We start from the raw sequence: 144,179 nt of genomic DNA, 5'->3' as shown, positions 1-144,179 counted from the left end.
TTGCAAAATGTCCCTTCTTGCCACAACAAAAGCAGACTCCTTTCACATGACCCAAGCTTTTGCCAGTAGTTCCAGGAGTAGCTCCTCCTAACTGCATAGGCTCATCACAAGGCACAACCAGCCATATCTCTCCACCATAAGTGTCAAAGGAATCAGTACCCTTATTGGACAGTACGTCCTGAAGGTGAGGACCCCTAGTTCTCTCCGTCAGGCGTCTATCAAGACGTACAGCAAGGGACATAGCTGCTTCCAATGACTCAGGATTTTAATTAAAAGCCAATGCGTCCTGCAGTCTCTCAGAGAGACCCTTGCAGAATTGGCTACGGAGAACAGAATCGCTCCACTCTGTATCCGTAGCCCATCTCCTAAATTTAGAGCAATAAGTCTCCGCAGAACGTTCTCCCTGCCGCAAACCCCGTAACTTGGTCTCGGCCTGAGAGATCCGATCTGGGTCATCATCGATAAGACCCAAGGCTCTAAAGAATTAATCTACTGACCGGAGGGACGGTGATCCGGTCGGCAGAGATAAAGCCCAAGATTGGGCGTCCTCATTAGGCAATGAAATTATCATACCCATACGTTGACACTCATCACCAGAAGAGTATGGACGCAGCCTAAAGTATAATTTACATGACTCTCTGAACCGTATAAAATTGTCACTACCCCCAGAAAACCTGTCCGGGAGAGCTACCTTTGGTTCAGGGCAGGCCTGGAACCCACCACCGGAACCAGCAACCTGTGGACTCTGAATCTGCAAAACCATCGCATGGAGGTCTGCTACCTCCAAAGTCAGATTCTGCAGCTGTTCGACCAGTGCAGTCATAGCATCCATAGCTGCACAGATCAGAACAAAAAATGGCGGTATGGGCTCTGGATAATGTCACGGATGTAGTAGGGGAGAACACCAAAAGACAACAAGAAGGAAGGGAAAAGACACTAGGCCTCACCGCTAGGGAAGGAAAAGGGTCACCACCTATAAAACCCTGCTCATGGCCCTAACTTTTATCAGTATGGGCACCTCCCGATGGTAGAGGTGCCCATACACAGGAACCTAGAAAACACTGGTGGCCCTCGGATGCCCTAATGGTAATGACAGGACAGAGACAACCCGTTCCTTCCCTGGTGAAGGAACGAGTGTCTCGCTGAGGCCTAGTAAACAACAAAGGTGGGGGGAATACAAAATACAACAAGCGGAACACAACTTCTGAGGCTGATGGATGATGGATGAACAGGACTTCAACTAGAACCACACTCCAGCTCTTCCAAAAACCAAATGAAGCTATCCAGAGCAAGGAGTGATGGGTAAAGTCAGACTAAATAGGGGGAGGTAAAGGTCACATGATCCACACTTGAACAGGAGGTGTGGACATACAAGCAACACACAGACAAAGTGAAACCGAAACCAAAAGAGTCTGTCAGATCACTAATGTGCAGATAATCTTTCAGACCTTCTAAAACCTGTCACAGGTGTGACACTTTCACATCATCATCCCTGCTCAGACTCCTCCTCCTCGGCTCTATCGTCAGCCTTCAATAACATAATGCATGTCCAGGAAACAACTGTACATGACCAGAAATTCCATAGTGCACAAGCTTAATTCCAACCTGGCCAAGTTGCTGGCATTGCAGTTACAGTTAGTTGAGTCTGCTGCCTTTAGGGAGCTAATGACATGTGCCCAGACTTGTTGAAAGTTTCTTATCGGCATTATTTCTCCCCAAAAGCCATCCCTGCCTTGTACTCTCACGTGGCAGACAATGTGGGCCACTCCCTGTGATTCTCGCCCTGCTGCAGTGTTCAGTCTATGGTGGACACCTGGAGCAGTAAATACTGTGTACGCAGCTTGCCACAGCTTGCTCTGAAATGGAGGTCCCTCTCTGCCCCTGCAGAGTTACCCTCCCTCCCACCCTCAACATGATGGAGCAGTTTTTTCCACATGCCACCCAGGCAGAGGCCAGTCAGCAAGCTGACAGCTCCCGCCTCAACATCCAAGTTTAGGCCTACCTAAACTCTGTTGCATACCCTGTTCCCTGATCCCATGGATTTCTGGGCAGGCTGACTGAAACGGCGGCCCAAACTGGCACAGCTTGCTCTCTATCTTCTTTTTTGCCTGGCATCTGAGATCTGTAATCTCTGAGAGGTTTGTAAGTGCTGAGTGGGGCAGCAAATGGAACAAGTTGTTCTCCACCACTATCCAATACATCATTTTTTTTTAAAATTAACCAAGCCTGGACTCAGGAAACTTCACACTCCTCTGGCTGATTCCAATGAATAGACATTGCTTTGCTGGCAGTGCCCCATGCATCATGCAACTAATGCCTCTATTGTCCATTTACATGTATTCAGTTTCCACACAGTTGAAATTTTACTTTTTTTGTTTTTAAGGGGGGTTCAATGCCATGAGGCAGCATATGTACAGTTTTGTTCAAAATAATAGCAGTCCAACATCACTAACCTGATCAATCACTGTTTTTGGTAGAAATTATATTTCTACATGGCAAATAATTTACTAGCAGTTGTAGTAGAGTAATAGAAATCCAACAGACCCAACAGTCATGACATGCATGCTGCTGATTCTGTGTAATTGAATCACTAATTGAAAGGGGCATGTTCAAAATAGCAGTGTGGAGTTCAATGAGTGAGGTCATTCATTCTTTGAAAAACAGGTGGCAATTATTGCCCTTGTTTAAGGAAGGAAGGAAGCAAATGTTGTACATGCTGGTTACAGTGCATTTCTCTCTGAAAGTCTGAGGAAAGTGGGTTGTTCCAGACATTGTTCAGAAGAACAGTGTACCTTGATTAAAAAGTTAATTGGAGAGGGGAAAACATATAAAGAAGTTCAGAAAATGATAGGCTGCTCCGCTAAAATGATCATAACTGCTTTAAAATGACAACCAAAACCTGAAAGACGTGGAAGAAAGTGAAACACTACCATTTAAATGGATAGAAGAAAGCCAAAATAGCAAGGACTCAGCCAACAAACAGCTCCAGGAAGATCAAAGAAGGTCTAAAGTTACCTGTGAGTACTGTTACAATTAGAAGACGCCTATGTTAAGCCAAGCTATCTGCAAGAAGCCTCCACAAAGTCCCACTGTTGAAAAAAAACATGTGCTGAAGAGGTTACAATTTGCCAAAGAGCACATTGACTGGCCTAAAGAGATATTTTGTGGACTGACGAAAGTAAGATTGTTCTTTTTATGTCTAGTGGCCAGAGACAGTTTGTCAGACAACCCCCAAATACTGAATTCAATCCACAGTACACTGTGAAGACAGTGAAGCATGGTGGCGCAAGCATCATGATATGGGGATGTTTCTCATACTATGGTGTTGGGCCTATTTATCGCATATCAGGGATCATGGATCAGTTTGACTACATCAGAATACTTGAAGAGGCCATGCTGCCTTATGCTGAAGAGGAAATGCCCTTGAAATGAAATGGGTGTTCCAAAAAGACAATGACCCCAAACACACCGTGTAACATCTTGGTTCCAGACCAACAAGATTGACGTTATGGAGTGGTCAACCCAATTCCTGGATCTTAATCCAATAGAAAACTTGTGGGGTGACATAAAAAATGCAGTATCTGAGGCAAAACCAAGAAATAGAGAAGAACTGTGGAATGTAGTCCAATCATCCTGGGCTGGGATATCTGTTCACAGGTGCCAGAAGTTGGTTGACTCCATGCAACACAGATGTACAGCAGTTCTCAGGAACAGTGGTTATACAACTAAATATTAGTTAAGTGATTCAAAGGAAAGCAAAATCTTCAAACATTTTTCAGTTTATATAGTGAATGTTGGAGTTTGTAAAGAAGAATACAAACACTGCTATTTTTTTGAACAGTCTAATATTCACTTTAAAAAAAAAAAAAATTGAGGAACCACACAAATTTGATATATTTCTCTTCATGTTTTGATTTGGAATAGAATGTGTAGTGTCCCCAATGCATTTGTGTGTATGGAAATAAAAGCTATTAGAAGCATTTAGAGCTTTATTCACTTTTTTAAACACACTGCTATTATTTTGAACACAACTGTTCATGTTTACTGCATCAATACTGACATTTTCTCAATCAGCCAGATTCCCATGAATAGACCTCATCTTGCTGACGATGCCCCAGCTTGCTGCTGTTGCTGTCTGTCTGCCTACTAGAGATAAGCAAAGTTTGGAAAAATTTGCTGCAGTTATCCAAGAAATTTGATTCATTCCAAATTAATTTGTTATGAATCACTATAAATCAAGTATACTCAGGCCACTATGCCTTAGGGTACGACAATACAGAACGGTCGTACTATGAGCGGGTTTGGCTATGCTGTGGTGGAGAACCACACAGCCAAGTAGTTTAATAATGAAGACCACACTGTATAGTTGGCCTTCATTGTTAATAACCGCGTAGCACTTTTAAACAGGGGCTGCTGTTAGTATGGGGGTTGGATGGTTGGTGTGGCAGGGGGCAATATGCATAATATTGCTGTTCTTGCCCACTTCTCCAACCCCAGAGCTCTCCTGCCCTACAGGTTGGAGCCCTTCTTATGCCATCGGCTTTACCTCCTTTTAAATATCATCTAATATCAATGAGAATATGTAATCAGAAACATCCAGCTCCTTTTCTCTCTCTGCATCTAGCTGACTTTTCTAGGACATGGAGACTTTAAAGAATGATTTGGAAGAAGTACAGCCAGCAAAAGATGAGAATAGTAATCAAGGCCTGACTTCCCTAAGGCTGTATTCACACGTCCGCATTGTGTTTTGCGGATACACGGAGACACGGATCCGCAAAACACGGAAAGAGGCAATGTGCTTTCCGCATTTTGCGGACCACACATTGCCGACATAATAGAATATGCCTGTTCTTGTCCGCAATTGCGGACAAGAATAGGACATGTTCTATTTTTTTGCGGAAACGGAAGCACGGATGCGGAAGTGCGGATCCGCAAATGTGGATGCGGACAGCACATTCCGTCCCCATAGAGAATGAATGGGTCCGCACCCTTTCCGCAAAATTGCGGAAAGGATGCGGACACATTTTGCGGACGTGTGAATGGAGCCTAAGAGTTGTAGACTGGATGGTATTGGTTGGCATGCTGGCAGTGGAATAATAAAGGCCTTCATCGTATTGGTGTTGAATTGCATATCTTAGTTTATGGATAATGTAGGTATAAGTAAATGAAGGAATAAATAATTAAAACTGACACACCATAAGTCTCCCTGCACTCTCCATCTCCAATATTCTTCTATTAATAATTTTCAGCAACAGTGTCCATAATAACAGTGGTGGAGACCGCGTGGGATGAGGGTTTTTAAGGGCTGTGACATCACAGGAGTTGGCTATCTGCAAATTGGCTGGATGCAAGGCATTATGGATGATCTTGTGTTCTCAGGCTTCTTATTTTCACTTTGTAATACCGGTAGCTGCCATTTTAGGGAGTACCACAAAGCACAATGAAATTCAGATTTGTTGCTAATAGAAGTTTTCGGACTGAATTCTGCATTGAACACTTACCATCAAAGACTACTGCCTACCATCAGGTTCTGTATGAATGCATGCTGCAGCTTGCATCATGCCACTAATGTCTTAAACATGTATTCAGTTTCCTCATGACTGAAATTTCAATTTTTTGGGGGAGTTTCAATTTCGTGTGTGTTTAACCCCTTCACTACGAGCCACTTTTCACTTTAAATCCCAGGCCGATTTTTGTCATTTTATGTGCTAATAACTTTGGAACGCTTTTACTTATCCAAGCCATTCTGAGATTGTTTTCTCGTGACATATTGTACTTCATGACAGTGATAAATTTGAGTCGATATATTTCACCTTTATTTATTAAAAAAATCCAAAATTTACAAAAAATTTGGAAAAATTCAGTTTTCTAAATGTGAATTTCTCTACTTTTAAGACAGATAGAAATAACTCTATGTAACGGATCTCCTAGCACCCCGACCAGGTACCTCCGTTGATAGATGCTCCTAGTGCTTCCCGAGGTCTCCAAGCACTCCACTTGACACCGTAAGCGCTGCAGACCCCACGAACCGCCGAAGCTTGGTTGAGGCCTCACCGTCTCCTACCCACCCTGGACCTATGACAAGGCTCCAGGCTCCAGTGGGTGAACCTCTCCTACAGCCAGAGAGCAGGAAAAGCTCTTACAAGAGCTAGTAGTTATGCCAGGGGAGTATAGCGAATCTCCAGCGTATAGCAATCCCCCAGTGTTGATCAGTTACCCGAACACTAGCCTCAACATGATAAAGGATAAAACAGGCACTCTTTATTGAGGGCTACCCGCCCTTTTTTTTTGCAGGTCCCCATCTTGTGGACACGCCCCCTAGGGGACCAGAAGGAAGACTGTGACACAGGACAGAGGCCGACTGCGCTCTGCCCAGATGCCAGCGCTTCCGCAGGGGTAGCCTGTGGGATGTCCGGCTCTGGATAAGAGGATAGGGGAGGGAAGAGGCTGACTGCGCTCTACCCAGATGCCAGCTCTTTCGCTGGGGTAGCCTGTGGGATGTCCGGCTCTGGATAAGAGGATAGGGGAGGGAAGAGGCTGACTGCGCTCTGTCCAGATGCCAGCTCTTCTGCTGGGGTAGCCTGTGGGGAGTCAGGCTCTGGATAAGAGGATAGGGGAGGCCAGAGGCCGACTGCGCTCTGCCCAGATGCCAGCTCTTTCGCTGGGATGTGGTCAGGGAATCCTATCCCCAGGACCTTGTTGCAGATCGGCTGTGGAGAGGAGGAATCGCTTACCTTCTCCTCCTGGCATTCCTGCAGGGTTGGTGGGGGATCTGAACCGGCCGTCCAGCATCCTGGTAGGCTTGGTGCAGAGACCGCGGTCCCATCTGCACCATCGGAGTTAGGGGTGTTGTCCCCCTGTGGTTGGGGAGAGAGATCGGTTGTCTCTTCTCTCTTTACAACACACTGCTGCTGGGGAGTCAGACCAACTATCCCAACTCCCTGAAACTCTGGCTGCCGTTGGGGATCTGGGCCGACTGCCCAGCATCTCTGTAGGGCCGGTGGAGAGACCTCAGTCCCATCTCCACCTGCCATCGGGAGGTCTTCCCAGAACCAGTCGATGAAGTTCCCTACTTTGGGAGTTGGTAGGGAAGCAGGGGGTATCGCCGGCAAGTCTTCCCAGTTGTAGGAGGGCAGATCTGGTTCTGCTTGTCGAGTAGGTTGGGGATGAATGGAGCTGAGCAGGTGTTGGTAGGTCTGCTCCAGCTCCCACTCCCTTGTTACCAGGTGGGTCATGTCTTTGCTCACCTCCCTTCCGTCAGCATAAACATGTATGCCCATCCGGTAGTCGTAGATGTCCCAAAACCTAGACTCCTCCGTGCTGCCAAGATCAATGTCCTCCTCCAAGGCATCCCATAGTAACCCAGGTCCATCATAATCCTCACCCTCGGGTCTGTCGTGCTCAGCCATCCAGGGGGAATGTTGAATAACATGCCACCTTTGGGCCTGGTAAGCGTCCTCTAGCCAAAGCTCCTTACATACCAGGTTCTGGAGCTCTGTTACCCAGTCATCCAGGGGCTGCTTTCCCAAGAGACCCATCCGCATTGCCACATGCTTCTGTAGCCGCTGCTCATAACTGGGGAGACTCTCACCTCTCCGCCACTGGGCATTTTCCAGGGCATCATACCAGACTTTCTTTCTGTCTGCATCCCTGTAGTCTGCGTCTGCCTCCTCCTCCTTGTCATAGAACGCTGTCTGAAGACTAGCCAATTCCATCCTGCTGTAGCCAGGGGCTCTGTATGGATACTAGCGTTGCCCTCAATTTAGTAAATCCACGAACGGTGTCTCCGAGCTTCTTCTCCTCTCACTAGGATGCCATCCCACTGCTTGCCACAAAATGTAACGGATCTCCTAGCACCCTGACCGGGTACCTCCGTCGATAGATGCTCCTAGTGCTTCCCGAAGTCTCCAAGCACTCCACTTGACACTGTAAGCGCTGCAGACCCCACGAACCGCCAAAGCTTGGTTGAGGCCTCACCGTCTCCTACCCACCCTGGACCTACGACAAGGCTCCAGGCTCCAGTGCTTGAACCTCTCCTACAGCCAGAGAGCAGGAACAGCTCTTACAAGAGCTAGTAGTTATGCCAGGGGAGTATAGCAAATCTCCAGCGTATAGCAATCCCCCAGTGTTGATCAGTTACCCAAACACCAGCCTCAACATGATGAAGGATAAAACAGGCACTCTTTATTGAGGACTACCCGCCCATATTTATGCAGGTCCCCATCTGGTGGACACGCTCCTAGGGGACCAGAAGGACGACTGTGACACAGGACAGATATGCAGCAAATTAGGATACACAGACACAATACATTCCCACAATGCATCATGGTTTCCTCCTCTCTGCCCTGGAGACACCCGAGGAGTAATTCAATTATCTCTCAGGACAAATGGAAATCGCCAATACACACGTGGGGACAACAGAACAGAAATCACCATTTAAACATACAATGTCACAACCCTTAAAGTAAACACAGACATTTAACATATCCCCAGATAGCTCAAGTCTGAGTGCATAATTTTAGGTGCATGGCACTCAGACTACACGAATACAATAAAATTAGCTATCTGGGTTCCCTCACATAACATAAAATACAATTCCAAAGACAGATTTAAGCTGTGCGGCCGGTCTGTCTTCTCCTTTAAAGTTAGTATGGGCCATAATCCTGAGACAAGAAGCTGGTAGCCAGGCCCCTCCAAAACCCTGTGGCGAGGTTGGTTTCGCCACACTCTATATTCCCAATATGTCTGATTTTTTTTTGGGCATAATTTTTTAAATGTAATTTTATTTCTTTTAGATGTTAGAAGGCTTAGAATTTTATAAGCAATCTTTAAAATTTCAACAAAATTTCCAAAACCATTTTTTTAAGCACCAATTTAGTTATAAAGTGATTTTGAGGGGCTTTTGTAATGGAAACCGCCCATTTTAGAAGCCACACCCTCAAATTATTCAAAACTGATGTCACAAACTTTGTTAACCCTTGAGGTGTTTCACAAGAATTAACGATAAAGGGAGATGAAATTTAAACATTTCATTTTTTTGGTAGATTTTTTATGCTAATCAATTTTTTCTTGCAACACAGCAAGGGATAACAGTAAAATAAACCTCAATATACATTATTCTGATTCTGCAGTTTACAGAAATACCCCAAATGTGGTAGTAAACTGCTGTATGGTGACGTGGCAGTGATCAGAAGGAAAGGAGTGCAACATAGATTTTGGAGGCATATTTTGCTAGAATGGTTTATAGGAACTATTTTGTATTTGAAGAGACCCTGACGTACCTGCTACACGCTAAAAAGGGACCCTGTTTTGGAGAGTACCATCCTTAAAAAAAAAATTAAGGGGTGTACTGAGCACTTTGACCCCCTAAGCGTTTTGCGGAATTTGGAAACACTTAACTGTAAAAATGAAAAGTTTAATTTCTTCCAATTAAATGTTGCCTCACAAGGGATAACAGGAGAAAAAACACCCCATAAGTTGTTATCCATTTTTTCCTGAATACGGCAACACCCCATATGTAGTGGTAAATTGCTGTGGGGGCACATGGCAGGATTCAGAAGGGAAGGAGCGCCATATAGCTTTTGAAGCAGATATTAATATATTGCCATTTACGGATGCCATTCATTTAATTTTTTTTAGTGATTGTCTTATGTAGGGACTCATTTTTTGTGGGGGAGGAGGTGAAGTTTCCATTGGTACAATTTTGGGGTACATTAGACTTTTTGATCACTTTATATTACACTCTTTGTGAAGCAATGTGAAAAAAATGGCTGTTTTGGCAGATTTTTTTTTTTTTTTTTACAGCATTCACCTGAGGGGCCATCTAAAGTGATATTTTTATAGAGCAGGTTGTTACAGATGTGGAGATACCTAATATGTCTATTATAGGGTTGAGCGAACACAAACTGTAAAGTTCAGGTTCGTACCGTACTTTAGGATTTTTGGACCCCAAACCCGAACATTTCAGTAAAAGTTCAGGTTTGGGTTCGGTGTTCGGCAAGTTATTGGCACTTTTTGAAAGGCTGCAGCCAATCAACAAGCGTTTAACTCTGTGCCCTTAGAAGCTATCACAGCCATGCTTACTAAGGGCATGGCTGTGATTGGCCAGTGCAGCATGTGACCTAGTTTCTATAAAAGCTGGAGTCACATAGCGCTGCTGTACTTAGTGTAGGGATAGGATGCTGCTGCTGTGAGGGAGAGAATAGGAAAGAAATGTTAATCAGAACTGCAATTGAACTCAGCTATTTACATAGATTTTGTTGTGTTGGTGAAGAACACAATCTTTTTACCCTGCCCTGAGCGCAGTGACAGAAAAAAATAACTTTTATCCATCTGTTAGTTAGGTGGGCGGTGGTAGCCATTTTATGCAAGCTCAGTGCACCACCACTGCATATGTGCTTTTGTGACATTGAAATCCAAGCTGCTCAGTGCACCACCACTGCATATGTGCTTTTGTGACATTGAAATCCATACTGCAATAATAATATGAGTTTAAAAAAACAAATTTTTTTGGCAATATCCTACATCTGGTGCCTTTGCAGCATTAGTCAGTGTGCAATTTAAGCTAGAAATACACCCTTTTTGGGCAAAATACTAAATTTTACAGCCCTTGCTGCATCTGTACGTGTGAAATTCAAGCGTTATATACTGCTGTCATATTCTGTTATTAAAAAAACACAATTTTTGGGCAAAGTACTTAATATTGCCTTCTTTGCTGCATCTGTTATTGTTAAAACAAGCTTTAAATACTTTTCTGGGTTTAAAAAAAAACACCATTTTTTTTGCAATACCCTCCATCTGGGGCCTCTGCCGCATTAGTCAGTGTGCAATTTAAGCTAGAAATACAGCTTTAATTTTCGGAGTTTTAAAAAACACCCTTTTTGGGCAAAATACTAAATTTTACAGCCCTTGCTGCATCTGTACATGTGAAATTCAAACGTTATATACTGCTGTAATATTCTGTTATAAAAAAAACACCCTTTTTGGCAAAGTACTTAATATTGCCTTCTTTGCTGCATCTGTTATTGTTAAATACTTCAATGATTTTCTGGGTTTTAAAAAACAAAATGTCATATTCTGTTATTCAAAAATACAAATTTTGGGCAAAATACTTAATTTGCGGCCTTGTCTGCATCTGTACTTGTGAAAGTCAAGAAAAAACACCCGTTATGTCCATAGTAATATTGCAGATTTTGCTGCATCTGTTATTGTTAAAATAAGCTTGAAATACTGCAATAATTTTCTTGGTTTTTAAAAACTATTATTAATTTTGCAGCCTTGTCTGTATCTGTATGTGTGAGATACACCATTTAGATACTGTTGTTCTATTCTGCTATAAAAAAAAAAACACCCATTTAGGGCAAAAATCTTAATTTTGCAGCTTTTGCTGCATATGTCATTGTGAGATACACCCTTTAGTTCAAAATTACTGGCCTTTAAAATGCTGTCATTCCGTCTGGTGAAGATGGAGAGTTTTAAAAGCCTTAGGCCTCGTTCACACTTCAGTGTTTGGTCAGTGATTTCCATCAGTGATTTGTGAGCCAAAACCAGAAGTGGAGCCTCCACAGACATGAGGTAGAAGGGAAAGATCTGCTCCTGTTCTGTGTTTAGAGCCGCACCTGGTTTTGGCTCACAAATCACTGATGGAAATCACTGACTAAACACTGAAGTGTGAACGAGGCCTTATGGCGGTGGCTGTCTCACAGTACGTCGTGCCCAGCCGCCACTACTTTTCCAGGCGTGCCATCCCTTCCCTGCGCAACCAAGTGGGGGACAAAATAAGGTGTGCACTGTGCAACGCCATCTGTGGCAAGGTACACCTCACTACGGATACCTGGACCAGTAAGCATGGTCAGGGAAGTTATATCTCCATAACAGCACACTGGGTAAATGCAGTGGCGGCTGGGCCTGAGGCGGATAGCAGTTTGGCGCATGTCCTTCCACAACGAGGATTGCAGGGCGCTTCAGTTTGCCTCCTGTTGCTTCCAACTCCTACTCCGCTTCCTCATCCTCTACCGGATCCTCCACCTACACCACCAACTTAAGCACAGCAAGGGGTCGGGCCTTGAACAACAGACCGATGAGTGGTTGGTGCCAGTGAGCCTCAAGCCCGGCCTGGTGGTGTGCGATAATGGACGAAATCTTGTACTGGGACTAGCCGGTTTGACGCACATCCCTTGCCTGGCGCATGTGCTGAATTTGGTGGTGCAGATTCCTTAAAAATGACCCCAATATGTCAGAGCTGCTGCATAAACTGCGGGCCGTCACTCTGCGCTTTCGGCGTTTTCACCCTGTTGCTGCTTGCCTGTCAGCGCTGCAGTGTAACTTTGTCCTTCCCGCTCACTGCCTCATATGCGACAATCCCACAAGGTGGAACTCCACCTTACACATGCTGGCCAGACTGTGCGAGCAGCAGCTGGCGATAGTGAAGTTTCAGCTGCAGCACGCACGGATGAGTCGCTCTCCTGAACAGCCCCACTTCACCACCAATGACTGGGCTTCCATGCAAGACCTTTTTTTCTTGTTGCGCTGTTTCGAGTACTCCACCAACAAAGCCAGTGCCGATAACGCTATTCTCAGCGTTACTATTCCACTTCTATGCCTCCTTGAAAAAACACTGCTGGCGATGATGGAAGTGTGGATGTGGCACAGGAGGTGAAGGAGGAGGAAGAGGGATCATTTCATAGGGTTTCCGGCCAGTCATTCACAAGTGGCTCCGAGGGTGTGTTCTTGCACCCATAAACGCCAGGTACACAATTGTCCAGCCAGGGCACAGTTCTGGAGGATGATGAGGTAGAGGATTAGGAGGAGAAGATGGAGGAGGAGGAACCATGTTCACAGCAGGGTGGCACCCAGACCAGCTTATGGCCATCACTGGTGCGTGGCTGGTGGGATACAGAGGACTCAGACGATACACCTCTCACAGAGGACACCTTTTCATTGCCTCTGGGCAGCCTGGCGCACATGAGCGATTACATGCTGCAGTGTCTCCACAACGACTGCCGAGTTGGCCACATTCTAACTTGTGCTGATTACTGGGTGGCCACGCTGCTGGATCCCCATTACATGGACAACGTACCGTCATTAATTGCATCCCTAGAACGTGATCGTAAGATGGGCGAGTCCAAGCGCGCTCTGGTAGATGTGCTGCTGGTGGCATTCCCATCTGACAGCGGGGGCACAGTGGAAGCACAAGGCGAAGGCAGAGGAGGAGGAAGAGGTCACCAACGCAGCTGGGGCACCGCCAGCACCTCAGAAGGCAGGGTTAGCATGGCCAAAATGTGGAAAAGCTTTGTCAGCACGCCACAACAACCAGCACCACCAGCTGATATGGAACGTCTTAGCAGGAGGCAGCATTTCGTCAACATGGTGGAGCAGTATATGTGTACACGCCTAAACGTACTGAATGATGGGTCTTCCCCCTTCAACTTCTGGGTCTCCAAATTGGGCAAATGGCCTGAGCTTGCCCTTTACGCCTTGGAGGTGCTGGCCTGCCATGCAGGCATTGTATTATCTGAACGTGTGTTTAGCATGGCAGGGGGCGTTATCACAATCAAGCACAGCCGCCTGTCCACAGCCAATGTAGACAAGCTCACGTTCATTAAAATTAACCAGGTATGGATCCCACAGGACTTGTCCGTACCTTGTGCAGAATAGACATGTATACCGGCCTTAACCAGCCATTGTTATACTACAGAGCAATTGCTCATTCTTGCATTTGGGATATTTCACACTCTTTTGGACTGTACCCTAATTTAAAAAAAAATAAAAAATTATTAAAACCAAAAACCAGTGTTGGCTACCTCGTCCTCCTGCACCGCCGCTTCCACCTACACCGCTACGTCCACCTCCTCCTCAAACTCCTACTCCATATGGACCTCCACCTCATAAATTAAGTTTTTTGCTATTTATTTGTATGTATTTTATTTTATGTAATTTCACTAATTTGTCTGTTAGATTTTCAGGTGAAATTCAAAAATTTTTGGGTGTAATATACCCCTTCTCTACCTAGTAGACAGGTAAAAAAAAATTCACTAATTTGTCTGTTACATTTTAGGGTGGAATTCACCAATCTTTGGGTGTGATATACCCATGCTCTACCTAGTAGACAGGTAAAATATTTCACTAATTTGTCTGTTAGATTTTCAGGTGAAATTCACAAATTTTTGGGTGTAATATACCACTGCTCTACCTAGTAGACAGGTAAAAAAAAATATCACTAATTTGTCTGTTACATTTTAGGGTGAATTTCACCAATTTTTGGGTGTGATATACCCATGCTCTAACTAGTAGACAGGTAAAAAAAAAATCACTAATTTGTCTGTTACATTTTAGGGTGAAATTCACCAATTTTTGGGTGTGATATACCCATGCTCTACCTAGTAGACAGATAAAATATTTCACTAATTTGTCTGTTGCATTTTTGGGTGAAATTCACCAGTTTTTGCATGTGATATACCACTGCCATACCTAGTAGACAGGTAAAAAAAATCACTAATTTTTATGTTACATTTTCGGGTGACATTCAAAATTTTTGGGCTGTGATAGACCCCTGCTCTACCTAGTAGACAGGTTAATAAATTTCACTAATTTTTCTGTTACATCCGAGCCGGGAGTGGTTAATTGCCACGTGCCCCCTCCTTTCCTTCAATTCTTCAGTTTTAATAGCTTCTCCCACACTTCCGCTCGATCACAATAAAATTTCATCCATTGATCTCCCTTGGATGTGGTCTCTCTTTCTCATTCTCCCTCTCCAGCGTGGAACCCTGATTCGCCGCTAACTGTGATCAACATGGTAGGCGCAGAAAAGAACATTGAAAGTTGATAGAGCAGATATCCATTTGGATTGTGAACATAAAGGAGACGTGCATTATGGTGGGGCAGTATTTTTGCACACACCTACACAAACTGACTGATGGGTCTGCCCCCTGCAACTTCTGGGTCTTCAAATTGGGCACATGGCCTGAGCTTGCCCTTTACGCCTTGGAGGTGCTGGCCTGCCCTGCAGCCAGTGTATTGTCATTTCCCTAACCACATTTATTTGCATAGCACTTGCCATGCTCCTAACCACATTTTGCTGGCATTTGCCTTCTAGCCCTTTCTATGACATTTTTAGAGGCATTTTAGTGCTCAAAAGTTTGGGTCCCCATTGACTTCAATGGGGTTCAGGTTCAGGGTCAAATTCGGGTCAAGTTCGGGTCCCAAACTCAAACTTTTTTGTGAACATCCAGGTGTTCGCTCAACTCTAGTCTATTATTTTTATTTTTGTTAAGTTTTACACAGTGAAAGCCTTTTTCAACAGAATAAAATCTTGTTTTTGTGTTGCCATTTTCTGAGAGCCATAGTTTTTTACTTTTTGGCCAATTGTCATTTTTTTAGGGATGAGATGACGGTTTAATTGGTACAATTTTTGGGTACATAACACTTTTTGATTGCTTGGTGTTCCAGTTTTTTGTCACCTTGCCTCACAAAAAATGTCTGTTTTGGCTTTTTTTTAACATTTTTTACAGCATTCATCTGAGAGAGCATCTCATGTGATATTTTTATAGAGCAGGTTGTTATAGACGTGGCCAATGTGTGTATTATTTTTTTGTTTGTTAATTTTTACACAGTCAAAGTCTTTTTGAACAGTATAAAATCTTGTTTTTGTGTAGCATATTATTTTATTTTTGGGGGCGATTGTCTTAGGAAGGGGCTTATTTTTTGCAGGATTAGATGACGGGTTGATTGGTACAATTTTGGGATACACATTCCTTTTCAATCGCTTGCTATTACACTTTTTGTGAGGTACAGTTTTTTTTTTTTACGGCGTTCACCTGATTGGGTGGATTATGTGATATTTTTATATAGCCAGTCGATACGGACATGGCAATATGTAATATGTCTACTTTTCCTTTTTTACCTATTTTTTTTTACTATATATATATATATATATATATATATATATATATATATATATTACCAGTGATTCTACGGGATGTGATTGTCAAGTTGTACATTTTTCCATATTTTAATCTAAATTATCTAATTTTGTAGACCCACTATCTATTTTATGAGGCTCACATTTTTAAGTAAAACTATTTTTTGTTTCAGCAAGAATTGAGATGTTCTTTCTCTTTATTTGTACTGGCACAATAAAATAATTATCTGTGTACAAACTGTGATCTTAACTCTTATTAGCAACTTGTATGTGCTATAGCTGTGTCATATTCTTTACAAACCCAACACTGTGTAAACTTTCATTCGTCTCTGGGATATAAAGCATTCATCCAAGTGAAAAGCCTGTAAGAAAACAGCCAAAGTCTATAAATAACTTTTACCCTGGGCAATTGCTCCATCTGAAAAATGCTACATGCATTTCTGGTCTTGACTAAAGATTGATTTCAAAATATTTGAAAACGTTGTAGAATAATGAACCTAGTCCATTGCAGATTTTGCATACATATTTAAGCCTTTTGTTGTTTTAAAAAGACACATATTCAAGTGAGTTTGCATGTTTGTTTTAAGGTATATATGCCAAAAGGCTTCTACTATTTTGATACCACTGATGATCAAAACCTGATACACAATTTTTAAAACAAGTATTATACATTTAAAAATTGAAATCGGGTTTCTAATTTCAGAAAATGGCATTTAGCATGTAGACAGAGTTAATACAAGGCACTTATTAATGTATTGTGGTTGTCCACATTGCCTCCTTTGCTGGCTGGATTAATTGTTCCATCACATTATACACTGCTTGTTTTCATTGTTTACGACCACCCTGCAATCCATCAGCAGTGGCTGTGCTTGCACACTATAGAAAATAGTGCCGACTTATGTGCAGTTCCACAGTCCCGACCAGAAGAGAGGCTGGTGCTTTTTGCTATATTGTACAAGCACAGTCACTGCTGCTGGATTGCAGAATGATCATAACCATGAAAACAAACTGTGTGTAAAGTTTTGTAAAAATGTATCCAGCCACCAAAAGAAGCAATATGGATAATAACAAAATGGCTTGAATTAACTTCTTCTACATAACAAATGCTATTTGCTAAAATGAGACAACCCCATTAATCCATCAATTCAAAAATTATGCATTTTAACCCTTTTAAAGGACATTGGAATTTTCCATTTGTACATTTAGATTTTTCACTCCCCGCCTTCCCATAGTCCTGACTTTTTTATTTTTCCGTTCACATAGCCTTATGTGGGCTTTTTTTTTGTGGGACAAGTTGTACTTTCTAATGGCACCATTTATGGTTTCATACCGAGTAGTAGGGAGCAGGGAAAAAATTCCAAATGGGGTAGAATTTGGAAAAAACACAATTCTGATAAAGGTTTTTATTTTATTTTTTTACACTGTACACAATGCGATAAAATTGACCTGTTATCTTCATTCTCCAGGTCAGTACAGTTCCAACGATACCACACTTGTATAATTTTTATTGTGTTTTAATACTGGAAAAAAAAAATAAACCTTTGAAGAAAAAAAATGAAAAAAATCATGACCATATTCTGAACCAATTAACTTTGTTGTATCTAAGTGTACGGTGCTGTGTGAGGACTCATTTTTAAAGGGAATATCTGTTCTTTTCAGTGATGCCAATTTTACATGTGTGCAACTTTTTGATCACTTTTTATTTAAAAATTAATGGGCAGTTGAAGTGACCAAAAATGGCAAATTGGCAGTTTTTATTTTTTTCCCGCTACGCCATTTGCCGTATGCCATTAATATTGTTATATTTTCATAGTATGTGCATTTTTGCACGCGGCTATGCCCATGATGTTTATTTTTTTATTGGTTAAGTATTGTTCTTTTTATTTAAAGGAAAGGGGAATGATTTTAACTTTTATTTTTTATATATATTTTTTTATTACTTTTTTTAAGTCCTCTTGGGTGACAACAACTGGCAATCATGTGATTGCCCATAGTATTCAGTAATAGCTAAATAGCCATCATTGAAGACTTAATTTGCACTATATCAATACAAGGCTGCCACCTAGTGGTCTGTATTGATATATACATCTAATTGACTCTGACGCCTGCTTGAGGCTTTGGTCAATTCGCACGAGGTAACAGATTACCTGATCTTAGCCAGGGAAAACTGTTACCGGACCAGAAGCGTGCAACTTCCGGTTCGGGTCTGTGCGCAGATGCCGTGGTCACATTTGACCACGACATCTGAAGTGTAAGATGTATCCTTATGGCTGATCACATACATGTGCCGCGGGTTAAGGCGTCCGCTGCATGTGCGAGTGGGCGCCATGTTTAGGGATCGAACCCATGACATACAGCAACATCATGGGTCCTTACAGGGTTAATTATTAGAACATCTAATATCCATATTTTGCATATTTGGGCATGCCACACTGTATTTCATTTTTGTGCTAAACTCACCATATGCTAAACTTTACATACAAAAAATAGCAATGATGTTAAAAGTTAATGATGTGGGAGGACTTATATATATCAGTTTTGGCTAGACATGAGCTAATCGAATCAAACAAATTTGATCCAAATTTCAGGAAAAATTTGATTTGCAACGAATGCTAATTTCCTAGCGCTTCGTGGTAACGAAACACAATTTTTCCTAAAATGGTGGCCACACATGTGAGGACTGAGGACATGGGGCAAGGAACTCAGGGAAGGCGGGATCACCCAGATTGACATGCATGCATGCAGCCAGTTAGCAGCCAGCCTTGTGATGTCACAACCCTATAAATATGGCAGCCAATTTAGATTCTGCCATTTTCCAGCATTCTGAGTGCAGGGACAGATGTGAGAAGGCGCTAGGGACAGCAATAGGAAAAACCTCATTGTGAAGAAAGAAACAGTTTTTTTGTAAGTGCAGGGAAAGGAAAGAAAGAAATCATTGCACAGCATCTAAGTGCAGGTAAAGATGTCAGAAGGCTCTAGGAACAGTGCTAGAAAAGAGAATTACAAGTGCAGGGAAAGATTATTTAAGGATCCAAATACCCATAATATAGCTCTGTCATTCCAGCAATTTGTTCTTGGGGTGCAATTGCTACGTTGCTAGTGGCTTATATCTGTGGAAAAATAAAAATATAAACGCAGTTCACTTCTGCAGTTGTATGTGGGGAAAGCGTCTATTGGCATATTTCAGTACAAAAACAAAAATATATACGCACTTCACTGGTGCAGTTATTTGCAGTGAAAGTGTTTAGTGATGTATTTTAGTACAAAGAGAAAAAATATATATGTAGTTGAAATTAATTGTGGTGAAGGCGTTTAGTGACCTATTTCAGTACTAAAAGGAAATCATATACGCATATTACTGTTGCAGTTATTTGTGATAAAAGTGTTTGGTGGCCTATTTCAGTACAAAAAAAAGAATAATATATACACACTTCACTGGTGCACTTATTAGTGGTAAAAGTGTTTAGTGGCTTATTTCAGTACAGAAAGAAAAAAAATATACGCACTTCACTGGTGCAGTTATTTGTGGTAAAAGCATTTAATAGCCTATTGCAGTACAGCAAGAAAAAAATTCAATGGTTCAGTTATTTCTAGTAAAAGCGTTTAGTGGCCTATTTCACTACAAAAAATATATATTTTCAGCTCATTTCTACAGTTACATGTGTTGAAAGCGTTTAGTGGCATATTTCAGTACAAAAAGAAATAGAAATTCTTAGTTCACTTCTGCAGTTATATGTGTTGAAAGCGTTTAGTGGTCTATTCAGCACAGAAAGAAAAATATTTACGCACTTCACTGTTTCAATTATTTGTTGAAAGCATTTAGTGGTCTATTTCAGTACAGAAAAAAATATATAGACACTTCATTTGTGCTGTTATTTGTGGTAAAAGCGTTTAGTGGGCTAAATAAGTACAAAAAGAAAAATATATTCTAAGTTCACGTCTGCAGTTATATGTGTTGAAAGAGTTTAGTGGCCTATTTTGTTCCAGAAAGAAAAATATATTCTCAGTTCACTTCTGCAGTTATGTGTTGAAAGCGTTTAGTAGCCTATTTCAGTACAGATATAAAAATATATAAGCTCTTCACTGGTGCAGTTATTTGTGGCAAAAGCGTTTAGTGACCTATTTCAGTACAGAAAGAAAAATATAAACAAACTTCACTGGTGCAGTTATTTGTGTTTAAAGCGTTTAGTGGCCTATTTCAGTACAGAATGAAAAATATATTCTTAGTTCACTTCTGCAGTTATATGTGTTGAAAGCATTTAGTGGCCTATTTCAGTGCAGAAAGAAAAATATATACACACTTCACTGTGCAGTTAATTTGTGGCAAAAGCTTTTAGTGGCCTATTTCCGTATAGGAAGAAAAATATATGCACAATTGAATGGTGCAGTTATTTATAGTAAAAGCATTTAGTGTCTTTTTCAGTACAAAAAAAGTATATATTTTCAGCTCATTTCTGCAGTTACATGTGTTGAAAGTGTTTACTGGCATATTTCAGTACAGAAAGAAAAATATATTCACAGTTCACTTCTGCAGTTATATGTGTTGAAAGCGTTTAGTGGCCTTTTTCAGAACAGAAAGAAAAATATATACGCATTTCGCTGTTGCAATTATTTGTGGTGAAAGCGTTAAGTGGCCTATTTAAGTACAGAAAGTAAAATATATACGCATTTCACTTCTGCAGTTATATGTGTCAAAAGCGTTTAGTGGCCTATTTCGCTCCAGAAAGAAAAATATACTCTTAGTTCACTTCTGCAGTTATATGTGTTTTAAAACATTTAGTGGACTATTTCAGTACAGAAATAAAAATATATAAGCTCTTCATTGGTGCAGTTATTTCTGATAAAAGAGTTAAGTAGCCTATATTAGTACAAAACTAAAAATATATTTTCAGTTCACCTCTGCAGTTAAACTGTTTGCATTAAAAAAGCGTTTAGTGGCCTATTTCTGTACAGAAATAAAAATATATATGCACTGCACTGGTGCAGTTATTTGTGGCAAAAGCATTTAGTGACTTATTTCAGTACAGAAAGAAAAATATAAACACACTTCACTGGTGCAGTTATTTGTGGTTAAAGCATTTAGTGGCCTATTTCAGTACAAATTGAAAAATATATACTCAGTTCACTTCTGCAGTTACCGTATATGTGTTGAAAGCTTTTAGTGGCCTTTTTCAGTACAGAGAGAAAAATATATTCTCAGTACACTTCTGCAGTTACATGTGTTAAAAGCTTTTAGTGGCCTATTTCAGTACAGACTGAAAATATATATGAACTTCACTGGTGCCGTTATTTGTGGTAAATTCATTTACTGGCCTATTGCAGTACACAAGAAAAATATATACACAGTTCAAAGGTGCAGTTTTTTCTAGTGCGTTTAGTGGCCTATTTCAGTACAAAAAAAATATATTTTCAGTTAATTTCTGCAGTTACATGTGTTGAAAGCGTTTAGTGGCATATTTCAGTACAAAAATAAATTCTTAGTTCACTTCTGCAGTTATATGTGTTGAAAGCGTTTAGTGGCCTATTTCACTCCAGAAAGAAAAATATATTCTCAGTTCACTTCTGCAGTTATATGTGTTAAAAGTGTTTACTGGCCTATTTCAGTACAGAAAGAAAAATATTTACACACGACACTGGTGCAGTTATTTTTGGTAAAAGCGTTTAGTGTCCTTTTGCACTACAGAAAGAAAAATATATAAGCACTTCACTGGTGCAGTTACTTTTGGCAAAAGCGTTTTGTGGACTGTTTAAGTACAGACAGAAAAATATATATGCACTTCACTTGTGCAGTTATTTGTGGTAAAAGGGCTTAGTGGCCTATTTCAGTATAAAAAGAAAAATCTATTCTCAGTTCACTTATGTAGTTATATGTGTTAAAAGCATTTAGTGACCTATATCACTACAAAAAGAAAAATATATTCCCAGTTCACTGGTGCAGTTATATGTGTTGAAAGTGTTTAGTGGCCTATTTCAGTATAGAAAGAAAAATATACACGCAGTTCACTGGTGCAGTCATTTGTGGTAAAAGAACTTAGTGGCCTATTTCAGTACAAAAAGAGAAATATATTCTCAATTCACTTCTGCAGTTATATGTGGTAAAAGACTTTAGTGGCCGATTTCAGTAAAGAAAGAAAAATATATACGCACTTCACTGGTGCAGTTTTTTTCTGGTAAAAGTGTTTAGTGGCCTATTTCAGTACAAAAATAAAAATATATTCTCAGTTCACTTCTGCAGTTATATGTGTTGAAAGTGTTTAGTAGACTATTTCAGTACAGAAAAAAATATACAGTGCCTTGCTAAAATATTTACTGCCCCATTGACTTTTTTTGTGTTTTGTTACATTACAGCCTTAAGTTCAATGTTTTGTTAATCGGAATTTTATGTGATGGATCAGAACACAATAGTCTAAGTTGGTGAAGGGAAATGAGAAAAATATATAAATAAAACTATAGTTTAGAAATAGAAAACAGAAAATTGGCATGTGTGTATGTATTCAACCCCTTTGTTAGGAAGCCCATACAAAGCTCTGGTGCAACCAATTGCCTTCAGACGTCACATAATTAGTGAAATGATGTCCACCTGTGTGCAATCTAAGTGTCACATGATCCGCCATTACATACACACACCATTTTTGAAAGGCCCCAAAGGCTGCAACACCTAAGCAAGAAGCATCACTAACCAAACACTGCCATGAAGACCAAGGAACTCTCCAAACAAGTAAGTTACAATGCTATTGAGAAGTACAAGTCACGGTTAGGTTATAAAAAAATATCCAAATCTTTGATGATCCCCAGGAGCGCAATCAAATCTATCATAACCAAATGGAAAGAACATGGCACAACAGCAAACCTGCCAAGAGACGGTCACCCACAAAAACTCACAGTCTGGGCAAGGAGGTCATTAATCAGAGAGGCAGCACATAGACCGAAAGTAACCCTGGAGGAGCTGCAGAGTTCCACAGCAGAGACTGGAATATCTGTACATAGGAAGACAATAAGCCGTACACTCCATAGAGTTGGGCTTTATGGCAGAGTGGCCAGAAGAAAACCATTATTTTCAGCAAAAAAACAAAAAGGCACGTTGTGAGTTTGCGAAAAGGCATGTGGGAGACTCTCAAGATGTATAGAGGAAGGTGTTCTGGTCTGATGAGACTAAAATTAAACTTTTCGGCCATCAAAGAAAACGCTATGTCTGGTTCAAACCCAACACATCACATCACCCAAAGAACACCATCCGCATAGTGAGACATGGTGGTGGCAGCATCATGCTGTGGGGATGATTTTCAGCAGCCGGGACTGGGAAACTAGTCAGAGTTGAGGGAAAGATGGATGGTGCTAAATACAGGGATATTCTTGAGCAAAACCTGTACCACTCTGTGTGTGATGAGTCTAGGATGGAGGTTCACCTTCCAGCAGGATAGTGACTCCAAACACATTGCTAAAACACTTGAGTGGTTTAAGGGGAAACATGTAAATGTGTTGGAATGGCCTAGTCAAAGCCCAGATCTCAATCCAATAGAAAATCTGTGGTCAGACTTAAACATTGCTGTAAACAAGCGTAAACGATCCAACTTGAAGGAGCTGGAGCAGTTTAGCAAGGAGGAATGGGCAAAAGTCCCAGTGGTAACATGTGGCAAGCTCATAGAGACTTATCCAAAGCAACTTGGAGCTGTGATTGCCACAAAAGGAGGCTCTACAAAATATTGACGTTAGTGGGGTGAATAGTTATGCACATTGACAATTTCAGTTATTTTTGTCCTTTTTTTTGTTTGTTTTACAATAATAAAAAATAAAATCCTCAAAGTTGTGAGCATGTTCTGTAAATTAAATGATGCAAATCCTCAAACAATCCAGTTTAATTCCAGGATGTGAGGCATCAAAATATGAGAAAATTCAAGGGGGTGAATATTTTTTGCAAGGCACTGAATATACACACTTCACTGGTGCATTTATTTGTGGTAAAAGCCTTTAGTGCCCTATTTCAGTACAAAAAGAAAAAATATATTCTCAGTTCACTTCTGCACTTATATGTGTCAAAAGCATTTAGTGGCCTATTTCAACACAGAAAGAAAAATATATATGCACTTCACTGGTGCAGTTCATTGTGGAAAAATCATTTAGTGGCCTATTGCAGTACAGACAGAAAAATATATTCTCAGTTCACTTCTGCAGTTATATGTGTCGAAAGGGTTTAGTGGCCTATTTCAGTAAAGAAAGAAAAATATTTACGCACTTCACTTTTCAATTATTTGTGATGAAAGCGTTTAGTGGCCTATTTCAGTACAGAAAAAAAAAATATATATGCATTTATCTTCTGCAGTATATGGTGTTTAGTTGCCTATTTCAGTACAAAAAGAAAAATATATTCTTAGTTCACTTTTGCAATTATATTTGTTGAAAGCGTTTAGTGGCCTAATTCAGCACAGAAAGAAAAATATATGCGCATTAAATTGTACATTGTTGCAGTTGTTTGTGATAGAAGCATTTTTTTGGGCATATTTGAGTACATAAAGAAAAATATATACGCATTTAACTTCTGCAGTTATATGCGTTGAAAGCGTTCAGTGGCCTATTTCAGTACAGAAAGAAAAATACATTCTCAGTTCAATTCTGCAGTTATATGTGTTGAAAGCGTTTAGTGGCCAATTTCAGTACAGAAAGAAAAATACATTCTTAGTTCAATTCTGCAGTTATCTGTGTTGAAAACATTTAGTGGCCTATTTCAGTACAGAAAGAAAAATATATACGCACTTCACTGTTGCAGTTATTTGTAGTAAAAGCGTTTAGTGGCCTATTTCACGACAAAAAAGAAAAACTTATTCTCAGTTCACTTCTGTAGTTATATGTGTTGAAACGTTTAGTGGCCTATTTCATTACAGAAAGAAAAATATATACGCACTTCACTGGTGCAGTTATTTGCAGAGCAGCCAATCAACAAGCGTTTAACTTGTGTGCCCTTAGAAGCTATCATAGCCATGCCTATTAATGATTGGCCAGTGCAGCATGTGACCCAGCGTCTATATAAGCTGGAGTCACGTAGCATTGCACGTCACTCTGCTCTCACTAGTGTAGGGATAGGATGCTGCTTCTCACAGTGAAATACAAGCTTTAAAGACTGCAATTATATTCTGGGGTAAAAAATAAAAATAAATTTTCATTTCATTTTCTGCAAGACCCTACATCTGGGGCCTTTGCTGCATTAGTCACAGTGAAATACAAGATTTAAATACTGCAATTATATACTGGTTTAAAAAGAAAACACCAATTTTGGGTACGTTAATGCATTTGCGGCCTTTGCCGTATTTTTGACAGTCCAATACAAGCTTTAGATACTGCTGTTATAGTCTGTTTTCTTTTTTAAAACACCCATTTTGGGCAAGACCCTACATCTGGGGCCTTTGCTGCATTTGTCACAGTCAAATACAACCAGTCAATACTGCAGTTACATTGTTGGTTGACAAATTAACATTTTTTGTGACCGTGAAGTAATTGTATAAAATTTGCCTGGCACACTGTTATGTGACCTCAAGAAATTTTTCCACTTTATGACACCACCACTGCCTTACTCACAGTGAACTTTATTGTTGACTATTGGCAGTCACATTGTTTCCTGACAAAAAACATCTGATAGTTTGGTGGGTGAACGCAAAGAATGAGGAGAGCATGGAATAAGGGACGTGGCCTCGGTCGTGGTGCTGCTGGTTGAGCTCCTGTTGCAGAGAGAGGATGTGGTCGATCTGTGCCAGCTACACGCACAAGTGAAACACCTTCCTTAGGTGCAAGTAGGCGACAGAACCTTCAGCATTATTTAGTAGGCCCGAATGTGGCTCTACGAATGGTGAGGCCTGAACAAGTATAGACAATAGTAGAATGGGTGGCTGACAGTGACTACAGTTCCTTCACATTGTCTCCCACTCAGTCTCCTGCTGAAAGATCCGAGTTGGCACCTGCAGCCCATGTCCATCAGTCCTTTACCTCACCTCATTGCAAATCAGTCAAGCAGTCTGAGCCCCCAGTCATAGAGCAGTCTCTTCTGCTTTTTGATGACTCTACTAGCAGAGTTTCCCAGGGCCATCCACATAGCCCTGCCCCAGAAGTGGAAGAGATTGAGTGCACCGATGCCCAACCACTTAAGTTTCAGGATGAGTACATGAGAGGACCACCGCAGCACGTCTCGGATGATAACAAAACACAGGTGCCAATTGCTGGGGTTTTCTGTAGTGTGCAGACCGACAAGGAGGGCAAGGGTGAAGACTGGGTGGATGATGATGTGGAGGACGATGAGGTCCTCGACCTCACATGGAATCAAGGTCATGCGAGTGACCTGTGTAGTTTGGAGGAAGAGGCGGTGGTCGCACAGAGCAACCAGCACAGCAGAAGAGGGAGCAGGGTGCAAAAGCGTAGCGGCTGTCCCCTAGACAGCACGCCTGCTACTGCCCACCGCAGCAAGTGACCGAGTACACCAAAGCCAGCTCCAAAGAGTTCTCTGGAGTGGCAGTTCTTCAGATAATGTGCTGAAGACAAGACACGAGTGGTTTGCACGCTGTGCAATCAGAGCCTGAAGCGAGACATACAGTAACTGTTATCAACCTGAGCACAACGTGCATGACCAGGCATCTAAGTGCAAAGCCCGAGCTGTAGTGGAGTAGACACCTCAAAAACCAAGAAAGGTCTCTGGCTCCTCCTGATTCCTCTTCTGCTGCAGTCTCGGCCTCTTCATCCACCTCTGGAGTGACAGTGGCACCTGCACCCCGCAAACAGAGAATTTGCCAGCAACGCCACCACCTGGGTCACCAAGCATCTCCACAATGTCGCATGGAAGTGTTCAGCTCTCCATCTCCCAAACACTGAAGCGGAAGAGGTAGTCCCCCCTTACCCACCCGAGATCCCTGGCCAATGATTGCCAGCATTTTAAAATTACCGGCTTTTGAAATGCTGCAATTCCGTCTGGTGGAGACGGAGAGTTTTAAAAGCCTTATGGCAGTGGCTGTCCCACAGTACGTTGTGCCCAGCCGCCACTTCTTTTCCAGGAGAGCCATCCCTTTCCTGCACAACCAAGTGGGGGACAAAATCAGGTGTGCACTGCACAACGTTATCTGTGGCAAGGTCCACCTAACTACGGATACGTGGACCAGTAAGCACGGTCAGGGATGATATATCTCCCTAACAGCACACTAGGTAAATGCAGTGGTGGCTGAGCCTGAGGTGTATAGCAGTTTGACGCATGTCCTTCCACCACCGAGGATTGCAGGATGCTTCTCTTTGCCTCCTGTTGCTTCCTTCTCCTACTCTGCTTCTTTATCCTCTACCGCCTCCTCATCCGGTCAGCGTAGCACCTTCACCACCAACTTCAGCACAGGAATGGGGCAACTACAGTACCCTGAAAGATTATCAACATTAGGGTTTTCACTTTAGAAAAAATACAACTGAGGGGAGATCTAATTAATATGTATAAATATATCAGGGATCAGTAGAGAGATCTATCCCATAATCTATTTATCCCCAGGACTGTGACTGTGACAAGGGATCATCCTCTTCGTCTGGAGGAAAGAAGTTTGTACACAAACATAGAAAAGGATTATTGACAGTAAGAGCAGTGAGACTATGAAACTCTCTGCCTGAGGAGGTGGTAATGGTGAGTACAATAAAGGAATTCAAGAGGGGCCTAGATGTATTTCTGGAGCGTAATAATATTATAGGCTATAGCTACTAGAGAGGAGTCGTTGATCCAGGGAGTTAGTCTGATTGCCTGATTGGAGTCGGGAAGGAATTTTTTATTTCCCTAAAGTGGGAAAAATTGGCTTCTACCTCACAGTTTTTTTTTTTTGTTTTTTTTTGGCCTTTCTCTGTATAAACTTGCAGGATAACAGGCCGAACTGGATGGACAAATGTCTTTTTTCGGCCTTATGTACTATCTTACTATGTTATGTACTATGTTACAGCCAGGGGTAAATGACAGCAGGCAGTTTAAAAACTTATCTGTTTGGGGGACAAACCCCACGCCGTGCAGGAGCTGTGGACGGGCCTTGAACAACAGACCGATGAGTGTTTGGTGTCAGTGAGCCTCAAGCCCGGCCTGGTGGTGTGTGATAATGGGCGAAATCTCGTAGCAGCTCTGGGACTAGCTGGTTTGACCCACATCCCTTGCCTGGTGCAGGTGCTGAATTTGGTGGTGCAGTGGTTCCTTAAAAATTACCTCAATATGTCAGAGATGCTGCAGAAAGTGCGGGCCGTCTGTGCGCGCTTCCGGCGTTCTCACCCTGCTGCTGCTCGCCTGTCAGCGCTGCAGTGTAACTTCGGCCTTCATGCTCACCGCCTCATATACAACTTGCCCACAAGGTGGAACTCCACCTTGCACATGCTGGCCAGACTGTGCGAGCATCAGCAGGTGATAGTGGAGTTTCAGCTGCAGCAAACACAGGTAAGTTGTTTTGCAGAACAGCACCACTTCACCACCAATGAGTGGGCCTCCATGCGAGTTTCGAGTACTCCACCAACATGGCCAGTACCGATGACGCAGTTCTCAGCGTTACTATACTAATTCTATGCCTCCTTGAAAAAACGCTTCAGGCGATGATGGAAGAGGATGTGGCACAGGAGGAGGAGGAAGAGGGATAATTTCATAGGTATTCAGGCCAGTCATTCACAAGTGTCTCTGAGGGTAGGTTCCTGCACCCACAAACACCAGGTACACAATTGTCCAGCCAGGGCACAGTTCTGGAGGATGATCGAGGCAGAGGAACCGTGTTCACAGCAGGGTGGCACCCAAACCAGCTCATGGCCATCACTGGTACATGGCTGGGGGGATACAGAGGACACAGACAATACACCTCCCACAGAGGACAGCTTGTCGTTGCCTCTGGGCAGCTCTGGCACAAATGAGCGATTACATGCTGCAGTGTTACCGCAACGACCGACGAGTTGCCCACATTCTAACTTGTGATGATAACTGGGTGGCCACACTGCTGGATCCCCGTTACAAGGACATTGTACCGTCCTTAATTCCGTCACTGGAGCGAGATCATAAGATGCGCGAGTACAAGCGCACGCTGGTAGACGTGCTGCTGGTGGCATTCCCACCTGACAGCGGGGGCACATTGGAAGCACAAGGCGAAGGTAGGGGAGGAAGAGGTTGCCAGCGCAGCTGGGCACCACCAGCACCTCAGAAGGCAGGGTTAGCATGGTGAAAATGGGGAAAAGCTTTGTCAGCACGCCACAACAACCAGCACCACCAGCTGATATGGAACGTCTTAGCAGGAGGCAGCATTTCAGCAATATGGTGGAGCAGTATGTGTGCACACGCCTACACTTACTGAATGATGGGTCTGCCCCCTTCAACATCTGGGTCTCCAAATTGGGCATATGGGCTGAGCTTGCCCTTTTATGCCTTGGAGGTGCTGGACTGCCCTGCAGCCAGTGTATTGTCTGAACTTGTGTTTAACACGGTAGGGGGCGTTATCACAGACAAGCACAGCTGCCTGTTCACAGCCAATATGGACAAGCTTACGTTCATTAAAATGAACCAGGCATGGATCCCACAGGACTTGTCTGTACCTTGTGCAGAATAGACATGTATACAGGTCTTAACCAGCCATTGTTATACTACAGCGCAATTTCTCATTGTTGTATTTTTTATATTCCCCACTCTTTTGGGGTGTACCCTAATTTAAACAAAAAAAAATAAAAAATATTAAAACCAAAATCCAGTGTTGGCTACCTCGTCCTCCTCTATCGCCGCTTCCACCTACACTGCTATGACCACTGCCTCCTCAACCTCCTTCTCCATATGGACCTCCACCTCATAGATCAAGAGTTTTTTTTTTTTTTTTTAAGTCATTTCACTAATTTGTCAGATACGTTGTTGTGCTACATATCACACATTTTTGGCTGTGATATACCCCTGCTCTACCTAGTGGACAGGTTAATAAATTTCACTAATTTGTCTGTTACATTGTTGGGTGAAATTCACAAATTTTTGGCTGTGATATACCCCTGTTCTACCTACTGGACAGGTTAATAAATTTCACTAATTTGTCTGTTACATTGTCGGGTGTTACATTGTCGGACAGCACATTCCGGCCCCATTGAAAATGAATGGGTCTGCACCCGTTCCGCAAAATTGTGGAACAGATGCGGACCCATTTTGCGGACGTGTGAATGGAAAAGATATCCCTCAAAATGAAAATATATTAAATTATTAAAGTTAACCAAAAAGCATAGATGTGGTAGGCAATAACAAGTGCTCGGCGGCACTAAATCAGGTGCTCGGCGACACCAAATCAGAAACCATATGTCCTACAAAAATCCGGGGGGTTCCAGTGCACATCGATGAATCCAGGAGGGAAAGCAAAAAAACATCCATCCCTGGGCTAGATGATGATGTGGTATTGAAGGACAGGTTGGGCAAAAAACTGCCCTACAGGGGGGGTGCTATTCTGGCCTGATAGCCTAACCACAGACCACCCGCCCTGATAAGAGCGACCTCATCAGGAACCTTACCCTATATTAAAATGGCCACTATATAGATCTATGTGTTTATGACTCATTATAAAAGTATATTATAAGTATATTGCACCCCTCTGTGTATCACACATATCAATAGCACACCTATACTAGTGCTTAAAATAACTTTTTTGGCCCTATTAGCTAGTGTTTGGTGTCCCTAACAGCCTGTCCCTGCTCCACACAGCAACCTCTCCCTACACTGGCAAAACACTGAATGTAAAATAGCGGCCAGATCAGGTTTATTTATAAGGTAGGGGGTACGTCCATATGCTGAAATGTCTCAATTTGCTGTCCTGTACCACCTGATGGATGTGTCATGGGTCAAAGTTCTTCACAATGTAAAAGAATATGACGGGCGCAAATTTTCTCCATATGTTCGCATGTTCGGCGAATCGCGAACACGCAAAGTTTGCTGCAAAAGGCGAACCGCAAGGCCATCTCTAGTGCCAACTGCTGTGGCTTTCGGCAGTTTGCAGACCGATAAGAAGGGCAGGTGTAAAGAGTGGGTGGAAGATGATGTGGAGGATGATAAGATAATAGACCCCACATGGAATCAAGGTCATGCGAGTGACCTGTCTAGTTCGGAGGAAGAGGCGGTGGTCGCACAGAGGCACCATCAAAAGAGGGAGCAGGGTGCAAAAGCGTCTGTTACATTCATGGGTGACATTTTACCATTTTTGCTTTAAAAAAAACCCTGCTCTGCATAGGTGACAGAGACATAAATTTCAAAAGATTGTCTGTTACATTGTCAGGTGACATTTTACCAATTTTGCCATATACAAACCCCTGCTCTGTATAGGTGACAGGGACCTAATTTTTGTAAAATCGTCTGTTCAATTGGTGGGTGACATGAACACAGTTTTGCCGTGAATGAACCCCTGCTCTGCAAAATATATATGCGCACTTCACTGTTGCAGTTTTTTGTGGCAAAAGTGTTTAGCGGCCTATTTCAGTATAGAAAGAAAAATATATTCTCCGTACACTTCTGCAGTTATATTTGTTTCAAGCGTTTAGTGGCCAATTTCAATCCAGAAAGAAAAATATATTCTTAGTTCACTTTTCCAGTTATACAGACGTGGACAAAATTGTTGGTACCCTTTGGTCAATGAAAGAAAAAGTCACAATGGTCACAGAAATAACTTTAATCTGACAAAAGTAATAATAAATTAAAATTCTATAAATGTTAACCAATGAAAGTCAGACATTGTTTTTCAACCATGCTTCAACAGAATTATGTAAAAAAATAAACTCATGAAACAGGCATGGACAAAAATGATGGTACCCCTAGAAAACACAGAACATAATGTGACCAAAGGGACATGTTAATTCAAGGTGTGTCCACTAATTAGCATCACAGGTGTCTACAACCTTGTAATCAGCCATTGGGCCTATATATATGGCTCCAGGTAATCACTGTGTTGTTTGGTGATATGGTGTGTACCACACTCGACATGGACCAGAGGAAGCAAAGGAAAGAGCTGTCTCAAGAGATCAGAAAGAAAATTATAGACAAGCATGTTAAAGGTAAAGGCTATAAGACCATCTCCAAGCAACTAGATGTTCCTGTGAGTACAGTTGCACATATTATTCATAAGTTTAAGATCCATGGGACTGTAGCCAACCTCCCTGGACGTGGCCGCAGGAGGAAAATTGATGACAAATCTAAGAGACGGATAATCCGAATGGTAACAAAAGAGCCTAGAAAGACTTCTAAAGAGATTCAAGGTGAACTTCATGCTCAAGGAACATCAGTGTCAGATCGCACCATCCGTCGTTGTTTGAGCCAAAGTGGACTACATGGGAGACGACCAAGGAGGACACCATTGTTGAAAACGAATCATAAAAAAGCAAGACTGGAATATGCCAAACTACATGTTGACAAGCCACAAAGCTTCTGGGAGAATGTCCTGTGGACAGATGAGACAAAAATCGAAGTTTTTGCCAAGGCACATCAGCTGTATGTTCACAGACGAAAAAATGAAGCATATCAAGAAAAGAACACTGTCCCTACTGTGAAACATGGAGGAGGCTCTGTTATGTTCTGGGGCTGCTTTGCTGCGTCTGGCACAGGGTGTCTTGAATCTGTGCAGGGTACAATGAAATCTCAAGACTATCAAGGAATTCTAGAGAGAAATGTACTAGCCAGTGTCAGAAAGCTTGGTCTCAGTCGCAGGTCATGGGTCTTGCAACAGGACAATGACCCAAAACACACCGCTAAAAACACCCAAGAATGGCTAAGAGGAAAAAATTGGACTATTCTAAAGTGGCCTTCTATGAGCCCTGACCTCAATCCTATTGAGCATCTTTGGAAGGAGCTGAAACATGCAGTCTGGAAAAGGCACCCTTCAAACCGGACACAACTGGAGCAGTTTGCTCATGAGGAGTGGGCCAAAATACCTGCTGAGAGGTGCAGATGTCTCATTGACAGTTACAGGAAGCGTTTGATTGCAGTGATTGCCTCAAAAGGTTGCGCAACAAAATATTAAGTTAGGGGTACCATCATTTTTGTCCATGCCTGTTTCATGAGTTTATTTTTTTACATAATTCTGTTGAAGCATGGTTGAAAAACAATGTCTGACTTTCATTGGTTAACATTTATAGAATTTTAATTTATTATTACTTTTGTCAGATTAAAGTTATTTCTGTGACCATTGTGACTTTTTCTTTCATTGACCAAAGGGTACCAACAATTTTGTCCACGTCTGTATATGTTGACATCATTTAGTGGCCTATTTCAGCACAGAAAGAAAAATATTTACCTTATGTACTTCACTGGTGCAGTTATTTGTGGAAAAAGCATTTAGTGGCCTATTGCAGTACAGAAAGAAAAATATATTCTCTGTTCACTTCTGCAGTAATATGTGTCGAAAGCATTTAGTGGCCTACTTCAGTACAGAATGAAAAACATATATGGTCTTCACTGGTGCAGTTTTTTGTGGTAAAAGCGTTTAGTGGCCTATTTCAGTACAAAATGAAAAATATATTCTCAGTTTACTTCTGCAGTTATATGTGTTGAAAGCGTTTAGTGGCCTATTTCAGTACAGAAAGAAGAAAAAAATTGTCGCTTTTAAGGGTGCTTTAATTTGCTTTTAATTTATTTTGTTCAGCTAAAAGTATACCAGACAGATAAGTGCCAGGCCATGCACAGAGGAGTGGCAGAGGCATAAATGTTTCTGGCACATGCAGAGGTCACAAAAGAGTAATGGTCATGACAGCAGGAGTTGCAGCGAGAAGCCTGAGCCTCTAGCGGTCGTGTCTTGACCAGCAACCCAGGGGTTTTCAAGTGAAATCAGACACCTCAAGCCAACAGTCGGTGGGAACGTTAGACACAATCCTTAGTTGGCATGGCCCGGGAGCAGGCCCTGTGCCCTCACCTGTCCTCAACCTGACTCTGTCCTTTGCTTTTCCCTCAGCCACAGAAGTATTGAATGCTGTGGGCTCATCTCCACTATACAGCGAGGATGAGCTACTGAGGTACAGTCAGAAGCTACTGCCCAGCCAAGATCTGGAGGAGACATCCACCCCTTTTTCCACAAGGCAGGCAAGTAGTGATGAGGAGAGTGTCGTGGGAGCTAGTGTTGTGAGCGGTCAGGCTCCTGACCCAGGCACCGTTGAGGAGTACATCAGTGACATGCGGACACTACTCGATGATGATAAAGCCGATTGCACTTCATCATCATCAGGAGAAGAGGATGGCAGCTTGCAAGTGTGCCAGCAAGTAGACAGGGTGGCCGGGAGTAAGCAGTGTAGCAGCAGTTGGAGGTCGGGAGCCAAACGTGCCCGGGGAAGACCACCTGCTTCGCAGCAGCCTACCTGCCTGGGAAGTAGTGGTGCAGGGGTTCACAGAGGCAGCGCCGGTAGCAGTCAGTCAGTGCGGTCTGTTGGGGGGAAAATCACCTACTCAGCGGTGTGACAGTTTTTTGTTAACCTGCCGGAGGAGGTGAACGTGGCCATATATAGGATCTGTGGGCAGATGGTGAAGCATGGCCAAGGTACCAATGTTGGCACTACGGCCCTGCGTCAACATATGCAGCGTCGCCATACAGTGGTCTGGGAGAACCGTGGCTCCGATGTGGTGGTCCAGCCTGCCGCAGCAACCGCTGCATCACCCAGTGGCACGCACCCGGTTTCAGTCAAGGCTCCACCACCTCAGCCAAAGGGAGCTGTCTGTTATTCCCATCTTCTGCTGTTACAGATTCTCCTGCTCCTCCTACTCCTCATCAGTCATTGCGTCAGCAATCGATCACCGAATCGATTGCCAAGAGACAGCAGTATGCATGTATGCATCAAACATGCCAGAAGATAAACGTGCTCCTCTCCAAGTTGCTGGTATTGCAGTCCCTACCTTTTCAAGTGGTGAACTCCGCACCTTTTAGAAAACTGATGGCTCGTGCTGAGTAGTGTTGATCGCGAATATTTAAATCATAATTTTTTATTGTGAATATCGGCACTTCAAGAATTCACGAAGATGTATAATATAGTGCCATATTTTTGTAAACGCAAATATTCTAGATTATTTTTTTCATCAGTAACCTCCCTTCTAGCTTGTGAGCCAATGAGAAGGCTGCAATATCTTTGTCAGAGCTTAGCAACATCCTTAGCAACCAATAGGAAAGTTGCCTACCCCTTTAATAAGAAACTCCCCAGCAGCCATTTTCTGCAGTTTCTTTTGCAGGTCTGAGAGAGAGAGAGAGAGCAGTGACATTGCTGTTCTCTGTGCTTTCATCTGGATCCTATTCCTTATCCAATTATATTAGATAGTTAGTTAGCTCCAAAACATTTTACTGACATGGGCCACAAAAAACGAGATCTCAAGTGTATACTAATAGATCATGTCCCCACTCCTCGCAGTGGTGATAATAGACACATATTATTAAAGAAATGTGAGATTCGTTGGATTACCAGACTTAATACATTAAGACCACAAGGTTTAAACGTAGACTATAAGCCCTGGCTACTGTCCTGATTGGGCGGTTTTGGGTTTTGCTCGCTTGCCCCATTTTGGAAGTGTGTTTGTTAGTGCCCCTTGTTTAATCAACAGGGTGATTTTATTTATTTTCTTATGTTTTGTCTTTTCTTATTTTTAGAATCATGATGAGGATTGGGCCCGCTTGTCAGGAGTGAGCGGTGGAATATTGGTCAACTGGTTTAAGATGGTGCTCGAATAATTGCATTAATAAATTTATACTATGTGATTCTGTAATGCTCTTTTGATACTTTTTTTTATTTATTATGATAATTTTTCATACATATGCTTTATCTCTGGGAACCATGTTTCGGCTACGCAAGCCACAATTTTGTCCTTATTTTTTATACCACTCGCATGTGATTTGCTATATATAGCACTACTGTGGCGCTTTCCCAGTGTTCAATACATGTAATTTGCATATTTCGGTTGGTTTTTCAGACTGTGTGATATTTGGAGTTAGCATTAATTTGAGAGGTTGGTGACATGTGGGGTTTTATCCTGCTTTTGAATAAATCTTCTCTAACCTGTGGTTATGTGTGAATAACGTGTGCCACAATAGTTGGACTCCTTGTAAGACTAGGGGGCTCTTGAATAATAACAATATTGAGTGACTATCCTATTTTGGGGACTTGCGGTACCACCGCTACATATACGCTATATCCTCTCACTAATACTACGGTACTACCAAGTAATAGGTCACCATCTTACATCTCTCATGCTCATTGCTAATCCATTCTCACAGTGCCGATACCCATACAGATTTGTTTGCAGGTTGCAGTATGTCGCTGGGTTGAGCCGCATGATGCTTTTATTTGCAGACGATCCCATGCGATTGGTTGCTAGGACACCTGCTGTTAAGCGTGCGCTCCACGGTCTGATGGAACGCCTGAGACATCGCGAGGATTCCGATTCCGATGACGTGGCCATTCTTGCGATCATGTGATCGGGCATGCGATCACATGACTTGCGAACTTTAAAAAGGTCCTGTGACATGCGCAAAACAGATGATCAATGCGCGACCACATGACCTGTAAATTCTGAAAAGTCCTTTTGACATGCGCATTACGATGAACAGTACGCCGAGATCCATGTGGACCTTCTCCATTGCCCACTCCTAGGACTTGCCTCATCAATTTGTTTCTAAGGTACACCTGTATACTTCAGGTCATTATGAAGACCTTCACATATGTTTGATATCACATTTATAATAAGGTGGTATGATTTTATTACTATATGATGATTTTATAAAGTGACATTGGTAGTCACATCACTACACCGCATTTTATTATGGAATGATTTTGTATAAGTATATGGACATTTGTTTATATATTGATTTTTTTTGATGATTGAACTTGACTAATGTAATTGATTTGATGATTACTTAATTATGTAAAGCTGTATAAATATGCACAATGCACTGCTTACTATGTCACTGCTTGAGAAAGATCCCAGAAAGCGGATCGAAACGTTGCGGTCTGGTGAATATAGCTGTTTCCTACTTTTTTGCGCCTTGGATGTGCTGTGGAATGTTTTCATTTTACCTTCATTGGAGGTGGATCGCCATCACAGCCACTGGCACTCCGACCGTACTCTACAGACAGCTGGGCTGCCCACACCTTTCTACCTTTATCTATATACATATATACAGTGGGATGCGAAAGTTTAGGCAACCTTGTTAATCGTCATGATTTTCCTGTATAAATCGTTGGTTGTTACGATACAAAATGTCAGTTAAATATATCATATAGGAGACACACACAGTGATATTTGAGAAGTGAAATGAAGTTTATTGGATTTACAGAAAGTGTGCTATAATTGTTTAAACAACCTGACCTACATACACAGGTGAATCCAATTACGAGAAAGGGTATTTAAAGGGGTCAATTGTAAGTTTCCCTATATTGAGGAAATGGAAGACCACAGGCTCAGTTCAAGTTAAGGCTCGAAGTGGCAGACCAAGAAAAATCTCGGATAGACAGAAGCAATGAATGGTGAGAACAGTCAGAGTCAACCCACAGACCAGCACCAAAGACCTATAACATCATCTTGCTGCAGATGGAGTCACTGTGCATTGTTCAACCATCGGCGCACTTTACACAAAGAGATGCTGTATGCTAGAGTGATGCAGAGGAAGCCTTTTCTCCGCTCACAGCACAAAAAATGCCGCTTGAGGTGGGCTAAAGCACATTTGGATAAGCCAGCTTCATTTTGGAATAAGGTGCTATGGACTGATGAAGCAAAAATGTAGTTATTTGGCCATAACAAGGGGCGTTATGCATGGAGGAAAAAGAACACAGCATTCCAAGAAAAACACCTGCTACCTACAGTAAAATATGGTGGTGGTTCCATCATGCTGTGTGGCTGTGTGGCTGTGTGGCTGTGTGCAGGGACTGGGAATCTTGTCAAAGTTGACGGACGCATGGATTCCACTCAGTATCAGCAGATTCTGGAGACCAATGTCCAGGAATCAGTGACAAAGCTGCGGCTGCGCCGGGGCTGGATCTTTCAACAAGACAACGACCCTAAACACTGCTCAAAATCCACTTAGGCATTTATGCAGAGGAACAAGTACAACGTTCTGGAATGGCCATCTCAGTCCCCAGACCTGAATATTATTGAAAATCTGTGGTGTGACTTAAAGAGAGCTGTCCATGATCGGAAGCCATCAAACCTGAATGAACTAAAGATATATATATTACAGATAGTGGGAGATAGTCAGTGTAGGTTAGATATCGATATAGTGTAGCTGATGTAGTGTAGCTGGTTCCAGTGCAGGGTGCTAGGTAGTGTGATAGGAATTACTGTTTCTCTGCTTTCCATGCATACTGTATATGCTACAGACATAGTGCTGTGAAGTCACAACAATACTTAGTGCACCAATCAGTAATATTTACTCAGACCAGATAAAATGTGCATCATTAGTGCCAATTTGCACAATTGCAAAAATAATGATTGGAGATCACGAATACTAGAATTTGCAAACTTGCGGATATTATGCAAAATTCACAAAAACAAATATTGCCTTTGTCGCTCATCACTAGTGCTTAGCCGAGGTGGAGAGTACCAAGCTGTCTTTTTTTTTTGCGAAAAAGGCAGTACCAGCCCTGCACAAATATGTAGAACAGAAGTTGGGCCTTCAGTGTTTGTCGGTCTGCCAAAGTGCATGGCAGCGCCGACGTGTGGAGCTGTAATTACGGTCAGGGACTGTACATTTCCTTTACGGCCCACTGGGTGAATGTGGTTTCTGCACAGCCACACCAGCAACTTGGCCAGGTCATGCCGCTTCCGCCTCCACATTGTCACGCCGTTGGTCCTGCGACAATGTCCTCCTCTGCCTCCTCATCCTCCACCGTGGCCTCAGCCTCAACTCCAGGGACAAGTCACAATGCCCCTCCAGCATATCACATCTGCAGGGCACTGTGGTGTCACACTGTTCTGCACCTTGTCTCCCTGGGCGAACAGAGTCACACAGGGGAGGAACTGCTCAGTGTCCTTCGTCAAGAAATCAAATCCTGACTTTCTCCCCGAGAACTCAAAAACGGAACCATGGACCGACAACGGGAAGAACATTGTGTTAGTGCTGCATCAAGGAGGGCTGAGCCATGCATCCTGCGTGGCACATCTGTTCAATCTGGTTGTCAAGCAGTTCCTGAAGTCTTCCACCCATCTGCAAGACATCCTAAAAATGGGAAGAAAACTTTGCATGCACTTCAGCCACACATACACCGCAAAGCACATCCTCATTGAGCTGCAGCGGCATAATGGCATCCCCAACATAGGCTGATATGCGACGTTTCCACCCATTAGAATTCTGCCCTCCATATTTTGGACCGACTTGACGAACAGAGAAAGGTCATTAACGATTTCTTGATGATGCAAGCGGATAGGAGTACTCCCCTGTGTAACTTCGATGTCAACCAGTGGCAGCACATGCGTGACACCTGCGTTTGCTCAGGCCCTTTGAAGACAGCACGTTATTTGTCGGTCACCCACCACCCCACTCTGTCACAGGGTCACTTTGTGGTCTCCTGATGCAGCTGCTGCTGCCATCTCCACACTACCGTATGTCATGTTGCTATTCTGTGTTGTCCTGCTGCTACCTATACCACACTATATTACCTTGCAACTCTGTGATATCCTGATGCTGCTGCCTTATGCAAACTATGTCACCTTGCCACTTTGTGGTATCCTGATGCTGCTGCTGCTGCCATCTTCACACTATGTCACCTTGACACTCTGTGGTATCCTGATGCTGCTGCCGCCTTATCCACACTATGTCACCTTGCCACTCTGTGGTATACTGATGCTGCCGCAGCCATATCCACACTATGTCACCTAGCCACTCTGTGGTATCCTGATGCTGCTGCCTTATTCACAATATGTCACCTTGCCACTCTGTTGTATCATGATGCTGCTGCCTTATCCACACTATGTCACCTTGCCACTCTGTGGTATCCTGCTGCTGCTGATGCCACATCCACACTAGGTCACCTTGCCAATCTGTGATATACTGATGCTACTGCTGCCATCTCCACACTATGTCACCTTGCCACTGTGCGGTATCCTGATACTGCTGCCATCTCCATACTATGTCACCTTGCCACTGTGTTATCCTGATGCTGCTGCCTCTACTGCCATCTCCACGCTATGTCACCTTGCCACTCTGTGGTATCCTGATGCTGCTGCCACCTCCATATTCTGTCATTGTGCCACTCTTGGTGACCTCCTCATACTGCTGCCAACTCCAAATGTGGTCATTGTGCACTTGGTGGCCTCCTCATACTGCTGCCACCTCCAGACTCTGTCGTTGTGCCACTCTGTGGCCTCCTCCTCCTGCTGCTGCTGCCACCTCTACACTCTGTAATTGGTCCACTCTGTGGTCTCCTCATTCTACTGCCACTTCCAGACTTGGTCATTGTGCCACTTGGTGACCTTCTCATACTGCTGCCAACTCCAGACTTTGTCATTGTTCCACTCAGTGGACACCTCATACTGCTGCCAACTCCAAACTCAGTCATTGTGCCACTCGGTTGCCTCCTTATACTGCTGCCAACTCCAGACTCTGTCATGGTGCAAATTGGTGGCCTCCTCATACTGCTGTCACCTCCAGATTTTGTCATTGTGCCACTCGGTGGCCTCTTCATACTACTGCCAACTCCAGACTTGGTCATTGTGCCACTCGTGGCCTCCCCATACTGCTGACACCTCCAGACTCTGTCATGGTGCTACTTGGTGGCCTCCTCATACTGCTGCCAACTCCAGACTCTGTCATTGTGCCACTTGGTGACCTCCTCATACTGCTGTCAACTCTAGACTTGGTCATTGTGCCCTTGGTAGCATCCTCATACTGCTGCCACCTCCAGATTTTGTCATAGTGCCACTCAGTGGCCTCTTCATACTACTGCCAACTCCAGACTTGGTCATTGTGCCACTCTTTGGCCTCCTCATACTGCTGCCACATCCAGACTCTATCATTGTGTCACTCTGTGGCCTCCCCATGATGCTGCTGCTGCCGCCACCTCTCTACTCTGTCATTGGGCCACTCTGTGGTCTTCTCATGCTACCGCCACTTCCAGACTCGGTCATTATGCCACTCGTGGCCTCCTTATACTGCTGCCAACTCCAGACTCTGTCATTGTGCCACTTGGTGACCTTCTCATACTGCTGCCAACTCCAGACTCTGTCATTGTTCCACTCAGTGGACTCCTCATACTGCTGCCAACTCCAAACTTTATCATTGTGTCACTCTGTGGCCTCCCCATGATGCTGCTGCTGCCGCCACCTCTACACTCTGTCATTGGGCCACTCTGTGGTCTTCTCATGCTACCGTCACTTACAGACTCGGTCATTGTGCCACTAGGTGGCCTCCTCATACTGCTGCCAACTCTAGACTTGGTCATTGTGCACTCGGTGGCCTCCTCATACTGCTGCCACCTCCAGACTCTATTATTGTGCCACTCGGTGGCCTCCTCATGCTGATGCCATCTCCAGACTCTGTCATGGTGCTACTTAGTGGCCTCCTCATACTGCTGCCACCTCCAGATTTTGTCATTGTGCCACTCATTGGCCTCTTCATACTACTGCCAACTCCAGACTTGGTCATTGTGCCACTTGGTGGCCTGCTCATACTGCTGCCACCTCCAGACTCTATTATTGTGCCACTCTGTGACCTCCTCATGCTGATGCCATCTCCAGACTCTGTTATGGTGCTACTTGGTGGCCTCCTCATACTGCTGCCACCTCCAGATTTTGTCATTGTGCTACTCAGTGGCCTCTTCATACTATTGCCAACTCCAGACTTGGTCATTGTGCCACTCGGTGGCCTCCACATACTGCTGCCACCTCCAGACTCTATCATTGTGTCCCTCTGTGACCTCCCCATGATGCTGCTGCTGCCGCCACCTCTACACTCTGTCATTGGGCCACTCTGTGGTCTTCTCATGCTACTGTCACTTCCAGACTCGGTCATTGTGCCACTCGGTGGCCTCCTCATACTGCTGCCAACTCTAGACTTGGTCATTGTGCACTTGGTGGCCTCTTCATACTACTACCAACTCCAGACTCTGTCATTCTGCCACTTGGTGACCTTCTCATACTGCTGCCAACTCCAAACTCAGTCATTGTGCCACTCGGTTGCCTCCTTATACTGCTGCCAACTCCAGACTATGTCATGGTGCTACTTGGTGGCCTCCTCATACTGCTGCTACCTTCAGATTATGTCATTGTGCCACTTGCGGCCTCTTCATACTGCTGCCAACTCTAGACTTGGTCATTGTACCCTTAGTGGCCTCTTCATACTACTACCAACTCCAGACTCTGTCATTGTGCCACTCGGTGGCCTCCTCATACTGCTGCCAACTCCAGACTCTGTCATTGTGCCACTCGGTGGCCTTCTGCTGATGCTACTACTGCCGCCACCTCCAGAATATGTCATTGTGCCACTCGATGGCCTCCTCATACTGCTACCAACTCCAGACTCTGTCATTGGGCCACTCTGTGGTCTCCTCATGTTGCTTCCACCTCACTACTATGTCATAGGTCAACTCTGTGGACTTCTCATGCTGTTTCCACCCTCCCCACTTTATGACTGGGCCACTATTTTGCCCTTCAGCCTGGCTGACATCATGATTTATTCGACCTTTTTTCTGATCTGTCAGAAGGAAGAAAAAATGAGACACACAACGGATCCTGTCTGTGTAGCAGCTGTAACACCTGTATGGTCCTATCAGAATTGGATTCTGATTTGGTAGCTAAAAGCAGGAGTGGGTACAAAACACAGAAGACATGGAAATATTCCATTCACGTGTCATCTCTGTTATGGATCTACTCGTGTTCTTTTTGGCATCAGCAATACTGATTGATTACTGACCAATTGCTGACTGAGTGAAGGCAGATGCTCCACAGACAGGATCTGTTTTTTGGTGGTTATTGTTCTGACTGATCAGAGGAAGGGCAAAATAATCAGTGACGTCAACACAAAATTACTAGTGTGAGGCGCAAATATTCAAATCGCAAATTTTAATCGCAAATATCGCCACTTCGAAAATTAGCAAAGATTTAGAATATAGTGCTATATATTCATATTCACAAATATATATTTTTTCATCATTAACCTCCCTTGTGGGCCAATGAGAAGGCTGCAATGTCTTTGTCTTAGCTTAGCAACAATTCTAGCAACAAATAAGAAATATGCCTACCCCTTACTATATAAGAACCTCCCCAGCACCCAGTGTCATTGCTGTGCTCTGTGCTTTACTGTTTAATTACATTAGATAGTTAGTTAGTTAGTTAGTTAGTTTATATATAATACAGATAGTTAGTGGGAGTCAGTGTATGTTAGATAGTGATATAGTGTAGCTGATAGGTTCTGCTGTCTATACATACATGCTACAGACATAGCGCTGTGATGTCACAAGTTCATAACATTACTTAGTGCACCAATAAGTAATTAGAGATGTCACGAACATAACATTTTCCGTTCACCTGAATTTCTGCAAATGTTCGCAAACGGGCGAACCAGGCGAACTGCCATAGACTTCAATAGGCTGGCGAATTTTAAAACCTACAGGGACTCTTTATGGCCACAATAGTGAATGAAAAGTAGTTTCAAGGGGACTAACACTTGGACTGTGGCATGCCGGAGGGGGATCCATGGCAAAACTTCCATGGAAAATTAAGTAGTTGACGCAGAGTCGTGTTTTAATCCATAAAGGGCATAACTCACCTAACATTCCTAAATTGTTTGGAATAACGTGCTTTAAAACATCCAGTGTGTGTATACGATCAGTTATTATGTTGTATCGATCAGGTAGTGTAAGGGTTACGCCCGCTTCACAATGACAGACCAAACTATGACAGACCAAATTCCCCATTTAACGCACCGCAAACAACCGCAAACAGTCCATTTGCACAACTGCAAACTCCCCATTTGCACAAGGTTGGATACCAAGCTAGCCATGTCCCGTTCCTTGTCCTCACTGACGTCATTGAAGGTCACCAAGGGTCCCCGAAAGGTGACAACAAGCCCCCTGGGACGCCTGCTATGGTTGGTCTTCCACCTCCTCAAAGCCACCTTTCTCCTCTGACTCCTCTTCTTCAGACTCCTCTCTCTGCATTGCTGCAGGTCCAGCAATCGACGACGACAAGGCTGCTTCTGGTGGTGATGGTGACCACAACTCTTCCTCTTCATGCTCATCTACGGCCTGATCCAGCACTCTTCGCAGGGCACGCTCCAGAAAAAAACGCATATGGGATGAGGTCGATGATGTTGCCTTGGGTTTGACTGACCAGGTTTGTCACCTCCGCAAAAGGACGCATGAGCCTACAGCCATTGTGCATTAGCGTTCAGTAATGCGGCCAAAAAATTCCCAGCTCCGCAGAGGCTGTCCTCTTTTTTTTTTATAAAAAAAAAACTGTTCCTACCAGTTTAATCTCTGTTTTGTCCCCTATCAGGGGCCAGTTATGGAATAGATTTTAGGAACCGGGAGATGGAAAAAGATGCTTGGTCGGTCCTCTTACTTCCAATTTGGGGCATTGCGCATGCGCCGTGCAATGTACTGTGCTACCCGATCTGAGTGGTATGTTAAGTAGTACTATTCCTATCAGTTTAATCCCTGTTACGTTCCCTATCAGGGGCCGGTGTATGGAATCAATTTTAGGAACTGGGAGATGGAAAAAGATGCTTAGTCAGTCCTCTTACTCCCAATTTGGGGCACCACGCGTGCGCCGTGCAATCTACTGTGCTACCCGATCTGAGTGGTATGTTAAGTAGTACTATTCTTATCAGTTTAATCCCTGTTACGTCCCCTATCAGGGGACGTGTATCGAATAGATTTTAGACAACCGCAAAGAGTTGTCAATAGTTGACACACCCATGACATACATTTTATTCCTCTATGCGTCAATCTTGGTGTAGTGATGACTGTGCTCGTGCACACGTTTAGGAGATTGCAGGCGATGGTGATTTTTCAAAGCCTATGGTCTTGCTGAGGTAGTTCAGTGACAGTTAAGTGACCCAGAAAACAATGATTCTGCAGTGCAGGCCCATTGTTGGCCTATTAGGCTTTAATGATCACCTTAGATGATCACAAATAAAATGAATGTTTTTCTATGCAAAATTATCCAGCCGATCGCTTTTGGTCTGTTCACAATGAAGCAACGACCTTATCATCTGAGGTGTGCCAACATTGCCATTGCCAACACACTATTAGAGGTGATATAGGATAAACCAGGCACTCAAGTATGGAGTAAATTGATAAGGATATTTATTCCCACAATGACAGTAAAATATAACAATAAAATTCACCAATAAAAATCACTAATAAAACATTATAAAACACTTTAAACCGTAATAGCAGCAATATAGGACATGTGCACTAGATAGCAGCAATAGACATATGCATTAGTTGATATAAAGCAGCATTGGACATATGTGGCTTGTAGATACTGAAGTAGTTGGGTTCAGAAAACAAGGAAAACGCAGAAAAAACGTAATTGATAGCAAAGTCTTATAAGCGCTTCTTTGGTTTCGATAATACTGAATTTGCACAGCGGTGGCGTCCCACCGATTTGAGCAACTCTGTTGCTAAGTTTTACCTGGCCAGTAGTCTTTCTTTCTGCTACGTCCGGATCTGTGGAAATTCGCTGTGAGCGCGGTGTCACCTGGATATCCTACTCACCGAAGCAATGTCCGTGGCTTTATTAGGATTCCTCCGGTGTTCGTCGCTCTTAGTCACAGCTGATAAATTCTTGGAAGTCCAGGGGAGCTATTTTTCCAGCATGCCGGTACAGGGTATTAGACCATACGCGTTTCGGGGTTCTTTGAATGACCCCTTCCTCAGTGGTAACCCTGAAGAGCTTCCCCACATCCTTTTATATGAAATCTTGGAAAGAAGCAAGATCCGGACAGGATTTTGTCGTGCCAAAATGTGGAAAACTGGATTTGTCCAATGAAATCATTATATGCGTTTTCCCTTGTGCGATTCCTATGGTCTGGTTTTTGCTGCGTTTTTTTGTAATAGATTGCGTTTTATGTTCCACTGCTATTTAAATGTAAAATAAATCATATGCCACATGATTTCAGTTACAATATAATACTTAAAATATATAAAAATGTGAAAAATGTGAAAAAAATATAAAAATATACATATATATGTATATATATATACATAAAAACGACCACATCACAAGTCTCTTTATTCCTATACTTATTAGACAATATTTTGAGGGAGGGGGAGAAAATTTCAAGGGTCTTGGGATCACAAGAAACCAAAAAGTTCCCAGTCAGCGTTCAGTCCTTGTGGGACTAGGGAACCAAAGTCAGGGACTACAGCTCTCAAAGACTCCAGCACAAGATCTCTGTGAAGACAAGTTTAATACAGAGTGGGATCAATTACTTAAAAACCAGTCTATTTTATTAATGGAACTAATAATCAAGAGACGGGTACAGATCTTAGACGAATTATCTGGAAAAATTATGAAGATTAAAGATAAAGTTGAAATGTTTCCAAAAAATGAGGATTATAATAATTGGCAACAAAGGATCTGTAAAAATATAGACAAATTGGAACAAGAAATAATAGATAAAAAAATGAAAAAACATAGCAGACGACACTCAGCTAATGATAGGGAACATATAAGCGAGATAGTGCAGGCAAAAGAAATCACTGTACAACATTCAAAAGTAAAAGGGAAAAATAAACACAAAGAAACGCACAGAAATACTATAGAAGAAATAGACACTAATTTAGACACTAATATAAAAACTTCAAATAAATATGAAGTATTGAGCAGGGAACCTTTTTTAGATCAAAGCCCTGCACATTACCGAACTCAGAATGTACGACAACGTATACAACACTCCCCGAAGAGAGTGCATCACTTAGATCCACCTGCCCAACACACGTACAATTTACGGAACAAGCATACCACACAGAATTGGACACCCCCGAATCCCAACTCACATTGGAGGCACAACAGAACACCAGACAGGTCACTAGATTGGATACCAGACTATCAAAGACCAAAAGAAAGACACGAAGGGCAAAGAGAAAGATACAGACACAGATATTAGATTCAGCAACACTATCACCAAGCTCTATCATCAATCTGAGTGGAGCTAATTTAACATCATCCCAAATATCCTTATTAAACAAGGGCCTCAAATTTGCCCCAAGTACACGGCTAAACAAATTTGATACCTATGTGGGCATAGAAAAATTTGTAAGTAAAATCTGTCTTAAAAAGTATTTTAAGAAGAATCCTATCATATCACAATCTCAGGCAACATCTGGCTTTATTCATACAGAATTAAAAGCCAGGTCGACTAACTATCCCAGAAATGAGATCAGTCCAGAGATTGAAACATTTAGGAAGAATGTAGAAAGGGATATTAGAATTTTAGGAGGTGCAAAGAACAATAAAAAATCGAATCTCTCCAATCAGGAGATTGCAGCAATTAAACAGTTGCAGAAGGATGATGGTATTACTATACGCCCTGCCGATAAGGGCGGTGCGATAGTAATCCTAAACACTGATGACTATAATAGAGAATGCCAGAGACAACTGTTGGATACAAATGTATATACTAAATTAAGGGCTGATCCTACTAATGATTTTTATCCGCAATTGAAACAATTATGTGAAAAAGGTATAAGGGGAAACATTCTACTAGAAAGTGAGGCTAATTTTATATTAAGTACACAGTGTAGACTTCCTGTATTTTACTATCTGCCGAAGATACACAAAAGCCTTACTAATCCCCCTGGCCGCCCTATAATTTCGGGGATTAATTCCCTCACAGTCAACCTTTCCCAATATGTGGATCACCAATTGCAACCGGTAGTTAAAAAAACAAAATGTTATCTAAAAGATACCACACAGGTAGTAAAAATACTAGAGGAATTAATGGTAGAAGAGAATTGGACATTGGGGACTCTCGATGTCCGATCCCTTTATACATCCATCAGGCATGATCAGGGACTTGCGGCATTGAGATCTCAACTTGACAAGAGTGGTCATTTTAAAGTAGCACAAATAGAATATATTTTAGAAGCAGTAAATTTTATATTGAAGCACAATTATTTTGCTTTTAACACAGAATTCTTTTTACAGGAATCTGGTACCGCAATGGGCACCAGGTTCGCACCCAGCTACGCAAATCTTTTTATGGCGAATTGGGAGGATGAATATATTCAGCCAATACTGGGTGCGGATCTGGTGCTCTGGAAGCGGTACATAGATGACGTGATTTTTATCTGGAGAGGCATGGATTTGGCGTTGGGTTCCTTCCTGTCGAACATCAATCTAAACGATCAGAACCTTCAGTTTACAGCGAACCTGAGTAAAACAGGGATTGAATTTCTAGATCTGAAGATTGATGTTGATAGGGATAAACTGAGCTGTAGTACTTATTATAAATCTACAGCCAGGAACAATTTTATTTTACATTCAGGCTGCCACCTCCCAAGGTGGCTGCTTAATGTACCAACAAGCCAATTCAGGCGCCTCAAGAGGAATTGCACGAAGAATGAGATATTTGAAAATGAGGCCGAAATACTGAAGCAGCAGTTTGTCGAAAAAGATTACCCAAATGACTGCATCGAAAAAGCCCTGAATAAAGTAAAAAATTTAGATCGACGAGATTTTTTTGCAGAGAAACCAGTTGCATTAAGTAGTGATGGTATGACATGTGGGGAGTTACAGATAATTCTGCCCTTTAACACCCGGTACAAAAAGATTGAAACCATCATTGTTAAACACTGGCCATTTCTGCAGAAAGATAAAATCATAGGACCATTGATGCCGACAAAACCAAAAATAATCTATACTCGTGCCAATAATCTAGGTTCAAAAATTGCACCTACGATTAAAACATTTAAAAATAACTCCAAAAAAAAGGAAAAAAGGATAAACAATGGCTATGTTTTGAGGGCTTTTTCAGATGCAGAACTTGTCCAAACTGCAAAATAACAAACTTTCAAAGAAAGACAGTTAAAGTTTCCTCAACCAGTAATGGATATGTGTATGAAATCAAAACTTTTCTGACATGTAACAGTAAAAATATAATATACCTGTTAACTTGTCCTTGCAGAAAGCAATATATTGGCCGTACAAAAAGGTGCCTTAAGACAAGGATTTCAGAGCATATAGCAAATATCCGTAAAAGCTATGAAAATCACACTGTTTCAAGGCATTTTAAGCTATGTCATAATAGCGATCCAACAGGTCTCACCTACGCAGCTCTAACAATGGTGACACCAGAGTGGAGGGGGGGAGATTTGATAAAAAAGATGTCAAGGGTGGAATCCAAGTTTATATTTGACTTTGGTTCCCTAGTCCCACAAGGACTGAACGCTGACTGGGAACTTTTTGGTTTCTTGTGATCCCAAGACCCTTGAAATTTTCTCCCCCTCCCTCAAAATATTGTCTAATAAGTATAGGAATAAAGAGACTTGTGATGTGGTCGTTTTTATGTATATATATATACATATATATGTATATTTTTATTTATTTTTTCACATTTTTCACATTTTTATATATTTTAAGTATTATATTGTAACTGAAATCATGTGGCATATGATTTATTTTACATTTAAATAGCAGTGGAACATAAAACGCAATCTATTACAAAAAAACGCAGCAAAAACCAGACCATAGGAATCGCACAAGGGAAAACGCATATAATGATTTCATTGGACAAATCCAGTTTTCCACATTTTGGCACGACAAAATCCTGTCCGGATCTTGCTTCTTTCCAAGATTTCATATAAAAGGATGTGGGGAAGCTCTTCAGGGTTACCACTGAGGAAGGGGTCATTCAAAGAACCCCGAAACGCGTATGGTCTAATACCCTGTACCGGCATGCTGGAAAAATAGCTCCCCTGGACTTCCAAGAATTTATCAGCTGTGACTAAGAGCGACGAACACCGGAAGAATCCTAATAAAGCCACGGACATTGCTTCGGTGAGTAGGATATCCAGGTGACACCGCGCTCACAGCGAATTTCCACAGATCCGGACGTAGGAGAAAGAAAGACTACTGGCCAGGTAAAACTTAGCAACAGAGTTGCTCAAATCGGTGGGACGCCATCGCTGTGCAAATTCAGTATTATCGAAACCAAAGAAGCGCTTATAAGACTTTGCTATCAATTACTTTTTTTCAGCGTTTTCCTTGTTTTCTGAACCCAACGACTTCAGTATCTACAAGCCACATATGTCCAATGCTGCTTTATATCAACTAATGCATATGTCTATTGCTGCTATCTAGTGCACATGTCCTATATTGCTGCTATTACGGTTTAAAGTGTTTTATAATGTTTTATTAGTGATTTTTATTGGTGAATTTTATTGTTATATTTTACTGTCATTGTGGGAATAAATATCCTTATCAATTTACTCCATACTTGAGTGCCTGGTTTATCCTATATCATTTTGTATTCCTTTCTGTGACTGGGTGGGTCACATAAACCAAGAGCACCTTAAATCCATTACTCAGCTGCAGTGATCCACAGATACTACACTCTTAGAGGTGATTGCTTTATTGTGATACACAAGCCACTTCACCACAACAGTGCTGTTTTTGCAGCCACAGTGCAGCACCAGAGGCCAGAAAAATTAGGCATGTACACATGCCTGAAAAACTAGGTATTGCTGCAGCCGCTGCTGTAGCAGCGGCTGGAAAAATTTATGTTTTCCAGGCAGAAAGTGCACTAAAACATTGCTGCTTGAACCCTAGTTGGTGGCGTAGAAGTCACACAAGTCATCCGGTATGCAGAGATAAAATACAGCAGCGTGTGTACCATTTTTAGCCCAAGGCATCTGATCTCATCAGGCCTTTTTTAGTCAAATGTATCGCCCACTGTCAGTCCCTTCGGGATCCATGCCTCATTCATCTTAATAAAGGTGAGGTAATCTAGACTTTTTGACCTAGGTGACTTCTCTTCTCATTGACAATACCTCCTGCTGCACTGAAGGTCCTTTCTGACAGGACACATGAAGCGGGGCAGGCCAGAAGTTCTATCGCAAATCGGGATAGCTCAGGCCACAGGTCAAGCCTGCACACCCAGTAGTCAAGGGGTTCATCGCTCCTCAGAGTGTTGATATCTGCAGTTAAGGCAAAGTAGTCTGCTACCTGTCGGTCGAGTCGTTCTCTGAGGGTGGACCCCAAAGGGCTGTGGTAATGCGTAGGACTTAAAAAGCTCTGCATGTCCTCCACCAACAACACGTCTGTAAAGTGTCCTGTCCTTGCCAGTGTTGTCGTGGTAGGAGGAGGATTGCTTTCACCTCTTCCCCTGTTAGATTACTGTTGTTTTGTGACATCACCCTTATACGCTGTGTAAAGCATACTTTTTAACTTGTTTTGGAACTGCTGCAACCTTTCCGACTTCCGGTAATTCGGTAACAATTCAGCCACTTTCTGCTTATACCGGGGGTCTAGTAGCGTGGCCACCCAGTACAGGTCGTTCTCCTTCAGCCTTTTTATACAAGGGTCCCTCAACAGGCATGACAGCATGAAAGACCCCATTTGCACAAGGTTGGATGCCGAGCTACTCATGTCCCATTCCTCGTCCTCACTGATTTCACTGAAGGTCTGTTCTTCCCCCCAGCCACGTACAACACCACGGGTACCAGATAGGTGACAACGAGCACCCTGGAATACCTGCTGTGGTTGGTCTTCCTCCTCCTCAAAGCCACATTCCTCCTCTGACTCCTCTTCCTCAGACTCCTCTTCCAGCGTTGCCGCAGGTCCAGCAAGCGATGCTGATAAGGCTGTTTCTGGTGGTGATGGTGACCACAACTCTTCCTCTTCACGCTCATCTACGGCCTGATCCAGGACTCTTCACAGGGCACGCTCCAAGAAGAAAACAAATGGAATGATGTCGCTGATGAGCCTACAGGCTTTGCGCATGTGCGTCCAGTAACGTGGCAAAAAAATACCCAGCTCTGCAGAGGCTATCCTAGCACCCCGGTCATACAAATACTCTTTGATGGCTTTTTCTTGTTGGAGCAGACGGTCGAACAATAGGAGTGTTGAATTCCAACGTGTCGGGCTGTCGCAAATCAAGAGCCTCACTGGCATGTTGTTTCGCCGCTGAATATATGAAAAGTGCGCCATGGTCGTATAGGAACGCCTGAAATGGCCCCACACCTTTCTGGCCTGCTTGAGGACGTCCTGTAAGCCTGGGTACTTATGCACAAAGCGTTGTATGATCAGATTCAACACATGTGCCATGCACAGCACATGTGTCAACTTGCCCAAATTCAATGCCACAAACAAATTGCTTTCGTTGTCACACACCACTTTGCCGATCTCCAGTTGGTGCGGGGTCAACCACTGATCCACCTGTGCGTTCAGGGGGGACAGGAGTGCTTGTCCGGTGTGACTCTCTGCTTTCAGGCAAGTCAACCCCAAGACGGCGTGAAACTGTCGAATCCGGGATGTGGAATAGCCCCTGGGGAGCTGGGGGGGTGCAGTTGATGTGGAGCAAGACGCAGCAGCAGAAGAGGACTCAGCCGAGGAGGTTAGCGAAGAGGATGGAGTAGGAGTAGAAGAGGTGGCAGCAGGCCTGCCTGCAAGTCGTGGAGGTGTCACCAACTCCTCTGCAGAGACACGCATTCCATGCTTGACAGCCGTCAGCAGGTTTACCCAATGCGCAGTGTACGTGATATACCTGCCCTGACCGTGCTTCGCAGACCAGGTATCAGTGGTCAGATGGACCCTTGCCCCAACACTGTGTGCCAGACATGCCATGACTTCCTTTTCCACAATAGAGTACAGGTTGGGGATTGCCTTTTATGAAAAAAAACATTTTGGCCGGGTACCTTCCACTGCGGTGTCCCAATAGCTAAAAATGTTTTGAAGGCCTCAGACTCCACCAGCTTGTATAGTAAAAGCTGGCGGGCTAAGAGTTCCGACAAGCCAGCTGTCAGACGCCGGGCAAGGGGGTGACTCTGTGACATTGGCTTCTTACGCTCAAACATTTCCTTGACAGACACCTGACTGTGGGCAGATGAACAGGTACTGCTCAAGGTGAGAGGCGGAGTGGCGGGTGGTTGAGAGGGGGCAAGGAGGACAGCAGTGGTTGACATGGCTGAAGATGCTGGACCAGGAGGAGGATGGTGGCTTTGAGTTTGTGTGCTGCTTGTATTTGTCATCATGTGTTGATCCCATAGGCGTTTGTGATGTGAGATCATGTGCCTTCACAAAGCAGCTGTACCTAGGTGGGTGTTGGAGTTCCCACGACTCAGTTTCTTTTGGCACAGGTTGCAAATGGCATCTCTGTTATCAGAGGCAGACACACAAAAAAAATGCCACACTGCTGAGCTTTGCAATGACGGCATTCTGGTGGTGGCAACAGCATGCGTTGATTGGCGTGCTGTCTGGCTGACCCCGGGTGCCGATACATGCTGTCTGACTGTGCCACTAGCTCCTTGTGATGACCTCCCCCTGCTTCCAACTCGTCTCCTCCTCCTCTCTGTCTCCCCATCTGAACTTTCCCCTTGTTCTTCTTCTCTTCCAGCGGGCGCCCATGTGACATCCACGGACACATCGTCATCATCAACCTCTTCACTTGTAACTCAGCAACGGAAGCAGCAGCGGGTACAACATCATCATCATCACACCGTACGTCCATGTGTGTAATTCTGCCTGACTGAGACATATCCCTGTTATCTACATCCTCTGGCAATAATGGTTGCATATCACTCATTTCTTCCAACTAATGTGTAAAAAACTCCTCTGACAGATCAAGTGAAGCAGCTGTGGTGCTAGTGTTGCTGGTGGCGGCAGGCGGGCGAGTGGTAACTTGAGAGGTGCCCAAAGCTGAGCTGGAGGAGGATGGTGCGTCAAGGTTCCGAGCGGAAGCTGTAGAAGATTGGGTGTCCTGTGTTAGCCAGTCAACTATGTTCTCAGAACTTTTCGAGTTCAGGGTATGTGGCCTCTGAACACTGGGCATTATTCTAGGGCCAAAGGAAATCACACCACCACGACCACGACGGCCCCTGCGCGGTGGCCTGCCTCTGCCTGTCATTTTTTTTTTATTAGTGGTACTATGCGTGCAAGCTACTGTGAGACCAGATATGAGTGGTGGCACTGGGCACTAGCAGTGGGCACAGTACATGCTGTGGGCCTGACACAAATGCTGGCAGGCAACTGCAATTATCTTACAGTGAAAAAAGTGTTCTACTGTTTTAAATGCAAGCTACTGTGACACCAGATATGAGTGGTGGCACTGGGCACTGGCAGTAGTGGGCACAGTACATGCTGTGGGCCTGACACACACGCTGGCAGGAAACTGCATTTATATTACAGTGAAAAAAGTGTTTTACTGTTTTAAATGCAAGTTACTGTGACACCAGATATGAGTGGTGGCACTGGGTACTGGCAGTAGTGGGCACAGTACACGCTGTGGGCCTGACACACACGCTTGCAGGCAACTGCAATTATATTACAGTTAAAAAATAGTTTTACTGTTTTAAATGCAAGCTACTGTGAGAACCAGATATGAGTGGTGGCACTGGGCACTGGCAGTAGTTGGCACAGTACACGCTGGCAAGCAACTGCAATTATATTGCAATGAAAAAAGTGTTTTACTGTTTAAATGCAAGCTACTGTGACACCAGATATGAGTGGTGGGCACTGGCAGTAGTGGGCACAGTACATGCTGTGGGCCTGACACACACGCTGGCAGGCAACTGCAATTATATTACAATGAAAAAAGTGTTTTACTGTTTTAAATGCAAGCTACTGTGACACCAGATATGAGTGGTTGCACTGGGCACTGGCAGTAGTGGGCACAGTACAGGCTGTGGGCCTGACACACACGCTGGCAGGCAATTGCAATTATATTACAGTGAAAAAATTGTTATACTGTTTAAAATGCAAGCTACTGTGACACCAGATATGAGTGATGGCACCTGGCACTGGCAGTAGTTGGCACAGTACATGCTGTGGGCTTGACACACACGCTGGCAGGCAACTGCAATTATATTACAATGAAAAAAGTGTTTTACTGTTTTAAATGCAAGCTACTGTGACATTAGAAATGAGTGGTGGCACTGGGCACTGGCAGTAGTGGGCACAGTACACGCTGTAGGCCTGACACACACGCTGGCAGGCAACTGCAATTATATTACAGTGAAAACATTGCTTTACTGTTTTAAATGCAAGCTACTGTGTCATCAGATATGAGTGGTGGCACTGGGCACTGGCAGTAATGGGCACAGTACACACTGTGGGCCTGACACACACGCTGGCAGGCAACTGCAATTATATTACAGTGAAAAAATGATTTTACTGTTTTAAATGCAAGCTACTGTGACACCAGATATGAGTGGTGGCACTGGGCACTGGCAGTAGTTGGCACAGTACACGCTGTGAGCCTGACACACACGCTGGCAGGCAACTGCAATTATATTACAGTGAAAAAATGGTTATACTGTTTTAAATGCAAGCTACTGTGACACCAGATATGAGTGATGGCACTGGGCACTGGCAGTAGTGGGCACAGTACACGCTGTGAGCCTGACACACACGCTGGCAGGCAACTGCAATTATATTACAATGAAAAAAGGGTTTTACTGTTTTAAATGCAAGCTACTGTGACACTAGATATGAGTGGTGGCACTGGGCACTGGCAGTAGTGGGCACAGTACACGCTGTGGGCCTGACACACACGCTGGCAGGCAACTGCAATTATATTACAGTGAAAACATTGTTTTACCGTTTTAAATGCAAGCTACTGTGACACCAGAAATGAGTGTTGGCACTGGGCACTGGCAGTAGTGGGCACAGTACACGCTTTGGGCCTGACACACAGGCTGGCAGGCAACTGCAATTATATTACAGTGGAAAAATGATTTTACTGTTTTAAATGCAAGCTACTGTGACACCAGATATGAGTGGTGGCACTGGGCACTGGCAGTAGTGGGCACAGTACATGCTGTGGGCCTGACACACACGCTGGCAGGAAACTGCATTTATATTACAGTGAAAAAAGTGTTTTACTGTTTTAAATGCAAGCTACTGTGACACCAGATATGAGTGGTGGCACTGGGTACTGGCAGTAGTGGGCACAGTACACGCTGTGGGCCTGACACACACGCTTGCAGGCAACTGCAATTATATTACAGTGAAAAAATAGTTTTACTGTTTTAAATGCAAGCTACTGTGACACCAGATATGAGTGGTGGCACTGGGTACTGGCAGTAGTGGGCACAGTACACGCTGTGGGCCTGACACACACGCTTGCAGGCAACTGCAATTATATTACAGTGAAAAAATAGTTTTACTGTTTTAAATGCAAGCTACTGTGACACCAGATATGAGTGGTGGCACTGGGCACTGGCAGTAGTGGGCACAGTACATGCTGTGGGCCTGACACACACGCTTGCAGGCAACTGCAATTATATTACAGTGAAAACATTGTTTTACTGTTTTAAATGCAAGCTACTGTGACACCAGATATGAGTGGTGGGCACTGGCAGTAGTGGGCACAGTACATGCTGTGGGCCTGACACACACGCTGGCAGGCAACTGCAATTATATTACAATGAAAAAAGTGTTTTACTGTTTTAAATGCAAGCTACTGTGACACCAGATATGAGTGGTTGCACTGGGCACTGGCAGTAGTGGGCACAGTACACGCTGTGGGCCTGACACACACGCTGGCAGGCAATTGCAATTATATTACAGTGAAAAAATTGTTATACTGTTTTAAATGCAAGCTACTGTGACACCAGATATGAGTGATGGCACCTGGCACTGGCAGTAGTTGGCACAGTACATGCTGTGGGCCTGACACACACGCTGGCAGGCAACTGCAATTATATTACAATGAAAAAAGTGTTTTACTGTTTTAAATGCAAGCTACTGTGACACTAGATATGAGTGGTGGCACTGGGTACTGGCAGTAGTGGGCACAGTACACGCTGTAGGCCTGACACACACGCTGGCAGGCAACTGCAATTATATTACAGTGAAAACATTGCTTTACTGTTTTAAATGCAAGCTACTGTGATACCAGATATGAGTGGTGGCACTGGGCACTGGCAGTAATGGGCACAGTACACACTGTGGGCCTGACACACATGCTGGCAGGCAACTGCAATTATATTACAGTGAAAAAATGATTTTACTGTTTCAAATGTAAGCTACTGTGACACTAGAAATGAGTGGTGGCACTGGGCACTGGCAGTAGTGGGCACAGTACACGCTTTGGGCCTGACACACACGCTGGCAGGCAACTGCAATTATATTACAGAGAAACAAGTGTTTTACTGTTTTAAATGCAAGCTACTGTGACACCAGATATGAGTGGTGGCACTGGGCACTGGCAGTAGTTGGCACAGTACACGCTGTGAGCCTGACACACACGCTGGCAGGCAGCTGCAATCATATTACAGTGAAAAAATGATTTTACTGTTTTAAATGCAAGCTACTGTGACACCAGAAAGGAGTGGTGGCACTGGGCATTGGCAGTAGTGGGCACAGTACACGCTGTGGGCCTGACACACAGGCTGGCAGGCAACTGCAATTATATTACAGAGAAAAAATAAATAAAAGCAGACTGATGTACTAGCCTTAAAAAGGGCTTTTTAAATCAGCAGCACCAGCACTCTCCCTGCTCTTCCTAACACTGCAGCTTCCGAATGAATCTAAGATGGATGCTGTCCTTGCTTTTTGATAGGAGGTGGGAGGGTCTGGGAGGGAGGGTCTGCTTCTAATTGGCTGGAATTTGTCTGCTGACTGTGAGGTACAGGGTCAAAGTTTGCTCAATGATGACTTATAGGGGGCGGACCGAACATCACATATGTTTGCCCGCAGCGGCGAACGCAAACAAGCTATGTTCGCCAGGAACTTTTTGCCGGTGAATAGTTTGGGACATCTCTATCAGTAATATGTAGTCAGACCTGCTAAAATGTGAAGTTGCATGTATTGCAAAAAATGTGCGCATCATTAATTGCCGATTTGCGTAATCACGAATATATTGAAGCACTCTATCTGCATATAAAGCTATTGTAATGGTCTGCCATGCCAACCATTTTCTCCAGTCTCAGGAAACTTCTAGTAGCTTGAAAAATGTAGCAACAGTGACTCACACCGGTATAGCGCGCACAATACGCGCATATTTCATTGCTGATTTTCGCATCCAAGAAAATAATAGCAAATTCTCGAATATTACTCCTGACGCTCATCACTAAAACTTACTGCTGACACCCTCTCCACTCTGTCTGGGGGCTCTACTTGTATAAGTGTTTAATAGAACAGGGTCTGTAGACATCTATGTGGAATCAGCTGATAACGGTGTAAAAGGAATGCGCTGCTTCTTGGCGCTAATATTGACCTGTAAGGCTGAGTTCATACTGTATGTGAGTTATTTAGTCAGTTTTGGCCCAGTAACTGCCCAAATAAGTAAAGTGTGCAATGATTCTAAGTGCGACGCCTGTCATCTGCATGTCATACAGACTCACAGTATTATTTCACTACCAAAGCAGACTCCCTATACGTGTTACTGCAAGACACAGTGTTCTACAGCACTATAAAGGCTTCTTGACGCCATGAAATAGCCTTTTTTGAACGTAATTTGGCACACATTTATTTGGATCAAACCAAATTTTTCACTAAAAATTCGGCAAAACGGCAAATTAAATTTTTGAAAACTTTGATCATCTCTACTGAGAATAATAACATTTTTTTTTTATTGCTAATTTAATTTTAGACTCCAAGTAAAATTCTCTTTTATATTACCTATGAGTTTACATTAGTCTTAAAGTGAGTCTTACAGAACAGTGAAAAACATTAATATGGCGAATGCTTTGATCAGTAACATAACATTAGTCCTTAGAATGATAGTCTTCAATATAGAAATAGATAGAAAATAACAATACAGAAAATGAATCTTTCTTATACAACCAGTGCTGATACATGAAATGAGGCAGCTAAGGAAAAACCAATAGCTAGAAAGCCAGAAATACTGTAGATGATCTCATTTTAACAGCATACAGTAAATCTTTACTCCTTCTCTCTAAGCTAATAAAATAATCTGAGGAATGTGTATTCTTTAATATGGCTATCATTTATAACACACAATGGGATCTTTATTTTATTTAAGATTATTTAAGTGAGAAAATTACGCTTTTAATATTTTCTTATTTCTTTGTGTAGCTACAGAAGTGTCTAAAAATATTAACTAACATATATAACTGATAATTATAGGTGCATAAATCTGGTACTACAATGTTTGGGTGATAACTATCACACAATGACAATACATTTGTGATAATGACACTTACAGCCATAATAAAATAGAGAACATACATTTAAGGCCTCATGCACACGACCATGGTGTGTTTTGCGGTCTGCAAATCGCGGATCCGCAAAACACGGATGGCGTCCATGCGTGTTCTGCAATTTGCGGAACGGCACGGACAGCCTTCAATATAAATGCCTATTCTTGTCCGAAAAGCGTGGACAACAATAGGACATGTTATTTTTTTTTTTTTGCGGGACCACGAAACGGAGCAACGGATGCGAACAGCACATGGAGTGCTGTCCGCATCTTTTGCGGCCCCATTGAACTGAATGGATCCGCATCCGAGCCGCCAAAACGGCAGCTCGGATGCGGACCCAAACAACGTCCGTGTGCATGACGCCTAACACCACTGCCTCAAAGCACCAGTGAAGAAGAGTACGCTAGACCTTAGGTAGAGCGTGTGGACCACAGAGGGCGCACGAAACAACCGGTCGAAGACAATATTTTGGTTTCAGCAGTATTCCATTTATTCGTAAGACAACGCGTTTCGGGGTGCTAGGGTCCCCTTTATCAAGTCTAAAATAAAAATTAGGTAAAAAACGGAGAAAACATGTGTTGGGAAAACACAAAATTTGTGCTCCCCTATATAACAAACAAATAGATTATGAGGATAAATATATAAATAAATAGATAAATGAATAAAATATGCATGAATCTAATTACCAAGGCATACACTGATAAAATAAAATAATAAATATACACCTGTATAAAAGGGAGGGTGTATCTTATGTATATATATATATATATATATATATATATATATAAAATACCGCAGATGGTGCAGCAGCACAGTCAGACGTTGTGCACTGGGTGCAATATTCCTCAAAGAGGCTGGCTTGTCCTCCAACATATATATTCACCAAATGAAGAGGCAGCACTTCCAGTTATTGGTGATAGGGTGACGACCCCAAACTTTATTCCAGCAACGTTTCGGCCTTCTCACTGAGGCCTTTGTCAAGCTACAACAGTGCTAAAATGTGGGCTCTATATACCCACAATTCATTACAAAATCAGTGCAATTAGTGAAATCCAATGTAAGCAATTAAGTCACATGACCATCCAATATCATGCTGTCACATGACTATACAAGTGCATATCTTATTTATATCACATAATAAAACCATCATAAAACATCATGTTGCATAAATACACAGTGTGGATCATACATCATAAGTGTCACATATCATATACAGACGTGGACAAAATTGTTGGTACCCTTTGGTCAATGAAAGAAAAAGTCACAATGGTCACAGAAATAACTTTAATCTGACAAAAGTAATAATAAATTAAAATTCTATAAATGTTAACCAATGAAAGTCAGACATTGTTTTTCAACCATGCTTCAACAGAATTATGTAAAAAAATAAACTCATGAAACAGGCATGGACAAAAATGATGGTACCCCTAGAAAACACAGAACATAATGTGACCAAAGGGACATGTTAATTCAAGGTGTGTCCACTAATTAGCATCACAGGTGTCTACAACCTTGTAATCAGCCATTGGGCCTATATATATGGCTCCAGGTAATCACTGTGTTGTTTGGTGATATGGTGTGTACCACACTCGACATGGACCAGAGGAAGCAAAGGAAAGAGCTGTCTCAAGAGATCAGAAAGAAAATTATAGACAAGCATGTTAAAGGTAAAGGCTATAAGACCATCTCCAAGCAACTAGATGTTCCTGTGAGTACAGTTGCACATATTATTCATAAGTTTAAGATCCATGGGACTGTAGCCAACCTCCCTGGACGTGGCCGCAGGAGGAAAATTGATGACAAATCTAAGAGACGGATAATCCGAATGGTAACAAAAGAGCCTAGAAAGACTTCTAAAGAGATTCAAGGTGAACTTCATGCTCAAGGAACATCAGTGTCAGATCGCACCATCCGTCGTTGTTTGAGCCAAAGTGGACTACATGGGAGACGACCAAGGAGGACACCATTGTTGAAAACGAATCATAAAAAAGCAAGACTGGAATATGCCAAACTACATGTTGACAAGCCACAAAGCTTCTGGGAGAATGTCCTGTGGACAGATGAGACAAAAATCGAAGTTTTTGCCAAGGCACATCAGCTGTATGTTCACAGACGAAAAAATGAAGCATATCAAGAAAAGAACACTGTCCCTACTGTGAAACATGGAGGAGGCTCTGTTATGTTCTGGGGCTGCTTTGCTGCGTCTGGCACAGGGTGTCTTGAATCTGTGCAGGGTACAATGAAATCTCAAGACTATCAAGGAATTCTAGAGAGAAATGTACTAGCCAGTGTCAGAAAGCTTGGTCTCAGTCGCAGGTCATGGGTCTTGCAACAGGACAATGACCCAAAACACACCGCTAAAAACACCCAAGAATGGCTAAGAGGAAAAAATTGGACTATTCTAAAGTGGCCTTCTATGAGCCCTGACCTCAATCCTATTGAGCATCTTTGGAAGGAGCTGAAACATGCAGTCTGGAAAAGGCACCCTTCAAACCGGACACAACTGGAGCAGTTTGCTCATGAGGAGTGGGCCAAAATACCTGCTGAGAGGTGCAGATGTCTCATTGACAGTTACAGGAAGCGTTTGATTGCAGTGATTGCCTCAAAAGGTTGCGCAACAAAATATTAAGTTAGGGGTACCATCATTTTTGTCCATGCCTGTTTCATGAGTTTATTTTTTTACATAATTCTGTTGAAGCATGGTTGAAAAACAATGTCTGACTTTCATTGGTTAACATTTATAGAATTTTAATTTATTATTACTTTTGTCAGATTAAAGTTATTTCTGTGACCATTGTGACTTTTTCTTTCATTGACCAAAGGGTACCAACAATTTTGTCCACGTCTGTATATGATGTACAGATATCAATACTCCAAAGTATTACATCCAACATCCACTATAACCTAAGTGATCAAAAGTGTACTAACCATAAGGAGTTAAAAACAACAATTCATTATACAGCTGCATCATATTATTAAAAACTGATGGGACCAACCGTCATGGAGTAGCCAAGTGTGCCTGCTTCAGCGTCTCCCCGTCTGCCCGGCGCATGCGCTGCGACGTGCGTCATCCGTCGCCCTCCCCGCACGGCCGCATCATCGCGCACGCTCCCTGGAACGCAACGTCGCCCAGTGGAACGCATCGCAAACAGAGCGGCCCCGGGGGGCAGGGCAAAGGAGGACACACGCCCGGATCGCCTCATCAGGCGTCTGGGGGGCGTGTTGGTAACCATGGTGACGGCATGGATGGCTATCCCAGAGGGGGACAGGGCAGTCACAATCCGCACGATCAGCTGACCGACCTAAATAGAAATGTGGCGATGTGTGCAAAAGGGGCCACCACCAAACTATCGGTAAATATAACCGAAGCGGTGCGTTCCCCTAAGTCCACATCAATAATGCCAACATTAACTGATATGCAGATACAATGGGGGGAATCCTTCCCATCTCCCTGCATTGATACTTTGTTATAGACAGAGACAACATGTCTTGACAGTTGCAGAGACTGAACTTTTATCTAAAGGTTTATCGTCTTGCCCTTCAGTGGGTATAGACTGGTTCCAGCTTGAAGTTGATCTACAAATTTTTTTTAGGAATATTAAGCTGAAGGTGTGGTTTGCTGATAGACAGCTGGTCAGCATGAATGAAGTAAAGGGTTGTGAACTCTCTCTTCATGGTGTTGGTTTACACATGAAGAGCGACTTCACGCCGCAGATTAAATGTCCAGCTATTGACACGTACATCAATGCAGTAAGGATTGAGATCGAGGGGCTGAAGAACACCTTACAAAATGGTTGTCTGAAGCACCCTAATATGACATCTGCTGAGATACAGGCTTTGGATGTGCTATGCAGCAACGGCTCCCTCACTGTGAAACCCGCTGATAAGGGGGGAGCCGTTGTTGTAATGGACACTGCCTGGTATGTCTCAGAGATACAGAGACAATTGGGGGACACCCTTGTATATAGACGTCTTAATCATGACCCAAAATTTGAGGTGATTAAAATCATCACCAGGGTATTGGATGAAGCTAAAACAGGGGGTCTGATTGATGAGTCTCTATACAACTTTCTATTGATCTCACATCCTAAGACACCATTGATGTACGTGTTACCAAAAATTCATAAGAGCATGTGTAACCCCCCGGGGAGACCCATTGTCTCCGGGAGGGAGTCTGTACTTTCTAACTTGGCGATTTTTTTGGATAAAATCCTTCGACAGTTTGCTAGTTCAGCTGAGTCCTACATTCGGGACACGGGTCACTTCCTTGATAAAATTGCTGACGTAGCTATAACACCTTTGACCATACTGGCGTCCTTTGATGTGGTCAGCCTCTACACCTCTATCAATCATGAGAGGGGTGTAGAGGCTGTCAGAAGGTGTCTGGTTGCAACACAATATACAGATGCATGTAAGGAGTTCATAGTTGACCTGCTCGGTGTGGTGCTCAGACACAACTACTTTGCTTTTCAAAATGGCTACTACCTTCAACTGCGTGGAACCGCAATGGGGTCTAACATGGCGCCCACGTACGCCAACATCTTCATGGCCGGCCTGGAGACTGAGCACGTCTATGTGTCCCACCACTTCAGCCATGTGCTGGGGTGGTGGAGATACATAGATGACGTGTTCGTCATCTGGGGGGGTACTGAGGATGAATTGCCTCAATTTCACATATTCCTGAATAATATGGATCCAGAAATTCAATTCACTCTGACGCACTCCACCGAGCAGGTTCAATTTCTGGACACCATGGTGATGAAACAAGACACCAGGCTGGTGACAGACCTTTTCATCAAGCCGACGGATTGTAATAAGCTTCTAAAATTTGAAAGCTGCCATCCACGGCCCATGGTAAGGTCCTTACCACGGAGTCAGTTTCTTCATATCCAACGTATAGTGAAGGATCCAGCATTGAAAAATAAAAGATTAACAGAGATGGCCGATAAGTTCTTAAATAGAGGATATCCCAAAAAATTAGTCCAGAAACACTTGGACGATTTAGATTCCAAGAGACCCAAGAAAGTGATTGATCAAGCCAGAATACCATTCATCTCTACCTATACAGAGGGCAGTGACCTGGTGGCCAAGGCTATTAAGAAACATTGGCCTATATTATACAGTAATTTTGGTCATGTTAATGAATTTACTGTGCCCCCACTAATGTCCTATAGGAGAACTGAGAGTCTACGAGACAAATTTGTTAAAGCAGAGGTGGCAGGTGACAAAACCAAAGTCCAGACATATATAGGCCGTAAGAAATATGGAAGCTATCCATGTCTGAACTGTGTAAATTGCAGTTATATGCTAAAGGGAGACACGTTTACGCACCCAGCCACTCACAAGGTATTTGAAATCAGACATTATCTGACCCGTGATAGTTCGTTCGTCATCTATTTGTTGTCATGCCCCTGTGGTCTCCTGTATGTTGGGGAGACCACTTGTGATGTTAAGACGAGAATGAACTATCACAGATACTCCATTCGCCAAAAACAAAGGGACCTCCCGGTGCCTAAACATTTTGTTGAGGCTGGACACAGGGAAAAGGACCTTAAGTTTAGGGTGATTGATCATATCCCCCCATTTAAAAGGGGAGGCGATAGGGAGAAAAAGTTGAAACAGCGTGAGATCATGTGGATACATAGGTTATGTACTCTTAGGCCAGAAGGTCTTAATGCTGAGTGCAGATGGGAACTATGTGGATAGGTAATGTGCTACTTGCTCACCAGGTGTGGGGGTGATACTGTTTATCTAGCTAAGTGGGGAGGATATACAACAGTGCTAGTTTTATAGATTGTTGTAGGAATTTACTTACACCTTCTTCTCTATATTCATAGATAGACACTTGAGAAAAAGAGATGATCCTTTGTCTTACAATTGGACCTGACCGTATATGGACTACCCCAGTGTGCAAGCTTGATGGTGACCATTGGCTGATGTTCAGGAGGGGCTACAATGACAAGTCACATACCGCACGTCAAGAAAATGCGACCAACATCGATTTTTGCTGTGACGATATGAGAAGCAAATCCTGGCCTGGAATCTGTATGCCAGATGGCGTCTCTGTCTATACCAAAGTATCAATGCAGGGAGATGGGAAGGATTCCCCCCATTGTATCTGCATATCAGTTAATGTTGGCATTATTGATGTGGACTTAGGGGAACGCACCGCTTCGGTTATATTTACCGATAGTTTGGTGGTGGCCCCCTTTGCACACATCTCCACATTTCTATTTAGGTCGGTCAGCTGATCGTGCGGATTGTGACTGCCCTGTCCCCCTCTGGGATAGCCATCCATGCTGTCACCATGGTTACCAACACGCCCCCCAGACGCCTGATGAGGCGATCCGGGCGTGTGTCCTCCTTTGCCCTGCCCCCCGGGGCCGCTCTGTTTGCGATGCGTTCCACTGGGCGACGTTGCGTTCCAGGGAGCGTGCGCGATGATGCGGCCATGCGGGGAGGGCGACGGATGACGCACGTCGCGGCGCATGCGCCGGGCAGACGGGGAGACGCTGAAGCAGGCACACTTGGCTACTCCATGACGGTTGGTCCCATCAGTTTTTAATAATATGATGCAGCTGTATAATGAATTGTTGTTTTTAACTCCTTATGGTTAGTACACTTTTGATCACTTAGGTTATAGTGGATGTTGGATGTAATACTTTGGAGTATTGATATCTGTACATCATATATATGATATGTGACACTTATGATGTATGATCCACACTGTGTATTTATGCAACATGATGTTTTATGATGGTTTTATTATGTGATATAAATAAGATATGCACTTGTATAGTCATGTGACAGCATGATATTGGATGGTCATGTGACTTAATTGCTTACATTGGATTTCACTAATTGCACTGATTTTGTAATGAATTGTGGGTATATAGAGCCCACATTTTAGCACTGTTGTAGCTTGACAAAGGCTTCATTGAGAAGGCCGAAACGTTGCTGGGAATAAAGTTTGGGGTCGTCACCCTATCACCAATAACTGGAAGTGCTGCCTCTTCATTTGGTGAATATATATATATAAAACATGACATCAAATTGATATTATAAAAAAATATATATATATGTATATATATATATATATATATATATATATATATATATATATAAAATAGAAGAAAGGGAAGCAGCACACAAAAAAGTGTGTGGGTGCAAAAAATCCTCCAACGAGACCTGTGACCAAGATCCCAAATGTAGATAGTATGAAGAAAAAAAGGCAGCACTCCAATTGATAGTGAAAAGTGGACGATTTATTCACTCATCAGCTCAGCGACGTTTCGGCTCTCACTATGGAGCCTTTTTCCAGCTGGAAAAAGGCTCCATAGTGAGAGCCGAAACGTCGCTGCGCTGATGAGTGAATAAATCGTCCACTTTTCACTATCAATTGGAGTGCTGCCTTCTTTTCTTCATAATATATATATATATATATATATATATATATATATATATATATACACATAGGGAAAATACATAGATGATAAAACATGTATATAAAAATGAATTAATTAATAATAATCATAATAAATGAGATACGTACCAGAACAAAAATCATAGCAGTAACGTTTCTGTACTGATGTCCATCCCTACCATGAGAGTGATCTGTATGTCATATATAAATGATTAGCACCAATGTGAGCCACTAGCGTAAGAGTCCATATAGTCAGTCTATTTGATGTGGTTGCTGGTAAACCATAGTAGAAAAGCTTTTCTACTATGGTTTACCAGCAACCACATCAAATAGACTGACTATATGGACTTTTACGCTAGTGGCTCACATTGGTGCTAATTATTTATATATGACATACAGATCACTCTCATGGTAGGGATGGACATCAGTACAGAAACGTTACTGCTATGATTTTTGTTCTGGTACTTATCTCATTTATTATGATTATTATTAATTAATTAATTTTTATATACATTTTTTATCATCTATGTATTTTCCCTATGTGTATATATATATATATATATTTTTTATAATATCAATTTGATGTCATGTTTTATATATATATATATATATATAAATATATATATATATATATATATATATATATATATATATATATATACATAAGATACACCCTCCCTTTTATACAGGTGTATATTTATTATTTTATTTTATCAGTGTATGCCTTGGTAATTAGATTCATGCGCATTTTATTCATTTATCTATTTATTTATATATTTATCCTCATAATCTATTTGTTTGTTATATAGGGGGGCACAAATTTAGTGTTTTCCCAACACATGTTTTCTCAGTTTTTTACCTAATTTTTATTTTAGACTTGATAAAGGGGAACCTAGCACCCCGAAACGCGTTGTCTTACGAATAAATGGAATACTGCTGAAACCAAAATATTGTCTTCGACCGGTTGTTTCGAGCGCCCTCTGTGGTCCACACGCTCTACCTAAGGTCTAGCGTACTCTTCTTCATACCGTTACCCAAGTGGCAGGGTGGCTCCTGCCCAAGGCGATCGGACGAATCTAGGCTGCACCAACCGTCATTTATCTACACTCACTCTCCATTGCATTTGCATCCAATTGATGCAACCACAATAGGTGAGCAAACCATTTCTTTCATTAGAAATCTGATTTGCTGAATTTACTTACCCTATGAGCGCCTTCTCTATCCTCTTGGCCGTTATCTGCTCAAAGCACCAGTGGAGACCACTAAAATTATGAATAAGGAGCACATGACAAACTAAAAACCTGTCACCACAAAATGCAGTGCTTTCTGAAAATGCCATGTTACAAAACAGGAGATGCTGAGCAGACTGATATATATATTTTTGTGGAAAAGGATTAATTAAAACCTGTAATTTTTGCATTTATATCTCTGCTTTTATTCACTTCCTGTGAAGTACTATTTGTACAGGGAGGAGGTGTTATCAGTAGTGTTGGGCGATCATCATACTGCTGATATACAGTATATATGAATGCATAATATGTGGGAAACTACTACTGATGTTTTAGCCATAATATATAATAATATATTTAAATATATTATGTCTAAAAGCATATATATATATATATATATATATATATATAAGACTTCTGCTGTTACAATATATATATATATATATATATATATATATAAAATAAAGAATGACACCGCAGCACATCCGTTTGGTGAAGAAAAGTGGGACCCTTTATTCACCTATGCGACGTTTCGGTCTGCTTACTGAGACCATTTTCAAGCAATTGCTTGAAAATGGTCTCAGTAAGCAGACCGAAACGTCGCATAGGTGAATAAAGGGTCCCACTTTTCTTCACCAAACGGATGTGCTGCGGTGTCATTCTTTATTCTACATGATACACCTCGGAAAGGTGCTTTCACCGCTGGCACCCAAACATTTACTACCGGGAGTGCTGCCTTGAATTTTCATCTATATATATATATATATATATATATCTATATATATAATATATATCTATATATATATATATATATATATATATATATATATATATATATATATATGAGACTTCTGCTGTATAGGAATACATACTATTACTACTAAGTATTCCTATACAGCAGAAGTCCAATTTTTTCATATTTTTTTTTTTTTAAGTAACTTGCTATGTAGCTCTATTGTAGTGGTTAACATTCTAGGATGTAATGTAGAAAGTTGTGAGTTCAAATCCTGTCAAAAACTTTTTTTAGAAATAGAGGCTAAATTAGATTTAAATACAATGGGTGTCCCCAAGCACTGACTTCATATATGGACATAGCTATATATGGAGTCAGTGCAGGGACTCCCAAGCCGTACTAGAGTCCCGACACCCTCCCCTCTTCAGAGCAGGGGGTGCCTGGTTTAATGCTCGGGTTCTCTCACTGACTTTCATTGTGCTTGGGTGCTCTGTAGAGCACCCAAGCATCGGGAAGTGTTCTACTCGAGCACACAAGCACTTTGGTGCTCGACCAACACTAGTTATCAGTGATTAATAGCCTTGTGGGTATAAGTGTGTATATAGAGATAGCTGTCTGTCAGTGATAACACCTCCTCCTGTACTGATAGTTCTTCACAGGAAAATTTATATTTATTTATTTATTTTTATTTATTAATTTAATGCAATTTTACACAATTATTTATTAATGCGCTTTTTATTCATTTATTATTTATTTTATGCACTTATACAGGTGAAACTCAAAAAGTTAGAATATCGTACAAAGTTAATTTATTTCAGCAATGCAACTTAAAAGGTGAAACAAATATATGAGATAGACTCATTATATGCAAAGCAAGATATTTCAAGCCTTTATCTGTTATAATTTGGATGATTATGGTTTACAGCTTATAAAAACCCCAAAGTCAAAGCTCAGGTACCCTTTGCTCAGGGGATGTAACGGTCTGGGTCTGGTTCAGAGTCTTTATAGCAACTACCTGGGGTAGCGTAGTCAGAAGGAAGCCAGTGGTTGATGCACAGGATAACATGAGCAAGCAGGAGAAGGCAAATACCGTAGTCAGAAGGAGCCAGTGGTCGATGACAGGATATTGTCAGCAAGCAGGAGAAGGCAAATACCATAGTCAGAAGAAAGCAAGTGGTCGATGCACAGGATAATGTCAGAAAGCAGGATTAGCTTGATTACAGGCTAGGAGCATGATAATCTCACAAAGCAGGAAGTGCAAGGCTGGGCTTAAATAGGATGTTCAATCATGGAACAGAGTGGAGCAAACCAGGGATGCTCAAACCGAAACTAGAGGCACAGAAACTAGGCATAAGTTCAGCACAGGAGATGTCCAGAATGTAGAATAGCTCAGTTGGAAGAGCAGCTGCCAGGGACACAGGTGTCCCTGGATTCCAGTCCTGATGGTAACCCCCTCCTATCAGAATGGCCACTGAACATCTTAAGAGCTGGTTTATCTGGATGTCTTTGTAAGCCAAGAGGGCATAAACATTGTTTTCTGGTCCCCATGAATTATTTTCTGGTCCATAACCCTTCCATTGCACCAGATATTGCACTTGACCTCTGAAAATTCTAGAGGCCAACATTTTTTCAACAATGTATTATTCCTCCCGTTGGACTTTTACTGGTGCAGGAGGCGGCTGATTTCTTCCTGGAAAGGGATTTCATTAAATGGCTTAAGCAATGACATGTGGAACACAGGGTGTATTTTCAATTTGTTAGGAAGTTTGAGACACAAGGCACCTTGATTAACTTGTTCAGAAATCTGTAAAGGTCCAACTAATTTTTAACCGAATTTTGGAGATGGAACATGTGTTTTCAGATTTCTAGTAGATAGCCAAACCTTATCACCAACTTAAAAGGTGGTAGGAACTTTGTGATGTTTATCAGCAGTGATGGACGAACATCGGCCGGGACATTTCGCGAACGCGCATTCGTGATCAAATGTTCAGGTGAACCTGAAAAACCTTCAGGTCATATTTGCAGCCACCAAATACTTACTAAAAGTACACAAATAGTCCTACAACATGGAAAGTGACATAACAGAGGGGGATCAATGACAAGAATTCCCACAAAAAATACCGTATTTTTTGCACTATAAGACACACTTTTTCCCCTCCGAAAGTGGGGGGGAAATAGCAGTGCGTCTTATGGGGCGAATGCTGCATTTTGCTGAATTTTCAATGATACGCTGTGCCGCGATACCACGCGGCGGGTGTATCAGCTGAGAGGGAGGAGGGTCTGGGGGCCGGCATCTGGTTTTATAATGACAGCGGAGCCCTTGCAGTGACTGTATTCTACTACATGGGCCCCGCTTACTGTATATAATCGGGGCGCGGGGTGAGCGGGGCCCGTGTAGTAGAATATAGTCACTGCACGGGCCCCGCTGTCATTATAAAACCAGATGCGACCCCCATCCCCTGTATGGGTGTCATTCACACTACAGGGACACTGTTATGGAGGGGATTTGTGGATGACACATAGCATAAGATGCTAAATATGTGTCATCCACAGATCCCCCCATAACAGTGTCATCCACAGATCCCCATAACAGTGCCATCCAGAGACCCCAATAAGAGCCATCCATAGATCCCCATAACAGTGTCACCCACAGATCCCCCATAACAGTGTCACCCACAGATCCCCAATAACAGTGTCATCCACAAATCCCCCATAACAGTGTCACCCACAGATCCCCCATAGCCATGTCACCCACAGATCCCCCATAACAGTGGCATAGTGGCATCCACAGACCACCATTAGTTCAAAACCCACCAAAAGCACACCTTTTGATTCAAAATATAGTTTTTCTTATTTTTCTCCTAAAAAAAACTAGGTGCGTCTTATGGGCAGGTGTGTCTTATAGGGCAAAAAATACAGTATGTATTTTAATCAGGGGCCATTTTTATACATCTTAAAGGGACACTGTAAAAAATGTGCCCTGCTAGAGCCACAGGAGTACGGGCCCCAAAAATTAGGCATTCACCTGACAGAAAAGACCAAGTTATTATGTGGCTGGAGGTATATTAGACGGTCAATGGATAACAATTTTACTGCAGGCCAGTGGAGTACAGGCCCCAAACATTAGGTATTCACCAGACAGAAAATAACAAGTGATTATGTGGCTAGAGGTATATTAGGCAGTCAGTGGATAACAATTTTACTGTAGGTCAGTGTAGTACAAGCCCCAAAAATTATGCATTCACCTGACAGAAAAGAACAAGTGATTATGTGGCTGAGGGTATATTAGGCGGTGAGTGGATGAAAATTTTACTGTAGGCCAGTGGAATACAGGCCCCAAACACTAGGCATTCACCGGACAGAAAAGAACAAGTGATTGTGTGGCTGTAGGTACATTAGGCGGTCACTGAATAACAATTTTACTGTAGGCCAGTACAGACCCCAAAAATTAGGCATTCATCTGACAAAAAAGAACAAGTGATTATGTGGCTGGAGGTATATTAGACGGTCAGTGGATAACAATTTTACTGTAGGCCAGTGAAGTATAGGCCTAAAAAATTAGGCATTCACCTGACAGAAAAGAACAAATAATTATGTGGCTGGAGGTATATTAGATGGTTAGTGGATAACAATTTTATTGTAGGCCAGTACAGGCATCAAAAATTAGGCATTCACCTGACAGAAAAGAACAAGTGATTATGTGGTTGGAGATACAATAGGCGGTCACTGAATGACAATTTTACTGTAGGCCAAGACAGACCCCAAAAATTAGGCATTCACCTGACAAAAAAAAAAAAAAAGTGACTATGTGGCTGGAGGAATATTAGGCAGTCACTGATTAGCAAATTTTTCTGTAGAGAAGTGGAGTATAGACCTCGAAAATAAGTCATTGACCTGACAAAAGAGAACAAGTGATTCATCATTCATTTTTAGAAATGTGAGGTAGTCCACACTGTCGTGAGCTAGGCGAGTGCGCTTACCGGTCACAATCCCCCCTGCTGTGCTGAACATCCTTTCAGACAGGACACTTGATGAGGGGCAAGCCAAGAGTTCCATGGCAAATTGTGCCAGCTCTGGCCACAGGTCAAGCCTGACACGCAGTAGTCCAGGGGTTCTTCGCTTTTCAAAGTGTCCACATCAGCCGTTAACCTGATGTAGTCGGACACCTGTCGGTCTAGGCGTTCTCTGAGGCTGGATCCGGAGGGCAGCTCTTGATAGGTTGGCAGCAAGAATGATCTTATATCAGAAATGACCAACACATCTTCAAACCGCCCTCTTCTTGTAGACACTGTAGGATTGGTACCCACACCTGTTTCTGTGTGGGTTTAAATTCCTCTGCCAGCGCCCGCAACAGCAGAATGCTGCATCTCTCCCAGCAAGGCTTGGAAATGCTGCATTCTGACAGCCATCTGTGCTGCTGGTAATATATCTGCCATTTTGTGTTTTTAACGGGGGTCTAAGTACTTTGCCACCCAGTACAGGTCCTTGCCCTTTATGCTTTTTATACGGGGATCCATATTCAAACACTGGAGCATGAGGGCCCCCATGTGCACTAAATTAGAAGCAGTGGAGCATCCTGGCTCCTGCTCATCACCCAGGAAAATGTCATCCTTGGTCTCCTCCCCCAGACACGGACATCACCAGGGATTCCCAAAAAGTTTAAAGTCTGCCTCAAAGCCTGCTCTTCTTTCTTGACCTCCTCCACTCAGCCACCATCCTCCTCTGACTCCTCTTCAGACTGCTGCTGACTTGTCTCAAATGGAGTAGCCCCCCCTAGGAATTAATTCAGCATTGAGACTTCCTCATCTTCCACCTCCTGCTCCTCGACGGCTTGCTTAATGACACGATGCAATGCACGCTCCAGAAAGAAGGATTAATCGATGATGTCACTGATGGTGCCCTGGATGCGAATGACCAGTTTGGTGTTCTTATAAAATCCGCTCAGAAGTCTACATGCATCGCGCATGACCAGCCACTGGAGAGGTGATAAGAAACCAAGCTTGCCAAAACCTGTCCTGCTGCAGAGTATGTACAGGTAGTCATTAATGGAATGTTGCTGCTGGAGCAGCCTATCAAGCATATACAAGGTGGAGTTCCAGCTCATCGGGCTGTCACAAATAAGACGTCTGACGGGCAGGTGGTGTCACCGCTGAACATCAGCAAGGCGAGCCATGGCCGTTTAAGATCTTCAAAAATGGGCAGAGATTTTCCTGGCCTGCCGCAAGACGTCCTGGACCCCGGGGTATTTCGCAACGAATCACTGCGCAACTAAGTTCAGGACTTGTGCCATGCACGGTACGTGTGTCATTTTGCCCTGTATCAGCGTGCTTAGCAGATTGTCACCGTTGTCGCACACCACTTTACCAACTGTCAAATTGAGCAGGGTTAGCCACTGATCGGCCTGTGACCGCAGAGCTGAAAAGAGTGCAGGACCTGTGTGGCTCTTGTCTTCAAGGCACAACATCCGCAGCACAGCATGGGAATGTTTTACCTGGCACGTCAAATAGGTTCTGGGAAGCTTGGAGGGTGCAGCGGAAGAGGCGGTAGCAGTGGAAAAGGAGGAGTCAGCCAAGGAGCATACAGAGGATGGAGTAGGAGGAGGAGAAGAAGACGCAAGTCTGCATGCTATCTGTGGCGGTAACACCAAATCCACACGGGTGCCACAGGTTGCATGCTTGACAGTCGTCAAACGGTTCATCCAGTATTCAGTATAAGTGATGTACCTTCCCTGCCAGTGTTTTCTAGACCACATGTCTGTGGTCAGATGTATCTGGGCACTGACACTGTGTGTCATATATATATTAAGTTGCCGCTGAACGTGGCCATATATCTCTAGGATGCCCTTCTGGGAGACATATTTCCTTCCAGGGACCTTCCATTGCGGTTTGCCAATGGCCACAAAGTTTCTAAAGGCCTCAGAGTCCACCAGTTTATATGTCAGTAGTTGTCCGACTAGAAGTTCCAACAAGCCAGCGGTCTGCCGTTGGGCAAGGGAGTTATTCGGCGTCATCAACTTTTTACGCTCTTTACACTTGGGCCACGGAAGCCTGCCTTCTGCCAGATGAACGCGATGATGGCACGATGGAAGGTGAAGTGGAGGATAAAAGGGAAGAGTGAGGAGAAGGAGAAGAGGCAGGACGTGGAGCGCCGGGAGCGTGGCTTTGCTCCCACTAGGCTCAGTGATGGGAGGCCAGGTGCTTTCCTAAGGTCATCCCTTGGTGAGTGTTCAGCTTAGCGCGACTTATGCGTTGATAGGCTGCAGATGGCACCACTATTGTCAGCAGCTGACACGTTAAAAAAATGCCCACACTGCGAAGCCATGTGGCAGCTTCCTGGGAGATCAATATGTGACCGTGAATGGTAGATGGCTTGCTCCAGATATATTTGCAGTATGCTTTTTGCCTCCTGTGCACTGCAAGTTCTGCCAGCTTCCCTATCCCTATCTGCTGCTCCGTCTCTCTCTCTGAACTCTCTTCCTCTTCCTCTCATGTCCATCGACATGTCATCATCGTCACCTTCACCACTACTGACATTAGAGATCTCGGAGTAACCAGCAACAGCGGAAACCACTCTCCTTGGGCTGATATGGGTAATGTCGTTAGGCCGCTGGGTGGTGGCAGTTGCTACCTCCTCTTCCTCATCCGATGCAAAGAATGCGTTGTAAGGTCTGGGAATGGATGGGAAAATATTTCCTCTGACTCGAGGGGAGGGGCTATGGTGGTGGTTGTATCTTTGGAGTGCACACAGCAGAAAGTGAGGGGGGTGCAGATACTGAGGATGAGGAGACACTCAACCAACTCTGGTGCGTCCTTTGACATAACCCACTTAGGCTCCGGCCTGGTGCACCTGCCCAACCCCTACCACCCCTTCGGAAACAGCCTGCTCTTCCTCTGCCTGTGATTTTCAAAATGACCCTGTGCCAATGTCCCTAGAGAAGAGCAGTATTTGTGGAAGCAGGTATATCGCTGGCCTCAATCAGTATTTTAGTGGAAGCCGGTATATCGCACCCATCGATCAATACTTTGTAGAAGCAGGGATATTGCACCCCTCAATCAGTATTTTGTGAAACAGGTATATAGAACACCTGAATCAATATTTGGTGGAAGCAGGTATATCGCACCATTCAATCAGAATTTTGTGGAAGCAGGGATATCAAACCCCTCAATCAGTATTTTGTGAAAGTGGGTATATCGCACCCCTCAATCAGTATTTTGTGGAAACAGGTAAATAAAACCCCTCAATCAGTATTTTGTAGAAGTAGGTATGTCACACCCCTCATTCAGTATTTTGTGGAAACAGTTATATAGAACCCCTAAATCAATATTTGGTGTAAGCAGGTATATCGCACCTTTCAATCAGTTATTTTGGGGGCAACAGGTATATCACACCAGTTGCAATTAGTTATTCCAATAGCGTTTGTCTCTCTATATAGCTGTGGTATCACAGTAGAACCGCAAACAACTGCTGCACAATACAAATGCACTATAATATACTTTCTATGTTAGAAAGTATATTATAAGTAGTGATGAGCGGCAGGGGTCACATTCGAATTTGCAATATTTTGCGAATATTTTTTAGAATATTCTTCGAATATTCGAAAATTTGCAATTTTTTTTCTTGAAAAAAATCGGCAAGGTAATGATTGTGTAATATGTGAATTTTCGTAATTCGAATTTTCGGATTAAAATTTTTATTGCTAATTTTTCAACTTACAACTATTAGACAAAGAAGATTATAGCACTATATTAGCTAAATTGCTCTATATTAGATTTTTTGAATATTCGCTATATTGCTATAACAGTTTTTTCGAATATTCGTAATATATAGCAATATAGCGAATATTCGAAAAAAACGAATATAGAGCAATTTAGCTGATATAGTTCTATAATCTTTTTTTTTATAGTTGTAATTTTTTTCCAATCTGAACTTCAGATGAGAAAAAAAATTACAACTATTAGACAAAGAAGATTATAGCACTATATTAGCTAAATTGCTCTATATTAGTTTTTTTTCGAATATTCGCTATATTGCTATAACTTCATTTTTTCAAATATTTGTAATATTCTAAAACAAGAATATATAGCAATATAGCGAATATTCGGAAAAAAAACTAATATAGAGCAATTTAGCTAATATAGTGCTATAATCTTCTTTGTCTAAAAGTAGAAAAATTTGCAATAAAAATTCGAATACGAAAATTCGAATTACGAAAATTTGCATATTACACAATCATTACCTTGCCGATTTTTTCCAAGAAAAAAAAATCGTGCATTTTCGAATATGACCCCTGCGGCTCATCACTACTCCTAAAGTCAAGTATATTGCAGCCTTCTTATTGGCCCACAAGCTATAAGCAGGAAGGGATCATGTGTACTGATTTTAAAAAAAAATCGTAAAAAAAAAAAATCGTTAAAAAAATCGAATATTCGAAATTACGAATATGTATAACTATATTTGAAATATTCGCGAATTTTCGAAGTACCTATATTCGCGATAAAAATTCGAAATTTGAATATTCGTGATCAACACTAATTATAAGTATATCACACCCCTCAGTATATCACACCTATAAATAGCACACCTATACCAGTCCTTAAAAGGACTGCCAAATCGGGTTCTGTTATAGGGTGGGGGGGTGTCCATGTTCTGAAATGTCATAATTGTCTGTCCTGTCCCACCTGATGGATGGTTCATGGTTCAAAGTTTAGCGCAATGCAAAAAAATATAGAGCATGTGAACATCGTCATATGTTAAGCATGTTCGGCGAATCGCAAACGAGCAAAGTTTGCCGCGAACCGCAAGGCCATCTCTAGTTAGGTCATGTAAAATTTTTATAGAGCTGGTTGTTACAGAAGCGACAATACCTAATATGTATACTTTTTTTATTTACGTATTTCACTTTAACACACTAATAGCATTTTTGAAACAAAAAAAATATATTTTAATATCTACATGTTCTATAGTTTTTTCATTTTGAGTGATTTTCTTATGTAGGGGTTTATTTTTTGCGGGATGAGGTGACGGTTTTATTGGTACCATTTTGTGGGACATACACATTTTAATCACTTGTAGTGTTGAGCGAGAGGAGCATTGCTATGCTTGGCACATCCGAGCGCTCAGCCGAATACTGCGGGTGCTCGAGTACAATTTAATACAATAAAAATCAATGGGAGACCCGAGCATCAAACCAGGCACCCCCTGCTCTGAAGAAGAGAGAATGTCTGGTTTACAAAAAAAGTTTAGAAATTGATGAAAACCCCATCAAAATGGTTTGGAAACAGCATTAAGAGGATGGCTGGATGCATATTGTACTCTTATTATCTACCACATACAATAGACAAACACACAAAGGCTATATGCCAAAAGCCAGGTATATGCAAGCCAGCAATCTATCCATGAGACAGATGACAGGCTTAGTCAGCATACCTTTCAATGGCAGCCTTGTGCACTATGAGACATTCCAAACCAGCTCTCATCTGACTGAGAACCAGTAAGCGTCTAAGTTACTTCATATCTTTTGGATGGCTTGGGTGGACCTGTGCACCTAGATCAATATCATTAAGGAGACAAAAAGTTTTCTGATTGTCCTTACATAATATTCAATAACCTTTCCATAAACATGGACATATGCGAAAGACATGCAAATTAGCAGAATTTGCCTTGTTTTTCAGCTGAAAAACCATTTGCATGGAAAATTTGCGATCTACACTACTCATGAATAGCGCCATCTATTGGTTTCATAGTCTTATGACAAGAGTAATAGTATTGTCATAAGACTATGAAACCAATAGATGGCGCTTTTCATGAGTTTTTAGTTGACAAAACTGTATAGAAAGGTTATTGAATATTATGTTAGGACAATCAGAAAACTTTTTGCCGCCCTAATGATATTGATCTAGGTGTGCAGGTCACCCAAGCCATCCAACAGATGCAAAATAACTTTGAAGTTTACTGGAAAATCTCATAGTGCACAAGGCTGCCATTGTAAGGAATGCTGGCTGTTATCTGTCTCATTGATAGATGGCTTGTACATCCCTGGCTTTTGGCATATAGCCTTTGTGTGGTCGTTTATTTTAAGTCATAGATAATAGGAGTCCAAGACAAATCCAGCTATTCTCTTAATGCTCTTTACAAACCATTTTGATGGGCTTTCCATCAAGTTCTAACCTTTTTTGTGAACGAGACACCCTCTTCTTTGCTGAGCAGGGGGTGCCTGGGGTTTCCTATTGACTTTCACTGTGCTCGGTAGAACACACGAGCATATCGATGTGTTCGGCCAGAGCACATGAGCACTTTGGTGCTCGATCAACACTAATAACTCAGTGTTGTACTTTTTGTGATGTAAGGTGACAAACATGGCTTTTTTTACACCGTTTTTTTGTGGTGTGTATAATACCTAATATGTGTGTTTTTTCCCTTTTTGCTGTTTTATATTATAAAATCAGGGTAAAGGGGCATTTTTAATATTTTTTTACTGTTCATTAAAAACACATTTTTTTGCTTTTTTAAAACTTTATTTCTGTCCCACTCTGGGACTTTAACTTTGGAGGGTCTGATCCCCTCTGCAATGCATTACAATATATCTGTATTGTAATTTATTGCATGTTAGTGTATTACACTAAGTAATATACTAACAGGTTGCCTAGGAGACCCAGCATGGGACTGGATCTCCTCGGCCCCCGGTAGAAGGCAGTCCCAATGCCATGCAAGGCATTGGGCGGCCTGTGCACGGCATCGGGCTGCCTTTTCACCCATCGGATTCCCGCCACAGCAAGCGCTGGGACCCGATGGGCTCCCTCACCCGCCGCATGCACCTTCTATGCCGCCTTCAGCGCTGAACATAGCATAGAAGGGACTGCTGGGCTCCTGCAGTGATTGGTATAGCAACGCTCTGGTGTTCGCCCGACCACCATGACGTAATGTTACGTCAAAATGCACAAGTTACTTGAGCCATGACGTACTATTATGTCATATGTTGGCAAGGGGTTAAGGTGCTAAGTTAGTTGTGGTAAATAGCTGCAAAGGCGATATAGTCCACACAATATACTGTCACAAAAGGAGGTAACACAAGACATTTAATTAGATATTTATTTGACTATAAGCATGGAAGTTTTCACTTTTTAAAGGATTTATACATTTTTATTCTAAAAGCTGATCATTACTGGTGCTTTATAATATTTAAATTGTGTATATATACTGTATATATATATATATATATATATATATTTACTGTACATACACAATATCTGAATGAACTTTGTATGTTCTCCTTGTGTTTGCATGGGTTTCCTCCAGGTACCCCAGTTTCATCCCACACTCCAAAGAAACTTAGATTGTGAGCCCCATTAGGGACAGCGTCATGCTAATGTCTGTAAAGAACTGTGGAATATAGAAGTATAAGTGCATCAAATAAATAATGGGTTCATTTGTTTTCAATTTGTTCCCCAAGAAATAATAATGCAGCATAATGCGTTGATGTGACTCTAAAAGTACACATTAATTTAAAAAAAATATTTATATGCAAAAATAATATCAGCCATACAATGTTAACAACGTTGTTTCCCATGGTTTCCAAATAATACTATCAAATAGTGCCCAAGAAATAATTTATGAAAACTCTCTCAGCTCACACAATGTACCCAGTGTATTTCCAGAGTAGTGTCAGATGCGGTGCGATTTTCACGCACGGTTGCTAGGAGACGATCGGGATGGAGACCCGATCATTATTATTTTCCCTTGTTAACATGGTTATAAGGGAAAATAATAGCATTCTGAATACAGAATGCATAGTAAAATAGCGCTGGAGGGGGTTAAAAAAAGAAATAAAATTATTTTACTCACCTTAGTCCACTTGATCGCGCTGCCCGGCATCTCGTCTGTCTCCTTTGCTGAACAGGACCTCTGGTGACGTCACTCTGGTCATCACATGTTCCATCACATGATCTTTTACCATGGTGATGGATCATGTGATGACTGGAGTGACATCACCACAAGTCCTGTTCCTGAAATCAATGCTCACCACAGGTCCTGTTCAGCAAAGGAGACAGAAGAGATGCCGGGCTACGCGATCAAGTGGACTAAGGTGAGTTAAATTTTTTATTTTATTTTTTAACCCCTCCAGCGCTATTTTACTATGCATTCTGTATCCAGAATGCTATTATTTTCCCTTATAACCATGTTATAAGGGAAAATAATACAATCTACAGAACACCAATACCAAACATGCACGATTTTACTCACACAAGTGCAAAACGCATTACAATGTTTTGCACTCGTGCAGAAAAATCGCAGGTGTTCGCGCATTGCACCCGCACATTTTCCCGCAACGCCCGTGTGAAAGAGTCCTTAATGAACACATTAGTTAAAATAGCCCCACACGATGAGCCCTGCACTACCCTGGGCTTGGACTATGCGTATCACCATGGCTAAAAGCCTTTGAATATCAAGAAATCAAGCACAAGCACAAGGTGTAAGGCAATGCAGCATGTGAATAAGGCATATGCAAAGTGTCATATAACAAGTAAAATAAATATAAATATAAACTGTAGAGAACTCTAATGCAAAATGGGGAGATGGATTTTACGCGGCCACGATCTCCTAGTTATTATGGTGTAAATGGACATGTCAGATTTTACATATAAAAGTTATGATGGACCATAATTGACAGACATGTAATGGATTATTTTTCATCTAATGACAACTGAGGGATCAAATACAAACATCAGATACAAATGATTACTGGTAAATATACTTATGTGCACCCGTAAAATTAGGTGTAATAGCGCCACACTTTTATTCTATTATTATAATATCCGTTCTGGGACCAATCATCCATAGACTGGTTATCTGTTTGAATATCATCTGGCGCGCCACTGATTGTTTTTATTCTCTCACTATTGCTGTATCACATAGTGTAGCAGAATGTGTAATTCCTTACAGAGGCATCCAGGTAAAAAATTCAACGGTATTTCTTAAAGGTATCCATCAATTTGACATATACCTGCAATGGATAATACACAACAAGGTCTGAAAGTAACCTAAAACAAGCTATTTCTTTTTCTACAATAAAGAACAAAAAAAAAAAACGTAAAAAAGATTAAAGGGTCTTCAATAAATTAATGTACAAACTAACAGTTAAAATATAAATGTAATGATAAAGAGAGAATCGTCTATAAAAATGAATGATAAAAGTATGGAATGTATGAAGTCTATTATAGCAAATTATTTTTTCACAGCTTTCACTTTCAACTGTGTAGGTACTAGTCATTTAGTAATGACAATATAACCTTTACAAGCTCTTTATTACCACAGCACGTATTGCCATAAATTGTGTGCTGTTATTAAATGAAATGATATGCTAATGAATGAAAAGTGTAAGCTAAATATTTAATTAAAAGTCTGGAGTTAATATATTTGGTAGCCAGAAAGGTTCAGGCTAAGAAATGATTTAAGGAATCATTTAATACCACAGCTAAACATCAATATGGTATTTCCTTAATGATCATGTCATTTCATTGCGTTCCATTTTAAAGTTTAATTGTCCTTGTCAAGCCATATCTATGTTATTTGTTAATTTGTGAAAGTCATGTTACTTTTTTATAGTTCAATGTTCTCTGTGGATGTCTTTTTGATATTAGACAACTGCACAAAGCTGAAGCTAGCATATATGGCTATAGCTAAGGAGCTGAAGCAGAGATCCAGTGGTCCAGATTAATGTAAATTCACATCCACTTGTACATTGAGCCACAAAAAGTACAGTTCCTTTGACTGTACTGTGTTATAAGTAATTGCGGTTCAACTATATCCTTTTCATCCAGAATTGATGGAAGAGTTAGGGATATAAACTGATCGACTAAAACGGCTAAACTCAGGCTCAGTTGGATACTTTGATGCCTAGAGTAAAAAAAAATAAAAAAAACAACGTTGTTCACTCAGAACTCACAAGAGCCTTGTTGTTTTTATTAGTCTTGTAGAAATGTGACAAACGTGGCTCAGTGGTCTAAACTGGTGTCTTGCAACACTGGGGTCCTAGGTTTGAATCTGAACAAGGAGAACATCTGCATGGAGTATTTCAGTGCTAAATAAGGAAGTAAAATAAATAATAAGGAATGTGCTGTTCTTCTCGTGTGAGATCCAATCACAGAGAACCTAATTTCGATAAAACCCTTCATTCTAGGAAAAAATACAGTCCCAGAGTAGTTTACATGGGCAAGGGTCATCCCAAGCCTTTTGTATAACAAGTGGTACTGTACATCATAATGCTATCAGTAGCTTCTTGGCATCTATAGTACCACCGTATGTTGCACAAGATATTATGAAGTACCGTATGTATTCGTTACATTTATAATGCATTTGTTATATTTTCTATTTTCCTGTCTCCCATTTACCTTCTTAAACATCTCTTCCATTGGTGGTTTACACATTGAGCACTATATGTGGATATTTCATACAGTACCAACTATAAAAATGTTAACAGCTTAATAATCAAATATAATGATGTCAATTACAATTTGCTATTTACATGGGACGTATGTTGGAGGGGGGCTAGATAGAGGGATACTACAGGGTGGGCCATTTATATGGATACACCTTAATAAGTTTGATGTGTCACATGACCCTCTTCCTATTGAAAAAACAAAAGTTGGATTCAAAATGGCCGACTTTAAAATGGCCGCCATGGTCACCGCCCATCTTGAAAAGTTTCCCCCCTCACGTATACTAATGTGCCACAAACAGGAAGTTAATATCACCAACCATTCCCATTTTATTAAGGTGTATCCATATAAATGGCCCACCCTGTATTTACATGGGATAGTATATTGATGGCAGCTGGAGGAGGGAGTGATGCTATTTACATGGGCCTGCATGTTAGAGAGGGCTGAAGGGAGGGGAGGCATGTTGTTTACATGGGACTGTATACTGGAGGCAGTTGGGGAGGGAGTGATTATTATTATAATTATTTTTTTTTTACTTGTGACTGTGTGATGAGGGGGTTGTAAGCAGGGAGTGATAATATTAACTTGGGACTGCCATTGGAGGGGGTGAAAAGAGAGAAACAAAATTTGGGCTACATGAACATGAAAAATGGCCGTGTCACAGCCATTTAAGTGAACGGCGCTCATGGCTATTTTGTAACCAATTATAGTCTATGGGGTTATTCATATGGCGGTGGTGCACAGTGGTGTTCAGCTAATTGGTGGAGCAGCAGTGAGTCAGAATGGTGACAGACGCCAGGGTCGCCAGGGAGGAAGCAGGAGCCACTGTGTGACCTGAGGCACTGCCAGTGATATACCATCAGTGAACAGACAGTTGCATGGACTGCCAAAAGACATACCTAATTAGTAGATGTACACCTGTTATTAAATTAGGTGTAGTCCAGTGGGCTTCTTAATAACACTTTTTTTTGCACGGTGGCTTTAACTTAAACACGCATGGGGGAGTTATAAGGGATAGGGAGCCTAGTGAGTGTTTGGCTGCCAGCTAGATAAATTGTATAGATATCAATGGGGAACACTAGAGTGGCAAGGGGAGCATGAAATCTAGGGGTTGTTATACTGTATACTGTGAGGGTCTGGGGGTATTATACTAAATATTGTGTAGGGCTGGGGATGTTATACTATATACTGAGTCGGGCTGTTTTTTATACCATATACTGTGAGGGTCTGGGGGTATTAAGTTATATACTATATGGGGATGGGGATGCTATACTATATATGTGTGGGGCTGGGGGGTTGCACTGTATGCTATTAGTTTAATAAAAATCAAACTATTTTATGTGATATTTGTTTTCATTTATTAAATTGACTGAATGTGACCGTTGGTACAATATTTTAGAATTTGGGGCTCCACTTTAAAAATTTTTTATTTTTTAAATTTCAAAAGCTTTATTGAAAAAATAAATAAATATCTGTTACATTCATATCAATTCAATGAGACTAGGGAGTGGCCTCCGCTTTACAAAGAAGTATTCTGGTAACAAATATCAAACACAAAACAGTATATCAACACTGAGGATGTATGTTAACAATGCTTTGTTCTATGTATCTACTATCCAGGCCTGACGGGAGGCGTTAGAGAATTATACCAAAAAGACTATAAACTAAGTCAAAGGTAAATGACTAGATTAGGGGAGACATCTAAAGGATCTCCAATTTTCCCAAACAGAACTAAATTTGTGGTGGGATCTATTTTCCCAAGCCGCAATCTCCTCAAATCTGTAAATAGAGTCGACCTTGTTGAACCAGTGGTCGAGGGAAGGGAGTGGGCAGTTATAAATAAGATCTTGAAGAGAGGGGGAATTTTTGTTTTATGGTCTTGTGGCAAATTCAATAGAGCGAACGTTGGTGAGTGGGAGATGTTGGAATTGCAAATTTTGTTGCATTTATTAAATATACTACTCCACCAACTGAGGATAGATGGACAAGCCCACCAAATATGAAGCATTGTTCCACGACCCTCCCCACATCTCCAGCAGATGTCTGAACCATTTTTATCATAACGGCAGGTAACATCAGGTGTTTTGTACCATCTAGTTAATATTTTATATCCATTTTCCTGGATTCTGGTGCATCTAGAAGATGTATGTGGCATTTTGAATAGAAGTATTTGATCTTCAGACGAAAATAGAGTATTTAACTCTTTTTCCCATTGGCTTATGGGAAGATATGGGTTTCCGTGGGGAAGAATGGTTGTGGATAAGGCTTTCGAGCCAGGTGATAGGTCTGAGTAGAGAATCTAATGAGATGTTTTTGTTTATATAGGTAAGTAGAAAAGACAACAAGTGAGGCTGGGAACCGATTCCCGGGAGGGAGGAGATGAGGGAGTCCTGGACTATTCTGCTTGTTTCGTTTTCTGAAGAAATGGAGAGAATAGACACCTCAGAGAAGCGTATATTATGAGGGACACTTTGTCTGAGTTCAAGAGGGGCCAAACCAATAACATCTCTGACCTGGATCAGGGGGGAGGGAGATGGAAAACCCCATTTTGAGCTTTGAAGCCATTTCCAGGCCTCAAGAGTTGCTATCGCCATGGAGTTAAGTTTGTAGGTTGAGAAAATGTCATGGTGAGGGTCCACAAGCAAGGCTCTTAAAGTCGGGAGATATTTAGGGGTTTCCATAGTTACCCATGATTTTTGTTCAGGGCATCTAAACCAATCAAGGGTTCTGGAAAGAAGAATGGCCCTGTTATATAATAGGGGATTTGGAAGGCCTATACCCCCATGAGTTCTAGGTCTCTGTAGGGTATTGATATTAATTCTTGCTCTTTTACCATTCCATATGAAAGAGCGAATGGCTTGTTCCAAGGAATTAAAAAAAGAGTTAGGAATAGGGATGGGAAGGACCTGGAGAAGGTAGTTTAGTCTGGGTAGGACTAATGACATGACCATATTTTTACATCTAAACCATGAGAATAAGGGGGGGTTTAGGGATTCTAGTTGGTTTTTAATGGCGCTAAGCAAAGGGAGAAAATTCAGTTTATATAGTAATGAGGGGACCTTTAGTCCCAGTTAAAAGGTGAGGAATGCAGTAGTTTAGACCTAAGCTTGGGGCTGAGTCCCATACTGAGAATGTGGGACTTTTTCATATTTATTTTATAGTTGGAGAGAAAACTAAATTTGTCCAGGATAGTATAGACATACTTTAAGGAGGTTTCAGGATTGGAGGACATTATTAAGAGATCGTCAGCGAATGCTGCTATTTTATGTTTTTCATCTCCTAGTTTAAGACCTGCAATGTCTGTCTCTGGTCGTATGAGGCAAAAAGGGGTTCTATTGTTAAGACAAAGATTAAGGGGGAAAGGGGGCATCCCTGTCTAGTCCCATTTCTTATGGGGAAGGGTTGTTAAGTGGTGTCATTAATCAGCACTGACGCCGAGGCATTGGTGTACATAGCTGTAATAGAACGAATAAAAGCTAAAGGAACACCGAAGTGTGTCATAGTGCTTTACATAAAATTCCAGTGGATTCGGTCAAATGCTTTTTCGGCGTCAGTGCTGATCAGGACTAAGGGAAGGTGGTGTTTTGAGGCATGAAGTATGGCATGTATTACTCTTGCTGTGTTATCTTTTCCCTCTCTACCCTTGATAAATCCTGTCTGGTCTCTATGGACTATTTTGGGTAGAAGAGGGGCAAGTCGGTTAGCCATTAGTTTGGCCAGTAGTTTTAAATCTATGTTTAGAAGAGATAAAGGGCGGTAGTTGCAACAGTCAGTAGGGTCTTTCCCTTCTTTGGGTATAATAGTGATGTTGGCTTTTGTCATCTCTTGAGAGAGAGGATCACCTTGTAAGGATTGGTTACAGACATTGAGGAGGGTGGTTTGAAAAGAACGGTAGTAGAGAGCTGGGAACCCATCTGGGCCAGAGGCTTTCCCTTTAGGAAGCTGTTTAATTGTTGAAAGAAGTTCTTCACTAGTGAATGGGGATTTTAGGGCATTTGACTGACTATCAGTAATTTGGGGTATATTAATAGAGCGGAGGAAGAGGTCTATCAAGTCCTGATGTGTATGGTCCGTGGTGTCACTTTTCTGGGGAGTTAGATTATATAATGAGCTATAAAAAGGTTTAAATCTCTGAGATATGTCTTGTGTGTTAGTTAGTAAGGTGCCATCGTTATTGCAAATTTTACAAATATAGTTCTGGGCCTTTCTTTTTTTGATTCTAGACATCATAAATTTGGACACTTTATCCCGATGGGCGAAATATTTATTTTGAGAGTGAAGGAAATATTTAGCGGTTTGGGTGTTTAGTTGGTTTTTAAGTTCAGTTCTTAATAGCATTTACTTAGATAAATGGGAGTCCAGCAAGGATCTCTTGTGGAGGGCCTCTATATCTCTAATTTCCTTCAGGAGGGAATCAATGCGGGCAAGTCTTATTTTTTTTGTATATGAGCCTAGGCTTATCAATTGCCCCCTGATAAAGGCTTTGTCGGTGTCCCAAAGGGTATATGGATGGATACCGGGAGTATTATTGGTTGAGAAAAATTCTCTCAGCCATTTATGGACTTTTTCTACATTTTCCGGGGTTTGGATTAGCTGTTCATTGAGTTTCCAGTGGAACATTTTGAGAGGTCTACTAGGGGTGAGTATATGTATCCATAAAGGGGCATGATCGGATAGGCTAATAGAGCCTATTTGGGCCTTGGTGCATAATTGAATGTGTTCAGAGGAAACAAAAAGATAATCCAAGCGCTGATATGAACCGTGGGGGTTGGAATAAAAGGTATAGTCCTTATCATTGGGGTGCAAGGTTCTCAAAACGTCAACCAGGTGCCGGTCAAAGATAGATTTTCTCAATTTGCTTAAAGCTTTATTAGAGATAGCAGACTTTTGGGATGAGGAGTCAACCGGAGGGACCAACATAAGGTTAAGGTCACCTCCCAAAATAGTCACTCCTTCTCTAAAGTGGTCAAACTTCTGAAGAGTTTTGTTGAGCCATGCAGCCTGGTTGACGTTTGGAGCATAAATGTTAATAAATGTATAAACCTGGTTTGCTATATTACCCTTCAAAATTATAAATTTACCCTCAGGGTCTTGGATATGATCCAAGTAGATGAATGGTGTATTTCTACTGAAACCTATACTAACTCCTTTAGAAGCCGCTGATTCAGAACCACAATGGTACCAAGTGGAGAAGTAAGCGTGAGAGATTTGGATAATGATTGAGTCTAAAATGTGTCTCCTGGAGGAGAGCTACGGAGCAGCCTCTTTTTTTTAATTCAGAGAAAATTTGGCAACGTTTAGAAGGGGCATTGAAGCCCTTTATGTTATATGAGGTAATTTGTAAATTCGCCATATAAGGTTATAAATTAGAGGATACTGCTCCACCGCTCCTTACTCCAGAGGGCTCACATTTATAATTCTCTGAACTGCATGGAGAGACACATATTATTCCCTCCATCTGTGGGGAATCAAGTAATCTATAATATAAATTACATCCTGAAATAAAACAGGAATTAACATAATAAATAACAAGTAACCGTACTAGCAAAGCTAGTTGAAAGGTAGGCATGGTTTGCCTGGGGTTGGAAAAGGGGGAGAAAAAAGAAATAACATGCCAGTTATCACCAAATGCTTAGAGGACTGGCGGGCAAGGAATATTCAGTTGTCCATAGGAAGTCTTCTGGGTGCTATTCTTCTGGGATTCCTCGGACTCTTTTGACGCTTAGGAGTGCGTTGATGTTCCCATATGCCAGGGTGTGGGATTTCTGGGAGATTGCCCAAATCTTGGATGGGATCCCAGTTTTCGATCTTGAGGGGCTCTATAGAAGATGATCGTAGATTGAGTCCAGATCAGTGTAGTTGGATACAGAAAGTCTGCGTCCCTCAAACATGAAGGATAGGCCAAAAGGAAAGGACCATCTATAGGGGATCCTGTGTTCTCTGAGCCAGCTTGTTAGTGGTCTCAGGGCTCTTCTTTTTTCAAGGGTGGATTGGGCTAAATCTTGAAAGATTTGGATATCGTGTCCGTCCCAGGTTACTTTGCCGGATTGACGGGCCTTGTAAATGACTGCTTCCTTAACAGGGAAGCTGAGGAATTTACATATTATGTCCCTTAGAGGGGCTGTGGCGGCAGGTTTGGGCCTAAGGGCTCGGTGTGCCCTTTCAAGTATAACCTTATGGGCTGTTTCTGGCCCCAGGAGGGACATGCATATCTGTACCACTGTGCTAGGAATGTCACCTGCATCAACGGTCTCAGGGACACCCCTAAAACGCAAGTTGTTGCGCATACCTCTATTTCCCTGATCTTCTAGGGAGCTGTAGAGGTAATTCATCTTAAGTTGTATAGCCTGGAAACGCTGTGAAACTTCTGTCTGGTGCTGGATGATGGTTTCCTGCATGCTTTCCAGTGTCTCAACTCAGCTGCCAACTTGTAAGATTCCTGCTTAATAGCAGCTAGGTCGGAGCTTAGAGGCTTTAGTGCCGAAGCCAGTGAGGAGGATAGAATCTCTTTCAAGAAGGTACGCGAGATAGGCAGGTTATCAGCTTCTTCCTCACCTCCGGTGGCTTGATCTGTTAGCTCAGCTTGTTTGGAGCGCGGGGCGCGGGTCGGGGTCGGCGCCATCTTGGTGTCTCTGGAGACATGCAATGCCGCCGCTTTTTAAATAAATTTATCCATCTCCCCTGAGGTGGGAGCACCTCTAAATTGTGCTGTGTGGTCTCCGGATCTGGGACCTCCGATTTTAACCATGATCGGTGCGCCAGCTTATGGTGAAGAGGCTTCTGTGGTGATCACGGAACTATCACGGAGCTGCAGCCTCTGGCGTCCATGCTGCCCTTCCACTTTTAATTTTGCCCAGGACCACATTTTGTCTAAAACCAGACCCGCTCGTGGATCCCCCTGAAATAGACAGAGTGGCTGCTCAGAAATGTTTGTCACCACTACAGTAAGTTCAATGGGAGTACCAGAGATAGCTGAGTACAGCAATCGGCTATCTCTAGTGCTCCCATAGAACTGAATGAAGCTGTCACGCATTTATCTGATCAATCATTCTGTCTATTTATCAGAGGCTCCATGGGGTACAAGGTCCCCATTCTTATGATCAGTTGGAGTCCCACCCATCAATCTAATAGTTATCCCCTATCCTATAGATAGGAGATAATTTTCTCTAACCAGAATACCCCTTTAAGCGGGTGACACTAGGTAAGTATTTCCCTGCCTGCCATTTGCTGCTCCCCCCTCGGATATTTTCATTAGTGTACAGGGAGAAGCATCAGCCGGCTGTGAAGGGACCAGGAGCTGCACAGGAAGTGGGGACTCGGGAGCGGGGTACGTATATTCCGGCACATGGAAGGCTGTTGTATGATGTTAGATAACCCCTTTAACACTTCTGTCTACTGATCTCCACTTTCTATACTACCCTTTTACTGGAGTAAGCATGTGACAATTCAAAACAGGAGTGAAATGTCACAAAATATTTTCATAAATAAGCCCAAAAAGTCGCAAATCCCTCTTTTGAAAGTTCTTGAAGTCAGAATTTGTGCGTCCAACGCTGATAAATTCTCCCCACTTGATAACATCTAGTCTGCTGGAAATTTAGGAAACTGGCAAAATGATTGATACATGTTAACATTTTCATTTCTGCAACATTATATATTGCAACACCACGACACCACAGCATTATTACATATCAAAGTCTTTATTCTGAATACATCTGGGAAAATACATAATATTAATCATATTCAATAAAATGGATCCTAAATGTGGCAGTGGGCGGCGGACCAAGAGCACTACAGGTCACATAATCAACACATAATGGAAGTAAAGAAAATTCATATAAGTACAAATACAAAAAGAGCATTGGTACCTCCCTGCAGTATCACATCTCCATTATACTTGCCATCAAATAAGTGGGCACAAAAAATAATGGGAAATCTTAAAGTGGGACCCCATATAAACACACCACTAAGTGCACAGGTAGACAAAGGTCCATCCTCTGTATCGACACCCATGCAGCAATTAGATGGCAGATATATCAAAGTCTTACATAAGTCAAGAGTGTAAACCACAGCAAGGATGATAATTCAAATGAATACAGACCGCAGTGCCTCTACACAACCAGCGTTACCCTGCCACGCGTTTCGCCCTACCACTTCTTCCAGGTGGCATGTTACATGTGCACCCAGACCCAGTTTAACTACCTACCAAATTCTTCAAAACCCCTCCCCTTTCCATAATACCCCTGTGTATAGATCACGTGTATTCACATTAAAGGTACACGCGCTCGCCCTAATATTTGGTGTATTCAAAGCCATAAACTGCGGTACGTCATTTCCCGCACTTCCAGAACCTGAAGTGCTCTTACTGCCATTTTGGATAAGGGCGATAAGTGCTAGAGCGGATCCGAAAGTATCAAGTTCGCCATTTGGGATCCATTTTATTGAATATGATTAATATTATGTATTTTTATAGATGTATTTGGAAGAAAGACGTTAGTGGATATGTAATAATGGTGTCATGTTGTGGTGTTGTATTTGATTAGGACCACACATTTGTCGTGTTATATTGGATATATTGTTTGGTGTAACATTATATACTGCAAGTATAGTTGCATTTCTAGCACAAGGTATACAAAATGAGAATGCTTTAACTAGGAGAAAACGTCTGTATGTGGGTAAGTAACTGTCTCAGTGATAGAAAACAGAGATGGTTATTAACGGTACACACTCAGATTGGGTCACTGTCACTAGCGGAGTACCTCAGGGGTCAGTATTGGGCCCTATTCTCTTCAATATATTTATAAATGATCTTGTAGAAGGCTTACACAGTAAAATATCAATTTTTGCAGATGACACTAAACTGTGTAAAGTAATTGACACGGAAGAGGACAGTATAACTGCTACAGATGGATCTGGATAGATTGGAGGCTTGGGCAGATAGGTGGCAGATGAGGTATAGTTGTCCTGCTAGGCGGTTGTGTGGAAGCTTGGCTGTGAGCTGGATTTCATCACCTTCAGACCGTGTTCACACCATAGGTAGCGTAGTGGTAGGACCCCTTGCCATGCTGAGAGCCGTGACGTGGTGCATGTGGGCTCCGATATCTTCCTGACAGGAATATATTGGCAAAAGTCTCATCTTTTAATATCTGCATTTATGACTAGCCAGTATAGTCAGTGGCATATCCGTTTGGTGCATTTTTTCTGTGATTGCAGATGAGGTTTAACACTGACAAATGTAAGGTTATGCACATGGGAAGGAATAATACAAGTCACCATAAAAACTAAATTGTAAAACACTCGGTAACACTGACATGGAAAAGGAACCAAGAATTTTAATAAACAGCAAACTAAGCAGTAAAAACCAGTGTCAGGCAGCTGCTGCCAAGGCCAATAAGATAATGGTTGCATCAAAAGGGGCATAGATGCCCGTGATGAGAACATAGTCCTGCCACTTTACAAATAACTAGTCAGACCACACATGGAGTACTGTGTACAGTTCTGGGCTCCTGTGAACAAGGCAGACATAGCAGAGATGGAGAGGGTTCAGAGAAGGGGAACTAAAGTAATAACTGGAATGGGGCAACTAAAGTACCCCAAAAGATTATCAACATTAGGTTTATTCACTTTAGAAAAAAAGACGACTGAGGGGAGATCTAATTACTATGTATAAATATATCAGGGGTCAGTACAGAGATCTCTCCCATCAGCTATTTATCCCCAGGATTGTGACTGTAATAAGGGGACATCCTCTGCATCTGGAGGATAGAAGGTTTGTACACAAACATAGAAGAGGATTCTTTAAGGTACGAGGAGTGAGACTCTGGAACTCTCTGCCTGAGGAGGTGGTGATGGTGAGTTCACTAAAAGAGTTCAAGAGGGGCCTGGATGTATTTCTGGGGTGTAATAATATTACAGGATATAGCTACTAGAGATGGGTCGTTGATCCAGGGAGTAATTCTGATTTCCTGATTGGAGTCGGGAAGGAATATTTTCCCCCTTAAGTGGGGAAATCGCCGGCGTAATGTGTTTGTTGCGCCCAAAATCTTGCGCATGTGCCGTGGATACTTATGTCAGTGCCCACGCGGTGTCCTGGCATCGGCTTCACAGAAAAAAGTGTGCATGCACCAGCCTCGCTCGAACCGGGAATGCGCGAGATTTCAGGCGCAACAACACATTACGTCAGTGATAAGCAGTGAATAAATTAGCAGTGGGGCGGTGCTGGGCTCCAAGATAATGGGCGCGGCAGGGCTCCAACGGCCGGAGGGACAGCCCCTTGGGCTCCTTATCGAGGTAATTAACATATGATTAAAATCTATTTTCTAAACAAATTAAAAAACAAAGGGCTGTAATACTAGTATATTTTTATGTAAATCGTGGAGACTGATGTGGTGATGTTAATAGCTCAGTAAGTGAAATTCAGGTGACAGTGTCCCTTTAAAATTAAAAGTGGAATGTAATTGATTGCTATGGGCAACTAATTCAGTTTTCCTTAACACCAGTTTTAATAAATCTCCCCTCTTGTGTTCAAAGCATGGGATAAAATCAAAACAGTATTTGAAGGCAGTTGACCATGGTTATCATAACCATTAAAAATAGGAAAGGAAGTTATAGAAAGGTTGGTTATGAAATAAAACATAACTTAAATTGCATCAGAATGAGGGGGTCATCTAGAAAATAGAGCAACAAAATAATACATAATTCTACTAAACTACAGTGTTTTATTAGTGGTAGAGAATATTGAATTAGTCAGACAATGAACTACAGTTGCATGCATTAGGATTTTTACAGTCTTTCAATGAAGAAATCAGCTTTTCTTTATCTACAGTACAAGATGTGTGGAATGAAGGAGAGAGATGAGTCAATATCTAAGTTGTGTTCATGGCTACAAGCTTATGAGGAAGGAAGAATACTGCATACATTTAATGTTAAAGAAATTGTCCAGAATTAAAAAAAAAGTTGCCTAAAAGAATATAATTGGTATAAAATTAAAAAACAAAAACAAAACATTATTATACCTTATCCAGTGAAGTGATGTGAATAATCTATAAGATATTATTGCAATAATTTGGGGGAATGGCAAGGAATTTGAGGGTTAAGTGATGGCTAAATTTTTTCTGCTCTTAGGCATGACTCAACCCTTTTAAATATGACATCCAGTGACTGCAGCAGGCAAATTACAAGATATGCTCCATGGGTTTATAATAGAAATGCAATGATACAAAGGAAATCAGAGTGAAACAGCTAAAAGACCAGTGATCCACAGACACAATAGAAGAAACATTGTTATAACTTTCTAGGACCTTTCACATGGCAATATCACAGTTTAGCAGTTTATTGGTATGTGTTAAAAATAAAATCAACTGAAACGATAACCGGTAAAAATAAGATATAACGTTAGCATGGTTCAGGCTTTTCATCAAGATTTTTAATGAGCCAAACATTTCCTGCATTTTACATAATAAGGCAAAATAATAGGGGTATTCTGGTTATATTAAGTGATTCTGTATCCACAGGATAGGGGCTAAAAAATAAATAATAGATCAGTTTTGGGTTCTACCACTTTCACTTCCACCAATCATGATAATGCGAGCCCCTTACTCCATGGAGCGTAGAGTGGCTGGTCGGGAATGTACGCATCCACTCCATTCATTTATATGGGAGTTCCAGAGATAGCTGAGTACAATGCTTGGCTATCTACAAAACTCCCATAGAACTGAATGGAGTGGCTGCGCGCATGCCCAACCAGCCACTCTGATCGGAGGCAGAGGATAACTTAATAAAACCATAAAAAATACCCCAAAAAATCACAGAAAAAGAAACAAAATAGATGCAAGCATTATATATGGAGCAAACCCTCACTCTGATGTAATAAAATCTGAGACTCTTAGCCAATACATTTTGATCAAAATACATCTGTCCCTACCTACCGAGTGACAAGGTGGTCTCAGGTCACGCGGGTCTTGTGTTAAATCTACCTAAGCCATTTTGCTTCTATGTTCAGGAGCACAGACTCCGCACATATGGTGTTCTGCTCCTAGTCACTTCTATGTGCATCAAGCAACCAATAAGATGAGGAGCAAGCACATCTATATCAAGGCGGTTTGATAGGAAGGGCAAAAGTGTAAAGGAATGCTACTCCCAAGATAAAATAGGAGCACATTCAGACTTGAAGGTGCCACTCCCTCAAGCATATACTATATAATAAACAAAAAATAACAGAAAAAACAAAGATAAAAACATCCTGAACATAAAAGCCCAATGGCTTAGGAAAGTTTAGCGTAGGACCCACCTGATCTGAGACCACCTTGGCCCTGGGTAGGTGGGCACAGATGTATTTTGATCAAAATATATTGTCTAAGAGTCTCAGATTTTATTACATCAGAGTGAGGGCTTGGTCCCTCTATTTTGTTAATGCATTATTATCTTTTTTCTGCAATTTTTTTCGTGAATGTGGCCAGGGACATCCGCATATTTATTTTAGTGTTGAGAGCGAATATTCGAATTGCGAATTTTAATCGTGAATATCGCCACTTCGAGAATTTGCTAATATTTAGAATATAGTGCTATTTATTCGTATTTGTGAATAGTATTGAATATTCTAATCACAAATTTATCGCAAATATATTACATTGCCGCTTTTCGCAGTCAAGTAACCAATGACTAGAGATCAAAAATTCTCGAATTTGCTCATTTATGGCAATTATTCAGCAAAAAATTTATGAAATATTGCAAATTCGAATATTGCCTATGCGGCTCATCACTAATTTATTTATCATGCCATGCAGGATGTTTTTATATATTTTTTTTCTGTGATTTTTTTTTGTTTATCATAAAAAATACCCCTTTAATAAGTGAAATACTATTTATTTTTTATTATTTATTTTTGTTTTCAATAAAACAAGGTAACCAGTCAGAAATAAAGGTGTAACATGGTACAAGATACTAGTGAGAGTGAATCACCAAATGCGTATGAGTATGAAGTAGTAATATAGTAGGACAAGAGGCTACTAAAAAAGAGGCATGGGAATGTTTCTAAAGCGTAGACATCCTTTCAGAGGGTCAACAGTCGGCAAACCAAGCCTCAATGGTGTGGGAAAGGGTAGAGGACAGCAAGGATGAAAATGATCAATCCCCTTAACTCCATAAACGTTCAGGAGAGAGACAGTGAAACTTCATCCAATGGGCAGTGGAAGCCAAAAACAGACATTCAGCCATTTCAAAAACGAAAGCTTATTGTACTGGTTTGGAAAACCTATAATTCGAACAAAGGGCCCAACGTTTAAGAAAGGCTGGATGAGTACGTGATTCCCATGAGGAAAGTTCCTCAAAGCGATAAAGCTGATCTATCTTAAGCCTCCACTGCTCTAGAGAGGGTAAGGAGGTTTAAAGCCAATGTTTAGGGATCAAGAGGCGAGCTGCAATCAGCAGTTGGTTGAAAAGATAAGGAGGTGGAAGGGAATCGCCCTCATCAAAGTGGGAGAGTAGAGTGCCATAAGGGGATAACCTAACCAAGGTCTTACATATTTGGTTACTAGTGTGGAAGATATTAGACCACCATGTGTTTATTAGGGGACAGTCCCACCAAATATGGAGGAAGGTTCCTCTTTCCTTCAAACACCTCCAGCATCTGTCCGAAGAAGCCCATCCCAAAAAAGGGAGACCTAACAGGGTGATATACCACTGGGTTAGGATTTTATAACCATTTTTCTGGATGAGAACACAGCGTAAAGATTTATGAGGCAAATTACAAAGCTTGGGTAACAAAGAAAAGGGAAGGTCTGACTTCCGGTTCCGGCGCCGCCATGTGAGGACGCAGCGCTCAGAGCTCCTGCATATTGCCGAATACCCGTGTCATTTTGCAGCGCAGGGATCTGCTTACCGATCCTGAGGGACGTCCGACTGACACCACTTACCTGCCTTGAGGAGCTGATGGAAAGATACCTCCTCCGGAGCGGGCAGAAGATCACAGGTGCGCAGCTAGCAGCCTCACAGAGCGCGGCAAAAATGGCGGACACTCAGCCACTGCTATTTCGGGAGGAGGGCTCTCAGAGCACCCAGGGAGAGGGGTCCCCTTTAGGTGGCTCGGCCACACTGGATTATAAGCAGCTAGCCATCGAGGTGGCGTTACGCATAATGCCGGACATCCAGAAAACGCTGGAAACAACAATACTGGCCTCATTTAACTCCCTAAGGGAGGAGGTAAACCAGACCAGCATGCAAGTGGGGGCCCTTGAAAAAGAGTTACGCTCCTTGCAGCAGCAAGCAGGGGACACTGAGGCTGTTTTGAAATCACAGCAGCATGACCTGGAATACCTACGGTTTAAAGTTGATGATCTTGAAAACAGGTCACGCCGCAATAACCTGAGGGTGGTTGGTTTGCCTGAATCCATTAAACAACTGGACCTTTTGGATATATGTGAGAGAGAACTGCCTGAGGCCCTGGGCCTGAAGTTTTTCTGTCGAGTGGAGAGGGCCCACAGGATTGGCCCAGATAGAGGAGCTTCTAGGGACTCAAACTCTGAGTCTCCACGTGGTGGGGATGCGAGGCCTCGTCAGGTTATTTTCAAATTGCTGGACTTCAATGATAAGGTGGCATTACTCCGCAGTTTCCGTAAAAGACGGCATCAGATAACAATCAGAGGCCACAAAATCTTATTGTTTGAGGATTTCTCGGCTGAGGTGGCGAAGAAACGCAAGGCTTTCAGCCCAGTCTGTACTGAGTTATACCACAGAGACATCAGATTTCAGCTTCTTTTTCCGGCGGTTTTGAAGATTCACAGAGCAAATGGGGGGACTATTACCTTTAGATCCCCCACTGAGGCAAAGGAGGCCTTGGATGGGATTGTGGATGGGGAACCGCATGATGTGCCCCTCTCTCCCCAGCGGTCTACTTTGAAGGACTCATTGGATCCAGCTGCTCGACGAGGGAATGACCGTTTGCGTAGTGGCCTAGAAAGGCCCTCCAGAAGAGGACGTTGATATTCCTCAATTCAAAATGTGGTTGGGACTCAATCCTGAGGGGCAGTATTTGTCAGTGTGGCTGACTTTGTTCGAGATTAAGGTTGTTTTGTTATTTAGCTCTGTGCCCCACGCTAAGGCCTTTACTGTTCAGTCGTACAAATTGTTATTGTTTTAGGCCAGGTATGTGAGAGCTCTGCCATGGCGGAAAAAAGGAAAGTCTATAACTAGATCTAGTCACAGCTGCCATCATATAGCTATATCCGGCCTGGCGGGTTGGCTTCTGCTGCCACTCATCTAGGCAGGGCTATTTGGTTGCACGTGTTTTGGTTTCTGTCTTGTGTCATTTGATCTCCTTCCCTCCCTCCTTTCTCCCTCCTTCCTCCCCTCTCCCTTGGCTTTCTCTGCTCAGGGATCCGTACGTACCAGGGCTACAATGAAAATTATCTCCTGGAATGTCAAGGGTTTACGCTCCCCGCAGAAGCGGTCAAAGATTTTGCGCCACCTGAAGCGTTTCCAACCTGATATAGTTCTCCTGCAGGAGACTCATTTGGAGGAGAAAGATTTCTTCCGAATGAAAAAATTCTGGGTAGGTTCTGTGTGCGGATCCTCGGCCAGGGAGCGCAAAGCTGGAGTACTCACATTGCTACATAGGAATTTTTCAGGGAAAATATTATCGGAATCTCATGACAGTGAGGGCAGGTGGCATAGGTTATTAGTAGAGATTGGAGGAATTTCTTATAGCATCCATAATGTGTATGCCCCGAATGATAATAATGCCCCCTTTTACGCTCTTCTAGAGAACAGACTGCATTTGGATGGAACTCACAACAGAATTGTGGGTGGCGATTTTAACTCAGTTGCCTCTGTTCTGGAAGACCGGAAGAGGGATGTGGGGATGGTCAGTTCGCAAAGGCTCTCTGACAAGGTTCTACCTCCCTTATTAACCTCTACAGGATTGTATGATACCTGGCGCTCTTTACACCCTGATGACAGGGAGTATACTCATTTCTCACATGCACATAATGTATGGTCCCGTATTGATTATCTTTTCCTTCCCTTGCACATGGCATCTAGGGTGGTCTCCGCCGAAATTCATGACTTACTGATTTCCGATCACTCACCTATTTCCATTTCCCTGCAGGATACCTACCCTAGAGGAACTGATTTTCTATGGCGCTTTCCTTCTTTTCTGGCCAGAGACGACAACTTTAAAGATACACTGCAAGGTTGGTGGTGGGAGTTTCAGGGTGACAATCCCCGGGATGCATCAGATGTTTTGACCCACTGGGAGACTGCTAAAGCGGTCCTGAGGGGTCGAATTCACAGTTATGTCAGCAATTTGCGCAAGGTAGTAGCTAAACAATACCAGGAGGCTAGCTCGGCTCTTAGACAGGCGTACACTCAGTTCCTTCGGGTGGCCACCACTCGGAATAAGGAGGCCTGGATTGCAGCTAGAAACAACTTTGAAGTTTGGGTGGATAAAAGGGAGGTGATGTACAGGTCGGAGTTCCAGACAGATCTGTTTAGATTTGGGAATAAGTCAGGCAAAATGTTGGCTAACTTAGCGCGGGGCAGAAGGGCTCCTACAGTCATTACGGCTCTGAAAGAGGAGGGGGGAGTGACCCAAACAAATCCTAAGTTGATAAATGATCTGCTGGGAAAATATTATGAGCGTCTCTACAGTGACACTCCAGTGGACCCGGAAAAGGGTAGGCGGTTTCTGTCAGGCGTTAAATGCGGAATCTTTGAATGCAGAATCTTTGAATGCGGAAATAACGGCTGAGGAGGTGCTACATACAATACGCTCCTTGCATAATGGTAAGGCGCCAGGCCCTGACGGATTCTCAGGAGAATTTTATAAAGTCTTACATGACAACCTTACCCCCACGATGACGGAGTATTTCAACCATCTTTTGCACACGGGTAGTTTTCCAGCTCATGTTAATGTCGCCCACATTAAACTGATACTTAAACCTAATAAGGACCCGCAAGATCCAGGCTCGTATCGCCCGATATCACTCATTAACCAGGATCTCAAGATATTGACTAAAATATTGGCTGACAGATTGAGTCTCTTAATGCCTACCCTGGTGGGTCCTTCCCAAGTAGGTTTCATTAAAGGGAGGTCGGGGTTGCCGAATATTAGGAAGGTACTGGCAACATTGGACTGGGTCAGGCGCCGCCCTCAGCCAGCCTGGGCCCCTATTTTGTTGGCTTTAGATGCCAAAAAGGCTTTTGACTCAGTGCGTTGGGACTGGTTGGGGGCGGTGCTAGACAAATTCCAGATTGTTGGGGATGTCCGTACTTTTTTGGGAGGTCTTTATTCTAGTCCGGCTGCGCGCATTCACACGGGAGGTTTTTTGTCTCGGGTTTTCCCCCTTCAGAGAGGGACTAGACAGGGCTGTCCGCTTTCCCCCCTTCTTTTTGACCTAGCCATCGAGCCTTTAGCCAGATTTCTAGAGGATTCTGACTTATACAAGGGCATTACCATAGGCAAGAAGGAGGTCAAACTAACCTTGTATGCTGATGATCTTTTGATTTTCATGGATACCCCCCAGCGTCACTTGGGCCCCTTAATGGAGTTCCTGAGTTCTTTTGGGTCCTTTTCGGGGTATAAAATAAACTCGTCTAAAAGTGAGATTCTTGAGCTACACGCCGCTAACCCACCGCAGCTTTGGCGGGATGCTGGTCTCTCTTTATCTGTTGTTAAGAAACAGGTTACGTACTTGGGGGTCAAAATCGGTAAGCTTCCGGGGTCACTGTATTTGCTAAATTATCCTCCCCTCATAACGAAAATAATTTCTGAACTAGAGAGATGGCATTCACTCCCCTTATCTCTGCTGGGGAGATGCCAGCTCATCAAGATGATGAGTTTTTCTAAGCTGCTCTACCCTCTCCAGACGCTTCCGATCCTACTGAAACATACAGATGTCAATGCACTAAATAAGGCTTTTACCAAGTTCTTGTGGTCTGGCAGGCGCCCTCGTATCTCTCTTTCGAAGCTTATGCTATGGAAACCAGAGGGAGGAGTAAAATTCCCGAATATACGGGGATACAATCTAGCATGTCTCATGCGTCACGTGTCCGACTGGGTACACGACACGGATCTTTTCTCTAATAGGGAGGTGGAACAAAACCTGGTTGCCCCATGGAACTTGGTGTCGTGCCTTCACTCTAACCTGTCTGCATTGCCTGGGGATATTAAATCTTCGCTTTTATTGAGAGATACGATAGCAACCTGGAAGGCGGTTAGGAAGACATTTAACTTGCCTCATGCAATCTCCAAATGGATGCCGTTATGGGGTCATCCGGAGTTCCCTTCCGGAACTAGTTTGAGACCTCCTGAGCTGTGGATATCTAGGGGTTTGACTAGGGCGGAACATCTGATGCATCTGGGAGACAAACGCTGGCTGACTCCAAAAGAATTGAAGGAAAAATACGCTCTGCCGGATTCCCATTTCCTGCAAATAATGCAGATTGTGGGTTTCTGTTCACATAGATTGCGTGATTTGTCGAGGGAAGCGACCAAAAATTCCTTCGATGAAGTCCTCAGTTTCTCCCCCCAAACGGTTTCACTCTCTAGGCTGTATAGGGCCTTCTCAGGAAATTTCACGAAGGTCAAGGCTTCCACACTTTTTAAGAAATGGGAACACATCACCATGGATGATGAGATTGGGGTTAAGATCCTGGAAGGTTGGAGTAAGGTACGCCAGTGCGTGGTAGGTGAGACTTGGCGTGAAACCTTTTTCAGGATGATGCACCGGGCAATCTATGGTTTTAACTTTCCGGCCTCTCCCCAGTTTCCGGATCGTATCACACATTGTCCCAATTGTAAGTTGGCGGCTACGGATTTCTGGCATGGCATTTGGACGTGTCCTGAGGTAGTCAAATTCTGGGCCGCTGTGATAGATTATATTAAGAAGAACTGGTCGGTGGAATTGTCTATGGAACCCCAGGCTCTGGTCTTTCATTATATCCGCCCGGTGAACCAGACTCGGATCCCGATTTTGTTGCACTCAGTCTTATTAGTAGCCAAAAGAGTCTTGCTCCAAAGATGGCTTACAGATGCCATGCCAGACATTCCTGATGTGGTCTCTGAATTGAAAGTTCTTTTGGGATTTGAAAGGATTGAAGCGTCTAGGCACAAAGAAGGTTCAGCTTCCAAATTCTTTAATAAATGGCGTACTTTTATTGCCGCGCACTTTAGTCCGCCAGAGACTAGGGAATTGGTGAAGCCCTTTCAGTATACCTCGTGGTATCTTAAAGCTTCTCTGGGTAATACCCTGGGACCCCTGGCAGTATAGTCCTGCCTCCCCCCCCCCTCCTCCCCCCTATTTCTGTCCCTCCCCCCTCTTTCCCTTCTTTTCTTTATTTCTTTCTGGTTTTTATTTGCTTTTACTTCTTTCAGAAAAATTGGAAAATGCAGTCAGATTCATGTTTACTATACTCATGTTCCTCATGTAACTGTTTGTGCCCCCTGGTTTTCTCTGGAACCCATGTGGGGAAAGTGTGTGTAATGATTGATATGTGGGTACATGACCCGTGCCTTGTTTCTTTTTGATGAATCTGCTTCAAATAAACAGAATTTAAAAAAAATAAAAGGGAAGGTCTGTCCCCGTGTCTTTTTCCCAACAGCGTATGAAGGATGGTTTAATGATTAGAGGAGGAGAGCGAAGCTTGATATATAATTGTGAGATTAGCTTTTTTGGGGGGTTAGGATGTATTATTAAGGATCCAAGCCAAACCAGGTTCCTCAAGACAAAGGATCTAAGGTGTGGGATTAAGGTAAGGTCGCATGGGTGGGGGTTAAGCAAGTCATGCATAGCATCTGAGTTGACCAGATTACCTGGTGACTCGAGGAGAGAGGTGAGTGGGAGGCATGATGATCTGACCCCTCTGGAAGAAGAATCGAGAAAGGTTGGGGAGAAGGTACCTAAAGTGTCTGTGACTGTGAGAAGTGGGGAGGGGAATGGGATAGAGCAGTGGGAAGAGCCCAGCCAATTCCAGGCATTAAGCATAGCTTTGATGATAGGGTAAGCAGAGGTAGGGATATTTGGTAAGTTTTGCTGACCTAATAGGAGAGCTCGTATAGGCCTGCCTATGATGCTCTGTTCCAGAGCCACCCAAGATTCTGTGTCTGGAATCCCCTAGCCAGTCCACGGTTCTGGCTAGAAGAATTGCCTTACCTTATAACTCTGGATCTGGTAGACCAATGCCACCGGTCTGCCGAGAGTGGGACAGTAGTGAATAAGAGTCTCGCTTTTTTCCCGTTCCAAATGAAAGCTCAGAATTTTTGTTTGAGTGAGGTATAATAGGACTTGACAACTGGGATTGGCAGCACCTTCTGAAGGTATGTAATACGGCATAGGATTAGAGAAGTGGGGACGGTGAAGATAAGTTTATCAATAGCATCTGATATGGAAGCCTTTAGTTGAATATAGTTAAGGGAAAAAAGGTCTGGTATATGGGGTCTAATTTTTACTCCTAGATATGTAATAGTGGGGGAGGATCAATTAAAGGGGGAATCCTTCATCCGCAATTGTTTTATCCGGAGCGGAATCCCGTTACAAAGTATCAAAGATTTGCTTGCATTTATCTTAAAATTGGACCGATTCCGGGATTGCCCGAAGGCGCAAGTTGGTGCAGCATCCCCTGTTTTCCTGGTCTTCCAGGGCATTGTGAAGGTCATTAAGGTACGTACTACAGCGGTGGAGTGAGTAAGTGGTAGCTGCTTGGTAATCCAGCATAGAGGCCTGGTGAGTTTGAAGCAGGTTGACTCAGTCTCCAATCAGCTGCACATCGCGACGGAGCGACAAAATCTCACTAAGGACGGGCTCCATAGCTTTACATAGAGCCTGGTCCAGGTAGCACCTAGTAAGTGGAAGCTGCTTTTTGTTTCGGGACTCCTCCGTATCACTGTCTGCCTCAGAGAGGACAAAGGCTTTAATCGAGGCCTTGAAGGAGTGAGCTGGCACCATCTTTGATTACCATGCAGCGATCGTAGTGGCCGCTTTCTTGAGGAATTTGTCCATATCGCTGCTGGGGATGGGGTTCTTGTTGATAGAGTGATGTTCACCGGACTTGGGGTTCCTGATTTTCACCATTACTGCCCCGGTAGGCTAAATATAGCATATGCTATAGATGGCAATTAGGACAGAGCAAGACAACTATGTGGCCATCTCAGTCAGGCGCTAGCTCCGCCCCACCTCAGGCGATAGCTCCGTTTCCCCCAAATACAATTATTTTCTTACATGATCCAAGAGAAACAATGTTAATTTTGCAGAAAAGCAGTTATAGATCAAAGCTAAGCTTGTGGATGTGTTATCTAATTCTCTTTTTTGAATCATGTATGATTATTCTGTCCAGGATCAGCACTCCTCCCATTCGGTACAGGTGCTTTAGATTAGCAGTAGCCTGAATATTAGTGTGAAGTGACTCACCACCAGCCCTCAGTCTGAGTCTCTGAAAGCAGGTAACAATGTGCGCTTTGACAACTGTTCACACAGTGCCGTGCAGAGTGGCGGCTGTTGTTGCTGTGGCTCTGCGCTGGTAGGTGGGTGGGACCCGGTGCCAGGGTGGCATTGCTGCCGCCTGCTGGAGCAGAGCTGTGGCGCTGGCGGTCACCAAGCAGTGCTGCACCAAATTTAGTGTAGGTCCCACTCCATGAGACAACCTTGGCGAGGTGAGTGGGCTTATGCCTTTTGATCAAAAAGTACACTAATGCCTCTTATATAGAATGCAGTATAGGGGGCTGTACACTAATTATTGTGCTGAGAAGCGATGTGAATTTTGCTGAGAAGCAGGTATAGATCAAAGCTAATCTCGTGGATATGCGATCTAATTTTCTTTTTTATCTTTATTTTTTTTGAATCATGTATGATTATTCTGTCCAGGATCAGCACTCCTCCCATTCGGTACAGGTGTTTTTAATTACCAGTAGCCTGAATATAGTGTGAAGTCACCTACCAGCCCTCAGTCTGAGTCTCTGAGAGTAGGCAACAATGTGAGCCTTGACAACTGTTCACACGGTGCGGTGCTGGGTGGCAGCTGTTGTTGCTGTGGTGCTGCACTGGTGGGTTGGTGGGACCCGATGCCAGGGTGGCATTGCCAGGCAGCAGGGTACTGTTTGGTGGCTGGATCACGCCACCTGCTGGTGGTTGCCAGACAGTGCTGCGCCAAATTTAGAGTAGGTCCCACTCCAAGAGGCAACCTTGGTGCGGTGAGTGGGATTATGCCTTTTGATCAAAAAGTACACTAATGCCTCTTATATAGCATGCAGTATAAGGGGCCGTACACTAATTATTGCGCTGAGAAGTGATGTTAATTTTGCTGAGAAGCAGTTATAGATCAAAACTAAGCTCTGATGTGCAATCTAACTCTCTTTTCTCTTTTTTGAATCAATTATTTTCTTAATCTGGTGTTATAACTAAAATAAAAAAGGAAGGCTATTGGAGGGAAGATTTTCCTGGAATGGTTTCCAGGCACAATGTCAAATTTGAAGAGACCCTGAGGTAACCCCTACATTGAAAAGCCCCAAAAAGTGACTCCATTATTTAAACTACAACCCTCAAGCAATCTGTTGAGCAGTGTAGTGAGGGGTAACAGGACAAAAAGTCCCACACATTTTGTGACATTATTTTTTCCTGACTATAACAATACCCTTATGTGGCCATAAACTGCTGTTTGGGCACACTGCAGTGTTCAGAAGAGAAAGATCACAATGTGCATTTGAGGACTAGTACTGGCCAGTACTGAAAACATCAATGCACTGCAGATGGTACAAAGTTAAAATTCCATTTTTTCACAGAAATGCCATTTCAATGCCCAATATGTTGTGTCCAGTGTGTGTCGGTGTGAAAAGTTAGCCCTTTATTATTATTATGCTGTGTTTCCTAGTTTTCCTATTTGTTTGCCTGAACATATGAGAGAGCACAATGCCCATTGTGGTGATTTACACAGTTTGTGCTGACAACTGTACAGGCTCTTGGGTGAAATACTAAATGGAACCCCTGAGAAGTGTCCCAAATTTGGAAACTACAACCATCAAGGTATTAAGGGGTGGATAAGCATTTTGACACCACAGAAATTTAGCAAAAATTAATGCACATAGGATGGTGCGAAGTGAAGATTGCAATTTTCCTTAGATGCAGCATTTCAGTGCCGAATATGTTGTTCCCCATCTGAGACTGACACCCCACTTCTTGAATTCATAGGCAGATTCTACTGTGTAAGGAAATGCCAAAAATATGCACATAAGCTGCTGTATGTGCACATGGCTCAGAAGGGAAGGTGCGCCTTTTGGCTTCCAGAACACAGATTTTGCTGGAATAGTTTTTAGGTGCCATATCATATTTGCAGAGACTCTGAGATTCCTGTATAGTGAAAACACCCAATAAGTGACCCCGTTTTGGAAACTATACCCCTCAATTTAGTTATCATGTGGAGGAGTGAACATTTTGATACCATGGGTATTTTACAGAAATTAATGAGTAGGGGACTGTGGAAAATGAAAATTGCAATTTTTCCACAGATGTTGAATTTTAGTGCCTGATATGCTGTGCCCATCTTGTGCCATATGAGACTTACACAACACCCCTTAAATTGTTAGGTGGGTTCTACAGGGTACATTCATTCCATTAATGTGGACATAAACTTTGTTTTGTGCACACTGCAGGGTTCAGAAGGGAAAGACCACCTTTTGGCTTTTGCTGCATAGATTTTGAAGGATTGGTTTAAGGGCGCCATATTGCTTTTGTTCAGCCTCTGGGTACCAGTACAACTATTTTCAGAGAACCATACATTTTTGTTTTTTCCTCTTGAGGGAGCTGTGTTAAGGGGTTATTTTTTTTTGTGGAATAAGTTGTCATTATTATTTGGTTCTATTTTGGAGTACATACAACTTTTTATTAATTTTTTTGGGAAGCAATTCTGCCTTGGCTTTTTTGGATTTTGTTATTGTGGCATACACAATGTTATGGGTGCTGGTTGGTAAGATTACAAAGATACACATTTTATATAGTTTTTTTCCCATTTTGCTACTTTTACACAATCAAAGCATTGTTACAAAATTGTTTTTATATTGCCATTTTTCAATTATTTTTTCTGTCTTCATTGGTAATGGTTGTTCAGTTTATTAGGCTACCGCACAGCCATTACCAATGGTTGTAATTAGTTAATATAATGCAGCTGTGGATCATATGGCCACACGGTACTCAGCTACATTTGTAGAAAGACTGTAAGAGATCAATGATGAGTTTTATTCTCCATTCTTGTTTCTCAAGATGACTTGTTTCTTCCAGGTTTTGTTAACTTGAAAATTTACATTTACCCTTTTGTTGCTGTCAACATTTTCTCTATGAGACAGTTCTTAAAAACAGATTATATACTTTAATAATAAAGTTTTAAAAAGCATTATCACAATGCAAGACTCATAATGAATGGATTACTTTTGGATATTCACATTGATTTGTACTTTGTTTGCTAATTACTTTTGATCTTATACTTAATGTGGATGAAGGAAAACTATGTTAATGTACTGGTATCTGATATTTTTTCATTTGCTGAAATCATAATTACTTTTGCCTGCTTTTATTCTGCCTGTCAGATCAAACTTGTTAAAAGTCAGAACAGAAACTTGATAATTTTTTTTTATTTTTTTTTTATTTTAATATAAAACAATGCTAATTAGAATTGTTTTTATTTTATAACTAATTGGTCCCGGTTTCCACTTAAGTTTGTCATTCTACTGTCATTAAATTTAGTACAGATGAAGGATGTGTGGGCAATGAACTACATCAAACATCATCCCCTTATAAAGTATTCTGAATTTAAATAAACCATACATCTTTAATATCTTTTCCCCATAGATAGCTGTCTATTACAGTTACCAATATGGTTCATCTTTTACATGAAAAGGCCTCAGAAACCAATAACATTGCAGTTACTGTCTTTTTGTAAATCATAGCCAAATGTTTTATAAAGTTATTTTAGAATACTTAATTGAACAAACTGAAGTAAAGAAACTAAAAATGTAAACAAAGTAGTCATATGCATATTAAGCATGAAGAAAATATCAATGCCAGTTATATCTGATGGACCAGTGAGAAGTGGAGAGAATTAGGTAAACATTGAAGTTGATGTTAGACAAATTCAATTCTTGGTTTAGAGCATGATCAGAACATTTAGGACTTACTGGAAATTGTTAAAATGCAACACCTGGAGCAGACTATTTCAGAGTTGATACCTTTAATGGTTAGCATTGTAGGCTTTAGCAAATTTAACACTGTGAGTGGATGACCTTCTTTCTTTAGTCTCTTTTGGTAACTGAACTCTTAAGAATTGCTTGTTTCTGTATGGCTTCAACTTGACAGTGTCTATGTAGTGTTAAAGTTATATTCCAATCTTAAACATTTATTACATCTCCACAGGAAATGTCATAAATATGTAATAGATTTAGGCAGGGCTTTTTTTCTCAGAGAAAAGGTGGTGAAACTCACCCCCCCCTCCCCTGACCACGCCCCTACTCACCCCTAGGACCGCCCCCTAAAACCGTCCCTTTAGAGAACAGGGATGCAAGTAAAATTTGGGGGGCTATAAAAGTCCAGCCCAGCAAAGAAACCCCCCTGATGGGGATGGCACTGTTAATGGGGGATCTGGGGATGGCACTGTTATAGGGTGGAGGATCTGTGGATGGCACTGTTATGGGGGATCTGTGGATGGCATCCATAGATCCCCCATCCTATAACAGTGCCATCCACAGACCCCCCCCACCCCATAACAGTGCCATCCATAGACCCCCCACCCCATAACAGTGCCATCCACAGACCCCCCCACCCCTTAACAGTGTCATCCACAGACCCCCCATTGCCACTTCAGTACAGTTATAAAATGTGTAATTCAATTAATAATGATTCATGCTGCCCCCTCTGTAGTATAACATTCAATATATCCTACTCACAGGGCTACTGTTATATCGTAATGCAGGCTGGCCAGGCAGACGAGCGGCAGCGTGACTGACGTCACGTGCCTGCGCCGCCTGCTTCATTCATAAAGTAGGCCGGGCAGTCACGCTGCCGGTCGTCTGTCCGGCCGGCCTGCATTACGATATAACAGTAGCCCTGTGAGTAGGATATATTGAATGTTATACTACAGAGGGGGCAGCAAGAATTATTATTAATTGAATTACACATTTTATAACTGTACAGGAGCGGCGGGGCTGGAGCACAGTGAACGCACTGGCCCTCAGCTCCTCCTCCCAGTCCCTCCCTGCTGATACATCGCAGCCTGCGATGCTGGAGCATGGCAGGCTGCAATGTCAAAAGGTGGCGGAACGCCGTTCCGGTGCGTTCCATCAGAAAAAAAGCCCTGGATTTTGGTACAAACCCTAGAACCTGCATCTTTCTCCAGGTCAAGAGTTGCCAGCCATTGTCACACCTGGAGAGGTGGCCACTGGATGCCAAATCCAGGTACGGAATAAATAGAGAGGTAACTGTGCATGTGTGTGGTTCCAGTCATTAATTTTTATGGGAGTGAATGTCTATTTTCAATCATGAAAGGACAACTCACATGTGTGGTCACCTCTCCATTCATGTTCCACCTGAATGCAGTGACCAGTATTGCCTCATCAGATGAGACATGGACTGGGAGACCACTGTTCTAAATATAGATATGGTTCCTATGGCATAGCAAGGCTATTGTATCTAAATGCATGCTTACGTGACCTTGTATAAGCTGTTTTTGTTCACATTCTACACTAGGTACAGTAGTACTTATTGTCTTGCCTTTGCTTCCATAGCCTTTGGTTTGGTTTTATAACCTGAGAACCAGGAGAATTACAAATGACATAATTTCTAACTCCATGTGCTTGCTGTACAAGAAATTGTGATTCTCAGTGCTAACTAATATATATTTTTCTTTTTCTTGTAAGTCCATCCCATTTGGTTAGCATTATTGTTACCTCTCTTCATGTGCAACTCCAATTTTATTTTTTTCCTCATCAGAAGCCATTTTCCAGGTAATGCTTCACCCTCTATCCTTCACATCACCACCTAGGTCAAAATTAATTAGATAGCATCACCCTTTTAGTGCCTTGGAATATTAAATGGTTAGTACCATTAATACTTCTACCACTGCCTAAGGCATTTTCAATCTTACTTTTGGAATTTATATCAATCATATCACGGGTGAGGTAAAGGAGTAAACACCACACTGACAACCAGGGGGGGGGAGGGAAAAGCCACTAGGCCTCAAAACTAGGAAAGGGAAAGGGTCACACCTAAAGAACCCTACTCATGGCCCCAACTCCTAACTGTATGGGCACCCCCTGAAGGTAGAGATGCCCATACACAGGAACCTGGAAGCCCTGGAGACCCTGAGGTGCCATAAAGATATTGGCAGGGCTGAGACAACCTGTTCCTTCCCAGATGAAGGAACAAGCGTCTCTCTGAGGCCTAGCAACAACAACCAAGGTGAAAAAACAAAATGCAAACAAGCGAGACACTTAGCTTCTTTTGTAGAAAGATGAGCAGGAACACAGGGAGAACCCCACTTCAGCTTTTTATAAAATCAAATGAAGCAATCTACCGCATAATCAGAAGGGTGGGGTCAGACTATAAAGGGTAAAAGTGATGACCATTGAGTAACAGCTGATACAAGGGAAGTGGTCATTAACTCAATCAACACTGAATCAAAAGAAATCAAAGAGGCTGTTAGATTGCTCCAGGCTCATCCAGTCTCCTTGATCGCCTGACATCAGTCACCTGAGGGACCGTGACCGTACCCCCCCTCTACGGGTGACCTCCGGGCACCCAGGACTGACCTTATCAGCATGGGCTCTGTGAAAGGCCTTCATTAGATGATTCACATTAACATCGGCTACTGGAACCCATATCCTCTCCTCTGAGTCTGTAACCCTTCCAGTGGACGAGATACTGGAGTGATCTACGAAGAACTCGGGAGTCCACAATCCTGCTGATTTGAAATTCTAAATTACCGTCCACCATGACAGGAGCGGGAGGCAAGGAGGACGGCTGTTACGGGGCGCCAAAGGCGCAGTCGGTCTCCCATCAGCCGCAGAGCTGCTGCTTGGCTTCAGGAGCAAGGATCTGTGTTTGGCCTCATTCCCAGGGCGGCTTTGCTAGCTGGGAGGCTCCCTGCTTCTAGGTTTGCCTTGAGCGCCGAGCTGATCACTCGGTGCTCGACTTGTCTGTCTGTCGGTCATGTGACACTGGCCACGTCACATGACCCTCAGACCACACTATAAATCACATGACCCTCAGACCCCACTATAAATACAGGCAGCCTGCTAGCCACAGGTTGCCTGTTAATTCTAGGTTCCTGGCTATTTGTTGGACTACTGAATACTCACCTGATCCTGTTCCCTGACGATCCTTTGCCTGCTCCTCCTGTACTGCACATCCGTTCTGGCATTGTGACCTTGGCTCCCAAATGACTACTCTTTGCAGACTCCTCTGATACTTCTCTACTCTCCTGGTATTTGACCCCGGCTTCTCCTGACCATTCTTTGCTTAACCCTTTGTACTGCGTAGCTCTCTTGGTTCTGACCTGGTCTGTTCACGTTCCGGATTTTGTCTTGTCTGTCTTCCCTGCACATATCCTAAGTAAGGGACTGTCGTCCAGTTGTTCCCTGTCATCAGGACTCGTGAGGCAAGTAGGCAGGGCCAGGGGTGAGGGTGGAGCGCAGTGGTCACTATCCTTCCCCCTGTGTGTGTGTGGACGTGACCGTTACAGATTAACAGGCCTAAGACCACCATCCTTCTTCTTAACAAAGAAAAACCCTGCTCCCCTAGGAGAGACTGAAGGTCTAATATGCCCTTTAGCAAGGCTCTCCTTAATATAATCTTCCATAGCCTTGCGTTTGGGCTTAGAAAGATTATACATTCGCCCTTTAGGAAATTTGGCACCCTCTATTAGCTCTATGGCGCAATCATAAGGTCTATGGGGGGGTAGAACCTCTGGAGTAGGGGATGCGAATACATCAGAATATTCCTTAATAACTGAGGGTAATGTATTAGACCTTACTGAAACCCCAGCCTGGACCACGGACAAGCATGAGTCACACTTAGGTCCCCATTTTACCAACCCTCCTTTGGACCAATCTATTGTGGGGTTATGTAAATGGAGCTAAGGCAACCCTAGTACCACCTCAACCGGTAGGTTCTCCAGGACTAAAAGAGAACATCTCTCAGAGTGGCACACACCCAAGGTTAGAGAAATTTCAGAGGTACATGACCTCATTGTACCACCAATCAGGGGAGTAGCATCAATAGCCATGACATGGATAGGTGAATGTAAAGCAGACATTGGAATACCCAATTTACTAGCATATTCAAAGTTAATAAAGCTGAACCGGAATCAATAAAGGCCTTACCTGGCCACTTATTAACCCCCAGAGAAATTGTTATGGGTACCAAAAGCTTACATTTAGAAAAATCAGGGTGTACCTGGTCTTTAGGTTGTCTTGCCTTAGGAGACTTGTCAGAGAGGACCCTCTTACGACACTTGTTGATCCAATGGCCAGGATCTCCACAGTAGAAGCACTCTCCACGTCTGCAACGAAGATTACCCCGGGTCATGCCAACCTGCATGGGTTCCTCGGTGGAGGCCTCAGTGTTGTCCCTGGAAAAGGCCTCTGGCTGGACCACCATCTGAGAACAGAACTGTCGTTCTTGTCGTCTCTCTCTAACTCGTCGGTCAAGTCAGACAACTAGGATCATCATCTCCTCTAAGGTCTCTGGGACTTTATAACTGACCTACCACTGGCGGCGGGTAAGACTGTGGTTTGGGTAGTGGTCGATAGGTTTAGCAAGATGGTTCATTTCATTCCCCTGTCTAAACTTCCGAATGCAAAAACCCTGGCGTCTATTTTTGTGAGAGAGATTGTTCGTTTACATGGCATCCCGGAAAATATTGTTTCTGACAGGGGTGTGCAGTTTGTGTCCAAATTCTGGAGGGCCTTCTGTCAAAGATGTAAAATATAATTGTCTTTTTCTTCCGCCTACTATCCTGAGAGTAATGGGCAGACTGAACGCCTTAATCAGTCTGTGGAACAATTCTTGAGGTTGTATGTTGCTGATGACCAGCAATTATGGGTCAAATTCCTTCCGTTGGCTGAATTTGCTTTGAATAACCATGTCAATTCTTCTGCTGGGGTCTCCCCTTTCTTTTGTAACCATGGTTTTCATCCCCGTTTTCATTCTGGGTCGTCCGTCTCCTCCTCTAACCCTGAAGCGGAAAAACTCTCCTCCGAACTGTGCACAGTTTGGGCCCGGGTTCAGTCGAACCTAGAAAAGGCTCAGAGTTCTCAAAAACTCAAGGCCGATAGGAGACGTTCAAGGGGGGTGAACTTTCAGGTTGGGGATAACGTATGTTTGTCCTTCAAGATGTATAAGATCATGGAGGTGATTAATCCGGTATCGTTTAAGTAAGGGCTGCCCGAGTCGTTCCACATTCCTAATGTATTTCATAAATCTCTACTTAAAAAGTATTTTGAACTTGTTGTACCGTTGAAAGCCTCGCCAATTCTTGTTAGTGATGCTGTTGAGTATGTGGTGTCTAAGATAGTGGATGTTAGGAGAGTGCGTAATTCCTTACAGTACCTGATTCACTGGAAGGGGTATGGACCCAAAGAGAGATCTTGGGTACCCGCCAGGGAGGTTTATGCTCCTAGACTTGTTTGAAAATTTAATTTAGAACACCCTGAAAGGCCATCGCCTGAAGTCTTGGGTCCGGTGGCCCCTCATAAAGGGGGGGGGGGTACTGTCACGGGGCGCCAAAGGCGCAGTCGGTCTCCCATCAGCCGCAGACCTGCTGCTTAGCTTCAGGAGCGAGGATCTGTGTTTGGCCTCGTTCCCAGGGCGGCTTTGCTAGCTGGGAGGCTCCCGGCTTCTAGGTTTGCCTTGAGCGCCGAGCTGATCACTCGGTGCTCGACTTGTCTGTCTGTCGGTCATGTGACGCTGGCCACGTCACATGACCCTCAGACCCCACTATAAATACAGGCAGCCTGCTGGCCACAGGTTGCCTGTTAATTCTAGGTTCCTGGCTATTTGTTGGACTACTGAATACTCACCTGATCCTGTTCCCTCACAATCCTTTGCCTGCTCCTCCTGTACTGCGCATCCGTCCTGGCATTGTGACCTCGGCTCCCACCTGACTACTCTTTCCGGACTCCTCTGGTAATTCTCTACTCTCCTGGTATTTGACCCCGGCTTATCCTGACCATTCTTTGCTTAACCCTTTGTACTGCGTAGCTCTCTTGGTTCTGACCCGGTCCGTTCACTTTCCGTATTTTGTCTTGTCTGTCTTCCCTGCACATATCCTAAGTAAGGGACTGTCGTCCAGTTGTCCCCTGTCATCAGGACTCGTGAGACAAGTAGGCAGGGCCAGGGGTGAGGGTAGAGTGCAGTGGTCACTATCCTTCCCCCTGTGTGTGTGGACATGACCGTTACAACGACTCAACAGGTTCAACACATTTCTTTAACTTATGAAATACGTTCAGAATTTTTCTAAAGCCTGAGGAAGTTCAAGACGGAAGGCTACAGGGTTAACAATGGCAGTGATCTTATATGGACCAATAAATCTTGGGCACAACTTCCGAGAAGGTACCTTAAGCTTAATGTTTCTTGTGGACAGCCACACAGAATCACCCACTCTCAGGTCTGGACCATTCATACATCTCCTGTCAGCCACACGCTTATACCTGTTGCCCATCTTTTTCAGGTTATTTTAAATTTCCTGCCAAATCGAAGACAAAGAAGAGGAAATTCATTCCTCCTCAGGAATACCGGAAGTTTGAGAACCAGAAAATGTGCCAAACTGCGAGTGGAAACCATATGCCCCAAAAAACGGCGACTTATTAGTGGACTCCTGTCTACGGTTATTAATGGGAAACTCAGCTAACAACAAGAATGAAGAGCACTCCTTCTGATTCTCTGAAACAAAACATCTCAAGTAAGTCTCCAGATTCTGATTGGTGCGCTCCGTCTGTCCGTTCGACTGAGGATGAAAAGCCGAATAAAAGGAGAATTGTACCCCTATTTGAGTACAGAATGCCTTCCAGAATCTGGAAACAAACTGAGTCCCCCGATCAGACATCACATCACAGGGAATACCATGTAGTTTCACAATGTTATCGAGTTTTGGCATTAGGTAGAGCATTCAATGCTATAAAATGCACCATTTTGCTAAACCGATCAACTACCACCAAGATCATGTTTTTTTCCAGAAGAATTTGGTAAATCTGTGATAAAGTCCATGGACAAATGAGTTCAAGGTCTGGATGGGCTGGGTAACAGAAGAAGAGATCCAGAAGGCCGAGTATGTTTCACCTTAGCATGAGCACAGGTACAACAGGCTGACACATAGTCCTTAACACACTTATGCAACCCTGGCCACCAAAATCTGCACAAGATGAGATTGACAGTGGCTCTACTCCCAGGGTGTCCAGCCAATACAGTACAGTGATGTTCCTGAAATACCTTGTGACATAAGTATGAAGGAACAAACAATTTCCCTGGAGGACAAGAGTCCGGTGCATCCTCCTGTGCCTCCAACACCTTAGCCTCAAGATCAGGATATAGGGTAGATATGACTACCCCATTAGACAAAATAGGACTAGGATCTTTAGAATCACCACCCCCCCTCCAGGAAAGCTCCACGACAAAGCATCCGCCTTGACATTCTTAACTCCAGGGTGGTGGGTGACAATGAAGTTCAATATGGTAAAAAAAAAAACAGCGAACATCTGGCCTGCCTTGGATTCAGTCGTTTAGCGTATTTAAGGTAAGCCAGATTTATGTGATCAGTAATTACCGTAATAGGATGAATTGCTCCATCCAACCAATGGCACCATTCTTCAATAGCCAACTTAATGGCCAGCAATTCCCTGATACCCACGTCATAATTTATTTCAGCAGTCGAGATTTTTTTTGCCAAAAAAGCACATGGGCGCCATTTACTAGGTGAAGGACCTTGCAACAAAACTGCTCCCACCCTTACCTTGGATGCATCAACCTCTACAATGAATAGCTAAGACAAGTCCGGTTGCACCAGAATATGGGCTGAAGCAAAACATTCCTTCACAGCAGAAAAGGCTTGTGATGCCGCTTTAAACCAAACAGAGAAATCAGCCCCCTTCCTAGTCATGTCTGTTAAAGGTTTAACCACAGTCGAATAGTTTAACCGCCTCCGGACCGCCTAATGCAGATGTGCGGTCCGGAGGCAGCAGCCCTGCGCAGAGTGACGCATATACGCGTCATCTCGCGAGGGCCAAGATTTCCTGTGAACGCGCGCACACAGGAACAGAAGGTAAGCAAGTGGATCTCCAGCCTGCCAGCGGCGATCGCTCGCTGGCAGGCTGGAGATGTGATTTATTTTTAACCTCTAACAGGTATATTAGACGCTGTTTTGAAAACAGCGTCTAATATACCTGCTACCTGGTCCTCTGGTGGTCCCTTTTGTTTGGATCGACCACCAGAGGACACAGGTAGCTGTGTAAAGTACCACAAAACACTACACTACACCCCTGTCACTTATTAAACCCTTATGAACCCCTGATCACCCATGATCACCCCATATAGACTCCCTGATCACCCCCCTGTATTGATCACCCCCCTGTCAGGCTCCGTTCAGACGTCCGTATGATTTTTACGGATCCACGGATACATGGATCGGATCCGCAAAACGCATACGGACGTCTGAATGGAGCCTTACAGGGGGGTGATCAATGACAGGTGGGTGATCACCCATATAGATTCCCTGATCACCCCCCTGTCATTGATCACCCCCCTGTCATTGATCACCCCCCTGTAAGGCTCCATTCAGATGTCCGTATGATTTTTACAGATCCACGGATACATGGATCGGATCCGCAAAACACATACGGACGTCTGAATGGAGCCTTACAGGGGGGTGATCAATGACAGGCGGGTGATCACCCATATAGATTCCCTGATCACCCCCTGTCATTGATCTCCCCCCTGTCATTGATAACCCCCCTGTAAGGCTCCGTTCAGATGTCCGTATGATTTTTACAGATCCACGGATACATGGATCGGATCCGCAAAACACATACGGACGTCTGAATGGAGCCTTACAGGGGGGGTGATCAATGACAGGCGGGTGATCACCCATATAGATTCCCTGATCACCCCCTGTCATTGATCACCCCCCTGTAAGGCTCCATTCAGATGTCCGTATGATTTTTACAGATCCACGGATACATGGATCGGATCTGCAAAACACATACGGACGTCTGAATGGAGCCTTACAGGGGGTGATCAATGACAGGCGGGTGATCACCCATATAGATTCCCTGATCACCCCCTGTCATTGATCACCCCCCTGTAAGGCTCCATTCAGACGTCTGTATGATTTTTACGGATCCACGGATACATGGATCGGATCCGCAAAACGCATACGGACGTCTTAATGGAGCCTTACAGGGGGGTGATCAATGACAAGGGGGTGATCACGCATATAGACTTCCTGATCACCCCCTGTCATTGATCACCCCCCCTGTCATTGATCACCCCCCTGTAAGGCTCCATTCAGACGTCCGTATGCGTTTTGCAGTTCCGATCCATGTATCCGCGGATCCGTAAAAATCATACAGACGTCTGAATAGAGCCTTACAGGGGGGTGATCAATTACAGGGTGGTGATCACCCCATATAGACTCCCTGATCACCCCCCTGTCATTGATCACCCCCTGTAAGGCTCCATTCAGACATTTTTTTTGGGCCCAAGTTAGCGGAAATTTATTTATTTATTTTTGTTTTTTCTTACTAAGTCTCATATTCCACTAACTTGTGTCAAAAAATAAAATCTCACATGAACTCACCATACCCCTCACGGAATCCAAATGCGTAAATTTTTTTTGACATTTATATTCCAGACTTCTTCTCACGCTTTAGGGCCCCTAAAATGCCAGGGCAGTATAAATACCCCACATGTGACCCCATTTCGGAAAGAAGACACCCCAAGGTATTCCGTGAGGGGCATATTGAGTCCATGAAAGATTGAAATTTTTGTCCCAAGTAAGCGGAAAGGGAGACTTTGTGAGAAAAAAAAAAAATCAATTTCCGCTAACTTGTGCCAAAAAAAATAAAATTCTATGAACTCGCCATGCCCCTCATTGAATACCTTGGGGTGTCTTATTTCCAAAATGGGGTCACATGTGGGGTATTTATACTGCCCTGGCTTTTTAGGGGCCCGAAAGCGTGAGAAGAAGTCTGGGATCCAAATGTCTAAAAATGCCGTCCTAAAAGGAATTTGGGCCGCTTTGCGCATCTAGGCTGCAAAAAAGTGTCACACATGTGGTATCGCCGTACTCAGGAGAAGTTGTGCAATGTGTTTTGGGGTGTTATTTTACATATACCCATGCTGGGTGAGATAAATATCTTGGTCAAATGCCAACTTTGTATAAAAAAATTGGAAAAGTTGTCTTTTGCCAAGATATTTCTCTCACCCAGCATGGTTATATGTAAAATGACACCCCAAAACACATTGCCCTACTTCTCCTGAGTACGGCGATACCAGATGTGTGACACTTTTTTGCGGCCAAGGTGGGAAAAGGGGCACATATTCCAAAGTACACCTTTCAGATTTTGCAGGCCATTTTTTACACATTTTGATTGCAAAGTACTTCTCACACATTTGGGCCCCTAAATTGCCAGGGCAGTATAACTACGCCACAAGTGACCCCATTTTGGAAAGAAGACACCCCAAGGTATTCCATGAGGGGCATGGCGAGTTCCTAGAATTTTTTATTTTTTGTCGCAAGTTAGTGGAATATGAGACTTTGTAAGGAAAAAAGAAAAAAAAAGAAAAAAATCATCATTTTCCGCTAACTTGTGACAAAAAATAAAAAATTCTAGGAACTCGCCGTGCCCCTCACGGAATACCTTAGGGTGTCTTCTTTCCAAAATGGGGTTACTTGTGGGATAGTTATACTGCCCTGGCAATTTAGGGGCCCAAATGTGTGAGAAGTACTTTGCAATCAAAATGTGTAAAAAATGGAATGCGAAATCCGAAAGGTGCACTTTGGAATATGTGCCCCTTTGCCCACCTTGGCTGCAAAAAAAGTGTCACACATCTGGTATCGCCGTACTCAGGAAAAGGTGGGGAATGTGTTTTGCGGTGTCATTTCACATATACCCATGCTGGGTGAGAAAAATATCTTGGTCAAATGCCAACTTTGTATAAAAAAATTGGAAAAGTTGTCTTTTGCCAAGATATTTCTCTCACCCAGCATGGTTATATGTAAAATGACACCCCAAAACTCATTGCCCTACTTCTCCTGAGTACGGCGATACCAGATGTGTGACACTTTTTTGCAGCCAAGGTGGGCAAAGGGGCACATATTCCAAAGTGCACCTTTTGGATTTCACAGGCCATTTTTTACACATTTTGATTGCAAAGTACTTGTCACACAGTTGGGCCCCTAAATTGCCAGGGAAGTATAACTACGCCACAAGTGACCCCATTTTGGAAAGAAGACACCCCAAGGTATTCCGTGAGGGGCATGGCGAGTTCCTAGAATTTTTTATTTTTTGTCGCAAGTTAGTGGAATATGAGACTTTGTAAGAAAAAATAAATAAAAAATCATCATTTTCCGCTAACTTGTGACAAAAAATAAAAAGTTCTATGAACTCACTATGCCCATCAGCGAATACCTTAGGGTGTCTACTTTCCGAAATGGGGTCATTTGTGGGGTGTTTCTACTGTTTGGGCATTGTAGAACCTCAGGAAACATGACAGGTGCTCAGAAAGTCAGAGCTGCTTCAAAAAGCGGAAATTCACATTTTTGTACCATAGTTTGTAAACGCTATAACTTTTACACAAACCATTTTTTTTTTTTGCCCAAACATTATTTTTTTATCAAAGACGTGTAGAACAATAAATTTAGCGAAAAATTTATATATGGATGTAGTTTTTTTTGCAAAATTTTACAGCTGAAAGTGAAAAATGTCATTTTTTTGCAAAAAAATCGTTACATTTCCATTAATAACAAAAAAAGTAAAAATGTCAGCAGCAATGAAATACCACCAAATGAAAGCTCTATTAGTGAGAAGAAAAGGAGGTAAAATTCATTTGGGTGGTAAGTTGCATGACCGAGCGATAAACGGTGAAATTAGTGTAGTGCAGAAGTGTAAAAAGTGGCCTGGTCATTAAGGGGGTTTTAGCTAGCGGGGTTGAAGTGGTTAAAATGAAATTACTGTAGTAGTTGGTAAATCCCAAAAACCACAAAAGCACTTTCAGATTTTCGGGTAGATTCCAGTCCAACACCGCACGGACTTTCTCTGGATCCATACGAAAACCTGAGGATGAAAGAAGGTAACCCAGGATTTGTACTTTCTGAACTGCAAATACACATTTTTCAATCTTGGCATACAATTAGCATACATATTCTCTTTTAGGATCTGTAACACCTGTCTCATATAATCCTGATGAGTCTCCATGTCTGGAAAAAAAATGAGTATGTCATCCAGATATACACCAACAAATCTCCCCACCAGATGATGAAAGATGTCATTGACAAAGTGTTGAAAAACCGCTGGAACATTGGTTAACTGAAAAGGCATGACCAGATTCTCAAAATGACCTGCAGTGGTATTAAAGTCCATCTTTCATTCATCTTCCTCCTTGATCTTTACCAAATTATAAGTCCCCCTCAGATCAAATTTAAAGAACACCTTGGCACCGACAATTTGATTAAAAAAATTCAGAATCAAAGGAAGGGGGTAAGGATCACGGACGGTAATACGGTTGAGCTCACGGAAGCCCAGACATGGCCTAAGAGTACCATCTTTTTTTTTTACAAAGAAAAACCCAGCAGCCACTAGGGATTTGGATAGTCCGATATGACTCTTCGCCAAGCTATCAGTGATATACTCTCGCATAGCCTTTCTTTCGGGCTCCAAAAAATTATACTACTGAGATTTGGGCAGTTTAGCTCCAGGAATCAGATTGACAGGACAATCATACTCCCGATGCGGGGGTAACTCCTGATTACCACTCTCAAAAAACACATCAGAAAATTTGGAAATGAATGAGGGCACGGTTTTAGTGGTGACCACAGAGAAAGACGTATTAAGACAGTTGTCCATGCCAAAATCACTCCAATCGAGAATCTGTCCCGCTTGGCAGTCGATGGTAAGGTTATGTTTTCTTAAGGAGGACCTTTTAATCTGTTTAACCCTAGTCTAATTAGGGTCTTTCCTTGATAGGGCGACCCCCACTGATGTCATCACACTTTCTTTTTTTTTTTTGTCCGCTGTTGTGCCTCGTTGATTTTGGCACCTTATAGTATAATTAGCCAACTTGGTTATACTAGGCGGAGACTGGAGCGGTTCTCTACTCCCAGGCTGTGAGTGCATCCAATTCGAGTGCACTGCTCACAGCCAGGGAGAATGAGCTCCTCCCTGGCTATGAGCGGTGCGCTCTGATTGGACATGCTCGCAGCCAGGGAGAAGAGAACAGCTCCAGTCTTCACCTAGTATAAGCAAGTTGGCTACTAAGAATATAAGGCGCCAAAATCAAAAGGGGGACAACAGTAGACGGGAGTCTTTTAAAGAAAAAAAAGGGCGATGACATCAGTAGGGGCCACACTGTAAGGTAAGACTCTAATTAGACTATAGCTAAACAGATGAAAGGTCCTCTTTAACCATGGTAAGCCCAAAACCATTGGAGCAGGCAGACCCTCCAACACATAACATGATAAATTCCTGATGGAAATCACTGTCTCTAAAATGGATGTCATTTACCACACTACCATTTTTTTTATTTAGGGATTAAACATTTTTCTTTTGTTTTCACCTTGACACTGAATGTACGGGCAAATATTCACAAAATGTCCCTTCTTACCACAAAAAAAACAGACTCGCTTCATATGACCAAACAGCAGTCTCAGGAGTAGCTTCCCCTAACTGCACAGGCACATCACAAGGTACAACCATAGGTGTCTCTTTACCATAAGTGTCAAAGGAAGCCGCCACCTTGTTTGACAGTACATCTTGACGGTGAGAACCCCTAGATCTCTCCCTCAGGCATCTATCAAGATGTACAGCAAGGGACATAGCTGCTTCCAACGACTTAAAGGGGTTGTCCAGGTTCAGAGCTGAACCTGGACAGCCCTCCATTTTCACCCAGGCAGCCCCCCTGACATGAGCATCGGAGCAGTTCATGCTCCGATGCTCTCCTTTGCCCTGCGCTAAATCGCACAGGGCAAAGGCATTTTTCAGAGTTCCGGTGATGTACCGGGGCTCTCCGTGGGGCTGACAGGAACCCCGGTGACGTCACCGGCACTGATGGGCGGGATTTGGCTCTGCCCTAGCCAGTAAAACGGCTAGGGCAGAGCTAAAGCCCGCCCCTAAGAGCCGGTGACGTCACCGAACACACTGCCGGGCGGAAGTTACCGCCCGGCAGTGTGTTATTGTAAACAAAAGAGCCCGTGCCCTGCGCGATCTAGCGCAGGGCACTGGAGCGCATCGGAGCATGAGATGCTCCCATGCTAGGCTCAGGGGGGCTGCCGGGGTGAAAATAAGGGTATGTCCGGGTTCAGCTCTGAACCCGGACAACCCCTTTAAGATTTTCATGAAAGGACAATTCGTCCAGCAGCCTCTCAGATGGACCCTGACAGAATTAGCTACAGAGAGCATGATCATTCCACTCCGTATCCGTAGCTCATCTCCCTGCCATAAACCATGTAATAGATTATGTCACGGATGAGGTAAAGGAGTAAACACCACACCGACAACCAGGGGGGAAGGGAAAAGCCACTAGGCCTCAAAGCTAGGGAAGTGAAAGGGTCACACCTAAAGAACCCTACTCCTAGCTCTGACTCCTAACCATATGGGCACCCCCTGAAAGTAGAGATGTCCATACAAAGTAACCTGGAAGCCCAGGATACCCTGAGGTGCCCTAAAGATATTGGTAGGGCTGAGACAACCCGTTCCTTCCCAGATGAGGGAACAAGCGTCTCCCTGAGGCCTAGCAACAACAACCAAGGGGAAAAGACACTTAGCTTCTGCTGTAGAAAGATGAGCAGGAACACAGACAGAACCACACTCCAGCTTTTTCCAAAATCAGATAAAGCAATTTACCGCATAGTCAGAAGGGTGGGGTCAGACTATAAGGCTGAATGCACACGGCTGTATTTCACGGCCGTGAGAGGGCCGTGGTAACACAGTCTGTATTCCTGCTGAGAGCAGGAGCCCACGGCGTCATTGTTTGCTATGACGCCATGCGCTTCATGCCGCCGCTGCACTACAGTAATACACTCATACGAGTGTATTACTGTAGTGCAGCGGCGGCATGAAGCGCACGGCGTCATAGCAACCAATGACGCTGTGCACTCCTGCTCTCAGCAGGAATCCAGACCGTGTTACCACGGACCGCTCACGGACGTGAAACACGGCTGTGTGTATTCAGCCTAAAGGGTAGAATTGATGACCACTGAACAACAGCTGAGACAAGGGAAATGGTCATTAACTCTATAAACACTGAATCAAGAGAAATCTTATTTACAAGACATAAGAGTCTTTCTTGGTATTTTGTTCAATTGTTGGTTCTCTTGTCATAATACCACTTCCTACCATTGGCATAAGCAGCTATATATACTACACTGATGCACTAAAACACATGCTTTTGCAAGGTCCTTTATATTAAAGTCATCGTCAAGAGAAAAGAAAAATGACCTCTAACAGAATGAGGCCGAATTTGGTCTTTGCTTAATAAAAAAACATGCTACCTGAGTTTCTTCGGAAGGTAATTCACACTTAGTGTTAACAATTACCCAGGATGCCATATATTAATAAGATGGCAGCTGCATTATAGTCTAGTACATGCCGTGGATTTGTTGTGCTTTTCAGTTCCATAGGATAACCAAGATAATATAAACACTTAAAGGGAGTCTGTCACCTCCATATGGCCATATACAGTGCTTACATGGCTCTGTAGCACACCTATACAGGATTGTAACGGTACCTTTGTCTTTAGACTTGCACCAGCAGGAAAAATGAAGTTTCATTCATATGCAAATGATCACTCGCAAGTGCCCAGAGGCGGCGTTCAGTGTGTAAGTGCCCAGGCTGCTCTGCCTTCTTTTCACTTTACTCCTCCCCAGCCTCTGCCTTTCCCCGCCCTCCAAGTCCGGACCTATCAATGAGGCAAGAGACTTGGAGGGCGGGCAAAGGCAGAGGCTGGGGAGGAGTAAAGTGAAGAGAAGGCAGAGCAGCCTGGGCTCCTACACACTGAACGCCGCCCCTGGGCACTTGCGAGTGCTCATTTGCATATGAATTAAACTTCGTTTTTCCTGCTGGTGCAAGTCTAAAGACAAAGACAAAGGTACCGTTACAATCCTGTATAGGTGTGCTACAGAGCCATGTAAGCACTGTATATGGCCATATGGAGGTGACAGATTCCCTTTAAAGCGGTTGTGCAGCGCTAGTATATTGATGAGTTATCCTCAGATTTTCCCCGCAGATCAACTGTTTAAAGAGGCTGCAGTGATCGTGTTAGTGCTATGGCCTCTTCACTCTTTTAAAGGGGTTGTCTCATGACCAATGTAAAAAATGAAAATCACAAAGTACATGACAACCTCTTTCTAACAAAGCTAGAACCAGCCCTGTACCTCACAAGGAACCAGAGATCTCCACATTTATTGCTCGGCTAGATTTTTATCAAGCTGAAAGTTCAAGGGAAGTGTCTTTTTTGCTACAGCTGAGGGGGTGTGTCCATACTCTACCTATCACTATTGTTATTTTTTGTGTTGATGAAAGAGCATGTTGAGACTGAGTTTTTGGTGCTGATTTTGGAACATTTCTGCTTTAAAATGAGCTTCAAATATGCCTCAAAATAGCATCCCATTCTTTTCAATGGGAAACAGTGCTTGTTTTTTTTTTCATTTGGAAAAGAAGCATGGCAAAAAGAAGCAGCATGCCCTATCTTCAGGCAAAATCCATATTGAGTCTCCCTTTGAAATGAAATGGAAGCATAAATAAAAAGTTCCATGTAAGTCCATACATTTTTTTTGTGCCTTTTCCACACATTTTAATGTTTCAAGCTAAAAATCCTGCTTTGTATTGAAGTGAACAACCATTGGTAAAAAAAAAATTGGTCAAAAAAGCACATTGAAATTTTTTTCAGCCTGTTTTTTAAAATCTGTCATGTAAACATAAGGATTTGTTTTCCTGTTTCCAGGTATTCTTTCTCAAACTATACATACTGTATATAGTATCTAAAATAACTGGATAATATTATTTAGGTATATTATTCAGTCGTCAAACAATAAAATACAGTGAAATAATGTTAGCAGCAAATGTTGGTGCCCTACTTTAAGGTAATGTTTCTTATTCAGAGTCTTTTAGTTTTGCTAAGAGCAGTTATTTTGTGATATATCAAGAGAGGCTTTTGATGAATACATTATTGATAAAAGATATTATACATTCTTTCTGTAAATGTCCTTTCACTGGGCAATGTGTTAAATGGCCTGTATCATTTTTCTTCCATTTTTGATGATTTGTGTTCGTCCATCTTTCCATTATTAAGCAGGCTAGATATTTTGAAATCTTGAAGTGTTTCTACTCTGATTACCTTCTTACCATTCTGAAAAGATCTCTTTCTAATCTTCAAAGAGATTAAGAAGCTGAACTGAAATCAGAGAGGATGAACAAGTAAGAAAGCATTGTTCAGCATCTTAAGTACATACTGTAGGACATTACACAAAAGGATAAAAAAAATAACTTAGTGATGACTAATAGAACAGCTTGAAATACTGTATTTTTTAAATGGCAAAAAGATCCATATAGCCATGTAAAGTATATGAGAAGTAAACTGCAAAAAACAAAAACAAAAATAGGCTTTGTGGCATTTATGCTGGTCTTAAAGGATAAGTGTCGTATTTAAAAAATAAAATAAATTAGTATTGAATTGTGGTGGGCTGTGTGCACTTCTCCCTGTCCCTGCGCTTGGCAGACGCTCCCTCACTCAGCAGAGCTGGAGAAGTAGAGTTGAACCAGCGCAGACCAGGGAAGGGAGATCTGCCATCTGCTCAGTGTAGAAATGAATGCAACATGTGGCAAGAGGACCCCTTTGTGCTGCAGGAGATTACCCCTTTTGGGGGGAGAGCTCTGGTTACTGACACTTTTGGGAGGCTATTGTTACTGGCTAGTGCAGTGTTTCCCAACCAGTGTGCCTCCAGCTGTTGCAAAACTACAACTGCCAGCATGCCTGGACAGCCTTTGGCTGTGTGGGCATGCTGGGAGTTGTAGTTTTGCAACAGCTGGAGGCACACTGGTTGGGAAACACTGGGCTAGTGCATGTGAGGAGCTCAATGCATTGTGGGTAGTGAGGGCAGGCGGGATTAGCCTCAAGGTGAGGGCAGTGGCGGCCATCCTAACTGAATAGTGAGATTGCAGTTTTATGCAGAATGGTTGCTAAGGGCTGAATCTTATTAAATATGGGGTAAGTCAGTCTAATAGTAACTGATTCTGGAATATCATGTTATTAGTAACTACATATATGAAAATTGAAATTAGGGTCTAAGTGTGACAGTTATCCTTAAAAAAAAAAAGAAAAAATACTTTGAACAGATGTTAAATGTACAGCAAACATTAAGGCCTCCTTCACACCAGCAAGTTTCCCGCGCAGGTGTGATGCGTGAAGAGAACGAATAGCACCCGCACTTAATCCTGACCCATTCATTTTAATGGATCTGTGTAAATTTTTTCACGCATCAGTTCTGTGTTGCATGAAAAACACAGTATGTTCTATATTCTGCGTTTTTTACGCAGTACTGGCCCCATAAAAGTGAATGAAGCTTCAGTGAAAAACGCATTGCATCCGGAAGCAAGTGCGAATGCAATGCGTTTTTTACTGATGGTTGCTAAGAGATGTTGTTTGTAAACTTTCCGTTTTTTTATCACATGCGTTAAAAACGCATCAAAACGCATTGCACTCACGCAGAAAAAACTGAACAACTGAACGCAATTGCAGACAAAATTGACTGAAATTGCTTGCAAAATGGTGTGAGTTTCCCTGAACGCACCCTGAATGCATCCGGACCTAATCTGTCACGCTTGTGTGAAAGAGGCCTAAATGCACTAGCACTGCAAACAGGGAAGGTTTGTTTATGGTGTTTTTCATCATTTTTTTGTGGGTCAATAACATTATTTTTAAATACTCTTTTCTAGCAATATTTTTTTTTTTTTTTTTTTTTTTTTGGGGGGGGGGGCATTTTTCCATAGGCTTCTCTACAGGAAAATAAAAACACCTGCAAAGCATGTCAAAAATGTGTGTATAATAAATGCAGCTGAAAAAAATGATTCTAAGACACACATGAAAGTCATTTTTTTTTTCACAAGCCCAACCAAAAAAATCACAAAAAGTGCATATGAAGGAATTTTATGTTGGCAATTTTAGTTTGTTATTGTTATGATTTTTGCAAAAAGAATAACATTTTATTTTTTTATTTTTTTACTTTTTCAAATACAGCACAACCAACTGTCATTTTGCGAGACGGTTCAACAAAGCAAGTTTTTTTTTTAAATGACAGTTATGTCTCACTAGCTCATATGGCAGCAGTCACTGATGGCACTCTAGCAACAACTGAACTGAACAGGAAACTGCTATTACAAACCGGATTCCAAAAAAGTTGGGACACTAAACAAATTGTGAATATAAACTGAATGCAATGATGTGGAGATGGCAAATGTCAATATTTTATTTGTAATAGAACGTAGATGACAGATCAAACGTTTAATCCGAGTAAATGTATCATTTTAAAGAAAAAATACATTGATTCAAATTTTCACAGTGTCAACAAATCCCCAAAAAGTTGGGACAAGTAGCAATAAGAGGCTGGAAAAAAGTAAATTTGAGCATAACAAAGAGCTGGAAGACTAATTAACACTAATTTGGTCAATTGGCAACATGATTGGGTATAAAAAGAGCTTCTCAGAGTGGCAGTGTCTCTCAGAAGCCAAGATGGGTAGAGGATCACCAATTCCCACAATGTTGCGCAGAAACATAGTGGAGCAATATAAGAAAGGTGTGACCCAGCGAAAAATTGCAAAGACTTTGCATCTATCATCATCAACTGTGCATAACATCATCCGAAGATTCAGAGAATCTGGAACAATCTCTGTGCGTAAGGGTCAAGGCCGTAAAACCATACTGGATGCCCTTGATCTCCGGGCCCTTAAACGACACTGCACCACAAACAGGAATGCTACTGTAAAGGAAATCACAGAATGGGCTCAGGAATACTTCCAGAAACCATTGTCAGTGAACACAATCCACCGTGCCATCCGCCGTTGCCAGCTGAAACTCTACAGTGCAAAGAAGAAGCCATTTCTAAGCAAGATCCACAAGCTCAGACGTTTTCACTGAGTCAGGGATCATTTAAAATGGAGTGTGGCAAAATGGAAGACTGTTCTGTGGTCAGACGAGTCATGATTCGAAGTTCTTTTTGGAAATCTGGGACGCCATGTCATCTGGACCAAAGAGGACAAGGACAACCCAAGTTGTTATCAACGCTCAGTTCAGAAGCTTGCATCTCTGATGGTATGGGGTTGCATGAGTGTGTGTGGCATGGGCAGCTTGCATGTCTGGAAAGGCACCATCAATGCAGAAAAATATATTCAGGTTCTAGAACAACATATGCTCCCATCCAGACGTCATCTCTTTCAGGGAAGACCCTGCATTTTTCAACAAGATAATGCCAGACCACATTCTGCATCAATCACAACATCATGGCTGCGTAGGAGAAGGATCCGGGTACTGAAATGGCCAGTCTGCAGTCCAGATCTTTCACCTATAGAGTACATTTGGCACATCATAAAGAGGAAGGTGCAACAAAGAATGCCCAAGACGATTGAACAGTTAGAGGCCTGTATTAGACAAGAATGGGAGAGCATTCCTATTTCTAAACTTGAGAAACTGGTCTCCTCGGTCCCCAGACGTCTGTTGAGTGTTGTAAGAAGAAGGGGAGATGCCACACAGTGGTGAAAATGGCCTTGTCCCAATTTTTTGGGGATTTGTTGACACCATGAAATTCTGATTCAACATATTTTTCCCTTAAAATAGTACATTTTCTCAGTTTAAACTTTTGTTCCGTGATTTATGTTCTATTCTGAATAAAATATTAGAAGTTGGCACCTCCACATCATTGCATTCAGTTTTTATTCACGATTTGTATAGTGTCCCAACTTTTTTGGAATCCGGTTTGTATCTCTGTAAACAGAACTTTTGATTCACATGTCTATGACCAATTCAATGGACATGGTCTTTAGAAGGAATCTGTCACCACAATTTTTGAGTATTTTTTGCGGTACTATATAAGTAGTACTGCATAGAAGGAGTCCAGATTGCTATTTATTTTATTTTTCTACTACCCTAGTTCCCTCACTGTCGTTGCTCAAAGCTTAGTTGAAGCACATCTGCACAGCAGTCTGTAGTGTATTACAGTGCTGCTTTGAGTGCTGACAGAGGGGGAATGAGGAGGGCAGTAAGAAAAATAAAAAGTGACTCTTTATTTGCAGTGCTACTCGTGTATTACTCCATATAACAAGATAGTGATTACAGATTAATTTTAAAACATTTTCATGGCTACTTAATAATAATGTTTTCATTGTCAGTTTCACTGATATGAATAAAGGGACACATTTATTAAGACTGGTGTTTTAGACGCCGGTCTTAATGAAGCCCTAAACTGGCGGTGGATCTGCCCAAGTTATCAAGAAGCTCCTGCCTCTTCATAACTTCAGTGCATCCAGCAGTAGTTATAAATATTAGGCAGCTTCCTAGCTGTCTTACATTCAGATATTTCCTACGCCTAAAACAGGCATAAAAAATAGTAAATGAGATGGGCCTACCGGCCTGTCCCTCCCCGCCCACGCTATGTGCACAATTGTAGACCTGGCGTGAGCAGGGCGAATTCGCAGATAGCGGCACAACTAACCGTTATACCACTATACGCGCCAGAAATATGCATAAGGCTTCTTTCACACTGACGTTAGGACTGTCCGGCAGGAACTTCCGGCAGTGGACTTCTGGAGGCACAAGTGTGCAAATGTTAGTATACACTGCCTGACAAACCTAATGCCAGTGTGAAAGAAGCCTAAGTTAGGCAACTTTTAGCATAGCAAATGACTCCTAAAGTGCCTGATATTGATCAATTATTCTCATCTTTCTTGTTCCGGTTGGTTGCTGCCTGGTCTTTAGTGAAACTGGACACGCTGAAAAAAAAAAAACTGCATTGTTTTATGTCCATTTTTGTGTTTTCCATCTAAACGCACCATGGCTTGAATAGACTTAGTGGTAAAGGTGCTGTTGTGGTACACACAGTGATCACATGATCAGTCTCATGACCAACAGTTCATAAAAAACAAACAAAAAAAAAAAACTTTCCCACTCTTTTTTCGGATTCTGGAGCAGCAGGATCCTATTGAAGTAGGTCTTCTTCAATAATTATACAAAGAAAGGTTTTACTGGATCCTCACTGTCCCTTTTCTTGAAATAAGTATTCTAAAAAGGAGAACTGCACAATGTCCTTCCCGCAAAAATTGAGCGCAGTTCACACAATCCTCTCTGTCAATCACTGTGCTTTAGCTTCTAATCTTCTTCCAAGCTGAACCCCTACCAGATTTTCACTCAAAGACACAAGAAAGAAATTGTTAAAAAAAATAGTGAAGCCATTACAACACAGCTTTACACTCACTCCCAAGTTCGCCCGACCCAGACCTGGCATAACTGTCCCATCTGGCTTTAATAATTTGAATACTACCCCCTTTCCTCACACAATACTTATGAATAGTGTTAAAAGAATTGATGAGAAAGGAGTTGAAATTCAGGAAAATTTTGATCCGCAACAAATCAAAATTTTCTTGCTCTTTCCTTACAATAGCAGCTACATATCTTACAAAGTGAAAGTAATAAGCCCAGTAATGAGATATGACTCATAATGTAACACAGCCAGCCAATCAGCAGATACCATCCCCTGTAATGTCACAGCCCAATAAAAGCCTCATCCCAAGTCGTTGTCACCATTTCACTGTGTACTAAACATAAGGAGAGACGTGGCAAGCGCTAAGAACAGTTTTTTAATTGTAGAATATTGGGTAGAGATAGTGCAAGGACAGTGTAGGAATATCATAGGGAGAGTTTTCAGACATTGTAGGGATAGCAAAGGGAGAACATAGGGAGACTGCAGGGACAATGTAAACTGAGTGTAATCACCCTCTGCATCTTGTTCACCTACTGCAACATTCATACTTAAAGGGGTTGTCTGAGTTATATGTATATAATGCAATGTGCCTCAGAACATCACTAATTATAGTTTTGTAATGTACATTTTTCTTTTATAGTACCAGTATTCTGCAGGGCCGATGTGGGTCACGTGACCCGCAACGTCATTCACCAGGCTCCTGTGCTGATGTTTCATGTACAGGCTTATCACTGCCTTAGGGAGTGGCCTGGCTCTGTACACGAAACATCAGAGCCTATGTGCCCGGCCCCCTCTCTCCAATCTGGCTGCCAGCCGGCTCCTGTGAGGGTCCTCCCCACTCTGACAGTGCAACCCTCTTTCCATAGACATCGCTGGGCCCTTAAAATTTCAAGATTTACAAAGCCTCATGGCCCCTCAACCCTCCTGGCTGAGATCACACAGAGCTTCTGAAGCTCCACTCTCTGGAACTTGCAGCAGCAGGCCTCACCTGCGATCACCTCCGGCAAAAGACAATATATATAAATATAATAATTAAAGAATGACCCAGCACCTCCAGGTGGATAAGTTAAAAGCAGGTGCAAGCTACCATGGCAATTACTGCATATATGTAGAACTAGAAGTAGCAGCACACAACTATAAATATCACAATAGCTGGATGCTCCTTTGACCTAGAATTGTCCCGTCTGTTAGAAACCACCTTGTCGATTGGTAGATGGGCAATACATATTGTTAATCAATAATATGAGCTAAGAGCTTCTACTTTGTCCAATAGTAAGTATAGCAGTAATGCAGTTTACCTTTCTCAAATATTCACCATTTACTTGTGTCTTAGTGCATATAGTGGTGTGCTGCTAATATATATATATATATATATATATATATATTTTGTAGGAAGGAAAACGGGTTCGTCATTGATGGTCGGTACATGTCATCGAGGTTCCTGGCCTCGGTGAGGTAAGAGCTGTTTTTCTCAAAGTGTCCGTTTTGCAAATTGTAGTCTGACAGGGTGGATTGCAGTGGAGCGCTGCCAGTCTCTGTGTTGGGGCCTGGGAGTTTGGGCCATGATTAAGGCCTGCTACCTCGTTTGGGTAAATGGGTTCAGTACAGAGACAAAATACAAGTTCTTAACTCAAAACGTCAGAGTTTCATCACACTTGAGACAATTGCACAAAACAGCACGTAAGTTTGCAGTTTTGAAGTTAATTCGCACACAATGGAGAGTTCATATAACACAAGTCATCTTGCTGGCAGTTCTGCCTCCAGTAGTCCACAGCAAGCTTTTAGGGCCTGTTTTCCCAGCATGCGGCTCTCATCTCTCCAGCACGGCACAAAGCCTCAGATACCAAAAACAGAGACATCTCTGCTGAGCCGAGCTGCCTATTTAAGGACAGCCAGGTGCTGCCAAAACCCAAAGCGGCACTTAAACTCCTGTCTGATATTATACCTCATCTGGCTGGAAACCAGCCCAGCCACACATGCTGGAAGGAAAATACCTCACTCTTAGAATCTCTACACACTTCACTTATTTGGGAGGTCAGGGGCCAAAACTGACCAAATAACTCAAGTATCAACTCGGCCTTACAGGTAGATGTTAACGTCAAGAAGAAGCGTACTCCTTTTACACCTTCGTCAGCTGATTCCATATAGATGTCTACAGAATTTGTTCTATTAAACGCTTATACAAGTAGAGCCCCCGACAGAGTGAAGAGGGTGTCAGCAGTAAGTTTGTGTTGACGTCACTGATTTATTTTCCCCATTCTCTGATCCGTCAGAACAATTACCCAGAAAAAACAGATCCTGTCTGTGGAGCATCTGCCTTCATTCGGTCAGCATTTGCTCAATAATCCATCATTATTGCTAAACGCAAAAAAAAAACAGAGTGGATATAAAACAGAGATGACATGTGAATAGAATATTTGCATGTCTTCTGTGTTTTCTATCTACTCCTGCTTTTGGCCTCCAAATCATAAGCCAATTCTTATGGGACCATACAGGCCTTAAAGCTGCTACACAGACAGAATCTGTTGTGCATCTCATTTTTCCTTCCTTCTGATAGATCAGAAGAAGTGTCAAATAAATGATGATGTCAGCCAGGCCGAAAGCAAAAATAGTGGACCAGTCATAAAGTGGGGAGGGTGGTAACAGCATGAAAAGTCCACAGAGTGTACCTATAACATAGTGGTGAGGTGAAAGCAGCATGAGGAGACCACAGAGTGGCACAATGACATAGTTTGGAGGTGGTGGCAGTATGAGGAGGTCACCAAGTGGCATAATGACCGAGTCTGCAGGTGGCGGCAGCATAAGGAGTCCACAGAGTGGCACAATGACAGAGTCTGGAGGTGGCAGCAGCACGAGGAGACCACAGAGTGGCACAATGACAGAGTCTGGAGGTGGCAGCAGTATGAGGAGAACACAAAGCAGCACAATGACAGAGTCTGGAGGTGGCAGCAGCATGAGGAGACCACAGAGCGGCACAATGACAAAGGCTGGATGTGGCGGCGGCAGCAGCAACATCAAGAGGAGGCCACAGAGTGGCACAATGACAGAGTGTGGAGGTGGCAGCAGCATGAGTAGGCCACAGAGTGGCACAAGGACTGAGCCTGGAGGTGGCAGCAGCAGCATCAGGAGGAGGCCACAGAGTGGCACAATGACAGAGTCTGGAGGTGGAAGCTGCATGAGGAGACCACAGAGCAGCAGAATGACAAAGGCTGGATGTGGCGGCAGCAGCAGTAACATCAAGAGGAGGCCACAAAGTGGCACAATGACAGAGTGTGGAGGTGGCAGCAGCATGAGAAGGCCACAGAGTGGCATAATGACTGAGTCTGGAGGTGGCAGCAGCAGCATCAGGAGGAGGCCACAGAGTAGCACAATGACAGAGTCTGGAGGTGGCAGCAGCATGAGGAGACCACAGAGCAGCACAATGACAGAGTTTGGAGGTGGCGGCAGCATCAGGAGGCCACAGAGTGGCAAGGTGACATACTGTGGAGGAGGGTGGCAATACCAGTACTAGCTGAAGATAGTGGGTAAATGAAGGAGCACTTGGCATTAGAAAAGTAGATGAAGCAGGTAGCCAGAATAAACTGGTCTCTCAAATTGTTGGTGTGGTCACCATGGATAATCTAGTCTGATGCATCAGGCATTAGTGTGTGGAAATCCTGGCTGATCCACGCCTGATTCATCTTGATGCAATGTCCCACTATGAGGGCACTTTAAACTCTTGCTAAATCTCATATCAAATGTACTGTGGTATCATGCTTTAATAATCTTTAACAGGCTGGCAGTGTCATTTACCTTTTTTTGCCCCTAAGTGGTGCTGGCACTATATATATATATATATATATATATATATATATATATATATATACAGGGAGTGCAGAATTATTAGGCAAGTTGTATTTTTGAGGATAAATTTTATTATTGAACAACAACCATGTTCTCAATGAACCCAAAAAACTCATTAATATCAAAGCTGAATATTTTTGGAAGTAGTTTTTAGTTTGTTTTTAGTTTTAGCTATTTTAGGGGGATATCTGTGTGTGCAGGTGACTATTACTGTACATAATTATTAGGCAACTTAACAAAAAACAAATATATACCCATTTCAATTATTTATTTTTACCAGTGAAACCAATATAACATCTCAACATTCACAAATATACATTCCTGACATTCAAAAACAAAACAAAAACAAATCAGTGACCAATATAGCCACCTTTCTTTGCAAGGACACTCAAAAGCCTGCCATCCATGGATTCTGTCAGTGTCTTGATCTGTTCACCATCAACATTGCGTGCAGCAGCAACCACAGCCTCCCAGACACTGTTCAGAGAGGTGTACTGTTTTCCCTCCTTGTAAATCTCACATTTGATGATGGACCACAGGTTCTCAATGGGGTTCAGATCAGGTGAACAAGGAGGCCATGTCATTAGATTTTCTTCTTTTATACCCTTTCTTGCCAGCCACGTTGTGGAGTACTTGGACGCGTGTGATGGAGCATTGTCCTGCATGAAAATCATGTTTTTCTTACCTTGCAGACTTCTTCCTGTACCACTGCTTGAATAAGGTGTCTTCCAGAAACTGGCAGTAGGACTGGGAGTTGAGCTTGACTCCATCCTCAACCCAAAAAGGCCCCACAAGCTCATCTTTGATGATACCAGCCCAAACCAGTACTCCACCTCCACCTTGCTGGCGTCTGAGTCTGACTGGAGCTCTCTGCCCTTTACCAATCCAGCCATCTGGCCCATCAAGACTCACTCTCATTTCATCAGTCCATAAAACCTTAGAAAAATCAGTCTTGAGATATTTCTTGGCCCAGTCTTGACGTTTCAGCTTGTGTGTCTTGTTCAGTGGTGGTCGTCTTTCAGCCTTTCTTACCTTGGCCATGTCTCTGAGTATTGCACACCTTGTGCTTTTGGGCACTCCAGTGATGTTGCAGCTCTGAAATATGGCCAAACTGGTGGCAAGTGGCATCTTGGCAGCTGCACGCTTGACTTTTCTCAGTTCATGGGCAGTTATTTTGCGCCTTGGTTTTTCCACACGCTTCTTGCGACCCTGTTGACTATTTTGAATGAAACGCTTGATTGTTCGATGATCACGCTTCAGAAGCTTTGCAATTTTAAGAGTGCTGCATCCCTCTGCAAGATATCTCACTATTTTTGACTTTTCTGAGCCTGTCAAGTCCTTCTTTTGACCCATTTTGCCAAAGGAAAGGAAGTTGCCTAATAATTATGCAAACCTGATATAGGGTGTTGATGTCATTAGACCACACCCCTTCTCATTACAGAGATGCACATCACCTAATATGCTTAATTGGTAGTAGGCTTTCGAGCCTATACAGCTTGGAGTAAGACAACATGCATAAAGAGGATGATGTGGTCAAAATACTCATTTGCCTAATAATTCTGCACGTAGTGTATATATATATATATATATATATATATATATATATATATGTATATATATATATCTAGGGGGTGTCAAGTCAGTGTCAGTGTTGAGGATGAGAATGAAGAGAGAAGGAAGTTAATTGAGGAGGTGGAAATTAGTTTTTCTACCTAAATAATTCACATAAGATTTTATTGCATATAAGTGCAGCGCTTAACGCTGAATACAATAATTTTTTTCTTTTTCCACCGACATAATTCAGAAAAGATTTGACCGCAGAAGTGCAGCACTTAACGCTGAATACAATTTTATTTTTCACTGAAATAAGTCACTAAAAGTTACCGCATATAACTGCAGCGCTGAAAGCTGAATAAAATTAGTTTTTCCATCAAAATAATTCACAAAAGATTTTGCCGCATATAAGTGCAGAGCTAAACGCTGAATAAAATTTATTTTTCCACCAAAATACTTCAGTAAAGATTTTACCACATATAACAGCGCACAGAGATGGAAAGTGTCTTTCGCACTATACGGATGTCTCAGAAATGAACCGCTGCTCCCGAACTGAGAATGTCAGGGAGCGCCCCGATCATCCGGCATCTATTCTATCTGCTGAAGGATTATTTTGAAAGTGTGTAGAAACCACACAAATAACCCCATGCTGCAGATTTATCATGGAGACATCATGGAGATTTTACTGCATATAACCGCAGAGCTGACTACTTCGACCAGAATACTTCAATAACAATTTTACCACATAGAACTTCCACACTGACTCACTGTTACCGCCACTTATTCCATGAACCCCTGCACCACTACTTCCAGGGTAGGTAGGCTGCTGCAAAGCAGGTGCTCTACCCCAGGCACGTTTGTCTGCCGACCTACCACTGCTGCCACCCTGCTGAATCACAGCCATGCTTTCAACACATATAACCGCCAGCGTGAACTGAGAATGTATTTTTCTGTTTGTACTGAAATATGCCACTAAACGCTTTCAACACATATAGCCTGTCACGGTGGGGAGTGGGGAGTGGGGAAACCCCCCACCATACAATATAAAAGGGATAGGGGTAGCAGCTAGACCAGGCTACCAAGAAAAGGGATCTGGTGACCTCCTATAGCAACCCTAAATATGGCCCTGTTCTCCTAACTGTATGAGCCAACCTTTAAGGTAGGATGGCCCATACACTGGAAACCTCAGAACCTTGAAATCCCTGAATATCCCTGAGGTTAGGAGACAGGGACAAGAGACAACCAAGTTCATCCAAGACACAGATGAACCAGAGTCTCCACAGGCCTAGCTGCAGAGAAAAGTGGACAACTGAAAACAGCAACAGAGTCGGCAGGTAATAACACCAGAAACACACTTACCTGCCGCAGCCACCACCACTGGAACCCGTGCAAAAGTACAGGTGCCCACACACCAAATAGGACACCGTAAAAACAACACCACACACAGGTATCCAGCACACCTGATACCTGGGCCCCATACAGCAAGGTGCACGGCATCCCCAGGAAGCACTGCATCCAGACTTATTGGTTCACCCCTCTGGGAAACCATCCCCCTTCTGGAGGTATCAACATACCGGTTGACGTATAGCATACATGCAGGGACCAACACCAACAACAGCCCAGACATGTAAAAACCAACAAAACGCTTTACACACCCAGAACATAAACCCACACCACACAAATAACAAGTGAGGCTAAAGGTACATGGAGGGTACATAAGGGAGGACAACTTATGTTCCATAAGGTGGCCCTCAAAGACTTGGCAGAAACACCCAGGCAAGGAGCAAAGCTCCAACACCAAGCAAGGCTGTAGTAAAACTGCACCCAGCCAGCAAGTCACAGGTATATATCAAGCCCGCGGCCACATCCAGGAAACACCTTATTCCCCACTAGCAAGAAGATTAGCACCTTGCTCATCAAACAGCAGGGAGGCAAACCTTAAAGGGGAAGTGCACATGCAAACTGCCAGCAACACGTTGCCACCGGCATCACGGTCAAACTCCAATATAACCGTGACATAACCACAGACGACATGAACTGTAAAGTATTTTTCTTTTTGTACTAAAATAGGCCATAAAACTCTTTCAAGACATATAACCACTGCCAATATGAGCTGAGAATACATTTTTCTGTTTGTACTGAAATAGGCCACTAAACACTTTTAACACATATAACCGCCGCCGACGTGAACTGAGAATGTATTTTTCTTTTTGTACTGAACTGCAAAATAACACATATAACTGTGAACCCCTGCACCAGTAATACGCCCCTATACACTTTCAACAGAAATAACTGTAGAAATGAACTGAGCATATATTTTTATTGTTGGACTGAAATAGGCCACTATACGCTTTCACCAAAATTAACTGCAGAAATGCACTGTGAATATATTTTTCTTCTAGTACTGAAATATGCAACAGTGCAGTGCATATATATATATATATATATATATATATACACACTCACCTAAAGAATTATTAGGAACACCTGTTCTATTTCTCATTAATGTGATTATCTAGTCAACCAATCACATGGCAGTTGCTTCAATGCATGTAGGGTTGTAGTCCTGGTCACTCCTGATCTCCAAACTGAATGTCAGAATGGGAAAGAAAGGTGATTTAAGCAATTTTGAGCGTGACATGGCTGTTGGTGCCAGACGGGCCGGTCTGAGTATTTCACAATCCGCTCAGTTACTGGGATTTTCACGCACAACCATTTCTAGGGTTTACAGAGAATGGTGTGAAAAGGGAAAAACATCCAGTATGCGGCAGTCCTGTGGGTGAAAATGCCTTGTTGATGCTAGAGGTCAGAGGAGAATGGGCCGACTGATTCAAGCTGATAGAAGAGCAACGTTGACTGAAATAACCACTCGTTGCAACCAAGGTATGCAGCAAAACATTTGTGAAGCCACAACACGCACAACCTTGAGGTGGATGGGCTACAACAGCAAAAGACCCCACCGGGTACCACTCATCTCCACTGCAAATAGGAAAAAGAGGCTACAATTTGCACAAGCTCACCAAAATTGGACTGTTGAAGACTGGAAAAATGTTGCCTGGTCTGATGAGTCCCGATTTCTGTTGAGACATTCAAATGGTAGAGTCCGAATTTGGCGTAAACAGAATGAGAACATGTATCCATCATGCCTTGTTACCACTGTGCAGGCTGCTGGTGGTGGTGTAATGGTGTGGGGATGTTTTCTGGGCACACTTTAGGCCCCTTAGTGCCAATTGGCCATCGTTTAAATGCCACACTCTACCTGAGCATTGTTTCTGACCATGTCCATCCCTTTATGACCACCATGTACCCATCCTCTGATGGCTACTTCCAGCAGGGTAATGCACCATGTCACAAAGCTCGAATCATTTCAAATTGGTTTCTTGAACATGACAATGAGTTCACTGTACTAAAATGGCCCCCACAGTCACCAGATCTCAACCCAATAGAGCATCTTTGGGATGTGGTGGAACGGGAGCTTTGTGCGCTGGATGTGCATCCCTCAAATCTCCATCAACTGCAAGATGCTATCCTATCAATATGGGCCAACATTTCTAAAGAATGCTATCAGCACTTTGTTGAATAAATGCCACGTAGAATTAAGGCAGTTCTGAAGGCAAAAGGGGGTCCAACACCGTATTAGTATGGTGTTCCTAATAATTCTTTAGGTGAGTGTAAATATAATATATATATATATATATATATATATATATATATACAGTTGCAAGGAAAAGTATGTGAACCCATTGGAATGATATGAATTTCTGCACAAATTGGTCATAAAATGTGATCTGATCTTCATCAAAGTCACAACAATAGACAATCACAGTCTGCGTAAACTAATAAAACACAAATAATTAATTGTTACCATGTTTTTATTGAACACACCATGTAAACATTCACATTGCAGGTAGAAAAAGTATGTGAACCTCTAGACTAATGACATCTCCAAGAGCTAATTGGAGTGAGGTGTCAGCCAACTGGAGTCTAATCAATGACATGAGATTGGAGGTGTTGGTTACAGCTGCCCTGCCCTATAAAAAACACACACCTTTTCTGGGATTGCTTTTCACAGGAAGCATTGCCTGATGAGAATGATATGAAAGACCTAAGATTAAGAATTGTTGACTTGCATAAAGATGGAAATGGTTATAAAAGTATCTCCAAAAGCCTTGCTGTTCATCAGTCCACGGTAAGACAAATTGTCTATAAATGGAGAAAGTTCAGCACTGCTGCTACTTTCTCTAGGAGTGGCCGTCCTGTAAAGATGACTGCAAGAGCACAGCGCAGACTGCTCAATGAGGTGAAGAAGAATCCTAGAGTGTCAGCTAAAGACTTTCAAAAGCCTCTGGCATATGCTAAAATCCCTGTTAGCGAATCTACGATACGTAAAACACTAAACAAGAGTAGATTTCATGGGAGGATACCACAAAGGAAGCCACTGCTGTCCAAAAAAAACATTGCTGCACGTTTACAATTTGCACAAGAGCACCTGGATGTTCCACAGTAGAACTGGCAATACATTCTGTGGACAGATAAAATGAAAGTTGAGTTGTTTGGAAGAAACACACAACACTATGTGTGGAGAAAAAGAGGCACAGAACACCAACATCAAAACCTCATCCCAACTGTGAAGTATGGTGGTGGGGGCATCATGGTTTGGGGCTGCTTTGCTGCGTCAGGGCCTGGACGGATTTCTATCATCGAAGGAAAAATAATTTCCCAAGTTTATCAAGACATTTTGCAGGAGAACTTAAGGCCATCTGTCCACTAGCTGAAGCTCCACAGAAGATGGGTGTTGCAACAGGACAACGACCCAAAGCATAGAAGTAAATCAACAACAGAATGGCTTAAACAGAAGAAAATATAAAAAATGGCTGCCATATTTATAGGCTATCCATGTTCCTCCATGACAGTGAGGACTACACGCTTAACAGAGTGTACCATCGGCAGGATATCTCACAGAGGTGGCAACCGGACTATAGGGGCGGTGCCAGGTCTGGAAACTACTACACCTCAAGATCAGGGAGCGATACATGTGACTCTTGGGATGCACGCCCTTTTCCCAGACGAAGCAGAGGACGGCGTCCACCCCGAGGAAACACTGTGTGAGGTCCGGAGATGCGCCAAACTCCACAGCCGGTACTGACGTTGACTCAGGTAGGCAACCCTCTCTAGCTAAAAATTGGTGTCCTTGAGGAGACTTGATCAAAGTAACGTATCTAGCGTTTTTTCTTTTCTTCAAACGATTCATCATGAATCTAGAGGCCTTATTGCCGTGGGCATAGAATTTATGTTGGGAAGAGAGGTAAATTTTGGCCGACTTTTTATTTAACAGGTTTTTGAGCTCTGATCTGAGGGTAGATAGATCAGAAAGGTGTTGGGGATCCAGGGATTGTTTGTGAAGGTTCTCTAAAGTGTGAATACGGTCTAATATAGAGGAAAAGTGCTGATCCTCAAAGTGTCTTAACAGTGTGATGACACGGACACTGGAGAAAGGTCTTTCATTTAGCCCCGTGAATAGGTTTGATACATTCCAAATGGACATAGACCTCCAGCAATTGTTCCGCAGGTTAAGACTAAAAGCACACATTTCCTTGAAAGATTTGATGCAAGGGATACTGGAAAATGATGTGGGAGAAGGTGGTAGTGATGTGATTAAACTAAGACTTGAATCTGAGACTTAAAAGTTCCTACACTCCCCCTAAGGTTTATCATCCAGTAGAGACTTTTGTTCATCTAGTGACTCAGGATGTACACCAGGAGATGGACCTGATCAAAAAAGGAGACTTACATATATAATGCAGAATATTTCAGTCTCTGAAAAACAAGCAATATGTGATTTAATGTGAGATGATTCCCTGGTGATTAAACCTGTGGACAAAGGGGGTTCAATTGTCATCATGGATAGGATATATTAGGGAGATTGAGCGACAATTGTTGGACGGTAATACATATCAAAAACTGAATTGTAATCCCGTGTTTGACATAAAGAATAAAATCCTTAATATGTTAAAAGGCTATATTGACCGGGGAGTGATAGATAAAAAACTATGTGATTTTTTAATTAACCATTCGCCGGTGGCTCCAGTATTTTATGTGCTTCCCAAAGTTCCTAAAACTCTGGATAATCCACCGGGTCGTACCATTGTGGCTTCTGTGAACTCAATACTATCCCCCGTAGCAATAGTCCTGGAGAAGGTGTTGACGCCATTAGTAAAAAAAAAAAAAAAAAGACATTTTTTTTAAACCATAAAGGATCTGGGGATTATCCCTGGAGATAGTTGGCTGGTAATGATCGGCGTGGTCAGTTTGTGCACATCGATAGAGCACAGCAAGGGCATGGATGCCACTCTAGCCCTATTACATTCACATTATTATTCTAAAAATCTGCAGGATTTTTTATGGATTTGTTACAACTGGTCTTACATGAGAATTACTTTTTGTTTGGTGATGATTTTTATCTGCAGAAACGGGGATCAGCGAGGGGCTCGAATGTGGCCCCGCCCTACGCAAATGCGTATATGTCATCTTTTGAACAACAATTCATATATTCTCACAAATTGTTTCAGAAATATGTATACACATGGAAAAGATTTTTTGTGTATAGGCGGGGCCACTCAAGTCACTTCTCCTTTGAATACCTAAATTGGATCTGGGAAGAACTTAAATTCACTATGACATACAAGCAGGAATGTGTCTCTTTTTTAGACATGGTGGTAATAAAAAATAAAGATGGATATTTAAATACAGATCTCTTTAGGAAGAAGACAGATAGGAATAGTATCTTGCACTATCAAAGCTCTCATCCACCAGCTACGAAGAAGGCCATACCCAAGTCCCAATACATGAGGGTTAAAAAGATAGTGACAGACCACTTAAACCAACAAAGAAGAATGGAAGAAATTACATCTAGATTTTTAGAGAGAAATTACCCCCCAGAATTATTAACAAAAGCGAAGGAATCGTCGATGCATCAACAGACACAAAATAACAGCGTTGAGCGTATAGCATTTATACACAAATACAATTCTTTTAACCATCACATAGATAACATAGTCCGTAAACATTGGCATGTATTGGGAAGAGCATACCCAGGGGTTAAAGAGTTCCAGAATCCACCACTCATTTGTAACAAACAAAATTCCAACTTGAGAGATCAGTTGATATGCAGAAATAGGAAGCATAAGAGGAAATCAGATTCAGAGAACCTGGATACAACAGAAAACTGGAATTTCTCAGTGTCTGCACTGTATGCAGTGATCCAATGTGGCCAAGGGCCCGTATTTTTATTATCCACACATAGGGAAATCTTACAGGATCAGGGGTTACTACACTTATGATACATCTAATGTGATATATCCAATTAAATGCCCTTGCGGTTTATTATATATAGGAGAGACCATGCAATCTTTTAGAAACCGAATTTTTAAGCACAAGTCAACAATTTGCAAGAAAAATCGACTGCTACCGATACCCTTCCACTTTGCGAATTGCAGGCATTCTATTTCACAGTTAAAATACCAGGTGATAGAGCAGGTTTGCCCTCCACGAAGAGGAGGTGATATAATAAAAAAAAAACTTTTATTAAAGGAGGCAAGCATTCTGGATTCACACTTTAGATACACTGCAGCCCAGAGGTCTAAATAGGGATTATAAAGTTATGGCGTTTTAAGGATTTTTTTATGGATTTGATATTTATTGTGATGTATTTTCTTCACAGGCCGCAACACTATGATAATAGAATGATGTTTCTATATGAAATCAGAGTTCAGGTGAAATTACTTAGTCACGTGATATTTCACGCCAGGTTGCATTTGTTCAATTGATTGGTCATTTGATGATGTCATAAGCATGTGATGAGATTGGATACCTAAAGTCAGGTCCATAAATATTGGGACATTGACACAATTCTAAAAATGTTGGCTCTATACACTACTACAATGGATTTGAAATGAAACAAACAAGATGTGCTTTAACTGCAGACTGTCAGCTTTAATTTGAGGGTATTTACATCCAAATCAGGTGAACGGTGTAGGAATTGCAACAGTTTGCATATATGCCTCCCAATTGTTAAGGAACC

Source organism: Bufo gargarizans, chromosome 1 (genome assembly GCF_014858855.1).
Source record: "Bufo gargarizans isolate SCDJY-AF-19 chromosome 1, ASM1485885v1, whole genome shotgun sequence".
Taxonomy (NCBI): Eukaryota; Metazoa; Chordata; class Amphibia; order Anura; family Bufonidae; genus Bufo; species Bufo gargarizans.
Note: the sequence above shows the minus strand (reverse complement) of the source record.